Source organism: Ictalurus punctatus, chromosome 7 (assembly GCF_001660625.3).
Source record: "Ictalurus punctatus breed USDA103 chromosome 7, Coco_2.0, whole genome shotgun sequence".
In the NCBI taxonomy this organism is placed as follows: Eukaryota; Metazoa; Chordata; class Actinopteri; order Siluriformes; family Ictaluridae; genus Ictalurus; species Ictalurus punctatus.
In genome coordinates, this window is record NC_030422.2 from 1,906,612 (window position 1) to 2,024,301 (window position 117,690).

At 39.6% G+C, this 117,690-nt stretch overlaps 3 protein-coding genes, 4 long non-coding RNA genes and 3 pseudogenes across 7 annotated transcripts in view; 7 read left to right on the forward strand and 3 right to left on the reverse strand.

Moving 5' to 3' along the window:
• LOC108261553 (titin) overlaps window positions 1-15,229 on the reverse strand; it is a 102,181-nt gene extending 86,952 nt beyond the window's left edge. Inside the window, exons 1-6 of the mRNA XM_053681428.1 lie at window positions 15,131-15,229; window positions 13,874-13,906; window positions 8,149-8,424; window positions 5,029-5,310; window positions 3,748-4,005; window positions 2,759-3,028 (exon numbers count right to left, since the gene is read on the reverse strand). Coding sequence (XP_053537403.1) covers window positions 2,759-3,028; window positions 3,748-4,005; window positions 5,029-5,310; window positions 8,149-8,424; window positions 13,874-13,906; window positions 15,131-15,161 — 1,150 coding nt within the window. The 5' untranslated portion in view covers window positions 15,162-15,229. The remainder of the gene's footprint in view (window positions 1-2,758; window positions 3,029-3,747; window positions 4,006-5,028; window positions 5,311-8,148; window positions 8,425-13,873; window positions 13,907-15,130) is intronic.
• A 7,023-nt stretch (window positions 15,230-22,252) lies between these two features.
• On the reverse strand, window positions 22,253-28,159 carry LOC108267345 (uncharacterized). Its single transcript, XM_017471385.3, has 2 exons — window positions 27,943-28,159; window positions 22,253-24,917 (listed from the first exon to the last, which is right to left on the reverse strand). The coding sequence occupies exons 1-2, from the start codon at window positions 28,009-28,011 to the stop codon at window positions 24,177-24,179; spliced, it is 810 nt and encodes a 269-aa protein (XP_017326874.1). The 5' UTR covers window positions 28,012-28,159; the 3' UTR covers window positions 22,253-24,176.
• Window positions 28,160-37,482: 9,323 nt separating this feature from the next.
• LOC108267371 (uncharacterized) lies at window positions 37,483-39,570 on the forward strand. The gene is made up of 3 exons (XR_001813080.3): window positions 37,483-37,625; window positions 38,550-38,614; window positions 39,120-39,570. It is a non-coding gene; the product is annotated as an uncharacterized LOC108267371 (long non-coding RNA).
• A 13,856-nt stretch (window positions 39,571-53,426) lies between these two features.
• Window positions 53,427-66,398, forward strand: LOC108267368 (Fc receptor-like protein 3; annotated as a pseudogene).
• Window positions 66,399-69,184: 2,786 nt separating this feature from the next.
• Window positions 69,185-72,757, forward strand: LOC128633041 (uncharacterized). Its single transcript, XR_008396726.1, has 3 exons — window positions 69,185-69,306; window positions 69,457-69,512; window positions 70,676-72,757. It is a non-coding gene; the product is annotated as an uncharacterized LOC128633041 (long non-coding RNA).
• Window positions 72,758-73,921: 1,164 nt separating this feature from the next.
• Window positions 73,922-85,274, forward strand: LOC128632986 (carcinoembryonic antigen-related cell adhesion molecule 5-like; annotated as a pseudogene).
• Window positions 85,275-85,425: 151 nt separating this feature from the next.
• LOC128632987 (uncharacterized) lies at window positions 85,426-93,845 on the forward strand. The gene is made up of 9 exons (XM_053681429.1): window positions 85,426-85,438; window positions 85,927-86,193; window positions 89,125-89,232; window positions 90,356-90,460; window positions 90,631-90,669; window positions 90,791-90,865; window positions 92,297-92,374; window positions 92,525-92,580; window positions 93,743-93,845. Exons 1-8 carry the CDS (start codon window positions 85,426-85,428, stop codon window positions 92,578-92,580), a joined length of 741 nt encoding a protein of 246 aa, XP_053537404.1. The 3' UTR covers window positions 93,743-93,845.
• A 6,413-nt stretch (window positions 93,846-100,258) lies between these two features.
• Window positions 100,259-100,385, forward strand: LOC124627606 (uncharacterized; annotated as a pseudogene).
• Window positions 100,386-110,064: 9,679 nt separating this feature from the next.
• Window positions 110,065-111,147, reverse strand: LOC128633042 (uncharacterized). Its single transcript, XR_008396727.1, has 2 exons — window positions 110,809-111,147; window positions 110,065-110,619 (listed from the first exon to the last, which is right to left on the reverse strand). It is a non-coding gene; the product is annotated as an uncharacterized LOC128633042 (long non-coding RNA).
• Window positions 111,148-111,157: 10 nt separating this feature from the next.
• LOC108261593 (uncharacterized) lies at window positions 111,158-112,123 on the forward strand. Its single transcript, XR_008396725.1, has 2 exons — window positions 111,158-111,408; window positions 111,654-112,123. It is a non-coding gene; the product is annotated as an uncharacterized LOC108261593 (long non-coding RNA).
• The last annotated feature ends 5,567 nt before the right edge of the window (window positions 112,124-117,690 follow it).

Genomic DNA, 117,690 nt, shown 5'->3' on the forward strand with positions numbered 1-117,690 from the left:
GACTGAGTCATTTTAACAATCACTACTAATGAAGTAAATGTAGATCACAGGAAAACTGACTCAAACCTAAAATTAATCGAGTTACTGTTCTGATCATTTTCAGGGGTCTCAAACTCCCGGCCCGGGGGCCACTTCAGGCCCCCTCAGTTCGGCCCATGACAGGATGTAAAAAAAACAATATAATCTGGCCCGCCAAATCTAATGATATTTTATAGCACTTCCATGGCAATTCAAGCTACCCTTTTGAAATAATTAAAATAAAAACACAATTCTGTTTTTTTTTTTTTTTTAATGCATTCTGTTTGTTATGGTAAAGGTCAAAGTTGGCCAAAATGCACGCAAGGTGCTAAAGAACAAAAATGTTGCTGTCAAAATCAAAAAGTAAGGTGGATGATGAACACAGACTGTTTCAAGAAAGATGGACTACCCAGTGTTTTTTTTTTGTTTAGTGTAACACATGAGCTAAACATCCTTAACCTGAAGCTCCAGGGCCCTGATCAGCTCATCACAGCAGCTTATGAAAATGTGAAAGCCTTCTCCATAAAACTGAGATTGTGGAAATGTCAGGTTTCTGCAAAAAACCTTAGCCATTTCCCATCATGCAGATCTCTTGTGGAGGAGGGCACATCATTCCCTGGTGATAAATATACATCTGCTATTGACAACCTACTGCAGGAATTCGATGAGCGCTTTGCTGATTTCAAGGCACACCGTAACACTTTCCAGATGTTTGCAGACCCGTTCTCAGTTGATGTGCAGAGTGTCCCAAGTGTCTTGCAAATGGAACTTATTGACTTGCAGTGTAACAGTGAACTAAAAACTAAATTCAGGGAGGCACAGGGAAAAGCAGATCTCATTGGACAATTTCTGAGAGACTTGCCTCCATCCTTCCCAGAACTGTTAAAAATGTTCAGTCGGTTATTGTGCCTTTTTGGAAGCACATATCTGTGTGAAAAACGTTTCTCAACAATGAACTTTAATAAATGCAAGTACAGGTCCAGGATTACTGACGCCCATCTTGAAGCTTTACTTAGGGTTTCGACTACAACCTCTACAATCTGGGCAAATGTATCTCAATTGTGTGAGAAGAAGCGCTGTCAGGCGTCTGGCAAGAATTAAAACAAAACAAAAATCTGTGTGTGTGTGTGTGTGTGTGTGTGTGTGTGTGTGTGTGTGTGTGTGTGTGTGTGTGTGTGTGTGTGTGAACTATTACATTTATGTTGAAATTGGTACCAAGTTATGGTTATGGTATTGTTATGGTTATGTTTACGACTACTAAATTTGTTTAATAAAATATTTGGTAATGGTAATTTTAAAAGTACATTTGAGAATATTGCACTTTCTTGGAGTACTTTAATGCTCTTGCGACCCACCTATGAGATGACGGTACCAAAATTAGCCCCAGGGCAATTTGAGTTTGAGACCCCTGATTTAGATCTTTTTCACTATTGATTCATGTCTGAGTTACAGTGTGTTTTCATCCTGTTTTCCTGAATATTCATCTTTAGGAACACTGAGTGACAGCAAGGGAACAAGAAACTAAAGGTAAAAGATACACAATAATTCTAGAAATAACTGACTGAGTATAATTTAATCACAGTTTTAACAGGTCTATTTAATAAAAAGAAGAACAAATAGTGCTAGAATACAATAATTCTGATTCACACATCCTTACTCATCACTGCATGTCTGCACACACACACACACACACACACACACACACACACACACACACACACACACACACAAACACACCCTTGTTATTAATCTCTCTCATTCTTTCAGATTCTACAGCCTCTTAAGCGCGGTTCACACTGCACAGACACACACACACACACACACAAACACACCCCTGTTATTAATCTCTCTCATTCTTTCAGATTCTTCGGCCTCTTAAGCGCGGTTCACACTGCACAGACACACACACACACACACACACACACACACACACACACACACACTTGTTATTAATCTCTCTCATTCTTTCAGATTGTACAGCCTCTTAAGCGTGGTTCACACTGCACAGACAGACGCTGACAATCACCATCTTTTAAAAGTCGGTTGTTGGATTTAGAATGTTGGGAAACATGACGGTCATGTTCACACTGCCCCAACACACACCAACAAACTATTTTATGGACAGTCAGACTGGTTTAAAAATGGATGATCCTTTTACCAAAATGAAACACAAGTTCAGGATGTGAAGTCTTTACTACACTAATCACTTCTACAGTAAAACAGTATTACTCTCTCTGTGATGACGCTAAACATCTTATGACTACTTTCAAATTATTTTACAATTTTCAGTTAGTAAAATGATGAGAATGAAAATAGGGATATTAAATGTATCATCAGGTGTGTGAGCTTTAAAAATAATGTCCTACGATTATTTTATATACTGTAGGTGTGTAACAGCACAGCCAGACTGCTCACACTCTCACACACACACACACACACACACATTCGCTCTCTCACACACACACACACACACACACACACACACACACACACACACACACAGATCAGGGTCAGTAGCCCACACACGCTCAGCTGGCTGTACTTTCACTACAGGCTTTGGTCTCGCTATAGAAACATAGCAAAACATTTTAAACACATACAGAATCAATTAAACATATAATATAGTTACATAATTACACAATTATAATACTTCTTTAAACAATTACTGAAACAATAAAATAATTTAATTTTCACCGTCTTCCTTTAAGTCTGTAGTGAAAAAGTAGAAAACATGACGTACCTCTCACTGTAATTGTGGCTGGATCACTGATCTCTGAGTCGTAGTTTCCCCTGCGTGCTTTACAGTAGTACTGTGTTCCTCCTTCATTAGAGACTGTTACACTGAGTGTGTTGGTGTTTCTGGTTCCAGGAGACAGGGGAATTGATTCCTGATAATCTTTGTACCAGAGAAAAGTCCATCCAGTAGACTTCAGATTACAGGTCAGAGTAACTCTGTCTCCAGTGTAGACGGAGCTCTGAGGATTCACTCTCACAGTCGGTTTGGGTTTTTCTGTTGATATGAAATGATGAAGAGCCGCTTTTACATTTACAACATAAGCAGTAGTTTTATCTTTGTGTCTAATTAAGAAATTAGATACAGTGTTTATTGTAAAGTTTACAGTGAGTTTATATGCAGTACATTCTCTACAAAAATGAAAATTAATGATTGAACTGAAGTGTAAAGATAACTGTATTGCCCCTGTGCTTTTCCACATGATGTTTTATAAATCGTTTCTCAAATTCTGAACCACGCTGCACACATTAGTGTCTTTTTTTTATAATGTCATTAAATCATTTAACTCTTTACAGTAAAATCACAGCAGTGAAACTCTGGCAGTAGAATCAGCTTGACTATTAGGTGAAGAAGAATGTGTTTCTCTTAAATATCAGTTATTTTCTAACAATTTAAATAATAGCTGAGGAAAAATGTCACACCAATCAGAATAGCTAATAAGTTGTAGTGATTCTTTACAAATCAAATGAATCAGTTACTTTAAAATAGGAAAATGAAAATCAAAAGAAAATAGAAAAAAGGGAGCTTTAAATTATTATAATGAGACTGTGTTATTCATATGATAAAATCTGGAACAAAATCTGAAACTAGTGATAACTTTTACATATATAAGTAATAGCATACATTCTCTCTCTCTCTCTCTCTCACACTCACACACACACACACACACACACACACACACACACACACACACACACACACACACACAGACTCACCTGATACACTGAGTATAACAGGATCACTCATCTTCGAGATCTGAGAGTCACTTCTCCTCCCTCTGCAGGTGTATTTACCACTGTCATAATCGCTGGTGCTGAACTCCTGTGCTGTGAGGGATGGGTAGTGTGTGTTATACCTATACCAGTCGTATGTCCACTCAGTGTCTCCTCCCTGTATGTCACACCTGAAAGTCACTCTCTCTCCTCTGAACACCTGTGTATAAGGCTTTATAATCAGCTCAGGTTTAGGACTCTCTGTAAGAAACAAAAACAAAATCACTACTGTTTCTATAAATGAATTCATTTCCATCACTATTATTTACACAAGTATTAACACTTTAAAATTGAATACAGAATGTAGGTAACTATTCAGAGTGTAGATACAGTATATCTGCTCACATGTAAATGATTAAGCTCTGACAGACAACAATCAGTACTGATGAAGTAAATGTAGATCACAATTTTAAATACAGACTCAGCCCTAAAAATAATCAGGTCACTGTACTGACAATTAACATCTACACTATTTATTCATGTCTGAATTACAGTGTGTTGGCCATCCTGTTTATCTTTTCATAAGATCTTTAGGAACGCTGAGTGTCAGCAAGGGAACAAGAAGCTAAAGGTAAAAGATACACTGGTATGATATCAATGATTTGATTCCTGATTTTACAAGTAATGAATAAATAAATAAATAAATAAATAAATAAATAAATAAATAAATAAATAAACACACACATAGTGATAGAAAACAATAACTCTGCCATACACATCCTTACTCATCACCACACACACACACACACACACCTGTTATCAGTTCATAACTCCTCATACACACTCAGTCTCTAATCTCTCTCATTCTGTCAGATTCTATAGCCTCTTACACTCAGTGGTTCAGTATAAAAGTTCGACCCTCGTCCTCTTCACTCATTCACACTCAGGCAGGTCTCCACTCGAGCATGTTGATGTTTCTGAAGCAGTAACTTTATGAAGCCCCTTTTACAGCCTCTGAGCAGCTTGTTAAAAGAGTTTTACAGGTTTTGGTGACATTTTCTACCAAAGCTAAACTAGTGTTGTTCCACTTGCTTTCCAGCTCACCTCACACCAGCCCTGCTCAGCCGTGCTCACACTGTCTCTCTCTAACTTTAATAACATGATTTAGCTGAAAGAGTTCTCTGTATGTAGCTGTGTACATGTTGCTATATTGTGACTCTGCTCACATGTTGTTTATATGTTCAGTGTTGTGCAGAATCACTTAACAGAAAGTCTCTTACTCACCAGTAACGTTTACCCAGAGTGCATCACTGTAGTGTGTGTAGTAGACTGGGTTTCCTCTTCCAGCTCTGCAACTGTACTGACCCCCATCAGAGACTCTAACTGAGCTGATGTAGATGTAGGAATGTGTCTCAGTCTCAGTCTCAGTCTCAGTACTCTGTGTGGGTTTGATCCAGTAAAACTTCCATCCAGCAGACTGCAGCTTCAGTGTACATGACAGAGTCACTGAGTTTCCTGTCAGTGCAGCTCCTTCACGACTTGGTGTGAGTTCAGGTTTAGGTTTTTCTTTTAGAAATGAAACACAAGTTCAGGATGTGAAGTCTTTACTACACTAATCACTTCTACAGTAAAACAGTATTACTCTCTCTGTGATGACGCTAAACATCTTATGACTACTTTCAAATTATTTTACAATTTTCAGTTAGTAAAATGATGAGAATGAAAATAGGGATATTAAATATAAAGCTTCACTGAGATTGAACTGAGGGTCAGAAAATAACTGCTGTGTGATGATGCAGGTCTCTAATCTCTCTCTACTCTACATCAATTTATTTTTATGGGTGAATAGAGTAGGGTTGCAGCGGTATGAGATTTGAACGGTACGATAACCGTCTCAGAAAATATCACCTTTTCACACCATTATTATTATTATTATTATTATTATTATTATTATTATTATTATTATTATTATTATTATTATTATTATTTACAGTGACCCTTGAAGGAAAGAAAAAAGAAGAGTTTTTAGCTTGAACAAACACTTAATTATAATTCAAACTTGAAATCATTGTGTGATAAATAAATAAATAAATAAACAAATAAAACAATTCCCTTGTGAAAATAAATGAAATAAATAAGAAATCTCTTATTTAAAAAAGTTCGAACAAAAGAAATTAGCAGGAAAAAAGGAGCAGGACCTGCTGTGGCTTTGTTTGGAATTATTTTCGCTGGTGAAATGGAACAAAAACAGACAATATTGAGTCTAAAATGTAAGTCACTTAATATTAGCTTATTGTTTACGTTAGCGTAGCATGCAAAATTAACTACTGAATGAAAAATCACATCAGCTGTGTGAGCTTTAAAAATAATGTCCTGTGATTATTAACATATACTGTAGGTGTGTAACAGCGCAGCCAGACTGCTCTCGCTCTCTCTCTCTCTCTCTCTCTCTCTCTCTCTCTCACACTCACACACACACACACACACACACACACACACACACACACACACACACTGGAAACACATTTACTGAATAAATTCCTCTCTAAATCATGTGATTGGATAACTGGCTGATGTGATTGGATATTCAGCGCATGTGTCCAACTTATACTCAGCAAAACAGAACGTTCCCCTAACTTTAGCATATGGTTCCTGTTTGGTTATTTTTTTGGTGGGGTGGGAACCAAATAATGTTCTAAAAATGTTTTCTGAAGTTTCTTTTTTTTGTAACCAAAAACACTTAATTCCTGCATCTTTTAATATAAATTTTATTATAATAAGGTACTATGATTTGCAGAGTTTATTAAAGTGAGTTCACTGACAGCATTAGAGCATCTAACATACTGTGTTTTATACAAAATACATCTCTACACTTTTCACTGTTAGTGGAATAAACAATATGTGAGATAAAACACACTCACCTGATACAGTCAGTGTAACAGCATCACTGGTCTGTGTGTATTTAGGGTCTGATGACTGTGTTCCTTTACATGTATAATAACCTTTATCAGAGTCTTTAATATCAGTGATTGTGTGTGTTTTCTTTCCTGCAGCATCACTGAGTTCTTCATTATTTCTATACCAGAGGTAACGCCAGGATTCTCCAGTCTGTATCTCACATGTGAGAGTGACGGTTTCCCCAATGAACACACGCTCAGCTGGCTGTACTTTCAATACAGGCTTTGGTCTCGCTATAGAAACATAGCAAAACATTTTAAACACATACAGAATCAATTAAACATATATATATATATATATATATATATATATATATATATATATATATATATATATATATATATATATATATATAATATATATATCTGTACATGATTTGCTCTAACTATCTGCTTATTTTGTTATAGTTTATCAGGTCTATATGCAAAGAGATTTTTAATCTCAATGATTCTTCACTTGATTAAATAAAGGTTAAATTAAATAATAAGTCAAATCTCCTGTTTGGATCAGACCACGCCCCCTTATATGATGTCACATGAATGAAGTCATGTAATTTGTATCAAGCACTTCCACTGCAAGGCCTCAGTAACATATGTTTTTACATACATTTATCAAGCTAGAAAATAAATAATTATAGGTTTAACTGTCCCAATATTCCTGCATTTATCCGATTATATTTACAAATCTGATAACGTCGTCAGTATTGAAAATCATTATATGACTTTGTGATTTTCTTGCTAGAGTGCACATTTTTTATTATTTTTAACAAGCAGATGTTTATAGCTGAATGACTCCAGACAGTGAAGGTCGTGCTCTTTGGTACAGCTGATGTGTTACAGAGACTCTGTGTTGGACTGAGATGTGTTCTTGTGTGCGCATGTTAAAGAAAAATGGGGTAAAGTGTGTAGACACAACCTGCATCACCAACTGCACACATCAGTATCTATTTAAAAATCTTCTTCACTCAACTAAACGTACAGATCTTTACTGTGAAGCCACAACATTGAAACCTTCAAATCTTTTTCAAACATGCAGAAACTTGACAGTAGCATCAGCTTGACTATTAATTGAAGAACATGTTTCTTATACATATCAATGACTTTCTAAAAATTTAAAATAAAGTCAAAGGTGAAAGGATGATGATTTTAAATAAAATCAAAGACAAAATTATATTCCACCAGTCAGACTGAGTAATAAGTGATGATTCCTGTCTTGAGCAGTATTGAAGGGAATTCGAGGCTTTAAGATAGAAAAGTGAAAATTAAGAGTAAACAGACAGAAGGAAGCTGTAAAGTTATTGTAATGATACTCAGTTACAGTGTAGCTCAATGAAAATAATCTGGAACAAATCTGAAAGCTGAAATTACTGATACATTTTACATATAATATAAAGAAAAGTAATAGCATATTATAACAAAAAGTAATAACATAAACTCACACACTCACCTGATACAGTGAGTGTAACAGGAGCACTGATCTCTGAGTTCTGAGAGTCACTGCTTCTCCTCCCTCTGCAGGTGTATTCACCACTGTCATCATTTATAACTGAGCTGAAGCTGAACTCCTGTGTTCTGCGGTATGGGTAGAGTGTGTTATATTTCTTATACCAGCTGTATGTCCACTCAGTGTCTCCTCCTCCCTGTATTTCACATCTGAGAGTCACAGTCTCTCCTCTGAACACATGTTTATCAGGCTTTATGGTCACCACAGCTTTAGGACTCCCTATAAAAAAATAAAATTAAAAAAGTATGTATGAATTAATTCCCAACAGCATTATTTAAACGTAGAAAGATTTTAAAATGGAATACAGTATATCTGCCACATGTAAATGATTAAGTTCTGTCAGAGGTGGACTGAGTCATTTTAACAATCACTACTAATGAAGTAAATGTAGATCACAGTTAGGAAAACTGACTGAAACCTAAAATTAATCAAGTTACTGTTCTGATCATTTAGATCTTTTTCACTATTGATTCATGTCTGAGTTACAGTGTGTTTTCCATCCTGTTTTCCTGAATATTCATCTTTAGGAACACTGAGTGACAGCAAGGGTACAAGAAACTAAAGGTAAGAGATACACAATAATACTAGAAATAACTGCATGGGTATGATTTGATTACAATTTTAACAGTTATACTTAATAAAAAGAAGAAAACATGGTGCTAGAAAACAATAACTCTGACATACACATCTTTACTCATCACTGTACAGTGAGGGGAAAAAAGTATTTGATCCCCTGCTGATTTTGTACGTTTGCCCACTGACAAAGAAATGATCAGTCTATAATTTTAATGGTAGATTTATTTAAACAGTGAGAGACAGAATAACAACAAAAAAATCCAGAAAAACGCATTTCAAAAATGTTATAAATTGATTTGCATTTTAATGAGGGAAATATGTATTTGAAATAAGTATTTTAAGTATTTATTAATGGCAACTAAACCATTTTGGAATAACAAACATCATTAAGTGTAGCCTATTTATGAAGCTGTGAATGTGTGAAATTAATTCACAGCTGTTTGCAGCCTGTAATTACTCACGATTAATAATAGTCCAGGCTCTTGTCATCTCAAAACTGGACTACTGCAATGCACTACTCTCGGGCCTCCCAGCAAACTCCATCAAACCCCTTCAGATGATTCAGAATGTAGCAGCACGTCTCGTCTTCAACCAGCCCAAAAGAACCCATGTCACACCCCTCTTCATCTCCCACCACTGGCTTCCTGTAGCCGCCCATATCAAATTCAAGACCTCGTCTGGAACAGCACCCTACTACCTCAACACTCTCCTGAAGGTTTACGTTCCCTCATGCAGTCTCTGATTGATTAGCGCAGGACGCTTAGTAGTACCTACTCAGTGTGGCTCAAGGTCCCTTTCAAGAACATTCACACTAACTGTTCCTCAGTGGTGGAATGAACTTCCAATCTCAATCCAGACCACAGAATCTGTCACCATCTTCATAAAACTGCTAAAGACCCACCTCTTCCGTGAACATGTAACTAACCCCTGAAACTCCAACCCCACATGATCCATTCATTATTTAAAAAAACTTACTCTGGCTCTTACACCTCGACTCTGCGCACTTTGCTTTTCTAGAACTTAATTAATAAATCTTGTATGGTAACACTACTTGTATTGTTCTGCTCTTGATATATCGCTTTGCTTGTATTTCCTCATTTGTAAGTTGCTTTGGATAAAAGCTTCTGCTAAATTAATAAATGTAAATAAATGTAAATAATGAGTTACTATTTTATTTAGGGAGGGGATTATACAAACGGTAAACAGCAAATAGTTATTTGGAACAATAAATGTCAATATATAGAAACAGGCTAATTCATCAGACTACACAAGCTAATTATCTAGTCTAAATAAACAAACAAACAAATATTGTCAGGATTTAATGCTTCTTATGACCAAGTAGCCTGTACGCAGTTATGAATGAGCTGCATAACTTGATATGTAGTGTTACGCCTGAGAGCTGTGATTTGCACATTTAGCTGTGTAATATCCCTACATATCCACAGAATCTCATCCGTTCTCACAGTCTCTAAATTGTTGCAAATGGGTCAAAGCTTCCATAAATATACACACAATTTCCTGTATTTCTTTATAAATCTGGATTTTTGAAGGGGAGTTTTGCAGGGGACTAAGACTAAGACTATGAAACGAAGCATGAAACTATGGACTGTGACTGTGGTTATCTATCGTAAGGACTCTAACCTAATCAACTATCTATCTAATTCAACATTCCGCGTTGTGTGCTGGTATATATGCGGAGATAATCAGCCTCGTAATGGCTGATGGCTGAGGACAATTCAGACACACATGAGACTACAACCAATAACAGAATGGGGAGGAGACATGACAGAAACATAAACAAATGCACGTGTCGGAATGTCACGATTGTCCACAAGGGAAAAGCAGGTGCTCCCACACCTGCTCGTGCACGCGCGCTCACATGCTCCACAGCGCGCTGCTTAAAGGGGAACTCGTGACACTTCTGAACTATGTGCAGGTCTGATCCACAGCTACAGGAAGTTCCTGGTTGAGGTTATTGCTGCCAAGGGGAGTCAACCAGTTATTAATTCTAAGAGTTCACATACTTTTTCCACTGCCATTTTGAATGTTGAATGAGTGTGTTCAATAAAGACATGAAAGATCAGAATCTTTTTTATGTTATTCTTTTAGACACATTATATTTGTCAATACCCCTGACTTAGATGAATTTCAGATGACATTTTATGACAAATTTATGCAGAAAACCATGAAATTCCAAAGGATTCACATACTTGTTCTTGCCACTGTATAGCCTAAATTACCCTTGTCATGTAATGGAGGCGAGCACGAATGCAGATAAAGCAGTTTATCACACAGGCAAACAAATCCAAATCAATAGGCAGTAGCAGAATCAAAGATCATGCAATGTGCAAACAGACTGTAACAAGCAAGGCAGAGACAAGAAAACAATACCACACAAACTGGGTCAAAAACCAAACTAGCAAACACTAGAAAACCACTTGGGCCCATCAGGTGTATTAGGACACAACTGTTTATATACTTCACAATGAATGTGAGTGCTGATGGTCCTTATATAATGTAAGTGTGGTGGTGCAGGTGATTGAGTCCAGGTGTGTAATCAGTAATCAGGAGAGTGTGAGAAGTTCTGGATGTTGTAGTTCACAGCGGTCATGTTTGTAGGCTGTGCTGAGTTCTGGGAAATGGAGTTCATAGATTGTGACGATGTGATAACCCTGATCAGCAATACACATTATATTTAAATTACAGATCTGTCAAAGCCAGGTGTAGCCCATTCTATAACCATTCATTTTACAAAAGATCTCTATTTCCTGTTAATATACAGTGAAGAGAAATATGTTAAATGTAAATTTTTCGTATACAAATCTGTAATAAACATCAAGAGACGCACGAGTTTCACTGAGTGTCTGTTATCCCTGTGTCACAGGCTTCAAAGGAGATTTTTACACATGCTGCACTGTCCACCAGAAAAAAACAAACAGTTAAATGAACAAACAACACAATACTGCAGTGAGATATTTGATCATTTGATTCACTAAAATATTGAATTCCAAGAAGATTATTGAATAATGTAAACATTTTGGTAAACATTTCTGTGCTGAATTTTAATCAAATTTTAGGGGAAGCTGGGCTTTCTGTGTAGTCTTAAAGCAATTGCCAGTGGTGCTTGCATAATACAGCCACCATGTTTAATGTTATGTGCGGTTCCATTCATATTTCAAGCAGTGGCTTTTCTCTACTCATAGAATCTCTGGTTATGCATGTGCACTTTTTTGCTTTTAAGCATGAAGATGGCTGTACAGTGTGGCTAATGCCCTTTTACCCAGATACAGGTGTTGGTGCAGGTGCAGGTGTCGACAAAATGGTGTTGGTGGAGGAGTGGTCAGAGTGGGGACTGGGTTTCCCAGGCTTATACATGCTAATAGCACATACTAGTAGCTTTATTCACAGCATATCAGAGAAAGACCACCAGTGTGCTGAGTTGCACATAAGCCAAGCAGTGAGAGCTTTAGTGTGTGTGTGTGTGTGTGTGTGTGTGTGTGTGTATGTGTGTATATGTATGTATGTATGTTTGTGTGGTCACATGGTCACAGGACTTTTAATACTCACTCACTGCGATGTAACGTTCAGTGTATGCATTGCCTTTATCTCTGTTCTTATAGCTATTCTGGTTGTGACTTTTTTGCTTGGGCATGTTTTATTCCGTACTTCTTCCTTCTTAAATACGTAGACATACAGAGCATGTATATTCTTATGTTAAGCTAAGAAAATCTATAACTCTAGAGGCGTATTGCTATAAATTGGTGGGTAGCAAGAATGGAATGGATTTAACCAACATAACGTCTTCTAAATAGGCAAAGTCTAATTAGTCTTTAAAAATAATAAAGTCAAGTTTCTTGGTGTGTTTGTGATTTTCATATTCATGACTTTTTAACGAGTATATACATAGATTTATAGCTAAAATATGCTATATGTCTTAATTCCTCTGTTTTTTTTTTTGTTGTTGTTTTTTCTTTAAGCCACATGGTCCTTTGTAATGGGGCGCACGGTGGCTTAGTGGTTAGAACGTTTGCCTCACACTGCCAGGGTCGGGGTTCGCGGGGCCCACAGCTCTGTGTGTGCGGAGTTTGCTTGTTCTCCCTGTGCTGCGGGTGTTTCCTCTGGGTACTCCGGTTTCCTCCCCCAGTCCAAAGACATGCATGGTAGGCTGATTGGTGAGTCTAAAGTGTCTGTAGTGTATGAATGGGTGTGTGAATGTGTGTGTGATTGTGTGCCGTGTGTCTGATGAGACCAACTCCTGGTCCAATGAGACCAATCAGACCAGACATGACAATTCCAACAAGAATGTCTGGTGAAAAAAAACAAAGCACATCACCAAAAGATCACCATACACAGAGTGAAGCGTGATGATGGCAGCATCATGCTTCAGGGCTGCTTTTCTTCAGTCAGAACTGGGGCTTTTATCAAGGCAGAGGAAATAATGAATAGCTGAAAATAACAGTCGATTTAAGTGCAAAACTTTCAGGCGTCTGCTAAGAAACTGAAGATGAAATGAAATTTCCTCTTTCAGCAGGACAATGACCCAAAGCATACATCCAAATCAACAAAGTAATGACTTAACGAGAAGATCAAAGTTTTTGAATGACGTAGTCAGAACCCAGATCTGAATCCAACTAAAAATCTGTGGGGTGACCTGAAGCAGGCTGTGCACCAGAGATGCCTTTACAATTTGATGGATATAGAATGTTTTTGCAAGAAAGAGTGAGGAAATATAAGTCAAGTAAGTGGAGACGTGTCACGCTGATAGACTCTTAGCCAAAAAGACTGAGTGGTGTAATAAAATCAAAAGGTGCTTCAACAATGTTTTAGTTTAGGGGTGTGCACACTTATGCAACTAGCTTATTGTAAGTTTTTTATGGTTACTTTTTCCCCATAATGTGTTTCTGATTGGTTTTTACTTAATTCTGAAACGTTGTAATTTCACAATGAAGGAGGAAAAAGATTCTGACATCATGATTTTCATGGTTTCATGTTTTTACATCACATAAACCTACCATTTTAACAGGGGTGTGTAGACTTTTTATAGCCACTGTATATTGAAGGGGAAAATAAATAAATAAATTATAAGAATTACCTGCTGTTGTGCAGTGGATGAGTCCCATCAGCACTAAAAGTAGGGAGAGAAACAGAAGAAATGACAGCTGAAGTATACAATAAAGCTTGGGTGGCTTGCTGTTGTAAGAAAATAAGCCAACAACAGGGTGGTGTGATGTGGCTCAATGTGAAGTGGATTTACTTTTACCATTCCAAAGTTGATTAATTTCCAATGACAGCGTGTTTTATTCCTCTTATACCACAGCAACATGGCAACAGTTACAATGTTTATCTTAGTAATGAACATACCATAGTCATATAGTCATGTTTAATATTGTGTGACAGCCACAAGGCACAAACCACAAGTTATTTCTTGTTGTCACTAACATTATGGCAACTAATAGCAGTTGTTCCCCTTCATCAGAATCTGTTTTTTCACAGTTGTGGTTATAAAAATATACAGGCAATCACTGTTGTCATGTTACATTGAAACTTCAAAGGACAATCTATATTACTCTACATTTCTTTCTCATGGAATAAAGGCTTTACCATGATGGAAAATGTACTGATCATCAATCCATCAATGTTAAATAATCGTCTCCTTACAGAAAACATCACCATATCAACCATTATGAAATTGTCTGTTAAATGACATGGTTATTAAGTCACTTTATAAAGACATGATAAAGTGTGACAACATTAATATAAACATGTGCTTTGTCTTGAAACCAGCACTCAACAGCATGGTGGTATAATATGAACTGTTAGCTGGTATCACACTCTATATGCTATATTAATCTCAAATAGATTTATTCAAAGCAGCATCTGCTCTGATCTGATGAACACAGTGTCATGTCTCGATCAATATAAATGTCGCTGGATTTCCTGTCTGCTTGGCACAGTCTCCCGCCAGACGCTAAGACCTGCAGCGTTTTATAGTATATCTGCAAGAACAACTTTCTTCGCTTTACAAATGTTAGAGCGCCGAGAATATCACCAAACAAATGTTAAATAAACTATAAACTGTTAAATTATAAATAAATACTGAGTATTAATGGATAAGCATGCAGTTGGTGATTTAATACCATGACTATTTAATATTTTACTCATAAAATAAAATGGGTGGAATGTAAACATACCACAAAATTCAAAATTCAGTTTTCACACTACATTCAGCATCCTGAACTACAGATAAATAATCACACAGAACCTGATGACAGGACTCTCAGCCTGTTAATTAGAAACTTTATTCACTACCAATCACTTTAATGAAGATAAACAGAAAACGTTTACTCACAGACAAACACACAGAGTGGACGGAGCTCCATCCTGTCACACTGATGACTGACTGAATGAGAAATGTCTGTGTTAAAGCCTCAACACTTCCTGGGTTTCTAAAGACCAATCACACTTGAGAGAGAGAGAGAGAGAGAGAGAGAGAGAGAGAGAGAGAGAGAGAGAGAGAGAGAGAGAGAGCAAGTGGTGATGCAGGTGGAAATTCATACATTAGCCTGTTATTATAATTCATTACAACCAGCAAAAAGTGTTTTCACCATTTTTCACATTTCACATTATAATTGTGGTGTAAAAAGTATCTCCATACATGACTGAATATACAATGGTTATAAAACATCTACGCACCAGTCAGTTCTTCTTCAGTATTTAATATGATATAGCAACCAATAAAAGTGAAAAAGATTTTAAATATTTTAGGGAAAAAAAGAAAATCACATAATTTACAATAACCTGGATACACACCAGTGCTCACTCTTATATAACGGGGCGTGTGACTGTGCTCAGAATGAACCAATCACAGTCAAGCTCATGTTGAAAAGTAATTATCATACACCTGTCATCAATCAGGTGATTCTGATTAACCCTAAATAAAGATCAGCTGCTTCTGTGTAATTTTCTTGACATGTTCTTGGTTTAATCTGATTGCTAAAGTCATTGTCCACAAAGAGCTCACAAAGCATGTACGGGATCTCATTGCTGAAAGGCCAATCAGATGGAAGCCCTGCATAAAACACCCCAAACTATGGGGCAAAATGTGTTATGGTCAGATGAGAAAGATCAAGGTAGAAATTTTGTAGGATAAAAGATATGTTTTTACACATAAACAAGACAGCCTATCACCCAAAGAGCACCATAACCATGGTGAAGCATGGTGGTGGCAGCATCATGCTATCAGCTGGGACTGGGGCTCTAGTTAAGATAGAGGGAATCATGGATAACTCCAACTCTATTAAAATCCTATACAAAACTTGCAGGCCTCTGTTAGACAGCTGAAGATGAAGAAAAAAAATTACCTTCCAGTATGTTAATGACTAAAGCATAAATCCAAGTCAACAAAGAAATAGTTCAGAAGAAGAAGCTCAGTGTTTTGAGAGCCAAGACTTAAATCCTATTGAAAATCTGAGGAATGACTTGGAGAGGGCTGTGCGCAGATCGGTCCACTGGTTAGTCCAGTTATGCGACCAACCGCGCCCCAGTTCCCACAGAAAAACGCATTTCTGAGCTATTTATTCTGTAAATATTTTTCTACCACAGTTTATGCGCATGTCTTCTTAAAGAATGAAAAGGTTATCCACCTCAATTGAAAGCATATGTTTTTTATTGTTTGTTTTATTGGTTGTGATCTAGTAATTACGGTAATTCCGACATGGCGTGAACACGGTGAAAGTTTGTTATCTGTTCTTATGCTCTGCTCATATCATGTTCATGTAGTTTTGAACTCATATAGACATTTATACAGCTTGTGTTCCTTCTCAGCATGGGAGTGTTTCATTTTCAACCCTTGCACTGGTTAAAATAAACAAATAAATAAATAAATCTGCGTATATCCGTTTTTCCCCTCACACTGACTGTATGAGCTAGCATTTGGCAGTATTGAAGCCTTTCAGGAAATAAAACACAAGTATTTCCATGTATTTCCATGAAAACTGATTGGTCTTGCCTCCATTCAATGAAGATTACAGCACTGCCGTCTTGACGTAGTGATAAACTGCTCCATGTGAAGAATTCTTCAGGGCTAAAGAAAAAATCTTCAGGGCTACAGCTCAGGTTTTAGTTATTGGAAGGAGAAAAATGGATATTGCAGATTATTTTTTAAACAGTAAAGGGGTTGAAACTGAAACACTAACATCCTCCCATGCTAAGAAGGAAAACAAGTTGTGTAAATCTTTATACGAGTTCCAAGTTGCCTGAATATGATATGAGCAGAGCATACGGACAGATAACGTACTTTGCATGGCTCTGTAGCAGCTAAACCCATACGGTGACAGTTTAGTTGTGCCTCCGCTTGTCTAGCGACACCAAACTAACCTAGTTTTGTTTTAGATAGCCAAAATGTTTTATATTTTATCAGTCTGGCAGTCCTGCAAACAGTGATAACACTCGCAAGTTTTATTAAAAATCCAACTTTCTTTTTAATATTGTTGCTTTCTATATAACATTAAAGTTGGAAATAGATCTAGCATGATTTATCTTGGTTTATTTATTTTTTTATTTTATATCACGAAAACCTGCAATTTTAAGAGGGGTGTGTAAACTATTTCCTTTCTAGTGGAAGTCTTAAAACAGTGTGTGTGAAAGAGGAAGTACAGAGAGAGAGAGAGAGAGAGAGAGAGAGAGAGAGAGAGAGAGAGAGAGAGAGAGCGAGCGAGCGAGCGAGAGAGAGAGAGAGCTGTTGTGGTTTGTGTATGTGGTGGTAAAAAGTTTCAATACTGCTGACACTAATGACAGCACTGACCAGCATGTAGGCAGTCAGTGAACGTGGTGTACTTTTATTTCCTTTAACATAAGGTGCAAACAGATCATCAGTTTTACTGTTAGAGCTGTTGTACACCTCCACCCTGTATACACTGCAATAACTCAACATTTCTCACATTCCTCCACACTGTATTCTTGTTAATTTTTTTAAATATTTTTTTCTCATGGATCATCACAAATTTTACTGACAGTCACTTTATGATCACCTGGACTACAGTCACTTTAAAATCTCATTTTATTATATTTTATTTTTATTTACTTACTGGAATGGATACTACAATCTGTGCATTTTCTGTGTCCATTGTTCTTCCGTGTTTATTGTACTGCTGAAACAAAACAGTTTCCTCGGGGATCAAATATTGTAGTTCAAAGCAGAGGTCAAAGTTCAGGAAGGGAATATCAAAGTATGCAGATCCATAATCCAATGAAAATGAAAAAAAGAGAGAAAGGTGAAGATTTACACCGAAACATGGAAATAAAGCTCCGTACTACATAAGAAACATAAATAAAAAGCACAGCAGCACTCACTGCAGATCACACGCTGTGCAATGAGGGGGAATTTGTGACAGTTCCACAGATTCCTGGTGCTGCTGAAGGTCGCAGTGGCACTGAACCTCCACCAAGTCTCAGGATTTTCCTCCTTTTTGCGTCTTGATTACTTTTAACATTTTTCAATAGACTAGCAGATAAAAAATCAAGTTTAAGTGAACACAGCACTGTATATAAAGCTTTTATGTTACTGGGCTTCAGTTTCTGATTAATTCTACTTAAAGTCTGTGGATGATATGGACACATTTCAAGTTATTTAGATTCTGAGTTCTCTGTGTTTAGATGCATTTATTGCCAGCACAAAGTAATGTGTTATAAGATGAGATAAGATGCTATAGAGGCTGCAGTGACATCTAACATTATGTTCCTCTTTCTTTCTTAGCTCAGCTCACTGAGTGCTGTTAGTGTTTACCACAGAAACTAGAATGAGAACATGCATGTGTGACTGTTTTAATTTTGGCTTTACTGAGAATGTAAATGGCAGCATTTCCTCATTTCTCAAAGGTTGAAGACACACAGCTCAACTAGAATAGAATTCAAACCACAATAATGTTTCATGTCTTAACTGCTATTAATTGAAAGCATGGATGTATACAGGGTTTAAAAATACAGAGGTCCAAAAATTAAGTTTGCTAGAGGGGTTGAGGGGCAAAAAATACTGAATTCGCTGATGGACAGATGTGCATTTTTAGACGTTGGGTAATAATAGCTTTAAAACCATGTCAGTGGGCATGTCAGTGTAGAAATGTGTCTCTTTGACTGACATCAGCTCTATCACCTCTCATCTCAGCCTGGTCTACTCCACGATTGCTCTGCATGTGTGGTCGGTTTCCTTTTGTGCCTCCTGTGCTCTTTCTCTCAGCCTCTTTTTCTGCATCTCTCTGCTCCCCATAACCTGTTCCCTGTTTCTCATCTCTTCTTGTCTCTCTGCCTTCAACATTACAAACTTTCTGTTCATTTCTCTCACCATCTTCTGCTACTCTTTCTTCTCTCTCTCCCTCTGAATTCACTGCCTGTCCCGTTCTTTATGACTCCTCATTTGTGTCTCCTGCCAAAGTGTCAATCCATCCATCTTCAACCGCTTACTCCTTTTCAGGGTCACAGGGAACCTGGACCATCGGACACAAGGCGGGGTACACCCTGCCAGTCCATCGCAGGGCACACAATCACACACACATTCACACACTACGAACACTTTAGACATGCCAGTCAGCCTACCATGCATGTCTTTGGACTCGGGGAGGAAAACATCCAAAGCCGTGGACTGGGGGTGGACTCGGGGTTCTCCCCACAGCACAGGGAACTCCGCACACACAGAGCCACGGGAATTGAACCCCGACCCTGGCGGTGTGAGGCGAACGTGCCTGTTAAAACACTGTATTTAATCTTTGTGTTTGCATTATTTTAGATTTGAATTATAAAAATGTGTCTCAAGCAGTACATTAACGTAGGAAAATGTGTTTTATACAAAGTGATATCTATAGTACTATAGTGTATTATGACACTATACTTATGAAAGTAAATTGAACCTATAAGCTTCACTGTAATTCCAAAAGAACATATATCTCTGTGGTTATTAGGCTTACATTGTTTGAATGAGTTCAGGTCAGATTTTTGTTAAACAGCACAGTAACATAATGCTAATCATGCTAATGCTAATATTCTGTGCACAGTGGGTAGTAACTGCTCTTCCTCTCTCATCTTCATCATCTTCTCTTTTTGTTTTTCTCTCAGTCTCATTTTGCCCTTCCCAAAGCTGTGCTTTAACTGATGCAGTCTTTTCCTTTTCGTCTGTGTCAGTAAAGAAAGTAAACACAGGGTAAATTGATATTTATTTGCAATTTTTTTGGCCTCGGCTAGGATAATCTTGCAACAAAAATAAAAATATGCAGCGTTATCTCATCGTTTTAACACGCATTTCAACCCTACACAAACTGATATGAAAGAAAAGCCTATCATTATCAGTCCATCACTGGATGGATGGAGTTAATGTTAGCTGGCAGCTAGCCTAGTTAATTCACTCATGATGGACGGCCACTGTTTAACGAAGCGTGACCACGATTAAGAGCTATTTGTCAGATGTCTGACTGGTTGGGGATGAATCATGGCAATGAACTACAAGCAGATGACTAGTAAAATTCTCTAGTTACTTCAGAACACTTCAGCGGATTAAGGTGCGTTCCCTGCCTAGTTTGTTGACATAGTCCAGCACTGTGGAGCACAAACCCGATTTCATTGGCCAAGTCAAGCAAGCAGTCACCTGAGAAGGTCGGTTATCTTTGAGGCACCAAAGAGTTATTATTAGGCAATAATTTTATGACTTTTAATATACACCTCGGAAAAAAATACAGAGGTCAGGACCTTGGTGATCTCAATGATGGACACAGCCATGGATGTAGCATGAGCAATCATTTCCTTACATTTATTTGTCGAGTTATAACGGTCCTCTTCATTGCATACCTGCGTTGCCCGCTTGCTTCACAGGAATTAAGAGCCTCATTGTAGCTCACATGTATAGGAAGAGACCATCTGATGGACAGGTAAAGCAACCAATCACAGTATGTCACGTGATGTATGGGGAAGGTAAATGCTAATACCATTATAAGTTAACACTGGAGTTTATTCTTGGATACAGATAATATTACTGGTACTTTGTTGATAATAGGCAAAACAATGTTTACTTTTACTTAAATAATAATAATAATAATAATAATAATAATAAAACATTAAGTTTATCAATGTATGCTGAAGGGTTTATTGTATGTTATAAATAAAATAGTCTGATTGTATTTCTCAACTTATTTTATTAGTTAATCATGGAAATAATAAAAATCAGTGGTAATAAAACTATTATTAATAATATTATTTATCATTGCATATATTATTATTGTATCAATTATTCTTATTAGTTCAACACACTCATCCTTATTATCAATGATTGAGCGAGAGATGTACACTGATGCCGACAATGAGAAAACCAGTTACCTGTGGCCTTATTTGTCAAAGTTCCTGCGCTTTAAGAAACCAAATAATAAATCTTACACCTTTATATTTAATCTTTGCAAACCAAAAATTAAAGTTCACCCGACTTCAATTACAATATGGCATCCAAGAGTTCAAACACAAACTTAAGGACGCAGACTGGTGAGCATCATTTTAAATTGACAAATAATACAGTTATTCAAAAGCTAATTCACAATCATGACATACTAAAAATGTTGCCCATTTAAGTAGCTTCAATGTAGTTAGCTACTTTTGGGTAACTTGTAGTGCAGCTAGTGGTTTATTTATTTATTTTTTTAAAAAAAAGGTTGATAAGAGAAGTCTCAAACCTGAAATGTCATGCATGCACACTATACTTACCCAAGTACCCCTAAAAAACTAACTAAGTAAATAAAAAAAAAAGACTGAGACTCGAAGCATTCCCAAAATAAATCGACCCTAAAAGTGGAACTGTGAGCAATCTTGAGCATAACATTTGGACTTAAGGAACAAGAATGTGCAAAATGTTCATGATGTTTTTGTTCCAAGGAGCTAGGAATATCCTGAACCGAAATATTGAGGTTTCTGTAAAAAGCTGCATAACTGTTTATTATAAGTTGTGTGCCATGACAAAGATGGTGGTCATCGTTAAACCAAGTTTTAAAAAATATGCATTTTTAAAACTGATGGCAATGACGATGCATAGAAATAATCACTTTATTTTATTGATTTTTTTTTTAGGAAAATTAAAAACGGTCGAGCAATCAACTTTGCAATTATTAGACTACTTGAGATGACCCAAGGTTACATTTTTTTGAATGATTAATCAATAATTTTGAAATTACAACCCTAATTCCCAAAACTCTGCCTCTGAGATACTCTTTTTATACCCAATTATAATACACACCTGCTGCCAATTAACCTAATTATTCCTCCATGTGTTTCTTTTTAGTAACGCTTACTTTTCCAGCTTTTTCTTGCCCCCCTCCCAACTTTGAGACGTGCCGTGGCAGTCAAATTCAAAACTACCTTATTTTTTCCTTAAAACTATACATTTCCTCAGTTTAAATATTTTATATTTTCTACGTTCTATAGTGAATAACATGAGATTTGCAAATCATTGCATTCTGTTTTTATTTGCATTTACACAGCATCCCAACTTTTTTGGAATTGGGGTTGTAGACTAGATTAAAGCCATTTAATTTAAGCGAAAAGTCAAACAGGCTAATAACCATTAGAACTCAATAATAATTTTGATAACGGTGGGTAACTAGTTCTACCTCCAACACAATAATAATAATAAATACCATTAAATTTGATGATAATCTCTCCTAAATGTGTCGTCTTCTCTATAGCTTCTTTATGGCATCTTCTTCTGTACCTACAATCAACATAGACGGAGAATCCTTTCTGTACGTGCATAAAAAGTGCCATAGCAGTTTTTCCATTGTTCCAGGACTGTTCACATTTCCTACTCCTAACTAGCAGGTAGTAGTAATAGTAAATGTAATTATAGTAATTGGTACATTGTACAAATACGGAAATCTCAAACACATGTCTAGCTTGTTATATACCCATAAACAATTTTTTTTAAATGCTTTTGCATTTTAGTATAGAGGAAACAGTCATTTTCGTAACAAGTATTTATTTCAAAAGATATCAACTTATATAATTCTCTTTCCTCAAACCTTAAAAACAAGCACTTATATAATAACGTGCACTTCTTATCGGTTGTACGACGTCTGTTACATACAGCAGCATTGCTCTGTAGTTGCAGCCAGCTTTGTTTTCTAAAATAGAAAATAAACCCTTTACGTTTAATGCTGTTTTGCAGTCATGGTAGGAATGTAAGGCACTTTTGGTAAGACTGAAGAACTATTCTGGAACAACTATAACTGGATTTTCAACATTACACAACCGCACATATTAAAACCAACATTGACCTATAGCGGAAACACCGTGTAAGCAAACTCTTAGCTAGTAACCATTTTAATTTTGAGTAACTCTGGTGGTTTCCGCTCGAGCGTATAAGCAATAATAAAATCATGTGGTCTCTGACACCATCTGATTTTTTGCATCTCAGGTCAATGAAGAGATCCTGCATGTGCAAAAGTACACTTCTGTCTTTGCAGCTATACCGAGCTCAGCTCCAAGTCAGTTCTCTGCTTGTACATTATTTTTTTCCTCATTTCTTCCTCCAGGGTTTCCTCTTCTGAGATCTTTTCTGCTGCTCTTCATTAGAGCCGGACTCACAGCTCTCCATGTCAGCATCAGCAGTAGAGCGCGTTTTTCTTTGCCTTCTAGGCTGATCTTCATTCCTTATGGGTCTACCGATCTGTTTGTTCTCCTCTGCTGGCACACAACTAGAGTCGATGTCATGTTGTCTCCGCCGATGGTTCTTCAGGCTGATGTGATTAAAAGTCTCTCTGCAATGCTCACACAGGAAGGGTTTCTCCCCTCTGTGGAGACGCATGTGGGACTTCAACTGTCCGTCCTGGCTGAAGGAACGCTTGCACAGCTCACAATTGTAAGGTTTCTCCCCTGAGTGCATGCGCACGTGTCTCTCATAACTTTGAAGCCTGGTAAATTTCCTATTACATGTGCTGCAGACGTATTTCTTTTTACCTCAGTGGGTGTTTAAATGCTTATTGCGTGTAACGAAATCTTGAAACTTTTCTGGACAGTCCGGACACGTATAGAGCAGCCCGTCTTCTTTGTGACTCTGCTCATGCACTAGCTTGGACTGTTTTGTATCAAACACCATCATGCAGTACTTGCAGGCGTGCTGGTAATCTCCGTGCAAGCGACGGTAGTGCACTTTTTGTCCAATTTCTGTGAAGAAGCGCTTGTGACACGTCACAGGAAAACGGTCTGATCTTGTACTCGCACACATGGCCCTTCTTGTTGGGGTCCGTCTCCACCCTGATAGTTTTATTACAGTCCTGACAGATCTTGCGTTCGTAAAGGTTTTCCATGCCACAATGCTCAGCCACGGCATGCAGATGAAAACTCCGGATGTCACTAAAACGAACGGTGTAGTCCTATAAACTGAGGATCTCGACAGTCTCGCCAGAGACACACTCCGCACAGCAATAGTTCTTCTCGTGCCGCTGTATTGAGTATACCATTTTAGCTACAGCTTCACAGTCTATACACCAAATTACTGGCTTAATAGTGTTCTGAAATGGTTTCTTGGTAAACTCCTCGTCAGACGTTTCTTCATCACAGCTCTCCAAGGCCTCATCCGAGGAGCTCGGCAGGTACTCCTCTGAATCCTCTTCTGGTCTCTTTTTAGAGAACTTGTCGCTCCCTTTCTCAGCGAGCTCTTCACTTCTGTCCTCATCTGCACTCACATTGGGATTGTCTGAGAAGCTCTGCAGGTACACGTCAAAATCTTCTCCATGTCTGTTTTGAGAGGACTTGTCACTTTCTTTCCCAACAACCTCTTCAGAACTGTACTCCTCAATAAACAGTTCCTCGTCAGCTGTCAGTGTTTCAGAAGACTCGGGGTAAGTTGCGTTAGCAGGCTTATCGCTTATCAGTGCAAGATTTGAACCCTCTTCCTCATCACTGTCCTCATGCGTTTCCATCAGGAGACTCAGCTCATCCTCCCTCACATTCTCGTCATGTTCCTTTCTCACCGAGATGGAATTCTCAGCAGCCCGAGTGTTGTCCTCACTCGTGGGATTTGGTGACTCAGTCAGGTGTTCCTGGTCTACAGTCACAGGTATGCTGTCGGATGACGTCCTGTGAGCATCACTACACGGCGAACGCTCAGTCACCTGAGGAGACGAGAATTAAAAAACAGGCTAGGAATTACCAACTTGTGTACAGAGAACTATATTCAACAAACGAAGCATTTGCAGAAGTCAAAATCAGCGCTTTATTGCTAAGTGAAGTCAAACATGGAAAGAAAAAGAAGAAAAAAAAATAAAAAAGTGATCGCTATTGCATGTTTGACTTCACTGTTGGAACGCATCTACACGGACCAGCGCAGGAGAGCATACCATGTCCTTATTCACTTTCTAATGATCATGAACATTAAAATTATTTGTAATGTTTTAGATGTGACATCTTTGTGGATCTATTTCATCTTTTTTCCCCCATTTCTTTCTCTTTCAACCCAAAAAATAAAAAGAAAAAAAATAGACAAGACAAATGGAGAAGGGGGAGGGGCTTCCACATTCAGTTAATATCAGCGAGTTCAAAACACTCGCTCAACTGATAAGCATTCCCGATTCGTATGTCAATCGTCTTGTCTGCCGTTTTTATTTGGGGGAAGAAGAACCTCCCTTTGCATATCTTTGAGGGATATCTAATACTATCATACTCCAATTTAAAAAGTGCTTGCCATGCTGTGGTTGTAGTTGTGGCTGTGTGTCATGCTAGTGTAAATATCTATAATTAGTCATCCTATTGTGTTTTAATATTAGAACTGAACAAAATATTTTGCTCTTTAAAGTAAATTCCACTAAATCCATAAAAGCTGTCCCATCTGACAAGCTTTTTAACTCAAAGCCACGGTTTCAGCTTCTAAATCTTTAAATGACATGCAGTCCCCTCTGAAAGTATTGGAACGGTAAGGCCAATTCTAATGTTTCACTGTATTTTAAAGGGATTTGAGTTTGAAATCAGAAGATTAATATGAGAAGACAGATCAGAATTTCAGCTATTTCCAAATATATACATACAGACGTGTTAAATAACTTAGAAAATGGCACTTTTTGTTTGAACCCACCCATTTTTTTCCATGTGATCAACAATATTGAACATGTGACTGATGAACATGTGGTGTTTCTTGCTGCCAGGTTTGCCCTGTTAAATTGATTGTTTAAAGTAGTAATAGCTACTTGAAGACCAGAGAGCTGTCAAGCAAACCATTTTTTAATTTCATTCAATTTGTTTTAGGTATGTTTTATGAAGCCAGAATGTTCAGCTATTAAACAAAAATGGTTTTGTTTCATATCTGTGATTTGTTTATTTGCTGCGAAGTAAAAATAGCCAGGTGAACATCCTCTAAGTGTGGTAATTTCCATAAGTTTTGCCAGGGATAGTATACTTTAACGTAACTTTAAAAACCATCACTGCAACTGTTACTTGGGGGAAAAAAAATAAAAAATAAAAAAAATAATTAGGTAGCATTTCTGGAAAAAAAAAAAAAAAGACAGCCCTTCTTGAAAACAGAAAATGAACAACAAAACAAATGGACAGAAACAGGAGTGAACATTTGTGACAGAACTGTAAGAAGTCGGCTGAATTAAAAGGGATTTACGTTTAGAAAAGCCAAATAAAACAAGCACTAACACCTAAACATAAGAAAATAAGGTTACAGTGGGCTAAAGAGAAGCAATCATGGAGTGTGGATGATTGGATGAAAGTGATATTCAGTGATGAATCACGAATCTGCATTGGCCAAGGAAGTGATGCTGGAACTTTTGTCTGGTGCCGTTCTAATGAAACATATAAAAGATGACTGCCTGAAGAAAATAAAATTTCCCCACTTGTTTATGATATGGGGTTGCATGTTCGTTAAAGGACCAGGAGGAACCTCAACACAGTCAATGCACAAGTGTGCATTCAAATTTTGGACACTTTTCTCATTCCATTGACAGAAAATAGGTTTGGTGATGAAGTAATTTTCGGGGTGATGATGTATCTTGCCACAGAGGAAAGAGTGTCAAAGCTTTTATTCATGAATGTCAGATCAACTCACTGTCATGGCCATTCCGGGTTTTCTCAATCTGTTTAAAATATTACCATGATGTTGCCATGTTTATCTCTGTGTAACATATATGAAGATACAGACGAACTGTTATGATGTTTACCCTGCTGAAAAAAACTACACAAACCATCACTGCAATTCGAATGGTTTTCACTACAAACCATTAAAACTATTACCAGTCCTTAAATGGTATGCACTAGACATAACATGCCACCAATAGAAGGCAACACATTACCAGTAGAGACCCACAGGGGCCATTACAGTTTCCATTAAAAGTAATAATTCCCATTATAACCATTAGCTGTTTTTTTTTTCAGCAGGGTAAAATGTATAAAGTAGCAATTGCCTCCAACTTTTAACTTCTGACTCTTTAGTGTCATTAAAACTACCATGTCCATTTTATAAATAACTTAACATTACTCAACACAAAACCTAAATAGCTACTCAAACTTTCATCTATAGTACACACAGCAAAATAACATGCTTGTGTAAAGCACAGAAATATTCTGTCAGAGTCCACATTACATTTAAAATTTTATACCTGGAGATATTAGCAAATACATTGTTAAAGGAAAAGGAGCTAACTAACACCACAAAGGCACAAGTCCAAACTAAAGAATTGTAGTCATTTACTGCTTTCTGTCATCAGACAGTATATGCAGAATAAATCTTCGTTTTTCATACATTTCTTTTTTATTTTGAATACATTTGATATGGGATTACTGAAGGAATGTAGCAAAACCAGTGGGTAATATGGCTCTGTGTTATGTACTGTAAGGTTTTCAGCTTAGCTTGAATAGCTCTGGAAAGTGTGTAAACAAACAAGATATTTCGTTTTAGCGCTATAGACCTACAGCGCATGCGCAATATCCCTCCTCCGAACGCGCGCGACATTCCGAAGGCTGCGCATGCGTAATATCCCTCCTTCTGAGCGCTACTTCCGTGGGCTGTCCGAAGCATCTGGATCATCCAAAGAATTACTTTACCAAGTAAATACTAAGTGATAAATGGGGATCTAGTGGATTAATGACGTAAAGTCGGCCCTTCAAACTGTGCAACAGTTGCACAGGTAGTAGTTTCCATACCTGTCCAAGAGGAACGTTGCCAATTCCGCGTCTAACTTCATCCTCTTCTTCAGCAATAATTCTCGCCATCTTGGGAAAGCGCTTCCAATGTTGATTCTTGTTTTACTGCGCTTCTGGTCGTAAAGTTGTTTGGAAGCACAGCGTGGGTTTTTGCCTTCAGTACAAGAATCTCCCAGCGTTGGACCCTTCGTGGATTCCGCCATGTTTTCCTTTCCTTTTGAGATGTGAAGCCCAGTCTCCATGGTCACTGGTTTCAAAATAAAAGTCTTTGATGTTGCGTCGCCGCCGTCTAATGGACTGCAGTGTAGATACAGAGTCCAGTTCAGCTCAATAAAGTTAATCAGTTCGGCTCACTACAGAAACCCTAAGATATCCCATTATTATTATTTTTATTTCTTCTGTTCTTGTGATTTCAAATTAATGTTCTTGTGATATCGATGTAACAAAATTGTTTTCTCATGATCACCAGGATTTTTCTGTGTACTCAACATAACATTTTGTTTTTATTGTTCTGGAGGTAAAAGCTTAGCGCAATTCCGCGGGATCGTGGATGAACAAATTAATTTTTAGTTTAATCAGGGACTCGCTCAAGCTGAAATAGCGCCTTGTATGAAAGTGAAACGGTCAAGACTGGCTGAAAACCTTTTTTACTTATATGTTTAGTCATTTGGGACACATTTTCCCTTGGATTACATCAAGTCCATGCCGGTGGACTAATGTTCATATCATGCAATTTGCACTGTTTTCATACTATCCCAGGTAGCATCTGGACGTGGGCCACTTCAGGCAGTGATGCGGCACTGCTGGCCTTCTTTTTGCCCGGAGAAAATGGACATGAGCCTGAAGTGGCCCACATAGCCCAAATATCCCAAATCACAAGTGGGCCATTTTAGGCAAAGATGTGGTGCTCACGGCAATGTGTATGTGACCCTAAAGTGGCCCATGTGGTAAATAGTGAGTATGGCCCAAATATCACAAAACAATTGTGGGCCACTTTTGGTAAAAATGTGGCACATGCGCCATTGCTGCGGCTTTCTTATGGCCCAAATCTGGCAAACAGGAGCGGACCGCCCAAGTGCCATCATTCCACGGGGTATGTGGGCCGGATCTGGGCCAATAGCAATTTCACTATCTGGGATATCATTTGCACATGTAATTTTTGATTGGATTTTCATGGGTGTGCCACAGGGAACAGACATGCTGTCATCCAAGACTAAACATGAGGACTTTGTTCAGAAGCTGACTTACTAGAAAGGCCACAGGACTTTCTAGTGAAATACATTTTATACATTGCTGAGTAAGTTGCTTAATTACTATTAGGTTGTTTCCATTCTGAAAACAGATCCAGGAATGACCTGCGCCAAAAAAAAGAGAAAATCTTAATGTCCTAACATTATATCACGGTTAGTACATATTTCTTATCATTTTGACACTTCCATTTTGATATATGGCTATCTCTGTGCTCATACTCCCTGGCAGCCATTTTGAAGAATGTGTGAAAACAGTGGTCAGAAGTGAGGTCACAAACTCACATATTTAAGGTATTTTAACCTTAATTTGTGATACATGTCACTACGATTAAATGGTAAAGACCTGTAAAATGGAAAACCATAGAGACATAGCAAGAGTGCTACAGTGGTAATTAGCACACTAGTCATATTAAATAGATTTGTGTATTACCGATATATCAGGAGATGTTACTGGCTATTATTTAAATACATTTAACTCATAACAAGTTGTAATTGTAAGGTGGGTACCCTCAATGGGTATAGTACTGTAAAAGGCAGAGAATAATGAGTGAGACTAAGAGAATGTATAATATATAATACAATATCTGTACTTTTTGTTCACATAAATGTAACTTATAAACTTGAGGTATAATCAATTCAACTACTGCTGATCCAATTAAGCTTATTGAGTACCCTTAAAGCCATTCAGTTGGACAGGATGTGCGTTACTTTTACTTAAAGCTGCAGTATGGAACTTTTGCCTCTCTATTGCATCTCGATTTGAAACATAACATTGCAAGTTACTTGCAGAGATATTTTACATGGGTTGTGCTTCGGCGTTGCTCCTCTGCATTGATGAATCTGAGTTTTAGGTATCCAAACCTGTGTCCCAAATGGCATACTTATACTGTGTACTAAAATTATGCATAATTTTAAGAAGAAAAGAGTGGGCGAGTACTGGGACACATTAACACATCGTGTAAAGGAAGAGAACGTTGTTGCCCAGAAGAGAACACGGTCACAGTGAACAAACTCCTCATTGCATTTCAGTATTTCTTCTTCCATAATTCCTTATACAATTTATACTATATAATTTACTTTATCATTCTCTTGATTTATTTTTCAACATTTTTTACTTAAAACGCTCTAAAATGCATCCTTGAAATCAGCGTCACAAAGCTCCTCCTCCCTCACGCAGGGATTTGTGGTAAATATTAGCTGAAAAAGTGTCCACAAATCCACACTTTGAAAATTTTGCAGAAATAGTAGACCATCCAGATACCTTTGGGATACTTCTTTCAACATGGTACCATTCGGGACATACTAATTCTCATCTCGGATTAGTATTTAGTACTGATAGTATGTCAGTTGGGAAGCAAGGCACCTTTTACCTGAACACAGAATTCTCACCTGGCTCACACCAGAAGCATTTCTGGTCTCCAGTGTTTACAGCCAAATTAGCATGTTTTTCTAGCTGATAATGTGCAGAGCTGCCCAGTCTGCTTTTGAGCTTTTTTTTTTTTTTTTAAGTCACTTGGGGGACTTTTTTTTCCCCCATTTACATTTATTGTCACCATTTTCCCCAATGCATGGACACGGTCTACTCACAGCCTCACAGTAATATCAGTGCTGTAGTTTATTTCACCCTCTCCTCCCCCACATTGAAGAAAAATCCACGTTGTAATTCCTAGCAATAATAGTTAGTATAGTAGACATAGAAGACATATGTACAGTTCCTCTTACTCGAGGTACATTTGCAAGATTCATGGTGAAAAGAGGTATTAGACAAGGATCTGGCAGTTCACCTTTGTTGTTTATTATGGTAGTGGAAACGTTGTCTATTTTACTTAAATTGGGCAACATAAAGCATAACATAATTTAGAAGGGAATCATTTTATTGTCAGTCAACTTGCTGATGACACTTTTTTTTTTTTTTTTTTAAAAAAGGAACAGCAAATACCTCTAGCACTTAAGTATATTGAGATTTTCTCAAAATCTTCAGGTCTACAATTAAATGTCAAAATGTACGCTAATAGTCAAACACGATCATCCTAATATAACAGTATATAATATCCCAATAAAAAAAAAAAAGGTAATATTTAGTTATCTGGATATCCAAGAAAAATTATGTTTACAAAAATTTAACATTTGGAGAAATGTAGATTAATTATGAATACTTGACTGCAGAGAGACAATGATATTTGGAAGAATTTTATTGGTGAAAGTAGAGAGTCCTTCTAGAATCATTCATCAATGTTTTGGCTAAAAATATAAAGGCAATTAATAAATTACATTTTGATTTTATATGGAATAGAAAAAGTCATTATATATCTAAAAGTGATATGATTAAAGACTATGAAAAAGGTGGACTTAAGATGATTGACATTATGAATGGGATGCTCAAACTCAAATAGTTATAGTCATTCATTAACAATGAATCCTCATACTGGCTTTTTATTCTTGCAATCTTATTTTAAAAATGTGGTGGTACAAGTTCTCTTACAATGTGACATTAAACTTTCTAAACTTCCTGTAAAACTCTCCGCTTTTCACCAACAAGTACTATTATACTGGAAACTAATTTTCAAAACACCGCCCACATAACATGTCAGTCTGGAATAATAGATGTACATTAGTGAACAGAAAAATCGGCTTATTGGTGAGTGGTGGCAGAAATGTCAGTAACAGTCATAGTCAGTAACACATTATGAATAATTTTGGTAATATTTGGGCGGCTATTTACAGCAATTTGGAACTGCTAAGATTAAAAAAAAAAAAAAAAAAACTATACAAGTGCAGACCATTTAATATAATGATTCACAGTAATTTTTGTGGTAAACACAATCTAATTTGCTCCCATAAAGTTTATGACAAAATTACATCACAAGTATCCCAATTCAAATGATTAAGTTAGTAAAAGAACAGTTAATATACTCAGTGGTAAGATACGTGATCGATAGTAAATATACATTTAGCTAATTTTTAAGGAATTGGTTAATATAAATGTGTATTGTAAGGAGAACTTGTATTTTCCAACAATTGAGAGGAAAGCAATGAGTGAAATTAGAAGTAAATTCTTGTCATTTCCAGTTGCCCCAAAGTGTATAGAGTTGCACTTTTTAAGAGTAAGATTTAATGTTGGAGATTCAAATTTACACCAAATATGCAAGGAGGATGTAAAAACACCGGTTTCTTTTATGCAGTTTGGTGCTTTCTGGAATGATACAGTCAGCTGGATACAACAACAAAAAAATCTCTGTTATGATAATCTGATGGGAAATTGTTAAATTTGGTTTATTCATCAAGGATTTAAAAAAAAAAAAAAAAAAAAAAAGAGCTTGTGCTGTGAATAACTTACTGCTTTTGTTGAAATTTTACATACTCAAATGTAAACGTTTCTAAAGCTCCTTCCTGATTACTTGTTTTGGAAAAGGAATTCTCGATTTACTTGGAGACACTGAGAAGGATGAAAAGTCCCAAAGCAAAGTATTTGTAGTCGATACTGGAGGATTTTGGTTTGCACTGTAAAATGTCCTACACCCCTGTTTTGTAATTTATTTATTCATTCATTTATTTTATGGTAATTTGGTTACTTATTTTCCCAATACATTTTTTTGTTTATAAACCTTTGACACAGTTGTGCCTCTGGGCCAGTAGATGGCAGCAGTGCGCTGTAGTAGTGCTGATAAATTTATCAAAGGAAAAAAAAAGAAAAAAATATAAGCACTTTCCAGGAATTTGTAAAGTTCATTACTGTTGTTGTGGCAGCCAGTGACAGCACAGCTTGACCCTGAGCTCATTTTTATTCTTACGAACACTCAATAGTTTCTGTTTAATTAATTCAGTCGCTCTCTTTAGCTGGTTTTAATAAGAGTTCCTATAGAGGCGGTACAACGAAAATTGGGGGGTGGACACACTTCAGCAGAAAGCGGAAGTCACGTGACAGGCGTGGTGGTGGGAAAAAGTTGTGAATGACCTGCAGGATTTCTTGTATAAAGATTTAAATGCAAAAGAAAAAAAGACATGGGAGGCTGTTTGTGTGGATGGCACGTTTTCATTTAAAATGTTGGTGATACTTTCTTTTCACGTTAGAGAAGTACCATGTTTATATGAGTTACTTTTCTGTTTACGGATATGACGTATGCACGCAATTTCCCGCGAAATCGACAGGTCTAAAATATAAATACTTATAATAGGCTTACCTTTGTGAATCAGAGTAAAACAAAAGACACGGGTTGGAAGATGGATTTATGATGTACTTACTCATTTTATTATTGTTTATTTTGAACAAAAAGTTATATTGGATTTCTAATTTTGCATCAACATTGTGTAACTAGGCGTAATTTGTGTGTATTAACCTTCATCTTTAGATTTCAGTTTCTATGGCGGTTTTCTTTTGAGTAGAGGTGATCAGATATGCAAATAAGTGCAATTTACAGCGAAACAAAACAAAGACAACGCAAGAATCTAGACACCTACTGAGCCACTGAAATGTCTGACCTTCCCAGCAGAAAAAAGGCCATCTCTGCGTTAGTCTTCAGTCCCTTCAGATCTCGGAGTTGTCGCCACCTCTCAAAAGCCATGCCGATATTTATTGTGGTTTTGGCACTCGCTCTGTCGCTTTCTCTTTTTTATCTGCAAGCTCTCCGCAGTTCGTGGTTTCTTGGTTTTAACACCGGATTCCCCAAATATCAACGATGATTGCGGTTTGGCGCTACCATGATTAAACGCAGCCATTGCCGCTGTCATAAGTACAAGCTACAAACAACCCACACAGACGCAATATAGTAGCCGGCTCTTATACTTTCTGTTTACGGACGTGACGTAATCACGCAAAGACGAATGACGTCAATCTGACCTTTCCTGTGAAATCGAGAGGGTATAAAGGGAGGTCGGAGCCGGGTCCAAGTGGGATGGGGCTTTAGCTCCAAGTGGGATGGACCTTTAGCTCCAAGTGGGATGGACCTTTAGCTCCAAGTGGGATGGACCTTTAGCTCCAAGTGCGATGGACCTTTAGCTCCAAGTGCGATGGACCTTTAGCTCCAAGTGCGATGGACCTTTAGCTCCAAGTGCGATGGACCTTTAGCTCCAAGTGCGATGGACCTTTAGCTCCAAGTGCGATGGACGTTTAGCTCCAAGTGCGATGGGGCTTTAGCTCCAGAGGACTTGTAGTGTCTCGAGCTGTTGAGTTTTTTTGTTTCCTTCCCAGAGACAATATGGCGGCTTGACAGAATTAAACGGTTTTTACATCTTAAATATTGACACGCTGAATTCCCAGATTATGTAGAATCAACAAAAGGAAGTGTATTTTATTTGTTAACTGGCTTTTTAAAATCTGTTTTATAATGTGTTTGCTGTGTATCCACCAGGTTAAGGAAACATAAGGCGAGCTCCAGGGCATTTACACCAAAGCATTTTACCCAGGATTGTGCAGTTTGTCATGCATGCAATACAACTGTGCTAATGAGTAATGCCATTATATATGCAGAGAAAATGCATGGCACCTTGTATGGACTGTAAATATATGTCAAATGCAGTTTTTATTTCTGAGTAACTTGTACACATTTTGTAGTAGATTTTGTTGTGAAGCAATAGTTCACCTTAAAAACCAAATCATTGAGCAATAAAAAAAAATGTTGGTTGTAATGTTGTTACACATTCACCTCATTGAGTGCAATTATATCTCACTTTAAGTTTTTTTTTTCCATATTGATACTGATAAATTAATATTTAATATTAGATAAAATATATAAACTTCAATCTTCAAATAGAATGGCATTAGACATGCATACAATAATGACAGAGCTGTAAGAAATAAAATTAAATTAAAACTACAAGAAAAACTGTTAATATTTAGTTTTAAATCTGTGTTTTTCGCTAGTGTCAGTACTTCCTGTCATCATTCATCACCGTGCACCTCGGCATAATTGGGGATTTCCGCATACTTGTCATCAACGACAAAGCTGTAAGCAATTAAAATAAAACTAGAAGAAAAAGTGCTGATATTTAGCTTTAAATCAGTGTCATCATTTATCACCGCACAGCTTCGAGGATTTCCGCATACTTGCTATCACTTCTGGATTTTTGCCTAAATCCCACCCACTTCTGAAATCCCGCCTACTTGTGGCATAAGTACCTCCCACTTTGAGGTCTCTGGGCTGCAGCACTTGCAAATTAGGGTATAGGGTAAGGTAAGGAGACAGTTTTGAACACTGATTTTTTTTTATGTACTTGCTCAATAATTTATTTTTTGTTAATATATAACCAAAAAAAGCTTTAAAGATAATTCAATCATAAACTGATTTTAAGGGTTTGCAACATTGTGTTAAGAGTTTGCTGACAGTTCATGATAGCTGAAAACATTGAAATAAGTGCTTGTAAGTGTTTAAGGTTTCATATAGGTTTCATATAGTCACTGATTAATAATATGATCACACTAATGTATATATGATTGCAAGACATTCTGTGGTAAATGAAAGGCCAAACTGAATTAATGCTTTGTTGAGCATACTTGTTTAAGGCTGGAGCCAAGCTGTCTGAATCTGGAGAGAACTGCTCTCTGAGAATAGAAAGGACTCTTACGGAAATTAACATTTGAACTCTCTTCCACAGAATTAGCATCTTCATCTGAGATAGCACATCACACTGAGTAGAGACCGGAAGATCACGCCTCACTATTGGTCATCTATATTGTTTCCCCCAACATCATCCTAGGTCTATATGCATTGGACTATGTGAATAAGAAATTGACTATATGTGCTTGGTATCATTCAAAAGGTCTCAGTGTGTCTGTAAAATGGTCTCATTCCCTCAGCAGCACTTCAAACCACCCTTAAGATCTAGAAAATGTATAAACATATTGCATGCCTTTGAAAGTGTACCCTCCCCGGGTTCCTCACACTAATCACTTCCTGTATGCAAATAAGGTACATCCTTCCTCAGACATCGAATACCCATTCAATCACAAATGCCAACTGACTTTCTGAATAGTGGGCTCAGATTCCAATTATAATTACAAACAACATTTGGTGGACTTACAGAGTGTATTTAATTAGAGCTGACAAATGATTTATGAAATCTGTAGACAGATCTCCCACACAATTATTTTGTGTAGTTCCATTGCTGCGTAAACTTTTATAACCCTCTTGTTTGTGTTTTATGTGATGTTTTTATATTATTGATCATTGCTTATTATCTTCTGAATTGGATTAAGAATTCTTATTGGAATTACCTGGTTAATAAATTGTTGTTTGACTTTATTCTGTTCTACCCTGAAATTATTGGCTCTAGGAGAATACGTTAAGTCAGTTACCACAAATCTGTGACCAGTTTAGTACAGGCTAAAATCCAGGTTTAGGTGGAGCATTGGGGCATGCCAACTGAGATTTTAGAGTCCAGGCTAACAACTTGGATTTAGTTAAGTGTACTTAGACTATAAATGCTAAAAGAAATTTCCGTTTAGAACAACATAGCGTTGACCAGTCTAAATAGTGTGAGCCTTAACCTCTGCTTGTTGTAATAGTATTCTTGTTAAGTGGGATCCATGGCATGATTATTCAAAGCTGCTAGAAAAGTAAAAGTGCTCAACTTGTACCTCTGTCTAACGACCAAAACATTGGAATCCGAATGAATGAGCAACAATCTAAGTAAAGGGTTAAATATGATAATCAAATGTCGAGGTAAATATAATGATAAAGACTGGAATTTTAATATCTCGTAGAATCATTCATAATTGGAGCCAGATAAAGTAAAAATAGGATCATATTTAAAGTTGACAAATTGTTGTTTCAAAATGTTTATATATAACAAAGGAAAGACAGCATCCAACAGAGTGGCAGAAGGCTTCTTATGAGTTACTGTTTTTCATTTATGCAATATATAAACATTTTCATACAAATCCTAAAATAAAATTTCTCATCTACATAATAGACTTGTAGACTGATGCCTAAGTAAATAATTATTTATCATGTTCTGCATATTTGTACTAGTAAAAAAAACAACAGCACAAATGACTGTTTTCCAAACCCTTTTATTTAACACAATTAGGGATGTTTTCTTTTTCAGAACATGAAAGTATAGTGTATTTATCAAAATATCATTAGCTGCTGTCACCCAGAAGAAAATGGTGTCATGATCAATTAAAAGTTTTTCCCCCCTTGTTTTGTCATTTTGGAGTTTTTCACTGAGGGAATGCAGACCAGAGTCAGATTGTGCATACTGGTGAATCATTCAGTGAAGACACACCCCTCATTTTTCACAAAGGCCCTTACTCAGAACAGGAACAGGAATTACAGTCCTGTTTGTGTGCTGGTGTTTCTGTCATGTTCGAAAGTGCTGTAGAAACTTGGAGGCCAATGCTGATCCTGTCATTATCCCTTGTGAATGGCATTTATTAGTAGGGCATATACAGCTGCTCCAGCTACAGAAACTTCTTCATTTCAGACTGTTCTCTAGGTAAAAACACCTCACTGACTGAACTACTGTAAAAACCTTAAATGATTTTATGATGTTTGCAGTTCGAAACATAGTAATGTGAACCCATTGCATTAAATGATGCATCTTTTGACTTGTGTAGTCTGTTTTAATGGTCTTACAAGTAGTATTTAAAAAGATAAATGTTTTTTTTTATTATTTTTATTTGCTTCAGACTTTAGATACTCTGATAAAGTGGCAAATATTCAATCTAGGTTTGTTTATGAAAATGCAACATAAAAGTCTAAAAACAGTGTTTTATATTTGGTTAAATCTAATCTTATTTCTCAGTGATCTTTTACAGTTTTTGAAGACATTTGATTAATACTTTGCTTTGATTGTCCAACCTCCACTGAGTTCTGACCATATTCTCCTCATCTGTTTGATATCTGCTCTCATTGCTGCTGGCTAAAATTTAGCCTATTACCTGAAGACACTTAAAAATTCAACATAGAAGCAAATACTCACATCTGCAAACCAGTTGGAGATAGAAAAATAAGACACCAGCCGTGAGTGAGAAGAAGCAAGGTTCCAGATTTATTGGTTTCGTTCCACCACACGAGATCCACACCGATGAGAATTCTCAGAAGTGATCTGACACCGGGAGCTCAAGCTCCAGTATTTATACTGTATTTACACAGTAAATAACCAAGATATCTTAGAAAGACTATGATATCAATAACAATAGGGTTAAAAAAGAGCTCATCTACATTACCATGATGTTTTGAAAGAGGCTTATCAAATTTACCATGATGTTTTGAAAGAGGACTTTCTGACTACCATTAGGATTGAAAGTGGGAGAGAGACAAAACAAATTAGAGAGACCTTGGTCTCACTTTTATCTCGTGTGGGGGGGCAGCTTGACTCAGCTACCCTTATAAATGGCTCCTCATGGTCTTTCTCTAGACCCCCGTCTACACCACGCCTGACCCTTCCTCGCGAGACAAGAATCTTCACCATCTGAATTATGAGTAAGTTTCTTTGACATTTTTCTGTATTTCTGGTTTATAACTTACTTTCATATTTGCTCTATATCTCTATTTTATATATGGTTATACTGCTTGCAAATGGTTTACTGTATTCCCTACTTCATAATATCATTATATTATCCTTCTAATATCCTATATATCCAACTACTCTTTATATTACCCTTATAATAATACTCCTTTTTATTATTCTTATAAAGTTATAATGTTATGTGTGTGTGTGTGTGTGTGTGTGTGAGAGAGAGAGAGACAGAGAGAGAGAGACAGAGAGAGTGTGTGAGTGTGTGTGTGTGTGTGTGTGTGGGGGGGGGGGGTGTTATGTCTGCACGCCTGCCCTTGACTGTACGAGAGTGTGTGTGTTTCTCAGCCTGCACTCCTCAGCCCTTATATGTCTCTGTGACTAATAAACCATAGTGTGTTACTCTTAAAAGATCTTAAAGTGTGAATCCAATTAGTCAATATCCGCCTAATACTGCTTATGTGTGTCTAGGTGCCCATCGTCACTTTTCCTTCTCTCCTTTACTGGAGGGGCTGGATTTGGATCTGAACACTCACTATCAGCTCGCGCATCTCTCTGCTGACATCATGGTGCTACTTAACGTTCTTTGCAGCACTCCCTCTGGAAATGGAAATGCCCCCCCCCCCCGATACAGAATCCACCCTGTGAATGTGTGTGTTGACGCCTCTACACAGACCCTCCGCCTGACCCTCCCTCCAGCTTTCAGTCTGAGGATGATGTCACCTTCTCTGATCTGGGCTCTGACCATTCTTCCCTCTTCTCACCTGTCAGTCCGCCATACTCTCAGTGTTCTCCTTATTTCACCCTTGCTGACTATCCCATGTCCCCAGGACGCACCCCATTTTCTTCCCCCTACCGCTCTCCTCAAGATTACGCACCCACCAGTCCTGTGAATTTTCAATAAAATTACATATTACTCATACTAGGCCTCCCTCATGTTTATTTCATGTCATTTTTATCCACAACATTCCCCCATCTGAGGCTATAAAGCCTCATAAACTACCTTAATTAAGCGGGTATCTGTGGAGAAACTGGTTCTGCCGCACCCCATGGCCGTCCCTCGCTAGCTGTCGGAGGATTACTCTAACGAAGCCATAATTCCTTCGCTCATCCTTGTAATCAAAGGTTATCCCTTACAGTAACCAATTCTACGCTACACTGATCAGGAAAGCTGAGGAGGGTTTGTTGACCTGGTGGGAGACGTGCTAGCGGGTGTGTGCCCCGGGGCTTCATAGTAGATTGGCAGCTGGAGAATGGGCCTTAGGGCCCCCTACGTCACGTCTACTTTGCGCCGGACCCATATAGATGTATAATCTATATAGCCATAACTTTTTTCCCACCCCGGGGCTCCCCAATCGTAACAACAGACCACTAAGACAGAGCTTTGAAATAACAGGCGTCTGCAATGCCTTCTTCCTACACGGCCTATCTGTTGCTTAGAGAGTGAAGTCCCACGGGAGAGATTACAGACATATAGATCTTAGCCCAGTCCCATCTGAGTCGCCAAATGCTGGCTCAAATTTAGCCTATTACCTGAAGACACTTAAAAATTCAACATAGAAGCAATACTCACATCTGCAAACCCAGTTGGAGATAGAAAAATAAGACACCAGCCATGAGTGAGAAGAAGCAAGGGTCCAGATTTTATTTCCACCTCAGGGGATCCACACCAATGAGAATTCTCAGAAGTGATCTGACACCCGGAGCTCAAGCTCCAGTATTTATACTGTATTTACACAGTAGATAACCAATATATTTTAGAAAGACTATTATATCAATACCAATAGGGTTAAAAAAGAGCTCATCTACATTACTATGATGTTTAAAAAAAGGCTTATCAAATTTACGATGATGTTTTGAAAGAGGCTTATCAAATTTACCATGATGTTTTGAAAGAGGACTTTCTGACTACCATTAGGATTGAAAGTGGGAGAGAGAGAAAACAATTATAGAGAGACCTTAGTCTCATGTTGTTATCTCATAATGTTATGTGTGTGCGTTGGGGCCTTTGTGTGTGTTATGTCTGTATGCCTGCCCTTGACTGTACGAGAGTGTGTGTGTTTCTCAGCCTGCCCTCCTTAGCTCTTATATTTCTGTGTGACTAATAAACCATAGTGTGTTACTCTTAAAGATCTTAAAGTGTGAATACAACCAGTCCTGTGAATTTTCAATAAAATTACATATTACTCATACTAGGTCTCCCTCATGTTTATTTCATTTAATTTTTATCTACAACACGCTTCAGGTTCCAGCCAACATGCAGGAGGTGGTACCAACATGCATGTCTGAGGGCTGCAGGAGGGAGACCAAGCTACAATGCCCTACCTGCAAAAAACTGGGTCTCCAGGAAGCATTCTACTGCTCTCAGGAGTGCTTCAAGAGCAGCTGGTGGGAGCATAAGAAACTCCACCGGAGAGCCCATGCAGCGATCCAGCCCGGGATCAACAGGGTGACCTCGGAGGGCCCGTCGGAGGTTTCAGCACCTGAGCCCCAGCCAGACGTGAACCTGGTGACCTCAAAGCTCGAACCTGAGACCCACGAGGAGGTCTCACCTGCTGAGCTCCAGCTAGAGGTCCACATGGCAGCCTCATAGCTCCAGCACGAGACCTACGGGGAGGTCTCAGCTCCGGAGCTCCAGCCTGAGGTCAACCTGGCGACCTCAGAGCTCGAACCTGAGACCCACGAGGTGGGCTCACCTGCCGAGCTCCAGCTAGAGGTCAACCCTTAGGTCCAAGTCCAAGTCAAGTCTCTAGTCTCTGAAGTCCAAGTCAAGTCTCCAGTCTCTGAAGTCCAAGTCAAGTCTCCAGTCTCTGAAGTCCAAGTCAAGTCTCAAGTCTCTGAAATCCAAGTCAAGCCTCAAGTCCCTGAGGTCCAAGTCCAAGTGAAGTCTCCAGTCACTGAAGTCCAAGTCAAGTCTCAAGTCTCTGAAATCCAAGTCAAGTCTCAAGTCCCTGAGGTCCAAGTCAAGTCTCCAGTCACTGAAGTCCAAGTCAAGTCTCAAGTCTCTGAAATCCAAGTCAAGTCCCAAGTCCCTGAGGTCCAAGTCAAGTCTCTAGTCTCTGAAGTCCAAGTCAAGTCTCAAGTCCCTGAGGTCCAAGTCCAAGTCAAGTCTCAAGTCCCTGAGGTCCAAGTCAAGTCTCCAGTCTCTGAAGTTCAAGTCAAGTCTCAAGTTCCTGATGTCACATCCAAGCCCTGCTGATCCAGTTGACCAAGTTCCACTAATATCTAAGCCTAACAACCAAGTTCGGCTCATGCCTGAATCTGCTGACACGCACAGCCAAGTTCTGCTCATGCCCGGGTCTACCGACACGGCCGCCCAAGTTCTGCCCATGCCCAGGGTTCACCTGGTGACCTCAGAGCCCCAGCCTGAGATCTATGAGGAGATCTCAACTCCAGAGCTGCAGCCTCCCTGCTCAGCTGTGGACGTCCCTCAGGCTTCCTGTTCAGCTGTGGACGTCACTCAGCCTCCCTGCTCAGCTGTGGATGTCGCTCAGCCTCCCTGTTCAGCTGTGGTCATCATTCAGCCTCCCTGTTCAGCTGAGGTCGTCGCTCAGCCTTCCTGCTTGATGGCGAACATCGTTCCCCCCTCCTGCTTGGAGGAGTGCTACGCTCCTCTCCCCGGCCTCACGGAGACCCACACTCCTCTCCCTGGCCTCACAGAGACCCACGCTCCTCTCCTGGGCCTCACGGAGACCCACGCTCCTCTCCCTGGCCTTACAGGGGACTTCGCTTCACTTTTCTGCACTCCTGAGTACAGTGCTCTGTTTCCCTGTTCCGCCAAGGACATTGCTCTGCTTTCCTGCTCCGCCGAGGACGTTGCTCTGCCTTCATGCTCCGCCGAGGACTTCGCTCAGCCTGCCTGCCCTGCTGTGAAAGTCGCTCCGCTTTCCGGCTCCGCCGAGGATGTCGCTCCGCTTTTCTGCTTTGCCGAGGATGTTGCGCCGCTTTCCTGCTCCGCCGAGGCCCAGCTGTGGTCATCGCTCTGCCTTCATGCTCCACCGAGGACTTCGCTCAGCCTGCCTGCCCGGCTGTGGTCGTTGCTCCACTTTCATGCTCCGCCGAGGACTTCGCTCAGCCTGTCTGCACGGCTGTGGTCGTTACTCTGCCTCCCTGTTCAGCCAGGGACGTCGCTCCGCTTCCCTGCGCCGCCAAGAACACCCTGCAGTTTCTTGGCTCTGCTTGGGACATTCAGCCCAGGGGGCCGGGGCCGCCAGTGAAATGGGATGACTTTGGGGGGGGGGGGGGGGGGGGGGTGTTCTGTCATGATTCCCCCCTTGAAGCAGTGTGCTCTAAGCGTGAATGCGCGAGCACCTGCTTTTCCATTGTTGACAGTAGTGACATCTGGACACGTGTGTTTTGTTTATGTTTCTGTCATGTCTCCTCCCTGTTCTGTCATTGGCTGGGATTTAACGTGTGTCTGTATTGCCCTCAGCTGCTAGCAGTTTAGACGCTGATCATGTCCACATATATACTGCGTGCCTCCCAGCACACAGCGCAGAAGATTATCGTAGAGTTAGATTAGTTCGTTTAGTAGTCATAGTCACGTTCCATGTTTAGAGTTAGTTCACGCTGGATTATCCACTCCCAGTTTCTCGTCATAGTTCATGTTTCTCGTTTTGTTTATCGACCCTGTTTTCCGTGACCATGACCTTGATTCATGTTTAACCCTGTGTATGCCTGTTTGCTGATCGCCTAACCTGTGCCTTTTTTGGATTACGTTTATGGATCACATTTTGGATTTGTCTGCCTGTCTCTCTTTTAAAATAAACACTTTTCATACTGCACTTGCATCCGTCCTATCTCAAGAGTTTAGAGTTTTTATGTCTTGTTATTTACATCTAAATGTGTTAAATATCATAAAACATAGAACCTTTGGAATCAGACCAAACAATTTTTAGGTGAGCAAAAGTGTAGGAACAGATAAGTCGAAGTAAATTGAAGAAAATAACACTTGTATTTGGTTACATATGTCTTGCATGCAATAACTTCATCAAGCCTTCAGCTCATTGACCTTCTCAAATCGTTAGTTCCTTCTTTTGTGATGCTTATCCAGACTTTTAACACAGCTTATATCAGACCATTTTCAGTTTTTCCATTTAATTTGTTTTAATTTCAAACTTTTTTGGATTTCAGTAGTATTTTATTTCGCAAGCCTATTTGTTCAGTACCTGTCATCAGCATTACTCAGTACCTGTTCATCTCCAGAAAAACACCTCCTACTTTCACATGAAGCTTTACAGATTGTAAACTTATCATTTGCTCGAGCCATATCCCCCTGTAGATCTCGTCTGGTTTCCCACTGAAGCTAAGCGGGGTGAGTTTGGCCAGTACCTGGATGGAAGACCCTCTGGGGAAAACTAAGCTTTCTGCTGGAAGCAGCAAAGAAAGCATGGGATGCTCACTTTGTGGGGTGCTCTGTGTGGGTCCTAATGCACAGTCTTTGGGATGAGACACTAAACCAAGGTCTTTTGGTCATTAAAAATCCCAGAACACTTCTTCTTCTGTATAACCCTGGTGTCCTGGTGAAATTCCCCCACTGGCCCCCATCATGGCCCCCTAATAATCTCCATCCCTGAATTGGCTACATCACTTTCCTTGCCACCAATAGCTGGTGTGTAGTGGGTGTTCTGGCGCATCCAGGTGGATGCTACACACTGGTGGGGGTTCAGGAGAGGGCCCCCATATACAATTCAAAGTGCTTTGAGTACAGAGAAAAGCCTTACATTGATCTAAGGAGTTATTATTATTATTATTATTATTATTATTATTATTATTATTATTATCCAAATATTATGGATGAAAATACACACAGATTTATTGGAAAAATCTAAATCTTCAAATCCCTTTCACTAATCACATCTAGGTTGTAGATTTAAGAACCCCATTTTGTGACTAGCAGAAGTCCTGCCTCCCAGCTTTATAGGAGGTTCTGACAGCATGTCCAGTGAACTTTTCTGATCTTTATGGACTGCATCAAACCCAAAACCTGAAGTAAATCTGACAGAATAGAAAAGTTTCTTGATTTAGGAAAGACCTCATTCTTTTAAAAGAGTTAGCTTGCTTACTCAATCAAACGAGATAAAAATCTTTACAGAAAGGTCCACTGGATGTCTTGTTGAGATCAATTATGAACCTGAATGAAGTAGCAGAGGAACTTTACAAGTTCAGGAGTTGAATAAAGTTATGTTCTGCAAATTGTTGTTATAATTTCTGGGTTCACCTGAAAAGAGCACATCAACTTTGACCAGAATGGAAGTCTTTCTCTCTTTCTCTCTGTGTGTAAGAACACAGGAAGTGTAGTGGCTTTAACACAGACCACTGATCAGTCAGTCCTTCATCAGTGTAAAAAAAAATAGAAGGTAGAAGGAACATACACGGAGTCACCTGTGTAGAAGAGCGGAGTATGGACTTTAGCATACTAAACGTTGAGGACCAAGAACGGCAGAAAATGGTGGAAGATTATGTCAGGAGCCAACAAGGGATGCAAGAGGAAGAAGCACAGGGGGACAGGTGCGAGCAGTATCTACGGGAAGCGAAGCAACACGAACAAGCACAAAAGTGGAGTGGTACCTAAAGGAAGTGAAAAACAAAGGCGCCCCTGTACCAGGTATGAGTTATGGGGGGACGCTACCAGCACCCTGAAACCTAGTGTTCAAACTAAAAGAAGGGAAAAGGGGCAGCAGGAAAAGGAAAAGAAGGAAGGGGACCAAGGGGGAAAGGAAGTTGGGAGAAGTGAGGGACGACAGGATTTTGTGGATGGAGCATGGGACAGAGTAGTAGAGAAAAGATTGATGAAGGGAAAAGGAAGGAAGGTGTGACTGGAAGGGGATGTTATAATAAATTCCTACCTGGGATCAGATGAAGAGAATGGAAGACGTGATCATATATGATGAAGGAGCAATGAATAGAATGGAGGAGCTGGCCGATCAGTCTAAGCAAATAGCAGACGCAGTCACAGGGTTAAGAACCCAACAGATGGAAGAATTAAAAAGGTTACGAGAAATGGAACAGGTGCTGAGCCGATCCATGGCCCAACAGAGGGAAGGCCAGAAGGTATCGGTGGAAGGAGAAGAAAATACGGACCGGTACCAGCCAGTGGCAGAATTGGATGAGGAAAATAGAAGGAATACAAGACGAGAGAGTGGGGCAGACTGCGACAGGAGTGGCGAAGATGAATATGGAGCGACCCAGGGAGAACCGTCAGAGGAAGACAAGACAGGGAGGAAGTTGAGAGACCGAAAAAGCCTGAAATCCCCACTCAAATATCGAACATATCCTGCCAGAGGGAAACTCATGAGCAACAAGCAAAGGGAATCATCAAAAACGCAATATCCCCTGATGGTCAAGGGAAAAACATTACAATACACTCCATGGAATTTCAAGGACCTGACTGGATTAATTCAAAGGTTACCTAGCATGTGTGTGGGAGGTCAGAAGTGGATCATGCAGTTTGAATAAAAAACTGCAGGGCAACACTTGGCTGTAGGGGACATTAAAGCCATTTTATGCCAAACAGTGGGGAAAGGACGCACTGAAGAGATCCTGAAAACAGCCGGTATAGACAACTCACTGGACGACCCAACAATAGATGCCGTACCATTCGGTGGAATGCGGACGGTGATATGGGATGCTATTCGAGCAATATATCCGGCTAAAATGGACCCGGGGAAACTAGAAGTAATCAAGCTGAAGGAGGACGAAAATGTGTTAGCCTTTGTACAAAGTTTCCAAGACAAATGGAGAGACGAGACGAGAGTGAAATGGGATTCCTCAGTAGCGAGTGTAGGACTGTTCAAAATGCTGGTGAAAAAAGCCCTACCGGATGAGGTACAGAAGAAGCTGGAAGAAGTGGTAGGGCTGAGTTCAATGGAATGGAACACATTTATGGCACACATAACGCACCAAGTAGAACAGCACAGAAAGATGAAAAAAGAGGCTAAAGATGCCACGAGACCCTATTAACCCAATTATACAAGGCACAGCTTGGGGAAATAGCCAGGACTAAAGAGGAAGAGAAAGAGAAAAGTAAAGAGAGTGATGATGGTGATGGTGATGGACAATGATGGTGCCTGCACAGACAACAATCCTCGCTGGAACAACAGTAGAGGCAAAGGGAGCAGACAGCCAGGGATATCGCCAAATGCAGGTGACGCAAGGACCTGTGATGATGCACCGACCCCCTATGATAAGACGTATCCAATGGGTTCCCCCATGTACTCCGGACAGCCATATTGGAATAGAGGAAGAGGATATGGCAGGAACAGGTTTATTCCCCAAGGAAGTAACCAGATTGAGGGATGTTGGGAGTGTGGGGACCCTAGCCATTTGAGAAGGAACTGCCCACACCTCTCCCGACCAACATGGAGTGAAAAGGTAGACAGGGCCGAAAGGCGAGGGCAGGTGTTGGGGCCTAGAGTTCCCCAAATAATGCCAGAAGGCAGCAGAACACAACTGCCCTGGCAGTCCCAGGCCCCAGTACCTCCGGAAGACCACATGCATAGCCCCAGTGGAGGACAGGGACCGAACTAAAGTTGAAGATGCCCAGAGAAGCCACAGGGGGAGCTGATGCAGTATGCCACCACACTGCACCCCGAACAAGAACCCACAATAACAGTGAAAATAGGAGACATGTTTAGCACACCGTTCATGATTGATACAGGGGCCACCTATTCAAGCATCGGGAAAGAAGGCTCCCAGCTCCCTCTTTCACGTAAGGCAATACAAACAATGGGCTTCTCAGGGAAAACACAAACCTTACGATTTACTGAGCCTCAGGAATTAACACTGGATGGGGTGATAATTCAGGCCCCGCTCCTGTATGCCCCAGATGCACCCGTCAACTTACTAGAAAGAGACACTTTGTGTAAACTAGGGGCACAAATACGGTGCGAAGCAACCGGCATATGGGTCACGTTCCCAAAGGCTAGGGCCATGCAGTGCCTAATCATACACGAAGGAAAAACAGAACTACAGGAAGTGGACAAGGTGTACTGGCTGGAAATACCAGACCTACATCAGTCGGACTTATGGAAAAAGTATCAAGAATTGCAATCGTGGGTCCAATACATGCGACCAGAGTACAGGAAAGTGAGCGTTCCGCTGCACTGTACCATCAAATACGATAGAGGCGGGCAGAACCAGGACTACGCACAATTATGGGAAGAAATGGAACAAGGACAGAGAATGGACATCAAGACGCTGGATGTGATCTGTGGACCTCAAAGAGTGGCGGCAATAATTAAACTCCCAGACAGAATAATGAATTGGTACCAAGAAGAAGAAGCTACTCACCATGTCACCCTCATGGTGGCACACGGTTTTGAGCCAAAAGACTTGGGACCCATGGTGAAGCAAGCGAAGGAGGTAAGGGAATGGAAACCCACTCAAAATCAATACCTACATACGTCACCAGATGGGAAATACACCCGCATCTCAATAGCAGCCATCGACATGATGGTTGCAGGATGTATGGAGATACACCGGAGGATGGACGAACAGAGTAAGCAAATGGCTATAGTGGAGCCGGGAAGTGACGCTACACAGGATCTGCTGCACGATATACCCGATGTAGGATTAGTGAAATCAGCAGGACTAGCAAAGATAAAGGTCAAGAAGAATGCAAGGTTGCCCTATGAACGACAATATCCGCTCTCGGTGCAAACCAGGGAAGGTATAAAGCCAACCCTACAGGGACTGCTGGAAGCAGGGGTCCTCGTTCCCACCAGCAGTCCCTGCAACACACCCATCTTTCCGGTAAAAAAACCAGGTACAGACAAATGGAGATTGGTCCACGATCTGCGTGCCATCAATCAGATAGTGGTCCCAGAAACACCCATAGTACCAGATCCACACACATTGCTGACGAACATCCCAGAGGGAACAAGGTGGTATACAGTCACTGACTTGTGCTCAGCCTATTTCAGCATGCCTTTACATCCAGAATCGCGGCACCTGTTCGCTTTCACGTATGAAGGGAAGCAGTACACCTACACGAGGCTACCGCAATGGTATTGTGAAAGCCCATCAATATTCAACCAAGTGTTGGCCCAAGATTTGGCCACTCTGGATTGCCAGAGCATGGTCCTGCGATATGTTGATGACCTCTTGATATGCAGCTCCTCGAAGGAAGAATGTCAACGAGATTCACTAAAAATATTGAGGCTACTAGCAGAAAACGGCCACAAAGTCAGCCGGGAAAAGCTACAGTTTTGCAAAACCAAAGTAGAATACCTAGGTCGAGTATTAGAGGGAGAGAGCCGCACAATAGCTCCCAGACATGTGGAGTGCATTAGTAAGGCCCCTAGGCCGCAGACAGTATGGCAGATGATGGCCTTTTTAGGTATAGCAGGATTTAGTCGTCCGTGGGTATGTGAATTTGCTCTGAGAGTCCAACCCTTGCGAGACATGATTAAAGCAGCAGACCATACGCAGCCGAATGCTAAATTGGAGTGGACACCTGAAGGAGACGCAGCCTTTATACATATAAAGGCAGCGCTGGCCATGGCACCAGCCCTCGCTAATCCAGATTATAGAAAAGCGTTTCATTTGTACGTTTCGGAAAGGAAGGGATATACGACTGCCATACTAACCCAGCTACAGCAAGGCAAAGGAAGACAAGCTATAGCCTACTACAGCACAGCCCTTGACAACATGGAGAAAGGCATGCCACCATGCTATCGTTCTTTGGCGGCAGCGGCGTTCGCATAACAAAAAGCTTCCTCAATTACGATGGGGCATCCAGTCACCCTGTATTCAACTCATGCTCTACATGCACTCCTGACCAGTCAGAATTTCGTAATAACCAATTTGCGACGTACAGGGTATGACTCCATACTTTCAGCCCCTGAATTCACTATAGAAAGATGCACTAAGGTTAATCCAGCAGAAAAGATGATGACGCCCCTAGATGGGGAACCACATGAATGTGTCAGTGAGTCTGAAAAATTCTTAAAGGCGCAACCTGATTTAGAAACCGATGCTTTACACAATGTGCAGTGCATATTCTTTGTAGATGGGTCCTGTTTCCGTACCGATGAAGGGAATCGGGCAGGGTTTGCCATGATAGAAGCAGACAAAACTCCCCTGGCGTTTAGGGTAGTTTTGAGTGTTCCCCTTCCGCAACCGTGCTCAGCCCAGTTGGCAGAGATAAAAGCTTTGGCAGCTGCTTGTAAACAGGGCAGTGGACAATGATGCAATGTGTACACAGACTCTGCCTATGCACATGGGGTATGCCACGTTTTTGGTCCTATATGGGCACAGAGGGGATTCCAGCGTGCCGACGGGTCTACTGTGACCCATGGAGAGGCGATCTCAGACTTATTGTATGCCATGAACTTACCATCAGCGGTAGCTATTATCAAATGTAAAGCACACAAAGCAGATGGCTCTTTCATTACTAAAGGAAACGCGTTGGCAGACGAAGCCGCCTAGAAAGCTGCAGTAGGACCGGCCCAGATGATGGCACTCACGCAACCAGAAGAGATCTCAGTCTGTCACCCGATGGAGGACAATGTAGCACAAATAGTGGAAGTGCAAAATACAGCCGGAGAAGCAGAACTCTCCACATGGATAAAATGGGGGGCGAAAAAAGATAAGGGAACTGGCCTTTGGCATAGCATCGATGGCATGTGTGTGTCCCCGGCCAGTCTCTTACCATTGCTGATAAAAGAAGCCCACGGTCTTGATCATACCAACAGAGCAGAAACGATCTGAAAGATAAGACAAGAATGGTGGTCACCGTATCTGGCCAGTGCTGTGGACCAAGCACTCAATAACTGCGAAACGTGCATAAGAAATAATGTGCGGAAGAACTTCACCACACCTCTAGGGCACATTCCTCCACCAATGGGTCCGTTCAGACATTTGATGATGGACTATGTGGATATGGGGGCTGAAAACAGGAAAGAATCAAAACGCTACATATTCGTAGTAGAGGATCGGTTTAGTAGATGGGTAGAGGCTACGGCCACTTCTAGAGAAGATGCTAAATCTGCAGCCAAGTTCCTCTGTCGTGAACTCATTCAACGTTTTGGTATTCCAGACTATCTGAGCTCTGACAATGGAGCTCACTTCATCAATCAGACCACTGAATTGATTACCAAGGCACTGGGGATTGAGCACAAGTTGGGCGATGTGTATCATCCCCAGTCCCAAGAATGGGTAGAATGGGCCAATGGCACATTGAAGAGTAAATTGGCAAAAATATGTGATAGCTCACGACTAACCTGGGTACAGGCCTTACCCCTAGCCCTGCTTAAAATGCACTCCCAAACTAGCCGAGTGAGGCACCTTACGCCTCACAAAATGTTGACAGGACGTCCGATGCCCATGTCGTTTACACGCACCCCGTACATGGGCCCCTCGTTAGAGCAGTTGGAGGGTGAAATGAAGGACTATATACGCACCCTCACACAAATCCACAGACACTTGTATTCGCAGCTCCAGGAGACGGTCCACGGCGAGGAAGTGCCCCAGGTGAGGCAAATCGATACAGGAGACCACGTCTGGATCCGAGTCTTCAAGAGAAAGAACTCTCTGGAGCCACGGAGGGAAGGGCCATTTGAAGTGGTGGCTGCCACACCAACGGCGGTAAAAGTAGCGGGACAACCCCACTGGTATCACTTGAACCACTGTAGCCGAGTAGGATTTGGCAAAGGACCGCTACTCTGTGAGTCAACTGACAAACAACCGTTGCCCCCTGGCGAGCAACCCTTGACATCAGGAAAGACTCACCCGGCCCAGCCCCCTGAATACTCGGCTACCAACTCCAGCACTGACAGTGATAGCGGTACTGCAGAAGACTGCAGTCCGGCGCAAGGTACAACGGCACAGACCAAACGACGGGCACACCGGCAGACCCCTAGTCCCATCTCCAGTCCCGGCGAGGGTTGGTCCAGCAACGAACATACCACGGTTGGAGAGGCAGCTGGCCCATCAGGGCTTGGGAAAGCACCAGTAAGCCAGGAAGCGCTGCCGATTCCCCCCACATAGGTTGAAGACTTGAGCTCTATCTCAGCTGACTTGGCCTCTATAGTGCAAAGTCTAGCCGACCCACCTGTCCAGTCATCTGTACCATACGAGACTATAGACTTTACGGATTTGGGCGGATTGAGTCCCCTGACCTTAATCTCGGAAAACGTGGCAGGTCCTTCCCCTATACATGACCATGCCGGGCTCCCGGATAGTGGCCCCTCCATATAGACTCATGAGCAGTGACAAGGCAATTATTATAGTATGGGCTGTGGTCCTGGTGGCCGGACTAACCATGGCTCTCTTACACGTTTATGCACCTTTTCGCAAGCATGAGGATACCCATGATTCTACCCCTGGATGTAGCTACACCCCGACAAGTACCATGTCACCCAGAGCCGAGGCACCTGTTGCTACATTATCGCCTCACCATTGGTTTTCTGATCCTAACACACCCACGCCAAGATCACCACAAAGACGCAAGAGAAATGCACGAGTAGGTTGTATCTTACCAGATGACCTCGACGAGAATCCAGCAGAGCGGCAAAAGGCGGACCTTCTCTCCTTGTCCGTGTTTAGCCAAAATCTCAAAAAAAAGGTCATAGAGCACCTCAAGGCACGTCGTATTGCGTCACGTCGTCGAGGCCGACCTGTCAGCGCCCTTCGGCCAGAAGGTTCCCCTCGACCCTTCGTGGAAGTCTCACTCCTGTACATGGCCACCTTGTCGACTGTTCCCTCCCGTGAAATATTTTGTGCTCTGACCTTGATTAGTCTTGCCTATCGGGAATCATTGCTTCATGGCAGCCCACATGTGGCCTTCTATGGGGCTGGCCACAACTCCCTGAACCTCACCATAGGCCACCTCAAAATTACGGGAATCCCGACGAGTTGGTGGTGCCGCTTCAACCAGTCAAACCCCGTCCCCTCAAACAGCTTTGGTGCCTTGCCCCGACTCTCCTTTCGCTGTACAGCCGGTGCTTGTGTCACCTGGGGAGCTGAGACTTCCTTGTTCTCCCGCCACACTTCCGACCCCATAGCTGTGCAACTCATCCATGCTGACGCCTTCATGAAATTGCAACATTACTCCATGTCTATGGCTGACACGCCCTTGACTGAGGATCAGACTAACCTGTATCTCACCTGGATGTTCCATACTGCCCGTGCTGTCACGGATCGTTCCTGCCTGGTCTGCCATGACCGGGGATCTGCGCCACATTTCATGTTTCCCCTAGGCAACATTGCCAAATGCCTCTCCGCCCCATACACAGAGAAGTTCCTGTGTCCCACGGTCTGCTTACTGGGATCTCTATTTATGGACTATGGCCCTGACTGGATGCGAAATGCCAGTTTGTCGTGTATGTTTCAGCCGGTTCAAACGCATGACGCTGCTTTTGTATCTGTCCACCAGGAATTACCCCCAATCTTTCCCCTGTGCTTGTGCTCCCCATTCGGCACCTATGACCTATCAGCTCGCTACAACCTCACCCTCCCCTCAGAGGATTTGCATATCCCCATGCTTCTGTCATATAACTGCACGACAGACAATTCTAGTTCGCTGCCAGCATACGTTGCTATCCCTATACCGGACCAGGTGTTCGGCACCCGGGCGGTAGAAGATGTGTTCTGGTATTGCGGGGGGAACCGGGTCCGCCAAACATTACCGAATGAATGGCAAGGATGTTGCGCCCCCGTCCGACTTGATAGTAAAACACGTGTCATTGTACTACCTGACCCTGACCTCCTCCTCCGCGTACTCGCACACGCCATGATACTGCGCTTTGGAGCCAACACCTCAAGGATGCGGACACTATGAATTACACGGACTGGGCAGCTGACACGGTGGTCACCCTGAACTGGGCAGGTGCTCCAGTGAATGTCCCGGAGAAATACAAGGTCATGGGGTCGGTTGGAAGTGGGTTACCCGCCTGGATCAATTATCTGTGGTACAATCAACAGAGATTCATTAACTACACTTTGGGAGCCTTGGGCCTCATCCGGGACCAACTTCATGCTACATCTCTGATGGCGACCCAGAATCGCTTTACCCTTGACCAAATGAGAGCGCCAGCGGAGCGGGTCTGTACGATGATTTGCCCTGAATGCTGTGCGGCTATTCCTCGCCATACGGGTGAACGGGGTGCCCTGTCCAAGGTACTCGCCCGCCTTCAGGCCTTACAAAGGGAGCATGTGGCCAACTCGGGTAATGGCGACGCGCTACACCTGCCGTCCTGGCTCTCCTGGATGATGTCGGGCAGCTGGATGGCAACGCTTGCTCGTCTTGGCACTGCAGTGCTGGCCTTATTTCTGCTACTCGCCTTCATCACCTGTTGCATTATACCTTGCACTCGCAGGTTGGCCGTGTCGGCTGTCACCACGAATAACATTTCTTGCCAATACATCATTTTAGGTGAGGCGGTCCCCCCTCAACAGGGGGTGGTTGTGTGTAGATGACAGAGCCAGGGCAATGAAACAGAGGCTGTGTACGTTGATATGTGCCCGTACGAACATGCAGCTGCGAGTATTGCGACTGATCCGGCTGCGACTGGTACGGCTCCTGATGTGACTTCAACTGGTACGGCTCCTGATGTGACTTCAAATGCAGATGAAGCAGCATCCACCATTGAAAACGATAACGAGACACGGGAGGCGGAAAACGTTGTGTAGGACAACTACAAGTGACACAGTAGGACGATTACAAGTACATTACGAATAAGAAGACAGTGATTGCATACAGTTCCTGCTATACAAGGTAGAGGTCGGAAGAGACCTATCCGAGAAAAAGCAGGTATTTCACATCATGACTGTATTTTGGTATACCAGCCCGGGACAACCTGACTCCAGCGCACTCCATTCAATTTTGCGGTTACCCTGCACGTTTTACTTGCATAGCTCTGGCAGTACTGTGCGAGAACACAAAACCATCCTGGAATCATTGAAAACTACCCGGGAACAAGCTATCGTACAGATTGAACCCACAGAGGAGTGTTTGGGCGTAGACGAGGGGGACCAACACCTGTGGGGATACATAACAGTGACAGTACGACAATGGTCTGTGCAGAACCAAACAGTATGAAAGGCTGTGTTTGTACATAAATATCCAAAGAATTGATCAACTATAAGAAACCTGATTGAGAAAAGGACCACTGATAAATCCATCGGACCCTTCCATAAAATATCAAGCACTACAGAAAGAATCAGAAGAAGATGGGATGAGCTATGCCCTAGGTGTAAGTGCTAGCCTAACCTCTCCCTAAGGGCGGCCCTCAACGGTGCATAAAGCACCTGGGTTGAAGACCATCAGTATATAAGAAGAGATAAACAATAGACCCTGAGGACAGTAAGGACAGTAACCAGTGTATTCAGGCACTCGTTTGGTCATAAACACTGTCGAGCACTAACAAAGACTGGCAGCATGGGAATTTTTCCTTGTGTAAGGTTTTTTGGCCCACCCCTGAACACACGCAGCACGAGAAGAATATGAGATACTAAAATGAGACACGAAGGATACAAGGCTGTAGGTCACAAGAACCTGGCTGAGAAAACTAGGGAAATACGTTTCTCACTTTGTATATGAATGTAACCCTTGTAACAGTAATGGTAGTTCTCAGCAACCTTATATAAACAGTAAGCATGTTGGCAAGTGTAGTAGAAACAAGTGTAGTAGAATAATCCGTATTTAGTAGTGATTACCGAACATACTAAAAACGAGGAAAAGCATGATGAGCTACATATACCTGATGACAGGGCAACGGAGAAGGGGCGTATTATCACCGATTCTCCAGTTGCCTATTTCTCAGGCACATCAAGTCTCAGGCACATCAAGACCTATTAAAAACCTATCTCGATAAGTGTAGTGTGGAAGTAATAAATGCAAGAGATTCAGATAATGAGGATAGTGATTCAGGGGACCAGGGGGCTGGTAAGGGGTATGCCCTGGTGAGGGAATTGGGCTCAACGGGTCATCAGAATAGTCTGTACTGGGGGAATCCATTGCCTCGTAATCATCAGCAGAATACAGAGAAGGTGTGTTGGTGACAGAATCCGTGTAGTAGCTGGGCTCAGCCGATATCGCAAAGGGGGAGGAAAGGTAGATGTTGTAGACGGAGTGCGTAGGACGTCAACCAAAAGAGCGAGGTCTGCAAATAGGTGAGACAGCTGGTATCTAGTGTTGAGATCAAAGCCCTCCAGTCCCTCCAGGGCAGCGAATAGGAAACCAAGTCCCGCGTTGTGAGCTGCATACCAACAGGTATGAAAAGGGGGGCATTCACCATGTGCACCTGGTCACTGGTAGCCAAAATAACATGCACCACTAAATGGGCCACCAAGAAAGGAAAGGAATGAGGCAAAAGCATAGAGCTATCTATAGATCTATACATATACACACACACACACACACACACACAGAGAAGGAGAGGGAAAAAGACGTATAAAAGACAGGAAAACATGAACAGTCACAGACAAGAGTAAATAATCTAAAACTCTCACCCATGTTCAAATTAGTGGGAAAAATATCCAAAAATAAAGCAACAGAGATCCTCTTTGTCCAACAACCAGAAGCCAAGTGATGAACAAAACAGGAAGTACGGTTTTAAAAAACCCAAACCGGGCTGGGTCGAACATAAGGGGCTTGAGAAAAGGCTAAAACAGGAACCTAAGGGGTTAGGGAAATAGATAAAATATGATTATAAGGGTTGTTGAGACGGGGCACTGATGAAACATAAGGGTCATTAGAACCTGTACAAATACGGACATAAGGGGAACGGGAGGTAAAAATAGCCAGACATATTGGTATTGAGAAATAGAAACAAGGGGGTGGAGGCTCATAGAAAATTGTATAAAAGGGGGAGCCCTGCTCCATGCTAGTTAGATCACTCTTTGGGATGTCTCAAATGGTTTGGATCTCATGTATTGGGCTGAATAAAATTGGACCTTTGCTTTTCACTCACTGATTCTGTGTGATATTTTGAACCTGAATGAGGACTCGGCTGAACTAGCGTGAGTATATTTTTGCCAAAAATTCTTAACTCGTGTTATATCTGTACTGTATAGTGGACAAAGAATTGTTCCACACTATGTCATTTAACACATCTACATATAAATACCAGGAAACAGAAGATGAAATTCTAACCTCTCTTCTCCTTTTCATCTTTTGATCTCAAACCCAAATGTCTTCAGTCTGCAGCAATAACAATAACTTGGCCTGCTGTTTTCAGCATAGTTTATATGGATTGCTGTTAATTGGATGTGTCCTCACTGCAGCCTGTGGTGTAATGACATTAGATTAGATATACTATGTACTGGATGTTCTAACCTTAACACTAACCCCAACCCTAACCATAGATGGATCACAGTGACTTACTGTGTCTGCCATTGGTGCATACGTGTTACAACATGCAGTACGTAGTGGATCTAATCCAATGCGTCATCGTGCTACAGACTGCAGTGAGGACCTTTTGGTCCATTTTAGTGCATATGTGTAGAATCTAACATCTACCATCTTCAGTATATGTGTGTTATTTTGGGTTGAGTGTCTATGGTGACGTGGAGTTTTTTCTGAGCATGAATCAGATTTTGGTTCGTGATATTTTCGTGGGCTTTTATCATGGATGAACATTTTCTGTTTCTTATAAGGTATGAAAGGAAGAGTACATGATCAGAGTGTTATGTTGTTACTTTTAAATAAATAAATAAAATATAGTGTTGACAAGTTGTGCGTGAGCTTTTGTGTGGTAAAAACTGCGGCTACATCCGAAAAGGCATACTGTGACAGGTCTACTGCATTAGATTCAGTACCTGCTACATTAGATTCAGTACCTGTTGCATTAGATTCAGTACCTATTGCATTAGATTCAGTACCTACTGCTCGGTCATTGATACAGTACAGTGCTGATCAGAATAAGTGGTAAGCATGAATACAAACCAGACATACTACTTGGCACCGATTCTGACAGCTCTTCCATGCCAATCTCGTTGCATTATGGCAGAGAGGTTCTCAATCTTTTGTATCTAAAGCCCCCCAAGTCTCCCCTATCATGTGGCACGCCCCCCATATTAGAGCGGACCAGGTATAATGATGATCTATTTTATATGTATATAGGTTGAGAACCTCTGCCATAATGGCTCTAACCTCTGGCTCTCACCCAGATAGCAAAATTTGTCTGGCCACTTGTGGGCTACATACTTGTTTTAGTTCTGGCCCAGTATACGCCTGGGTCCCTGGGCCAAAACTGGCCCACACACTGCAAACCAACACACATAATTTCCTCAGGCCCAGATCCGGCCCAGTCACTGTAAAGTGAATTATATTGTTTTATTTGGCCCGGGTCTGGCCCAGACTCTGTAAGACAGATCTGGCTGAGAGTCGGCTTGGTCCCCGGGCCAGAAACTGCTAAATGTACTTCATTTTAGTAGGGAAACTAAAATTCAACCATTTAATAAGATTAAGGGTTTTTATTAAACATTAACAAATACACTACAATATGAACATTTATTAACAACACACTTTTAAAAACAACAAAATAACAAATAAATATATCTACAGTACATTTAAAGGCAAAAACAAATTCTCTCTCTCTCTCTCTCTGTCTCTCACACACACACGCACACACACACAGCTACCAACACACGCACACAAAAATTCAACCACTTAAAAACATCAAGGACTTTTATAAACAATTAAAAATACAATATGAAAAATATGAATTCATATAATATGAATGTAATATGAATATTTATTAATAAATAACAAAATAAGTTAAACAAATATATTTAGTTTTTGTAAAGAAAAGACATATAGAGAACATACAGTTGCGATCGGAAGTTTACATACCCCTTGCTGAATCTGCAAAATCTTAATACTTTTAACAAAATAAGATTGATCATAAAAATCCCATGTTGTTGTTTATTTAGTCCAGTCCTGAATAAGCTATTTCACATAACAGATGTTTACATATAGTCCACAAGACAATGGCTGAGTTTATGAAAATTACCCCGTTCAAAAGTTTACACACCCTTGATTCTTAATACTGTGTCGTTACCTGGATGATCCACGAGTGTGTTTATGTTTTGTGAGAGTTGTTCATGAGTCCCTTGTTTCTCCTGAGCAGTTAAACTGCCCCCTGTTCTTCAGAAAAATCCTCCAGGTCCTGCACATTCTTTGCTTTTCCAGCATCTTCTATATATTTTAGCACTTTCCAACACAGCTTATATGATGTTCAGATCTGTCTTTTCACACTGAGGACAACTGAGGGACTCAACTATTACATAAGGTGCAAAACATTCACTGATGCTCGAGAAGGTGACACGATACATTAAGATTCAGGGGGGTGTAAACTTTTGAACAGGGTGATCAGTTTAAATTGTTTATTTATTTAAAGATCTTATTTTTTCCATTTAGTACTGCCCTTCAGACGCTAAATAAGATACTTGCATGTTTCCCAGAAGACAAAATAACAATTTACACTGATCATCCTAAACTGTGTGTGTTCATTAACCTGTGTGTGTTCATTAACCTGTGTGTGTTCATTATCCTGTGTGTGTTCATTATCCTGTGTGTGTTCATTAACCTGTGTGTGTTCATTAGCCTGTGTGTGTTCATTAACCAGTGTGTGTTCATTAACCAGTGTGTGTTCATTAACCTGTGTGTGTTCATTCACCTGTGTGTGTTCATTAGCCTGTGTGTGTTCATTAGCCTGTGTGTGTTCATTAACCAGTGTGTGTTCATTAACCTGTGTGTGTTCATTATCCTGTGTGTGTTCATTAACCAGTGTGTGTTCATTAGCCTGTGTGTGTTCATTATCCTGTGTGTGTTCATTAACCAGTGTGTGTTCATTAGCCTGTGTGTGTTCATTAGCCTGTGTGTGTTCATTAGCCTGTGTGTGTTCATTAACCAGTGTGTGTTCATTAACCTGTGTGTGTTCATTAGCCTGTGTGTGTTCATTAGCCTGTGTGTGTTCATTAACCTGTGTGTGTTCATTAACCTGTGTGTGTTCATTAGCCTGTGTGTGTTCATTAGCCTGTTTGTGTTCATTAGCCTGTGTGTGTTCATTAACCTGTTTGTGTTCATTATCCTGTGTGTGTTCATTAACCTGTGTGTGTTCATTAACCAGTGTGTGTTCATTAACCTGTGTGTGTTCATTAACCTGTGTGTGTTCATTATCCTGTATGTGCTACTGAGCTCAGGTTTTTCTTGATATATGACATCATCCTGCAGGCTGTATGTATTACACCACAGCTCTAGTGCACAGGAGCACCTTTCTCATGTGAGACACATAGAAGGAAGTGTGTAATCCAGTTTCAGATTAGCAGATGTGGATCAGATTAAACATGAGACAGTAATGAGCAGCATAGTGACCTGAGTGAAAATAGCTTTTTCTAAACTCCATTCATTATTGAAACAGGTCGATATATTGCATTTCTTATAGCTGAAGTGAAACTAAATATAGATTTTTTGCAGTATATGACATTGTTCTCATTTGTGTTCTTAAAGAAAAGAAACAAGTCAGCGTTACATCATATTCTCTGTTCCTCTTCCCTTTTTAGTGCTTAATTCACTTATCCGAGTCGGACAAGCTCAAGGTGATTTATACATATTTTATTGCCTATGTTGTGTACATGTTGGATTTGTATTAAGGTGGAGAAGATTGTTTGTACATTGTCATGCAGAATGTAAGTTGTTTACATTGACAGTGTGTGTTTGCTTTTTGACTTTTCCAGCAGTGTTTAAACCAGTTCTGTCTGTGGAGCCGAATTCACCTCAAATATTCAGAGGAGAGACGGTTACACTCACATGTAGGATTTCAGGAGGAAATGGACCGTACTACTGGTACAAAGATGGTGTTTATAGTCACGGTTCTGCTGAAAATTACTACACTATAAAAGTAGATCAGAGTCACAGATACAGATGTTACGGGTCTATTGATGGACGGTCAACGGCATGGAGTAATGAAGTGACTCTCTCAGTGATGGGTACATGTCTGATCTTACACTCCTGTAACATGCACTGATACACATAATCATTACAAAACACACTGATTAAATATCAGATGGTCAGAGAAGGGTGTGTTTGACTGATTTGATGTATTTGTTGTAACTGTACAGAGAGACCAAAAGCCGTTCTGACTCTGCAGCCTGATGGACAGATATTCAGTGGACAGGAAGTCACTTTCACATGTGAAATACGAGGACATGCAGACACTGAGTGGATGTACAACTGGTATAAAGATGGTGTCCAAATATCCTCCTACACTGAGAGCAGGAAATATTCATTCACTGCTGTAGAGTCTCTCAGCGCTAAATACACCTGCAGCGGACGGAGAAGAAGCGACTCTCAGACCTCAGAGACCAGCAACACTGTTACACTCACTGTGTCAGGTATGTGTGTGTGCGCGTGTGTGTGTGTGTGTGTATGTGTGTGTGTGTGTGTGTGTGTGTGTGAGTGTGTTAATCTCTTCCTCACACCAATATTTATTAACTTCAGCATCACATCACTACATGCAGTGTGGATTAAAGTCACAAAAATTCAAATATTTCATATTGAAGGATGTTTTAAATAACAGTCAAACATAATGCAGTACATTTTGTCTGTACACTTTTTCTTGAATAAGAGAACAATGTACTTCACATTAAATCTACTCTCACAAAAACTAAATTACTTTCATAAATACCCTAAAATATTTGATAGATATTCATGAATAATTTCACTATGACAGGAGTCTTTACAGTGTATCAGTAATAGTGTGTTTGTCTGTAGTAGTGATTAGTGTGTTAAACACTCTGACAGCAGAACATGAACAGTTAACATCCTGAACTGTGTTTCATCTTCAACTGCAGAAAAACCTAAACCTGAACTCACATCAAGTCGTGAAGGAGCTGTACTGAAAGGAAACCCAGTGACTCTGTTCTGTACACTGAAGCTGCAGTCTGCTGGATGGAAGTTTTACTGGATCAAACCCACACAGAGCACTGAGACTGAGACTGAAACAGACTACTACAACATCAGCTCCGTTAGAGACTCTGATGGGGGTCAGTACAGGTGCAGAGCTGGAAGAGGAAACCCAGTCTACTACACACACTACAGTGATGCACTCTGGGTAAATGTTACTGGTGAGTAAAAACAGGTTGCAAAACACTGCATTATCACTAATCACTTAAATATACAGCAGTTGTAGTATTAGAACTGTATATTATTGAAGTGTGTTTGTATTTGTGTTAATAATAAAACAAAAATAAAATAATAAAATGAATAATAAAATTATGTTTCTGCAGAGAGTCCTAAAGCTGTGGTGACCATAAAGCCTGATAAACATGTGTTCAGAGGAGAGACTGTGACTCTCAGATGTGAAATACAGGGAGGAGGAGACACTGAGTGGACATACAGCTGGTATAAGAAATATAACACACTCTACCCATACCGCAGAACACAGGAGTTCAGCTTCAGCTCAGTTATAAATGATGACAGTGGTGAATACACCTGCGGAGGGAGGAGAAGTGACTCTCAGAGCTCAGAGATCAGTGATGCTGTTACACTCACTGTATCAGGTGAGTGTGTGAGTTTGTTTTATCTTATCATTAATTATATATAACGAGATTACCACTCTGTATGATTTTATTTATTTATTTTTACATTTGTTGTCCATCAGATGCAGCAGAGGCAGTAGTGAGTGTGTCTCCACTGCGCTGGCTGACTGAAGGAGACTCAGTGACTCTAGGTTTCAGGTGAATCTCCTCCAGTGTCTCTGATCATCAATCCCAGCAGAACTCAACACTTTACTGCTGACTCTCTCTCACTGAGCTGTGAGGACCAGAGTGACTCTACTGGATGGACAGTGAGAGGATACACACACAGTGAGACAGTGTCTGATTGTTCATCAGTTTCAGGATCTACATGTAACATCAGCTCCCTCTCTACATCACACACTGGAGTTTACTGGTGTCAGTCTGAATCTGGAGGACGCAGTAATCCTGTCAACATCACAGTGCACCGTGAGTCTTCAATGTTCTCATCAGTAATAGATGTACAATATACAGGAATAAAGATAACACTTTTATAATCTACTGAATTGGTGAAAATAAATTATAATATTGTTATAAAGAAACTGAGTGCAGTGTCTAGGGTGACACAGATTTGATGTTTTTATTCAGTCGATTCTAACAAAAGACCAACAGATAGCGCTGTGTTCAGGGCTGCAGAGATCTGAGACACAGAGGTTTATACACACATCTGCACACAAAGATCAGACTCAGAGAAGAAAAAAAAAAAGAATACAGAGAGATCAGACTTTTTGGATATCAGTATCATCTTTATCACTAGCATAAAGAACAAGGTAGACAGAGTTGAGCAAGACACACACACAAAGCAGGTGAGAGAGAGAGAGAGAGAGAGAGAGAGAGAGAGAGAGAGAGAGAGAGAGAGAGAGATAGATAGATAAAAGAGGCATAAAGTCATTAGACTTACATAAATAAAACTATTATCCCCATATAGAAGTTAGACTGCAGAGGGTAAACCTAAAAAAGCCTCTCACAATGTTTTAACAATAAGAATATAAACAGAAATAAGAATAACTCATGAAGACTAGTTTAGTTTCAGGATGTTAAGAATATTACAGTGAAAGCTGCTTTCACATCTGAATGTTACTGATAAAACTGGCATTTAAGCACATTTTCTCTTTCACACATGAAGACTCTGTGAGCGCTGCACTGTGTACACTCTCTCTGATATCTACCACTGATTTACTGTAGCTCTCTGTGTTAAAATCATTACTGTATTTTACGCACTTTCTGATTTCAGTGTCTTCTTTCTCTTTCCTACAGATGGTCATGTGATCCTGGACAGTCCTGTCCATCCTGTGACTGAGGGACATCCTCTGACTTTACATTGTTTATCTCGCAACTCAAATACCTCAGCTTCTGGTGTTGATTTCTATAAAGATGGTTCAGTGCTGCAGAACAAGACTACAGGAGAGATGACCATCAGTACTGTCTCAAAGTCAGATGAAGGTTTCTACCACTGTAAACACCCAGAGAGAGGAGAGTCACCCAAAAGCTGGGTTTCAGTCAGAGGTGAAAAACCTTGAGAGAATTTATTTTTATTTGATTCTCTTTTTATTAACAAAGTTTATATGCACAGTGTTTTCAGTCAGCTTTCAAAGTATTTGATTCCCTTTGTAAAAATAACATTAAAACGTGCAGTGAGTACTACTACTACTACTACTACTACTACTACTACTACTACTAATAATAATAATAATAATAATAATAATAATAATAATAATAAATTTGATTCTGTAGCATGTAGCACCTAAAACTGAAACTGGCTGTTAATTAAATGACGAACAGGAAGAAAAAGAGGAAAGTGTTAGTAAAAAATGTATGTTTTAGGATTAAGGAGGTGCAGTTAAAGGCCTAGAGGTGGATTACGGCACTAAATATTTTGCTCATTCTTGTCAGTCTGGTCGTTAGGAGCCACTAGTAGATCAGTACTGGTGGATCTAAGACTCCAGGGTGTAGAGAGTTACGGCGAGGCCATGTACTGTGTGAGAATTAAGAGTGTGTTTGTTTGATTCTTGTGAGATGGGTAAACCGTGTTAATGATAGAGTACAAATCTAATCTGTGCTTGGTTTGAGTAAGGACTACAGCAAACTAAGTAAGGATCAATAAGAGCTGATAAAAAAAAAAAAAAAGATTGTTGTGAGTGACCTAATGCAGACTTCAAATGAAAGTGTGTTATCAAAAAATTATAACTAGATTGTGAACGTTTGCAGAAGGTGTAACGGTAATGCCATCAATATCAAATGTAAATACCTGGAATTCATAGCAGTGGAGTTTTGGGTGCTAGAAAAATGTCTGTTTTATCAGTTTAATTTAATTTAAGAACGTTGGAGTCCATCCATTATTTTAGATCATGAATGTATACAGTTAATGATGTGGAAAGAATAGCTCTCATGCTGAGATATATCTGAGTGTTAATTACTTAACAGTGAATACTTTGATCTTTTTGAATAATCTGGGCAAGTGGATGCATATACTGTACCTGTAGTGAAAAGGAGGGGGCCAAGGACTGGGATATCATGTGTGACGGGGCAGGAGAGAAAAGGAAACATGAACCAAGCTAGAAATCCTGATAGAGGAAAGGCACCAGCATCAGCAGAAAGGAGTAGATTATGAGTGGCCTGTTGAAGAGCAGTCTCAGTAGGGAATGTAGATATGATTGGAAAGGCTCAGAGAGATTGCTGGTAAACACTCTTTAAAACCGTCTGAACAGAAATGGAAGATTAGAAATTGGACTATCATTAGAATGTACGTTAGTGTCAAGGCTAGTATTTTTGCGAACTGTAATGACAGCAGGTTTTTTCATTTGTGTCTTTCTTTCCTCAGACTCAGGGTCTGGATCCAGTATTGATATAGTATTTGTGTCTGTGGGACTGAGTTTGGCCTTGCTGTTCATCATCCTTTTACTGATCCTGCGTTGGTGGCACAAATCCATCCAAGGTCTGATAACTAGTTTTCACTAAATTGCTTATAATATAATCAGTACTTCTACAAAGCTTAGTCTATTAAACATGAAATAGTATACATTACACTAACATGGAAATAAACGTTAACAAAATGGTCCATGACTGGTATCTGACACTCAATAATTACTCTCGTTACACAGGATTTTACACATCCTTAATTATCATTCAACTACAATGCTTCTATTAAATAAGAAATAGTTACCAAACTAATAAAAATAGGAAAAGAATACTAATTGGGACACAGTGCACTTACAATTGCACAATTTGGTGCTCATTTATTAATCTTTATGAAATTCAAGTCTTAGCATTGCTGATTTTCTTCATACTCATGTGCATGATAAATTCCAATCAGCTGTAAATTGAATCAAGTGCATTTATGACACAGTGTTATATGAATTCCCAGAAGGGATTCTGGACTTCAAATCCCAGCAGCCACCACAAGTCTGTACCAGACACATGACCACCCGCACCTGACTCTCTTTCTGGTTAATAAGTGCCAGTCTGTATATAGTCACTGTTCGCAGCTCACTCTGTGTCTGGCTTTGTTTCTCCCACTTTGTCAAGTATGCTCTCCTGCCTCGTCTGTATTGATTTGTGTATGTTTTGCTTTATTAAACTTTATTCTGCAAGTACATCCGTCTCAGCACTCAAGAGCTCTTGTAGGATACACTATTGTTTTCTAAACTAACTGGATTCTCATGAGTAACACATTATGTATGAAAAGGCTCCTGTGAATGATTTTCAAATAAATTTGTTCATATCCAGCTTCATAAATGAGACCAATTGTTGCTTACACATTTAGTTGCTTGTAATTACTGTTGGTACATTTCAGCGACATATACACTAACTTATAAGCGTTCTCTAAAATAAAGTTTGTATGGTTTATAAATTGAGCAAATTAAGAATTTCTGTCTTCTAATACAGGAAAGGACAGAGACATACAGCAGAACAGCAATCAGACACCAGGCCAGAAAGAAAGACACGCAAGTACGTTCCACTTAGAACGAGCAAGAGGCATGGGTTTCCATACAAGAATACATTTTATTTTAAAGTTAAAAAGACTGGTCAAGAATTATTTAAAAGAAACAACATCCAACGCAGTCAGGCATTGGTCAAATAAAACAGTCACAAGAGGAACTTAACAATAATCATAGGAGCACTGAGGCTTCCTGTATGAAGGGCAGGCTGGTACGACAGCACCAGCTATACAAAAGGCAAAAGCACCCCACTAATCAAAATCATACCCTCAAAATTCACCGAGAATAAACACAGCAATAATAATGACCCTTAATTAAGTAAAGACAAAGGTGCAGCAAAGAACTCCTCCCAGCCTCAGGAAGCACTCAGCTCCTACAAGGAGATAACAAAAACACACAAAATCAATTACAATACGCTCAAATCTGACAAACAACAGAATAAAACAAAACAAAGACAAACTTACTGTCACAAAAACACACAACCTCACACTCAAACTGATTACAGCTAGCAAGTTTACCAAGACTGACCAAAACCACTAGTACCGCATAGCAGTATCAGCATAACTGATAAAGACTGTTACAACACAGTTAATTAAAGAAAACTCATATTAGTGACAGTAACCAACACAAAACAAAATAACGAAACAAAGCAGAACAAAATAAAACCAAATCAGACCATCAAGCAGCAAAACCAAACAGCAACGTGGCTCCACGAATGAGGGGGAGGCGTTATACCGATATGACCACATCTCACTCAGCCCGCCTTAACGCATGCAAAATCGAGGACCCTAAGAACAAACAGGTGTTACAACCTCAATTAGGAATGCATGCAATAGAGTTTAGCTCGAGTAATAGAACTAAACGATTTACCTACCGTGATCCGATGACATGATACTCACAATGGAACATCCGAAAATCATGATAGCGTCTTTAATAGTTGTGACGGCAACAGCTGGTGCTCCGACCGGAGCTACGTTAAACTACCATGCTACACAGTTGAGAGCCCTGACAGCACACCACACATGCACAGTCTCGGCAGCCTAACGTCACTCTAAATAAATAAATCGCATGATAAGTGGACAACGCTAGCATCAAACAGCTAAGCAATAAAGCTAAAACCACATACCTCTGTAGTCCGTAGCAACGAAAAGAAGGCGTGGGTTTTCGATCATGACGCATTCCGTGAGGCCTAAACAACAGCTTATATACTATGGTAGGGAGAGAGCCCATTGGCCATGTAGTTAATAAGGATGACGTTTTAGTCACGGCACACCTCACTACATATACAGTAATTCAATATAAGATCATGTTCTTACTAACAAGCTAATTTAACAATGTTCATTTCAGTGGAATTGTTTTCAGAATTGTCTGAAAATTTCTCCTGTTTATTCTTTATTTGCACTCCTTTCTGTAGATGTGCACATTTATGCCACTGTGGAGAACGCAAGTAAAAGTGAGAGAGATTTCTTTATTTCATGTCAAATATTTCCACTTACACTAGAAGGAATAAATCTCAGATTAACACCATACAGTAAATACATCTCCTGTAGTGACGATCACATTGCACTGTGATTAGGTGAAGCTGCAGCTGAACTCAGTGGGGCCGTTTATGCACAGGTCATGAAGAAAAAGGAGTCATACAAGAATAAAGGTGGAGTATTTTTATACTGCAACTTCACATTTTATATATAAAAAATATTTACAGTCTACAGTACATTCAATCATCTACTATACTAAAAATCTGCATGCACCTCCCATTTTAGGTGTCAGTTCCACTATAAACCTCAGAAAGAAAGGAACTACTAAAACCTGTTTATTATATAATATATTCTACATAATACCACATGTGCAAGGGATAATCCTTGGCTAGGTGTACATTACATGATTTTAATACACTACGTGGAGGCAAAGAACTACTCGATGTGCGGTTATACCATGGTCACTTGCCAGTACTGACAAGATAAATCTAACATTGATGTTTGCAGCACAGTATTTGACTGAAAAGATTAGAAATAACGGTTATTTTTTGTGTTATTTTATTTCCCTAAAGAGGCCACGTTAGGGAATACCGTTGCCATTAAGGTGTACTTGGTCTGCGACAATGTTTCAGTAGGTGGTATGTGTCAACATAACATCCACATGAAAGCTAGGACCCAAGGTTTCTCATCAGAATATTTCCCAGAGCATCACACTGCCTCCACTGGCTTGCGCTCTTCCCATAGTGCATCCTGGTGCCATCTCCTCCGCAGATAAGCGATGCACACGCACCTGGCCGTCCACATGATGTAAAAGAAAAAGTGCTTCATCACACCAGGCCACCTTCTTCCATGACACTCTGACTGGTCTGCTGTTATACAGCCCTATACACAGCAATCTGCGATGCACTGTGTTTTCTGACACCTTTCTAACATAGCCAGCATTAACATTTACAGCAGTAGTTTGTGCTACAGTAGCTCCTCTGTGGGATTAGAATAGGCAGGCTGGCCTTTGCTCCCCACATGCATCAGTGAGCTTTGGGTGCCCATGATGCTGTCGTCGGTTCACTGGTTGTCCTTCCTTAGACCACTTTTGGTAGATACTACCCACTGCATTATGGAGATGCTCTGATCCAGTCGTCTAGCTATAACAATTTGGCCCTTGTCAAAGTCGCCTCCATCACATCAACTTCAAGGACTGATTGTTCACCTCCTGACTAATATATCCCACCCCTGACAGGTGCCATTGTGTGTGTGTGTGTGTGTGTGTGTGTGTGTGTGTGTGTGTGTGTATATATATATATATATATATATATATATATATATATATATATATATATATATATATATATACACACACACACACACACACACACTAAGCATCAGTAAATGTGCATACAAAATTTTTCAAGTTTAAAAAAAAAATAATAATTGAACATGTAGTTCAAACCCATAACAAGGAGAAGTGACGATAAGCTCCACATTTAAAACTGTGTTCAGTTACATCCCATCATGCACCTGTAATTCTCCACACTGATCTATTTTTCTTTTTCGTTTCTTTTTTTTTTTTTTTTTTTTTTACAAAGGTTGATTCAGATTAAAATGTTATCTGTGTTTGTTTTGTTCTGTTCACTGTCACTGCAGATGCTGATGCTGGACCCAGTGATGTGATTTACACTGAGCTTGAAATCAAGCCACAGAAAAAAGCAAAGAAAAATCAGGGTAAAGCTATCTGTACATATTTATATAAATCTGCATGTACATTACTTTTTATTGTTTTCTGATTTATTAACCAATTCATATAGTTCATGTGTATTTAACAGTTGAGATGGCATTAATGACATTAATTCAGCGTTTCTTGTTTACATCTAGTGAAGGTCAGTGTAGAGTATGGAACTGTTTACTCACAGCTGAAGCAGAACACATAGGTAAGACAAAATCTGTTCTATTTTCAAATCTCAAATTGAGATAGAAATACTTGGAGAGATCTTAGAATTGTATAGAAACCCTAGTTCAAGTTTTGTGCCTTGCTCAGTAGGAGTTCAGTCGGAGTTATAAACAGTTATAAATATAAATAGTGTAATATAAATGCTACAGCCTCAGTTAGATTGTTAACAACTTTCTAAATTACTACACCTAAAGCAATTCTAAAAGCAAATAATGTCAAAAAGCAGCTCCAGTGTCCCCTCTTCCTGTTGCTGCAAGCCTTACCAGCTGCTGGGTATCATGATGTAATCACAGCGGAAGTGAGTCAACTGTAGAAATGCTCTATAGCTCTTAGCAGTAGAAAATAGAGATGTGCATTCTGGTTCCTCTCACAGCTCAAACACTCAGTACACAAAGTGAGAGAGTCCTCTAGAACTTTCATTTCCTGGGCTTGATCTTTACTTTTAAAGAAAACTTCTAAACAAATTTAGGAAAACAAATAAACCTCAGTCTATAGAAAAAAAAAACAAACAACCCTATGGCAACCAGATCCCACAGCTGAACGTATAATGCATATTATGACAAATAAATCAGCTGCCTTCACAGTTTTTCACAGTAGAAACTGGGTTTAATACACTTTTTATTTGTACTATATGTATATATCTCCCACCACTACCTGGCCCTATAATTTTACATTCACAAAGACTCGTTTTTGCTGATGTATCATTAGTTACTGTGGAATACAGTGTGTGGATTAAACAAGCCCGTGTCTCTTGTTCAAGACGACATCAAACAATCATCAATTGTTGACTCTACTTCCAATCCAATTTTTTGCAAAATACCCTAGTAACATTTCTATTAATAAATGATAAAGTGGTTTAAAATCACATCTTTGATGCATTTTCATGTAATTTCCTCCTCGTATAGTACACTGACACTCCTATAAGAAGTGCAAATATTGCAGTGTAAAAACATACATGACAGTTTCTCCTTAAATAAGCCATCACTATTTACTGCTTTATATTTAATAATTACTGTATATACTGAAATATAAATTTGCATTGCCTTTTAAATGTTCCTTAATGATTGGCTGTTGGCTTAAAACACCAAAGTTTAACCATTTCAGGAACTAAAATCTAAAACTGCTGTAAATGTTCATTTACAGGTGCTGGAGGAGTGAATACACAACTGAACAGACGAGAGAGAAGAGAGAGAGAAGTTCATCATGTGTGCAGTGACAGTAAAATCGGAGTGAGATTGTTTTGTACAGGTTCTTTGCACTTATTTGGTTTAAAATGTGTGTGTGGGGGGATTAAGAACGTGTGTATGGACAGCATTAAGATGTATTTACAGGGTGTATTTTATTGATTACTTGTGCCACTATTAGGACTGGTTGTAAAGCAAAAGGATTTAGTAGTAATAGTAAGAGTAATAAGTCAATGTGACTGAACTTTTATTCTTGAAAATGTTTTTTCACTCATGTGAGGGGCTTCATCATGTCATCTGTGTGCAGTTCACACCTACAGAACTCTAAGTCGTTATGATCACATACAGAGATACACTGATGTATTTTCCACCACACGGTACAACCACAATCTCCAGCCTACAGTTAAAAAGATCATGTATCATTTCATCATAACAAACATCACTTCATGGTTTCATTGTATTAAGCAACACTTTAAATAAATGCGTGCAGATATCACAAACCACAACAAGATGAATATCTATCACAAGTCCTAAACTGTGTGCACCAAATGTGTCTGTAATGTCACACGTCTTCCAGAAACTATCGTTTTAATGTATTTTTATCGCACTGTAACAAGCCTGTTAGAAAAGTCATGTGCATAGAGTGTACAGTTTTATCTCCAGCAAACGTTTGTACTCATCTCCATCCATGTGGACATAAGCAGTATCAGTATATGTAAAGTTAGAGGTGCTCAGTACAGTGCAATCTCTCAATTTATTTACTTGGTATTTTAATTTATTTATTTTTTCTTTGGTTTAAATTTGTAAGCATTTCAGCAATTACAGTTGTACTTTTAGGTCACACAAATGATATCCTGCATTAAAATATACATGTATACAAAGCAGCTGTATTTTATTAAGGGGCGTTATTCACTGATTAACCTCCAGTTGCTTTACAAGTGATGACGTCCTATGAAACAATGCATATATTCATTCTCATGCATCATTATTGTTGTACTCTACAAGAAAAATACCTGCATTGCAGTAGAAATCATCAGCTCTGTTTCTCATTAATATTACGTTTAAAAAGTGGCTAAAGCTAAACAGAGAGCATGAAAAATTTCAGATGAGGAAATATTTTATCAATCCTGCATCACACAGACTGTGAATAAAGTCTACTGTAAGATATTGCAAATTTAAAAACAAAACAAACAACAACAAAAATGCATTCATGTGTTTTCTGTATAAAGGGGTCATTTTATTACCTTTACGCACTTGTCAAAAGATTACGACAGTGCCATCTTCTGGGTATAATTCATTATAGAAAAGTCTACGCATTATTAAATTCTATGTCTTTGAAAATGTACATTTTACATTTGTTTTTAATTTGTGTGTTTTTTTGGAAATACTAATGGTTAATGACCACAAACACCATTAACTTAAGTGAATAAAAGGCAATAATCAGCAATATGCGTTCACACACATGACTTTATCTGAAGGTTTCATTGATGCAACATGATACTGAGTTGTTAGAAAAGATATATGTAGTGACGCCATTGTCTGATGAAGTAAAGCAACCGATGAACCGGTTCATTGAAACAAACTGTCCGAAAGAACCGGTTCGTGGAAATGAATCGGACTTTCCATCAGCCCCCGCATGTAGGGAAGCGGCCCGCTTATAAAGCTGAAGCCCCGCCCATTCGGCATGAACCATTATAAAGAATAAATATCAGGTAAGTATGAACACAACAACCTCACACATAAAGATAAGTATACATCATCATAAACATATAGATATAAACATATAATATGATCATAATGTGAACATACACACATATTAACCACCTTCCTCATGTTCATTTCAATAAAAGTCCCCCTTTTCCCCCAGACACATAAACACTGGTGCAGAAATCGGACAGGAGTTTATCTCCTCCCTCTTGCTGTAGTCTCGGCGGACTGGACCCGGAAGACGGACGCGGACAATCTACAGCACAAACAAAGACAGACTATACAAATATACAGACACGTCAATAAAGATGTTCTGTTTTACACTTATCTGGTGTGTGTAGTGTGATTATTGGGGATGTGGATCAGCAGGGAGAAGTAATGTGTGATAAAAACCTGTGTGTGTGTGTGTGTGTGTGTGTGTGTGTGTGTGTGAAATGGAGCTGTAGCGCAGACCCACGTGTGCAGTCTAGACAATGACTAAACTACTGCGTGTGTGGGGAGGTGATGTGAAGTTAACTAGATGGGCGGAGTGTGAGTGCTGTCTTGTCTTCTGTCACACAAACTTCTATGGGAGGTCCAGATGACTTGTAATGAATAATGAAATAAGAAAAAGAGAATATAATATTATTGTGAATGAAGCAGCTTCACACAGATATAAACCAGTCAAGTTCATTTCACCAAATACTGTAATAAATAAAAGGGGTAGATCAGGGTGCCCAATACGTCCGGTCGATCTCAAAGGAAGTGCTGGTAGATCTCCATTAAAATAAAAATAGATGTTATGGATGATGTAGAGGGCAGCCAGTCTGAGATCTCGTCTTTTCTCTCACCATGCGTGTGCGATCAAACGCGCCAGCGCTAAAGGCTATCGAGCGAAATCACTGAGTTAACTTTCCGATTTATTCCTCCTGAAGAAAGGGTACAAAATGAGAGAGGTAGCGGGATCAAGCAAGAAACCGAAGACTCATCACTTCCATGCGGAATGGGAGGATGATTTTTTTCACGATGTCATATTCGAAGTGCGTTTGTCTGATCTGCCAAGCTACCATTGCTATTCCCAAAAAGGGGGATGTGGAGCGGCACTTTAGGACTGTTCATAAAAACTACGATTCTCACGACTGACTTCAAATGCTAAGGCGCCACCGAAGCGTCGTTCCGGGTGAGTCACTCCATCATTAAACACAAGAAGTCATCCCAAGACGGAGAGGTGATAAAAGAGGCATTCGTAGACGCAGCTGACTCGTTGTTTCGGGACTTTAAAAACAAAACCGAAGTATTATCTTCAATCAGAGCTCTCCAGCTATCAAGAAGTACAGTTCCACGGCGCTGTGAAGTCATGGCCGAGGATTTGACACAACAGCTTTGGAAGGACATCACAGACGGCGCGTGTTTCTCACTGCAATCGGACGAGTCTACGGACGGAAGTGATACAGCCCAGTTGTGCGTTTTTATTCGGATGTTGTTTACAGACAGGACTGCAAAAGAAGAGTTGTTAACGATGCTGCCCATGAAAGAAGACACGCGGGGAGAGGACATTTTTCAGTCTTGTAAAGACTTCATTGACGAAACCCAGCTCCCAGTGTGCAAACTGATATCAGTCACCACGGACGGTGCGCCCGCAATGGTTGAGCAGCGCAAATGGATTCATCGCCAAGTGCAGGGAAGACGATGCTTTCCCTGACTTCCTGAACTACCACTGCATAATACACCAACAAGCCTTATGCGCAAAAATGCTAAACATGAAAGAGATCGTGGATGTGGCAACAGAGATCGCCTGTTCTATACGTGCTAGATCACTTCAAATACAGCTGTTCGTGCGCATCTGGAGAAGGCAGACTGCGACCACTCTGAGCTCCTGCTACACACTGACGTGAGATGGCTTAGTAGGGGTAAATTCCTGCAGAGATTTCGAGAGCTCTGTCCGGAGATAAGCGAGTTCTTTTTTGCATGATATTTTTACATGATATCCAGAGAATTTTTGTGAATTTTTTGAATAAAATATAAAGGTCTTTCACAGCCTACTTTGCTCATATTTACCAAGGGTGCTAATATTAGTGGAGGGCAGTGTATATCATGTTTTTACTTGCAGTACCTTGTAGAGCCAGTAGGTTCACACAGCACAGCCGAGCTCAGATGTGCAGACTCTAATCTATGAAGATAAAGTTTTTGCAAATGGCAGCAGTGATACAGTTTTAAGACTTCCTGATTCATTATGTAGTCTTATCTGAAAACTGTACACAACTGCACATTATCTCACGTCAGTCATTTCAGATCTGATTTACATTAAAAAATAACCATTTATATCTAGCAATGAATGTTGTGATTAATTGACGTTACTACACAAAGAGTTTATTTGTTCTTATTTGTTCGTCAGCAAATATGTGATTTTAAATGATTTTAATGCTTACACATTTTAAATGATTAGCAATTAAGACATGAAACATTATTGTGGTTTGGTTTATATTGTAGTTGAGCTGTGTGAGAAATGAGGAAATGCTGCCATTCAAATTCTCAGTAATGCCAAAATTAAAACAGTCACACCTGCATGTTCTCACTCTAGTTTCTGTGGCAAACACTAACAGCACTCAGTGAGCTGAGCTAATAATAAAAGATGAACATAATGTTAGATGTCACTGCAGCATACATTAAAGACCTAAACATGAATTAGTGATGGGGATTAATAAATATAAAAGATCTAAACACACATTAACTATGGGGATTAATAAATATAAAAGATCTTAACACTTGTTTATGGGATTAGTACATACAGTCCCCTCTGAAACTATTGGAACAGCAAGGCCAATTCATTTGTTTCTGCTGTACACCTGTAGCCCTTTGGATTTAATATCAAAAGATGGATATGAGACAAGAGTTTAGAGTTTTTATTTCTTGGTATTTACATCTTGGTGTTAAACATCATAAAACATAGAACCTTTTGTATCAGACCAAACAGTTTTTAGGTGAGCAAAAGTGAAGGAACAGATAAGTTGAAGTAAACTGAAGTAAATAACACTTAATGTTTGGTTGCATATCTCTTGCTTGCAATAACTTCATCAAGCCTGCAGCTCACTGACACCACCAAATTATTAATTCCCTCTTTTGTGATGCTTTTCCAGACTTTTACCCGAGTACATATCAGACTCTTTTCACTTTTTCCATTTAATTTGTTTTCATTTAAAACTTTTTTAGATTTCAATAGCATTTTATTTCTCAAGCCTATTTATTCAGTACCTGTCATCAGCATTACTCAGTACTTGTTCATCTCCAGAAAAACACCTCCTACTTTCACATGAAGCTTTACAGATTGTTATCTTATCATTTGCTCGAACCATGTCCCCCTGTAGATCTCGTCTGTTTTCCCACTGCAGCTAAGCAGGGGTGAGTTTGGCCATTACCTTCATGGAAGACTCTCTTGGGAAAACTAAGCTTGCTGCTGGAAGCAGCAAAGAGAGCATGGGGTGCTCACTCTGTGGGGTGCTCAGTGTGGGTCCTAATGCACAGTCTTTGGGATGAGACATTAAACCAAGGTCCTATGGTCATTAAAATCCCAGAACACTTATTTTTCTGTATAACCCTGGTGTCCTGGTGAAATTCCTCCATTGGCCCCCATCATGGCGCCCTAATAATCCCCATCCCTGAATTGGATACATCACTCTCCTCTCCACCAATAGCTGGTTGTTCTGGCTGTTCTGGGTGTTCTGGGTGTATTGGGTGTTCTGGTGTATCCAGGTGGATGCTACACACTGGTAGAGGTTGATACAATACAAAACACTTTGAGTGCCTAGAAAAGCCTTACACTGATCTAAGGAATTATTATTATTATTATTATTATTATTATTATTATTATTATTATTATTATTATCCAAATATAATGGATGAAAATACACACAGATTTATTGGAAAAAATCTAAATTTTAGAATCCCTTTCACTGATCACATCTAGGTTGTACATTTAAGAACCCCATTTTGTGACTAGCAGAAGCCCTGCCTCCCAGCTTCATAGGAGGTTCTGACATCAAGTCCAGTGAACTTTTCTGATCTTTATGGACTGCATCAAACCCAAAACCTGAAGTAAATCTGACAGAATAGAAAAGTTTCTTGATTTAGGAAAGACCTCGTTCTTTTAAAAGAGTTAGCTTGCTTACTCAATCAAACGAGATAAAAAGCTTTACAGAAAGGTCCACTGGATGTCTTGTTGAGATCAATCATGAACCTGAGTGAAGTAGCAGAGGAACTGTACAAGTTCAGGAGTTGAATAAAGTTATGTTCTGCAAATTGTTGTTATAATTTCTGGGTTCACCTGAAAAGAGCACATCAACTTTGACCAGAACGGAAGTCTTTCTGTCTTTCTCTCTGTGTGTAAGAACACAGGAAGTGTAGTGTCTTTAACACAGACCACTGATCAGTCAGTCCTTCATCAGTGTGACAGGATGGAGCTCCGTCCACTCCGTGTGATGATCTGTGAGTAAATGTTTTCTTTGTTTCTTCATTAGAGTGAGTGGTGGCTTAAAACAATATGTTCAGATGAAGTCTAATGTCCTGTGTAATGAGGTTAATATGTGATTAGAACATTTTCGTAAGAGTCTCTGATATGATTGTTGGATCAGTGTACATCCATATCAGTTGTGTGAGTTGGTTCATTTGAGTTGAGCCCTTGTGAGAAGTTTTTTTTATTATTTGGTTACTGAGGTTAAGGTAAGGGTTACATTCATATATAGAATAGTATTAATTAGTTACATTAATAATGATATCAGTGGGAGCGTACAGTACAGTCCCCTCTGAAACTATTGGAACGGCAAGGCCTATTCATTTGTTTCTGCTGTACACCAAAGACATTTGGGTTTGTGATCAAAAGATGGATATGAGACAAGAGTTTAGGATTTCAGCTTTTATTTCCTAGTATCTACCAATTGGGTGGTCTGAAAGAAATGTGCTATGTTCTATGTCGTTTAACACGTCTACATATAAATACCAGGAAAGAGAAGCTGAAATTCTAACCTCTCTTCTCTTTTTCATCTTTTGATCTCAAACCCAAATGTCTTCAGACTACAGCAATAACAATAACTTGGCCTGCTGTTCCAATGGTGTCAGAGGGGACTAAATATTTATTATTTTCAGCATAGTTTATGTGGATTGCTGTTAATTGGGTGTGTCCTCACTGCAGCCTGTAGTGTAATGACATTAGATTAGATATACTACGTACTGGATGTTCTAACTTTACCTCTAACCCCAACCCTAACCATAGATGGATAACAGTGATGTACTGTGCTTGCAGTTGCGCATGTGTGTTACAACACGCAGTACCTAGTGGTTCTTATCCAATTCAATCTAATCTAATCTAATCTAATCACACTACAGACTGCAGTGACCTTTTGGTTCACTTTAGTGCATATGTGTAGAATCTAAAATCTACCATCTTCAGTATATGTGTGTTATTTGGGGTTGTAGAGTGTATGTGGTGATGTGGAGTTTTTTTCTGAGCGTGAATCAGATTTTGGTTCATGATATTTTTGTGGGCTTTTATCATGGATGAACATTTTCTGTTTCTTATAAGGTATGAAAGGAAGAGTACATGATCAGAGTGTTATGTTGTTACTTTTAAATAAATAAATAAAAGATAGTGTTGATAAGTTGTGCGTGAGCGTGTGATAAGAACTGCAGCTGCATCCGAAAAGGCATTCTGTGACAGGTCTACTGCATTAGATTCAGTACCTATTGCATTTGATTCAGTACCTATTGCATTTGATTCAGTACCTATTGCATTTGATTCAGTACCTGCTACATTAGATTCAGTACCTACTGCTGGGTCATTGATACAGTACAGTACTGATCGGTAGTAATGAATTAGTAGTAATTAGTAGTAATGAATACAAACGGGAAATACTACTTGGTGCCGATTCTGACAGCCCTTCAGTGCCTATCTTGTTGCATTATGGCAGAGGTTCTCAACCTTTTGTAACTAAAGCCCCCCCCAAGAATCCCATATCTTGTGTGTGTGTGTGTGTGTGTTTATATATATATATATATATATATATATATATATATATATATATATATATATATATATATATATATATATACATTCATAATCTATAATATGTTTTTGATAAATAGATAGATACATTTATTTTTGCTTTTGTGTTTTTGTACTCTTTTATTACTTTTCATAACTTTTATGACATTTATAAAGCTATATAATGGACAGGTATTGAACATGAATGATATAAAGTGTTCCTGAACACTATGAATACTTTGAACAAGAGAACTATGTAAAATATGTTGCATTCCTTTCGTCTCGCATTCTAAAAACATTCACATTGGGAAGAAGGGCGTGTCTCGTTATCCATGACATTGTTAAATCTATGGCTCTCAGCCCCTCACTGAACAGAGCAGATTCAGAGGGAGGTGTGAGTGCAGCATGAAAGCAAGACCTCGTGCTTGCAGGACAGTACTGGCCACAAATGGAAAGTTGCTAAGGTTTTTCCAAAAAGTCGCTAAATTTGTCACTAGGTGCATATTTTTTTGCAAAAAGAAAGTCGCTAAAGGGGTCTGAAAAGTCACTAAGTTGGCAACACTGGTCTGCAGTGACAGCTAGATAAAAGGCAGCTAAACTCCACCTGTACCCAGAAAAGAGAAAATACAGAGGGAGAGAAAAGACTGAGTTTTTCATTTATGCACAATATATTTGAAAAGCAATAAAATACACAGAGTACACAACTGATGCCCGGTCTGTGTTTTTTTTTGCACCTCCCTTCCGATCTCTTCCCGCCTCCCCAGTGGAGCCCCTGGTTGAGAACCACTGCATTATGGGATATCACAGTGTCCAGTGCTATTACTTTTGGCGTACTACTATAGGCTGAATATCCCTACTACCCTACTACACAGTAGGAGAAAAGCAGTACACCAAAGTAGTAGCATGTCAGAATTCTCAGTATTCATCAAACAGTAGGCGAGAAATACCCGGATGACCTTCTGATTCTGCAGTATGGATCCAGTGGACACTGTGGATACTGCACTATCCCATAATGTAATGGAATTGGCTACGTACTGTATCAACGAGCTGTAGGTACTGAATCTAATGCAGTACGTACTGTCATGGTATGCGACAGGGCCGTTTCTAGACATAGGTGAACCAGGCAGTCCTTAGGGCGACACCAGCTTGGAGCCACCAATGAGCGCCCCAACGCCCTGGCCACCACCCCACTGACCCACCCACAAGAAAGAGTACCTGGCCTGGGCTATAGTCCCAAAGATTTTTTGTTTAGCCCCAGTCACTCAGTAGTGAATAATTCACCTAGTGAGCAGTTTGTCAATATGTAACTGAACATCAGTAAAATACTGAAGTGTTATAATTTTATCTTCAGTAAATGGAGGTGAGACCAATCAGACAACGTTTACAGGAAAATACGTGGAAATATTTGCTGACAGCTCTGAATTCTGCCCAAAGCCATCTCACACAGTCAGTGTGAGGGGAAAAATGGATATACTATACACTGATTTTTATTTATTTTTAACCAGTAAAGTCGCTGAAACAGAATCACTAACATCCTCTGATGTGTAAATGTCTATATGAGTTACAGTTTACGTGAATATGATATGAGCAGAACACAAGGACATATAATGTACTCTGCATGGCTCTGTAGCAGCTAAACCCATACGATGATAGCTTAGTTAGCTTAGCTTGACACCAAACTAGCCTAGTCTCATGTTAGAGAGCCAAATGGTTTTATATTTTATGGTCTGGTAGTCCTGCAAACAATGAAAACACCTGAGGCAAGTTTTATGATAAATCCAACTTTTTATCTGATCAAGTCCTACATTATAAGTCCTACAAGTCCTAATTTACCTACAGACAGGTAAATTACCACAGCCTTCAATAAAAAATAGGCTACTAGCTGAGTTGAGAACGTTGAGCTGGAGAACTGGAGAACTTTACCTCAAGTTTTACTACCTGTACCACTGAGTAGGGAATTGTGATTTATATCAAGTAGGTCCATCAGCAAGGTTTTTACAAACAGATTATGAAAGTTTACTCAGATTACTCATTCACTTTGAGTAGTTTTCAATTCTCATTCATGAAATTATGGGGACATTAAGAAAACATCATGGGAGCATTAAGAGAACATTAGGGGAACGTTCTGCAAACCTATAAACATCTTTCAATTTCCATAAAGAAAACCATTTTTGCCATAATTTAATATGTATATTCTAGATTCATTACACATGAAGTGACATATTTCAAGCCTTTTTTGTTTGTTTGTTTTAATCTCAATGATTTTGGTTTACAGCTCATGGAAATCAAAAATCACAAAATATTATAATAAAGAATTTAAAACGCAGTAATGAGACCTGAGAATAGCTATAATCAGATAATTAACTCAAAACACCTGCAAAAGTTTCCTGAGCCTTTAATCTCTCAGTCTGGTTCAGTACACACATCCACAATCATGGGAAGATGACAGTAAATTGTATATTTCATTTGGAAATCAAGGTCCCAGAGTCTGGAGGAAGAGTGGAGAGGCCACTGTGTCCAGTGTAAAGTCCAGTGTGAAGTTTCCACAGTCAGTGATGATTTGGGGTGCCATGTCATCTGCTGGTGTTGGTCCACTGTGTTTTCTCAAGTCGAGAGTCAATACGATGCCTACCAGGAGATTTTAGAGCACTTCATGCTTCCATTTGCTGACAAGCTTTATGGAGATGCTGATTTCCTCTTCCAGCAGGACTTGGCACCTGCCCAGAGTGCCAAAACTACTAGTAACTGGTTTACTGACCATGGTGTTACTGCGCTTGATTGGACAGCCAACTCGCCTGACCTGAACCCCAAAGAGAATCTATGAGAGACACCAGACCCAACAATACAGACGAGCTATAGGCCACTATCAAAGCAACCTGGGCTTCCAGAACACCTCAGCAGCGCCACAGGCTGATTGCCTCCATGCCACGGCGCATTGATGCAGTAATTTGTACAAAACCATTAAAGCCCTGACCGAGTATTGAGTGCATAAATTAACATACTTTTCAGACGGTCGAGTTTCTGTATTATAAATTCTTTATTCTAATATTCTGAGATATTGGATTTTTGATTTCCATGAGATGTAAGCCATAATCATTGAGATTAAAAGAAAAAAGGCTTGAAATATTTCACTTTGTGTGTAATGAATCTAGAAAATATGAAAGTATCACTTTTTGAATTAAATTTATGAAAAAAAAAAGAACTTTTCCACAATATTCAAATATTTTAGATGCACCTGTATCGACAATGGCCCCTACAACACCGACCCCATAATTGTTGGTGTGCAACTACAATCCTTTAAATTATCAAAGGAGCCGGAATATGTATGTGTGTATATTTACTTTAGAGATCAGTCCTCAGTGTCTTCTAAAAACAGGCAGATTTTAATCACAGGTCTGTCCAGTAATCCTGTTTTAGTTTTGAGTTGTGCAGCTCGTACTAGTCCTCTTTTGTCAGGATGTGTTTGAGATATTTTGTCAAGTAGCCAAGAACCCCATGGAGCTGCTGGATCCATGATGATCACAATATCACCAACAGCGAAGCTTCTGTGTGGTTTCGTCCACTTCTGATATTCCTGGAGCAGTGGAAGGAATTCTCTGATCCACCTTTTCCAAAAAAGATCAGACAAGTATTGGACTTGTCTCCATTTATGTCTTATGTACAGATCACTTTCTTTAAAAAGTCATGCTAGAAGAAGTGGTTTTGAGCTCAGCTGTAAAATGTGATTGGTCATAAGAGCTTCTAAGGAAAATATATAGAAAATATATATAGAAAATATCTATGACGTGTAATCAATATGTATAACTCACTTCTGGATATGTTAATGAAGTGTATTCAATATGTAACCTACATTTAGAAGTACTACTTAAAGCATAATCGAATAATTAGTATGGGTTAAAAAGCATAATCTAAACTCCATTCATTACTGAAACAGGTCGATATATTGCATTTCTTACAGCTGAAGTGAAACTAAATACAGATTTTGTTGCAGTATATGACATTGTTCTCATTTGTCTTCTTAAAGAAAAGAAACAAGTCAGCGTTACATCATATTCTCTGTTCCTCTTCCCTTTTTAGTGCTTATTTCACTTATCCGAGTCGGACAAGCTCAAGGTGATTTATACATATTTTATTGCCTATGTTGTGTACATGTTGGATTTGTATTAAGGTGGAGAAGATTGTTTGTACATTGTCATGCAGAATGTAAGTTGTTTACATTGACAGTGTGTGTTTGCTTTTTGACTTTTTCACCAGTTCTGTCTGTGGAGCCGAATTCACCTCAAATATTCAGAGGAGAGACGGTTACACTCACATGTAGGATTTCAGGAGGAAATGGACCGTACTACTGGTACAAAGATCGTGTTTATAGTCACAGATCTGCTGAAAATTACTACACTATAAAAGTAGATCAGAGTCACAGATACAGATGTTACGGGTCTATTGCTGGATGGTCAACGGCATGGAGTAATGAAGTGACTCTCTCAGTGATAGGTACATGTCTGATCTTACACTCCTGTAACATGCACTGATGCACATAATCATTACAAAACACACTGATTAAATATCAGATGGTCAGAGAAGGGTGTGTTTGACTGATTTGATGTATTTGTTGTAACTGTATAGAGAGACCAAAAGCCGTTCTGACTCTGCAGCCTGATGGACAGATATTCAGTGGACAGGAAGTCACTTTCACATGTGAAATACGAGGACATGCTGACACTGAGTGGATGTACAACTGGAATAAAGATGGTGTCCAAATATCCTCCTACACTGAGAGCAGGAAATATTCATTCACTGCTGTAGAGTCTCTCAGCGCTAAATACACCTGCAGCGGACGGAGAAGAAGCGACTCTCGGACCTCAGAGACCAGCAACACTGTTACACTCACTGTGTCAGGTGTGTGTGTGTGTGTGTGTGTGTGTGTGTGTGTGTGTGTGTGTGTGTGTGTGTGTGTGTGTGTGCGTGTTAATCTCTTCCTCACACCAATATTTATTAACTTCAGCATCACATCACTACATGCAGTGTGGATTAAAGTCACACGATTTATTAAAATGTCACAGATCCGGAAAAAAAAACAACGTTTAGTTACTTATCCTGTGTCTAGTAATGATGAATGGTGTAGTTGTACATTCACTGGGTTCAACATTCATAATAGTGAACACACTGATGAAGGTGAATTCATTAATAGTGTGTATTTATGCACCACTCATAAAGTGCATTTTGAAAAAAAAAAAGAAAAACCTTTTAATCTTCAGTGTGTTTGTTCAGTTATGAAAAATGTATTAAATTAATTCCATGTACAGTATATATACAGGTGTAATGATATTGTCACAGCTCAGTCAGATCAGAACTTAATTTCCCAAGATGCAACACTCACTTCTCATGCGCGGCATGCGCTCAACATCCCCGGAGTTCTGATCAGACACACCTGGTACCAATCACACACACACACACACACACACAACCACTACACACACACCGCTAGTACTTAGGGATGTCATTCACCTAGAGTCAATGTGAAGTCTACGTTCAGTCAACTCGTCTCTCTGCGTTACCAAGCCGATCTAGTTAGTTAGTCTTCTCGTGATCCTCGACCCCTGTTTCCGGTTTCGGACTACGCTCTCTGCCTGACCCCGTTTGTGTTGTTCGTCCGATCGCTTGACCTTTGCCTGTCTTACGACTACGTTTCTTGAACTCCCCGATCCCACGCTCTACACCTGCCCCCGCTCCTGCTTCCGTGCCGACTCGAGGTTCCTGAACAGATATTATAAGACCATGTTGTCCATGTGATAAAGTCACACAACTGTAACTGTTTAACAAATGCTGAATATAAATGCATTATTAGACACAAATCATCTGATTAAGATGATAAAAACTCTTGTTGATGTTGTAAAGAGGAAAACTTTAATATCATCATCATTTCATATCAACAGAAAAACCCAAACCGACTGTGAGAGTGAATCCTCAGAGCTCCGTCTACACTGGAGACAGAGTTACTCTGAACTGTAATCTGCTGTCTAATGGATGGACTTTTCTCTGGTACAAAGATCGAGTCCAAGTAGCTGAAGACACCAAACACACTCCATGATACAGTCTCTAATGCAGGAGAAACAGTGTATCAGTGTAAAGCACGCAGAGGAAACTACGACTCAGAGCTCAGTGATACAGTTACACTTACAGTTAGAGGGTACGTCATGCTTTCTACTCTCTCACTGCATGTTTTAAGTTATTTCTTATTATATTTTAGATATTTATAAAGCCTGTCATTCATGAACAGTAGAGCCAAAGTAAAGTACCGCTGATGTGTGTGTTCATCAGGAAGAGAATCTCTGTTATAAGAGATACAGACTATCAGATATCAGTGTTATGTCAGGGATAATAATCTCATAGGTAGTAGAAAGATGGAAATTATAATTACACCAGCACTCATGTTAATCAGACTCATGATGGTGTTTATAACTGTAACTGAAACACAGACATTAGTGCTGAAACACTCACTACAGAATATTAAATTATGATCAGTATAGAAAGAATGTACAGTGTGTGTCTGATACAGAGGCCCTTAAAGCTACACTGTAAATAAATCACCTGCTCCGTCTCTATAAGTGCTGACTAAGCACTTTGGAAATCATACATAAGATACCTGGAGCCAGATCACATCAGGATCTCGAGTAATTGTAGGATTTTCTTTCTTTTGCTCCACTCTGTCTGACTAGTGATACACATCATGAATCAGAACAGTCAAGATCTATGAATATCAGTCCACAAGATGTACATGAACACATACCGATTAGATGGACTCATGTGTTTGATCTCGATATGATTATCTCATAGATGATCCATCAATAAAATGATTGAATCAAATTTTCTACACACTATACTATTCCTTCAGTGATGGACCAAACATCCTTATGATGGTATACAAAGGACCAGACTGCTTCCACTCAACGACCTAATGATCCAAGAGATACTATGACCTAGCTCTAAGAATGATAGTACTGTGTATGTATATCTCAACAGGATACAGAACATCAGCAAAATACCACATCCTCAAGCACTTAGTGTAACAAACAGAGGATCAACATCCCACGATCATTAACCACTGATGTGGTACACTGGATACATTGTATGGACTTTGTAACAGTTCCTAACCATACTGGTAATCACACATCTGCTTCCTTACCAATGACCAAAACATGGAATTATACAGAATAAAATGTGATGTCATGAATCACCTTTCATTTTATTAAACAGATCTGAATAATATGTTACTATAAATACATCTAACACAATACCAAATGATTAGAATCAGGATCTGTTGAAGACGCTGGACTTTTTGGTGCAAGTGGTTTTAACTTGTCCAAAATATTTTTCAGAGTTACATGTGTAATGTTACATTCTTTTCCAAAATCTCCTAAACGCTACACGTTCATGAAAACCCATCAAAGCATACTAATTATTTCAGGAAATATTTTACTATCTTTGTACAGCGCTCCCAAAACCTGTGGTGTCCATAAATCCTGATGAACAGGTGTACAGAGGAGAGACTGTCACTCTCAGATGTGACCTACAGGATGAAGAGGACTCTGACTGGATCTACAGCTGGAATAAAGATGGTTCTGGTGTCAGTAGTGAACAGGAGTACAGAATCAGTAGTGCTGAAACATCTCATGCAGGTAAATACACCTGTAGAGGAAGAGAGAGAGGAGGCTCACACTCCTCACACACCAGTGATGCTGTTACACTGACTGTATCAGGTGAGTGTGATCATCTCCTCAGTACTCATTAACCTCAGGTTCACCTCAGCACTCAGTACTGGTGTAGATTAGAGCTGCACAGGTTTATCTAATAATAAATAATGCTAATGGCAAAATACACTATCTCACAAAAGTGAGTACACCCCTCACATTTTTGTAAGTATTTAATTATATCTTTTCATGTGCCAACACTGAAGAAATGACACTTTGCTACAATGTAAAGTAGTGAGTGTACAGCTTGTGTAACAGTGTAAATTTGCTGTTCCCTCAAAATAACTCAACACACAACCATTAATGTCTAAACCGCTGGCAACAAAAGTGACTACACCCCTAAGTGAAAATGTCCAAATCGGGCCCAATTAGCCATTTTCCCTCCCCGGTGTCATGTGACTTGTTAGTGTTACAAGGTCTCAGGTGTGATTGGGGAGCAGGTGTGTTAAATTTGGTGTCATCGCTCTCACACTCCCTCATACTGGTCACTGGAAGTTCAACATGGCACCTCATGGAAAAGAACTCTCTGAGGATCTGAAAAAAAAGAACTGTTGCTCTACATAAAGATGGCCTAGGCTATAAGAAGATTGCCAAGACCCTGACACTGAGCTGCAGCACGGTGGCCAAGACCATACAGCGGTTTAACAGGACAGGTTCCACTCAGAACAGGCCTCACCATGGTCCACCAAAGAAGTTGAGTGCACGTGCTCAGCGTCATATCCAGAGGTTGTCTTTGGGAAATAGATGTATGAGTGCTGCCAGCATTGCTGCAGAGGTTGAAGGGGTGGGAGTTCAGCCTGTCAGTGCTCATACCATACACCGCACACTGCATCAAATTGGTCTGCATGGCTGTCGTCCCAGAAGGAAGCCTCTTCTAAAGATGATGCACAAGAAAGTCCACAAACAGTTTGCTGAAGACAAGCAGACTAAGGACATGGATTACTGGAACCATGTCCTGTGGTCTGATGAGACCAAGATAAACTTATTTAGTTCAGATGGTGTCAAGCGTGTGTGGGGCAACCAGGTGAGGAGTACAAAGACAAGTGTGTCTCTCCTACAGTCAAGCATGGTGGTGGTAGTGTCATGGTCTGGGGCTGCATGAGTGCTGCCGGCACTGGGGAGCTACAGTTCATTGAGGGAACCATAAATGCCAACATGTACTGTGACATACTGAAGCAGAGCATGATCAGTATGCAGTATTCCAGCATGATAACGACCCCAAACTCACCTCCAAGACGACCACTGCCTTGCTAAAGAAGCTGAGGGTGAAGGTGATTGACTGGCCAAGCATGTCTCCAGACCTAACCCCTATTGAGCATCTGTGGGGCATCCTCAAACAGAAGGTGGAGGAGCACAAGGTCTCTAACATCCACCAGCTCCGTGATGTCGTCATGGAGGAGTGGAAGAGGACTCCAGTGGCAACCTGTGAAGCTCTGGTGAACTCCATGCCCAAGAGGGTTAAGACCGTGCTGGACAACACAAAATATTGACACTTTGGGCCCAATTTGTATACAATACACGTATATAATACGTATAAACGGCATCATCACTAATCACTTAGGTATATAGCAGTTAATAGAAGTAGAACTGTATATTATTGAAGTGTGTTTGTATCTGGGATGTTAAAAATGTTTCTGTAGAGATTCCTATATCTGTGGTGACCATAAAGCCTGATAAACATGTGTTCAAAGGAGAGACTGTTACTACTGCTACTACTACTACTAATAATAATAATAATAATAAGTGGAAGAATGAGAACACAAATACATTCAATTTCTGTAGCACCTATCACTCAAACTGACTGTAAAAAAAAAACAGTAGGAAAATGACTAGCAGGAAGAAAAAAAATGGAAAACTGTTGGTACAAAACATGTGTTTTGAGTTCATGGACGTGCAGTTAAAGGCCTGGTGGTGGATTATGGCATTCAATATTCTGCCCATTCTTATCAGTCTGCTCGTTAGGAACCACTTGTAGATCAGTACTGGTGGATCTAAGACTCCAGGGTGTAGAGTGTTACAGCGAGGTCATGTACTGTGTGAGAATTAAGAGTTTGTTTGATTCTCTGTGAGATGGGTAACCAGTGTTCATGATAGAGTACACATTTAATGTGTGTTTGGTATGAGTAAAGACTATAGCAAACATATTTTCAAACATGTTGAAGTTGATTAGGAGTTATACCAGAAATGAGAATGAAGAGATCTTCAAAAATCTAACTGTGAAACTCATGCAGCAAAAATTCCACATCTTTCAAACTAAGTAAGGGTCATGCAGAGCTCATAAAGAGATTGTTGTGAGTGACCTAATGCAGAGTTCAAATGAAACTGTGTTTTCAAAAATGATAAATATTTTTTTACATTTGTAGAAGGTTTAACGTTAATGCCATCAATATCTACTGAATATCTGGAATTTTAAAACAAATGAGTTTTGGGTGCAAATAAAATGTCTGTTTTATCAGAGTTCAATTTAAGAACGTTGGAGTCCATCCATTATTCTAGATCATGAATGTATACAGTTAATGATGCGGAAGACATAGCTCATGATCAGATAAATCAGTGTTATCTGCTTAACAGTGGAAACTCAGATGTTTTTGAATGATCTGAGCAAGTGGATGCATATACTGTACCTGTAGTTAAAAGGAGGGGGCCAAGGATTGATCATTGAGGGATACCTTGTGTGTCAGGGGCAGGAGAAAAAAGGAAACATGAACCAAGCTAGAAATACTGATGGAGGAAAAGCATCAGCAGAAAGGAGTAGATTATGAGTGACTCCTTGAAGAGCAGTCTCAGTAGGGAATGCGTATCTGATTAGAAAGGCTCAGAGAGATTGCTGGTAAACACTCTTTAAAACAGTTTGGACAGAAATGGAGAATTAGAAATTGGGCTATTATTAGTGACAGCAGGTTTTTTATCATTTGTGTCTTTTTCTTTCCTCCGTCTCAGGTTCAACATACAATACTGTTATAGTATTTGTGTCTGTGGGACTGAGTTTGGCCTTTCTGTTCATCATCCTTTTACTGATCCTGCTTTGGTGGCACAAATCCAACAAAGGTCTGATAACTAGTTTTCACTAAATTGCTTATAATATAATCAGTACTTCTACAAAGCATGGTGTACAAAACATGAAATAGTATAAGCTACACGAACATGGAAATAACAAACATGTTAACAAAATGGTCTATGACTGGTATTTATATATTTGTATATGACTTCTCCACTAAGTATTAAATACATTTCAGTTAGTGTGTTCAATACTATTTTCCTGTGTTATTCCACTTTATTACACATAACTTCATTTATGGACTTTAATGTGAATTCTTTATATTTCTGGATTTCTTGAGTTAATACTTATGTCTGTTGAAAATTTAACGTGAATAGCCTCATTGGAAATATATTTACTGAACAAAAATGTTGACACGTTCAATACTTATTTCCCCCACTGTATCTAATACTTTTTTAATAATTACTCATTACACATGATTTAACACACAACCACTGTACATAGCTTCTATTAAATAAGAAATAGTTGCAAGGTAATAAAAAATATGAATAGAATACTAATTATTACACATTGTACTTGCAATTACATAATTTGGTCCTCGTTTATTAATCATTATCAACTTGTGTCTAAATGTTTTCATAGGCCAAACTAAACAAAAAATAATTCTCACTAGATTTACACAAATTTTAGTATCACTGATTTTCTTCATACTCGTGTATGTTGATGAATTCCAATCAGCTGTAAATTGCATCAAGTGCATTTATGACACAGCAGATTTACATTTAGTGACCACCACAATGTGTTGCAATATGGGGCACCATTATTCTTCTCCTAATTGGTTCACGTTAGTGATTCTCCTTAGAAGTGAATTAGCCCACACTCAAGAGCTCTTATAGGATACACTATTGTTTTCCAAACTAACTGGATATTCATGAATAACACATTATGTATGTAAATGCTCCTGTGAATGATTTACAAATAAATGTGTTCATATCCAGCTTGATAAATGAGACAAATTGTTGCTTACACATAATTTAATAGCTTGTAATTTCTCTTTATTTACTGGTACATTTTAGCTATACACGTGTATATATAACGTATAAGCGTTCTCTAAAATAAAGTTTGTATGATTTATAAATTGAGCAAATGAAGAATTCCTGTCTTCTCATACAGGAAAGGACAGAGACATACAGCAGAACAGCAATCAGACACCAGGCCAGAACCCGAGTCAGTCAGGAGCTGAGGATTCTCAGTCAGGACACGCTCCACTTCAGACCGGTCAGACAACGTGTCACATAATGAATACTTTCCTTATGTATACAGTAATTCAATATAAGATTGTGTTCTTACTAACAAGCTAATTTAACAATGTTCATTTCAGTGGAATTGTTTTCAGAATTGTCTGAAAATTTCTCCTGTTTATTCTTTATTTGCACTCCTTTCTGTAGATGAGCACATTTATGACACTGTGGAGAACGCAAGTAAAAGTGAGAGATTTCTTTATTTCATGTCAAATATTTCCACTTACACTAGAAGGAATAAATCTCAGATTAACACCATACAGTAAATACATCTCCTGTAGTGACGATCACATTGCACTGTGATTAGGTGAAGCTGCAGCTGAACTCAGTGGGGCCGTTTATGCACAGGTCATGAAGAAAAAGGAGTCACACAAGAATAAAGGTGGAGTATTTTTATACTGCAACTTCACATTTTATATATAAAAAATATTTACAGTCTACAGTACATTCAATCATCTACTATACTAAAAATCTGCATGCACCTCCCATTTTAGGTGTCAGTTCCACTATAAACCTCAGAAAGAAAGGAACTACTAAAACCTGTTTATTATATAATATATTCTACATAATACCACATGTGCAAGGGATAATCCTTGGCTAGGTGTACATTACACGATTTTAATACACTACGTGGAGGCAAAGAACTACTCGATGTGCGGTTATACCATGGTCACTTGCCAGTACTGACAAGATAAATCTAACATCGATGTTTGCAGCACAGTATTTGACTGAAAAGATTAGAAATAACGGTTATTTTTTGTGTTATTTTATTTCCCTAAAGAGGCCACGTTAGGGAATACCGTTGCCATTAAGGTGTACTTGGTCTGCGACAATGTTTCAGTAGGTGGTATGTGTCAACATAACATCCACATGAAAGCTAAGACCCAAGGTTTCTCATCAGAACATTGCCCAGAGCATCACACTGCCTCCACTGGCTTGCGCTCTTCCCATAGTGCATCCTGGTGCCATCTCCTCCGCAGATAAGCGATGCACACGCACCTGGCCGTCCACATGATGTAAAAGAAAAAGTGCTTCATCACACAAGGCCACCTTCTTCCATGACACTCTGACTGGTCTGCTGTTATACAGCCCTATACACAGCAATCTGCGATGCACTGTGTTTTCTGACACCTTTCTAACATAGCCAGCATTAACATTTACAGCAGTAGTTTGTGCTACAGTAGCTCCTCTATGGGATTAGAATAGGCAGGCTGGCCTTTGCTCCCCACATGCATCAGTGAGCTTTGGGTGCCCATGATGCTGTCGTCGGTTCACTGGTTGTCCTTCCTTAGACCACTTTTGGTAGATACTACCCACTGCATTACGGAGATGCTCTGATCCAGTCGTCTAGCTATAACAATTTGGCCCTTGTCAAAGTCGCCTCCATCACATCAACTTCAAGGACTGATTGTTCACTTCCTGACTAATATATCCCACCCCTGACATGTGCCATTGTGTGTGTGTGTGTGTGTGTGTGTGTGTGTGTGTGTGTGTGTGTGTGTGTGTGTGTATATATATATATACACACACACACACACACTAAGCATCAGTAAATGTGCATACAAAATTTTTCAAGTTTAAAAATAAAAAATAATAATTGAACATGTAGTTCAAACCCATAACAAGGAGAAGTGACGATAAGCTCCACATTTAAAACTGTGTTCAGTTACATCCCATCATGCACCTGTAATTCTCCACACTGATCTCTTTTTCTTTTTCGTTTCTTTTTTCTTTTTTTTCTTTTTTTTTACAAAGGTTGATTCAGATTAAAATGTTATCTGTGTTTGTTTTGTTCTGTTCACTGTCACTGCAGATGATGATGCTGGACCCAGTGATGTGATTTACACTGAGCTTGAAATCAAGCCACAGAAAAAAGCAAAGAAAAATCAGGGTAAAGCTATCTGTACATATTTATATAAATCTGCATGTACATTACTTTTTATTGTTTTCTGATTTATTAACCAATTCATATAGTTCATGTGTATTTAACAGTTGAGATGGCATTAATGACATTAATTCAGCGTTTCTTGTTTACATCTAGTGAAGGCCAGTGTAGAGTATGAAACTATTTATTCACAGCTGAAGCAGAACACATAGGTAAGACAAAATCTGTTCTATTTTCAAATCTCAAATTGAGATAGAAATACTTGGAGAGATCTTAGAATTGTATAGAAAACCTAGTTCAAGTTTTGTGCCTTGCTCAGTAGGAGTTCAGTCGGAGTTATAAACAGTTATAAATATAAATAGTGTAATATAAATGCTACAGCCTCAGTTAGATTGTTAACAACTTTCTAAATTACTACACCTAAAGCAATTCTAAAAGCAAATAATGTCAAAAAGCAGCTCCAGTGTCCCCTCTTCCTGTTGCTGCAAGCCTTACCAGCTGCTGGGTATCATGATGTAATCACAGCGGAAGTGAGTCAACTGTAGAAATGCTCTATAGCTCTTAGCAGTAGAAAATAGAGATGTGCATTCTGGTTCCTCTCACAGCTCAAACACTCAGTAAACAAAGTGAGAGAGTCCTCTAGTACTTTCATTTCCTGGGCTTGATCTTTACTTTTAAAGAAAACTTCTAAACAAATTTAGGAAAACAAATAAACCTCAGTCTATAGAAAAAAAAATAAACAACCCTATGGCAACCAGATCCCACAGCTGAACGTATAATGCATATTATGACAAATAAATCAGCTGCCTTCACAGTTTTTCACAGTAGAAACTGGGTTTAATACACTTTTTATTTGTACTATATGTATATATCTCCCACCACTACCTGGCCCTATAATTTTACATTCACAAAGACTCGTTTTTGCTGATGTATCATTAGTTACTGTGGAATACAGTGTGTGGATTAAACAAGCCCGTGTCTCTTGTTCAAGACGACATCAAACAATCATCAATTGTTGACTCTACTTCCAATCCAATTTTTTGCAAAATACCCTAGTAACATTTCTATTAATAAAAGATAAAGTGGTTTAAAATCACATCTTTGATGCATTTTCATGTAATTTCCTCCTCGTATAGTACACTGACACTCCTATAAGAAGTGCAAATATTGCAGTGTAAAAACATACATGACAGTTTCTCCTTAAATAAGCCATCACTATTTACTGCTTTATATTTAATAATTACTGTATATACTGAAATATAAATTTGCATTGCCTTTTAAATGTTCCTTAATGATTTGCTGTTGGCTTAAAACACCAAAGTTTAACCATTTCAGGAACTAAAATCTAAAACTGCTGTAAATGTTCATTTACAGGTGCTGGAGGAGTGAATACACAACTGAACAGACGAGAGAGAAGAGAGAGAGAAGTTCATCATGTGTGCAGTGACAGTAAAATCGGAGTGAGATTGTTTTGTACAGGTTCTTTGCACTTATTTGGTTTAAAATGTGTGTGGGGGGGATTAAGAACGTGTGTATGGACAGCATTAAGATGTATTTACAGGGTGTATTTTATTGATTACTTGTGCCACTATTAGGACTGGTTGTAAAGCAAAAGGATTTAGTAGTAATAGTAAGAGTAATAAGTCAATGTGACTGAACTTTTATTCTTGAAAATGTTTTTTCACTCATGTGAGGGGCTTCATCATGTCATCTGTGTGCAGTTCACACCACCAGAACTCTAAGTCGTTATGATCACATACAGAGATACACTGATGTATTTTCCACCACACGGTACAACCACAATCTCCAGCCTACAGTTAAAAAGATTATGTATCATTTCATCATAACAAATATCACTTCATGGTTTCATTGTATTAAGCAACACTTTAAATAAATGCGTGCAGATATCACAAACCACAACAAGATGAATATCTATCACAAGTCCTAAACTGTGTGCACCAAATGTGTCTGTAATGTCACACGTCTTCCAGAAACTATCGTTTTAATGTATTTTTATTGCACTGTAACAAGCCTATTAGAAAAGTCATGTGCATAGAGTGTACAGTTTTATCTCCAGCAGACGTTTGTACTCATCTCCATCCATGTGGACATAAGCAGTATCAGTATATGTAAAGTTAGAGGTGCTCAGTACAGTGCAATCCTTCAATTTATTTACTTGGTATTTTAATGTATTTTTTTTCTTTGGTTTAAATTTGTAAGCATTTCAGCAATTACAGTTGTACTTTTAGGTCACACAAATGATACCCTGCATTAAAATATACATGTATACAAAGCAGCTGTATTTTATTAAGAGGCGTTATACACTGATTAACCTCCAGTTGCTTTACAAGTGATGACGTCCTATGAAACAATGCATATATTCATTCTCATGCATCATTATTGTTGTACTCTACAAGAAAAATACCTGCATTGCAGTAGAAATCATCAGCTCTGTTTCTCATTAATATTATGTTTAACAAGTGGCCAAAGCTAAACAGAGAGCATGAAAAATTTCAGATGAGGAAATATTTTATTAGACCCTTCTGCATTGGAAGATTTTTTTAAGACCCTGCATGTTCTGTCCTTAGATCCAGGGGAAGCTGCAGGGTTAGAGTAGGACCTCTCGGTTGGGGAGATAGCATCAGCGATTGGCTCTATGCAGAGCGGTAAGTCCCCAGGACCGGATGGTTATCCAAACGATTTCTATAAAAAGTTTTCAAGGCAACTCTCCCCTTTGTTATCGTCGGATTTCAAGGAGTCGTTCTCCTTGAGAGCCCTGCCATCTACTATGCGTGAAGCAGTTGTCTCCTTACTCCTTAAGAAAGACAAAAGCCCTCTTGAGTGCAGTTCTTACCGGCCAATTTCTTTACTAAATAGCGATGTTAAAATCCTTGCTAAAACTCTGGCACGTCGCTTGGAGGGAGTTCTTCCATCCATTATATCACCGTACCAAACAGGTTTTATTAGGAATCGATACTCTTTTTTCAACATCAGACGCCTTTTCAATATCCTCTATAGCCCCTCCCCACCTGGTACCCCAGAAGTGATGCTTTCACTTGACGCTGAAAAGGCATTTGACCGGGTGGAGTGGGGCTATCTTTTCAGCGTGCTGGAGAGGTTTGGGTTTGGTCCCAGGTTCATATCATGGATCAAACTTCAATATACGTCTCCGAGGACTGCTGTTCGCACTAATAATAATTTGTCCACCTACTTCGAGCTCCAGTGGGGTAAAAGACAGGGATGTCCTCTATCACCACTGCTATTTGCCATTGCAAAAATGGAGCCACTTGCTGTAGCGCTAAGAGAGAATGCTGACATTAGGGGGATCCGGCGTGCGGGGATAGAGCATGAAGTTTCTTTGTATGCGGACGACATGCTATTGTTCATCTCACAGCCCCTTGAGAGTCTCCCTGAACTAATGACCCTACTCGAGGTTTTTGGTAGAATATCGGGCTATAAGGTCAATATTCAAAAAAGTGAACTGATGACTGTTGGGGAGGGGGCACTCCAGGTACCCCTGGACTCATCCCCTTTCAAAATTAGTCTAAAGAAATTCAAGTATCCCGGGGTGTGGGTTACGCATCAGCCCCTGTTATCTAATCTGAAGCAAGATATTGAGCGGTGGGATCCCCTGCCTCTCTCCTTGGGGGGCAGAATCAATATTATAAAGATGAATGTGCTGCCTAAATTTTGATATGTTTTTCAGTGTTTCCCAGTGTTTCTTACGAAATCCTTCTTTTCAAAACTGAACAATCAAATCTCAGCCTTTATCTGGAACAAAAAGCCACCATGGATCAAAAGGCATATATTGCAGACACCTCGAGCGAAGGGAGGGATGGCACTCCCAAACTTCATGTACTACTACTGGGCAGCTAATATAAGATCATTGTTGTCCTGGATGGGGGAGAATGTGGCAGCCCCTGTATGGACAATTATGGAGGGGGCGTCCATCGCGTCCACCTCCCCGGCGGCCCTACTGTGTGTTAAATTACCATTCGCACAACCCCAGTCTAGCTTTACCTGTAATCCAGTTGCTGTACACTCAATCAAAATTTGGAATCAGTTTAGAAGATCTTTCTCTCTTGGGGACTTGTCACTCATGGGGCCAATTGCAAATAATCATCTGTTTCTCCCATCTTTGTTGGATAAGACTTTCGTTACTTGGTCTAGAAAGGGAGCTGTCTTACTGCCTGATCTCTATTTTGAGGGTGTTTTTGTCTCATTCGAGCAGCTCATACAGAAATATGACATTGCCAGATTGCATTTTTATAAATATTTGCAGCTTAGAAGCTTTGTCGCCTTAAATTCGGACACCTTCCCGTTGTGCCCTTCCCAATTTTTAACTGTAAACTGGCCAGGAAGCAGACAATAAGGGTTATCTATGACCTACTCAGCATGCATGATTTGTCGTCCCTAGATCTCCTTAAGAATAAATGGGAGGCGGACTTAGGCGAATCAATTTCTGACGCTGATTGGTGCAAGGTAATCCGGGGGATTTTCTCCTCCTCCATATGTCTCAGACATGCGGTTGTCCAATTTAAAATTGTTCACCATCTGCATTGGTCCAAAGCTAGACTCTCGAAGATTAATTCCGGCATAGATCCCACATGTGATTGATGCAGACAGGCCCCAGCCACTCTGTTGCATATGTTCTGGACATGTCCAAAGCTGTACACATTCTGGCAATCTATATTTGAGACCTTTACTAAGATATTGGGAAGAGTAGTACAGCCGTCCCCTCTTATTGCAATGTTTGGGGTGACCCCGGAGAATACTCCTTTCAGATGGTGTGAGACCAGCATGATGTCCTTCTGCACTCTCCTGGCCAGGAGATTAATATTGTTTAGATGGAAGGATCCTGCTCCACCAGTGTATGGTCGTTGGGTCAGGGAAGTCATATCTCCTCTTAAGTTGGAAAAGATTAGGTACACTGTCATGGGGGCGACTGGGAAATTTTACAGAATCTGGCAACCTTTTCTGTTCTTTGTCAGAGACGTGGATGCTGACAGTATTGTTATGTGATCATTGTCTATAATTTTATTTCTTTTGCTCTCTTCTGTGGTGGTCTGGCTTTATAATATGTAATATGTATGTTCTGTGTCTGGCAAGGGGCGGGGGCGGGGGGGGGTTGTTCTGACTGTTTGGTTGGTGCTGTATGTTTAATTTGAAAAATGTTAATAAAGAAACCTTGATCAAAAAAATAAATAAATAACCATTCAGTAAATGTTGTGATTAATTGACATTATTACACAAAACGTTTATTTATTCTTATTTGTTCGTCAGCAAATATGTGATTTTAAATGATTTTAATGATTACACAGTTTAAATGAATAGCAGTTAAGACATGAAATATTATTGTGGTTTGGTTTCTATTCTAGTTGAGCTGTGTGAGAAATGAGGAAATGCTGTCATTCACATTCTCAGTAAAGCCAAAATTAAAACAGTCACACCTGCATGTTCTCACTCTAGTTTCTGTGGTAAACACTAACAGCACTCAGTGAGCTGAGCTAATAATAAAAGATGAACATAATGTTAGATCTTATGTCATCTTATAACACATTACTTTGTGCTTCCATTAAATGCATCTAAACACAGAGAGCTCAGAATGTAAATAACTTGAATCATCAACAGGCAGAAAGAAGAATTAACATAAAAGCTTTAAGTACAGTGCTGTGTTCACACAAACTGGATATTTTATCTGCTAGTCTGTTGAAAATTGTTAACAGTAAGCAAGATGCAAAAAGGAGGAAAATCCTGAGACTCAGTGGAGGTTCACTGTGACCTTCAGCAGCAACAGGAACCTGTAGAACTGTGGAAAGCTAATGGGATTCAGTAAATAAAGAGCTAGTTGTTTATCATACTTGTGGGGATTAGTATAAAATTTATACATTAAATACCTATTAGTGAGGCCAGTATGGTGTGCTCACTTAATGGTCTATGTGGGTCCAAATGCACAGTCGTTGGGATGAGACATTAAACCAAGGTCCTGGTTCACTATGGTCATTAAAAATTCCAGGACACTTCTTGTAAAGAGTAGGGGTGTAACCCTGGTGTCCTGATGAAATTCCTCCATTGGCCCTTATCTAGCATGGCCTGCTAATAATCTCCATCTCTGAATTGGCTACAACACTCTCCTCTCCTCTCCACCAATGGATGGTGTGTAGTGGGTGTTCTGTCGCATCATACACACTGGTGGTGGTTGAGAAGACCCCCCCCCCCCCCCCCCCCCATGCATCTAAGGAATTATTATTATTATTATTATTATTTTTATTTATTTTATTTTTTATTTTTTATTTTTTTTTATTATTATTGTAAAATGGATGAAGCTATGCACAGATTTATTGGAAAAATCTAAATATTGGAATCCCTTTCACTGATCACATCTAGGTTGTAGATTTAAGAACCCCATTTTGTGACTAGCAGAAGCCCTGCCTCCCAGCTTCATAGGAGGTTCTGACATCAAGTCCAGTGAACTTTTCTGATCTTTATGGAATGCATCAAACCCAAAACCTGAAGTATATCTGACAGAATAGAAAAATTTCTTGATTTAGGAAAGACCTCGTACTTTTAAAAGAGTTAGCTTGCTTATTCAATGAAACGAGATAAAAAGCTTTACAGAAAGGTCCACTGGATGTCTTGTTGAGATCAATCATGAACCTGAGTGAAGTAGCAGAGGAACTGTACAAGTTCAGGAGTTGAATAAAGTTATGTTCTGCAAATTGTTGTTATAATTTCTGGGTTCACCTGAAAAGAGCACATCAACTTTGACCAGAACGGAAGTCTTTCTCACTTTCTCTCTGTGTGTAAGAACACAGGAAGTGTAGTGGCTTTAACACAGACCACAGGCCAGTCAGTCCTTCATCTGAGTGACAGGATGGAGCTCCGTCCACTCCGTGTGATGATCTGTGAGTAAATGTTTTCTTTGTGTCTTCAGTAGAGTGAGTGGTGGCTTAAAACAATATGTTCAGATGAAGTCTAATGTCCTGTGTGATGAGGTTAATATGTGATTAGAACATTTTCGTAAGAGTCTCTGATATGATTGTTGGATCAGTGTACATCCATATCAGTTGTGTGAGTTAGTTCATTTGAGTTGAGCCCTTGTGAGAACTTTTTTATTATAATCTGGTTACTGAGGTTAAGGTAAGGGTTACATTTATATGTAGAATAGTGTTAATTAGTTACATTAATAATGATATCAGTGGGAGCGTACAGTACAGTCCCCTCTGAAACTATTGGAACAGCAAGGCCTATTCATTTGTTTCTGCTGTACACCAAAGACATTTGGGTATGTGATCAAAAGATGGATATGAGACAAGAGTTTAGGATTTCAGCTTTTATTTCCTAGTATCTACCAATTGGGTGGTCTGAAAGAAATGTGCTATGTTCTACGTTGTTTAACACGTCTACATATAAATACCAGGAAACAGAAGCTGAAATTCTAACCTCTCTTGTCCTTTTCATCTTTTGATATCAAACCCAAATGTCTTCAGTCTACAGCAATAACAATAACTCGGCCTGCTGTTCCAATGGTGTCAGAGGGGCCTAAATATTTGTTATTTTCAGTATAGTTTATGTGGATTGCTGTTAATTGGGTGTGTCCTCACTGCAGCCTGTAGTGTAATGACATTAGATTAGATATACTACGTACTGGATGTTCTAACCTTAACACTAACCCCAACCCTAACCATAGATGGATAACAGTGAGGTACTGTTTCTGCAGTTGGCGCAGGCGTGTTACAACATACATTACGTAGTGGATCTAATCCAATGCAATCTAATCTAATCTAATCTAATCACACTACAGACTGCAGTTTCCTTTGGTTCATTTTAGTGCATATGTGTAGAATCTAAAATCTACAGGATTTGTGTTATTTTGGGTTGTAGAGTGTCTGAGGTGGCATGGAGTTTTTTTCTGAGCGTGAATCAGATTTTAGTTCATAATATTTTTGTGGGCTTTTATCATGGATGAACATTTTCTGTTTCTTAGAACGTATGAAAGGAAGAGTACATGATCAGAGTGTTATGTGGTTAGTTTTAAATAAATAAATAAAAGATAGTGTTGATAAGTTGTGTGTGAGCGTGTGTGTGGTAAGAATTGCGGCTGCATCCGAAATGGCATACTGTGACAGGTCTACTGCATTAGATTCAGTACTTGCTACACTAGATTCAGTACCTACTGCATTACATTCAGTACCTACTACATTAGATTCAGTACCTACTGCTCAGTTGTTGATACAGTACAGTACTGATCAGTAGTAAGTGGTAAGCATGAATACAAACCAGACATACTACTTGGTGCCGATTCTGACAGCTCGTCTGTGCCAGTCTTGTTGCATTATGGCAGAGGTTCTCAACCTTTTGTAACTAAAGCCCCCCCAAGCCTCCCCTATCATGTGGCACCCCCCAATATTAGAGGAGACCAGGTATAATTATGATCTATTCTATACTAAATATATATATATATATCTTATATATTATAAATATGTACATTATATATATTTTTTTGACTGATAGATAGATAGATAGATAGATAGATTATTTTATTTTTGCTTTAGTGTTTTTGTACTTTTTTATTACTTTTCATAACTTTTATGACATTTATAAAGCTATATAACGGACAGGTATTGAACATGAATGATATAAAGTGTTCCTGAACACTATGAATACTTTGAACAAGAGAACTATGTAAAACATGTTGCATTCCTTTCGTCTCGCATTCTAAAAACATTCACATTGGGAAGAAGGGCGTGTCTCGTTATCCATGACATTGTTAAATCTCCGGCTCTCAGCCCCTCACTGAACAGAGCAGATTCAGAGAGAGGTGTGAGTGCAGCATGAAAGCAAGACCTCGTGCTTGCAGGACAGTACTGGCCACAAATGGAAAGTTGCTAAGGTTTGTCCAAAAAGTCGCTAAATTTGTCACTAGGTGCTTATTTTTTTGCAAAAAGAATGTCGCTAAAGGGGTCTGAAACGTCGCTAAGTTGGCAACACTGGTCTGCAGTGACAGCTAGATAAAAGGCAGCTAAACTCCACCTGTACCCAGAAAAGAGAAAATACAGAGGGAGAGAAAAGACTGAGTTTTTCATTTATGCTCAATATATTTGAAAAGCAATAAAATACACAGAGTACACAACTGATGCCCGGTCTGTGTTTTTTTTGCACCTCCCTTCCGATCTCTTCCCGCCTCCCCAGTGGAGCCCCTGGTTGAGAACCACTGTATTATGGGATAGTACAGTGTCCAGTGCTATTACTTTTGGCGTACTACTATAGGCTGAATATCCCTACTATCCTACGACACAGTAGGAGAAAAGCAGTACACCAAAGTAGTAGCATGTCAGAATTCTCAGTATTCATAAAACAGTAGGCGAGAAATACCCAGATGACCTTCTGATTCTGCAGTATGGATCCAGTGGACACTGTGGATACTGCACTATCCCATAATGTAACGGAACTGGCACGGAAGAGCTGTCTGCACCAACATGTCGGATGTAGTATGTCCACTTTGTATTCAGACTACACACATACTGATCAGTACACACTGTTTCAACGAGCTGTAGGTACTGAATCTAATGCAGTACGTACTGTCATGGCATGCGACAGGGCCGGTTCTAGACATAGGTGAACCAGGCAGTCCTTAGGGTGACACCAGCTTGGAGGCACCGATGAGCGCCCCAACGCCCTCGTCACCACCCGACTGACTGACTGAAGTGTTGTAATTTTATCTTCAGTAAATGGAGGTGAGACCAATCAGACAAGGTTTACAGGAAAATACGTGGAAATTCTTGTGTCTTATTTGCTGACAGCTCTCAATTCTTCCAAAAGCCATCTCACAGTCAGTGTGAGAGAAAAATGGATATACACTGATTTTTAAAATCATTTTTAGCCAGTAAAGGCACTGAAACTGAATCACTAACATCCACTGATGTGTAAATGTCTATATGAGTTCCAGTTTACGTGAACATGATGTAGCTGTCGCTGAAAACATGTATGGGTCTTTTCTTTCTTTAAGCCTTTAAAGTATTTATTTGTTATGTTGTTGTTATTACAATAATGCAATGTAAATATTAATAATAATTTGCCTATGTGAGTTTTGTTCTACAAGGGTTGCAGAAATAGTGACACCTACAGGTTAAACTAGTGAACTGCATTGAATTTAAGTTACTGTGGTCATGTGATTAGCCTAACTAATAGCAGTGCAAAAATGTGCATGCAGTTTTTGGTGCTACGCTGTACACGGAGTTAGATGCTAAAGAAGAGAATAATTAAACAGTAAAGCGTTACAGCTACTCCTAGATTTCTGGTCGGAAGGCGCACACGGTATGTTGGTTTGTGGTGTTGTGCGTTTCATGTTTGTATTGTAGTGTAATTGTGCAATGTTTCCTAAGGCCATTAATGCTAGTTTAATATGTGAGCAAGATGAATGAATACACATGGACTCTTAAGAACATGCTTATGTGCAATATGCTCATGTGAGAATGTGTTATGTACTTTAGTTCAGTTTTTCACTGAGTGTTTGACGGTGATTGATGGTGTTTGACGGTGTTTGACGGTGATTGATGGTGTTTGACGGTGATTGAATGCGCTTAAGTTGTGAAGGAATGCAATAAAAGAAACGACAAACATCAGTTGAAGCATACGTTTTAATCTGACCAGAAGAATAAGTTTGGGAGCAGCTACACAAGGACAGATAATGTACTCTGCATGGTTCTGTAGCAGCTAAACCCATACAATGATAGCTTAGTTAGCTTAGCTTGACACCAAACTAGCCTAGTCTCATGTTAGCCAAAAAGTTTTATATTTTATGGTCTGGTAGTCCTGCAAACAATGAAACACCTGAGGCAAGTTTTATGATAAATCCAGCTTTTTATCTGATCAAGTCATACATTGGCAGGTAAATTACCACAGCCTTCAATAAAAAATAGGCTACTAGCTGAGTTGAGAATGTTGAGCTGGAGAACTTTACCTCAAGTTTTACTACCTGTACCACTGAGTTGGGAATTGTGATTCATATCAAATAGGTCCATCAGCAAGGTTTTTACAAACAGATAATGAAAGTTTATGCAGACACTTTGAGTAGTTTTCAATTCTCATTTATGAAATTATGGGGACATTAACAAAACATCATGGGAGCATTAAGAGAACATTAGGGGAACGTACTGCAAACCTATCTTTCCAAACCACATCTTTCTATTTCCATAAATAAAATGTTAATGGTTAACAAAAAACAAACATTAAAAATGTATGTTCTGAGAACCAAAAATTGTTAGCTGGGTATACCTGATATCATATAATCACCTGATAATACCCCTTAACATGCGTATACTGCCCCCCAGTGGTGACAGCCTCAAAATACATGCAGTACACATACATTTACAAGTGCATCTAAAAAAAAATGTTACATTGTGGAAAAATGTATTTTTGCCATAATTTAATATGTATATTTTATATTCATTACACATCAAGTGAAATATTTCAAGCCTTTTTTTTGTTGTTGTTTTAATCTCGATGATTTTGGATTACAGCTCACGGAAATCAAAAATCTCAAAATATTAGAATAAAGAACTTATAATACAATAATCAAAGAAACCTTGGCTTCCAGAACACCTCAGGAGTGCCACAGGCTGATCGCCTCCATGCCACGGCGCATTGATAGAGTAATGTGTGCAAAAGGATTAAAGCCCCGACCGTGTATTGAGTGCATAAATGAACATACCTTTCAGATGGTCAAATTTCTGTATTATAATTTTTTTTTCTAAGATACTGGATTTTTGATTTCCATGAGGTGTAAGCCGTATTCATTGAGATTAAAAGAAAAAAGGCTTGAAATATTTCACGTTATGTGTAATGAATCTAGAAAATATGAAAGTATCACTTTTTGAATTAAATTATGGAAATAAAACACTTTTCTACCATATTAAATTTTTTTTTAGATACACCTGTATCTACAATGGCTCCTACACACCGACCCCATAATTGCTGGTGTGCAACTACAATCCATTAAATTATCAAAGGAGCCGGAATATGTATGTGTATGTCCACTTTAGAGATCAGTCCCCAGTGTCTTCTAAAAACAGGTAGATTTTAATCACAGGTCTGTCCAGTAATCCTGTTTTAGTTTTCAGTTGTGCAGTTCGTATTAGTCCTCTACTTTCAGGATATGTTTGAGTTATTTTGTCAAGTAGCCAAGAACCTCATGGAGCTGCTGGATCCATGATGATCACAATATCACCAACAGCGAAGCTTCTGTGTGGTTTCGTCCACTTCTGATATTCCTGGAGCAGTGGAAGGAATTCTCTGACCCACCTTTTCCAAAAAGATCAAAGTATTGGACTTGTCGCTCTTTACGTGTTTATGTACAGATCACTGTCTTTAAAAAGCCTTGGTGGAAGAGGTGGTTTTGATCTCAGCTATAAAATGTGATTGGGCGTAAGAGCTTCCAAGTTGTTTAAATCATCAGAAGCTTTGTGATGGGGAGGTCATTAAGAATAGCTTCAATTTCACAAAGGATGGTGTGAAAATTCTCATCATCCAACGATTGTTGTTGGAGAGTGGAGTACAGGACCTTCTTTACCAGATGAATGAGCCACTCCCACCGTGATGCGATGCAGCAGGGGGATTAAAGTCCATTTGAGTCCCTCAGAAACATGTACGCAGGATTTAGTCATGATCCAGTGTGTTCAAAGCTGTCTGGAGCTCTCTTTCTGCTTCAATGAAATTTGTGCCATTATCAAACTTTAATGCATGAGTCTCAGCCATTTTTTATTCTCCCATCTTGCCCTGTAGACGTTGACAAACAAACATTCTGAAAATTTATTTCTACAGGCAGAGTTTCAATTTATAACTCATTACCTTTTTTGAAGTGTTGACATGTGGCTTCCTCCAGCATGACCTAGTTTTTATGAACATGTGGCCAGATGAGTTTGGATACATGGTGTTCCTTTAACAAGATAACAGGATGTTTCATCTCTTCTGGCATCGCTGCTCTACTAAGTCCTCCACCAACTTTGAGCACACCATCCATCAACACTGGATGAAGGTTATGAATATCACAGCTGCTCTTTACTCCAGATCTTCCATTTTGCAAGGCAGCAATCTCTCCCTTGTGCGTTTCTTGTTGAGAAAATCTGATGATTGCCGAATCTGCAACAGCAAGATCTTCTACTTCTACTTTGACCATGTAATCCAGCCTTGCAGATCTTCATTTCCCTTTTGACTCTGTCCTGCTCTGTGATAGGATCACCTGTTTCAGAAGAAAGTGAAGACTGAATGAACCTTCTATATTGTCTTAGCTTTAAGAGAACATCTTTGAACTTTAAAAGCCATGCCAGTTTTCAGTTTTACACTCGACAGTCATCCTCATAGACATTTTTTCAGAGAAATGTTTCAGTACGTTGCACAGTCCAAGCCTGAATGTGTTCATTTACCTGTACGTGCTACTGAGATCGGGTTTTTTTCCTCATAGGAAACGCAGCGCAGCGCGCGCGTTAGAACATGTGAGCGCGCGTGGACGAGCAAGGTGCGCGAGCACCTGCTTTCCCTTTGGTGACATTCGTGACATTTGGACACGTGCATTTGTTATGTTTTGTTATGTCTCCTCCCTGCTCTGTCATTGGCTATTGTTTCACGTGTGTCTGAATTGCCCTCAGCCGTCAGACATTACGAGGCTGAGAATGTTTGTGTATATATACCGCGCGCCTCCCAGCGCACAGCGCGGAATGTTGGATTAGATTAACTCAGTCAGTCAGTCAGTCTGCCTTCATGTTTAGATTCGTTTGTGTGGTTCACGCTGGTTTCTCCGCTCCCAGTTCATAGTCATAGTTTATGTGTCATGTTTTGTATCTCGACCTGTTTTCGGTGACCACGACATAGTTTCCTGCCTTGCCCCGTGTAGGCCTGTTTGCCGATCGCCTGACCTCTCGCATGTTTTGGATCACGTTTTGGATTTACCTGCCTGTGTTTCTCATTAAATAAAACTGTTCCTACTGCACTTGCATCCGTCCCTATCTCCCTTACGTCACAAGACGTGACATTAAACATGAGACCGTAATGAGCAGCATAGTGACCTGAGTGAAAATAGCTTTTTCTAAACTCCATTCATTACTGAAACAGGTTGATATATTGTATTTCTTATAGCTGAAGTGAAACTAAATACAGATTTTGTTGCAGTATATGACATTGTTCTCATTTGTCTTCTTAAAGAAAAGAAACAAGTCAGCGTTACATCATATTCTCTGTTCCTCTTCCCTTTTTAGTGCTTATTTCACTTATCCGAGTCGGACAAGCTCAAGGTGATTTATACATATTTTATTGCCTATGTTGTGTACATGTTGGATTTGTATTAAGGTGGAGAAGATTGTTTGTACATTGTCATGCAGAATGTAAGTTGTTTACATTGACAGTGTGTGTTTGCTTTTTGACTTTTCCAGCAGTGTTTAAACCAGTTCTGTCTGTGGAGCCGAATTCACCTCAAATATTCAGAGGAGACACGGTTACACTCACATGTAGGATTTCAGGAGGAAATGGACCGTACCACTGGAACAAAGATGGTGGTTATAGTCACAGTTCTGCTGAAAATTACTACACTATAAAAGTAGATCAGAGTCACAAATACAGATGTTACGGGTCTATTTATGGACGGTCAACGGCATGGAGTAATGAAGTGACTCTCTCAGTGATAGGTACATGTCTGATCTTACACTCCTGTAACATGCACTGATACACATAATCATTACAAAACACACTGATTAAATATCAGATGGTCAGAGAAGGGTGTGTTTGACTGGTTTGATGTATTTGTTGTAACTGTACAGAGAGACCAAAAGCCGTTCTGACTCTGCAGCCTGATGGACAGATATTCAGTGGACAGGAAGTCACTTTCACATGTGAAATACGAGGACATGCTGACACTGAGTGGATGTACAACTGGAATAAAGATGGTGTCCAAATATCCTCCTACACTGAGAGCAGGAAATATTCATTCACTGCTGTAGAGTCTCTCAGCGCTAAATACACCTGCAGCGGACGGAGAAGAAGCGACTCTCAGACCTCAGAGACCAGCAACACTGTTACACTCACTGTGTCAGGTGTGTGTGTGTGTGTGTGTGTGTGTGTGTGTGTGTGTGTGTGTGTGTGTGTGTGTTAATCTCTTTCTCACACCAATATTTATTACCTTCAGCATCACATCACTACATGCAGTGTGGATTAAAGTCACAAGATTTATTTAAAATGTCACAGATCCGGAAAAAAACAATGTTTAGTTACTTATCCTGTGTCTAGTAATGATGAATGGTGTAGTTGTACATTCACTGTGTTCAACATTCATAATAGTGAACACACTGATGAAGGTGAATTCATTAAGAGTGTGTATTTATGCACCACTCATAAATTGCATTTTGAAAAAAAAAAAGAAAAACCTTTTAAACTTCAGTGTGTTTGTTCAGTTATGAAAAAATGTATTAAATTAATTCCATGTACAGTATATATAAAGTATAATGATATTGTCACAGCTCAGTCAGATCAGAACTTAATTTCCCAAGATGCAACACTCACTTCTCATGCACGCATGCGCTCACCATCCCCGGAGTTCTGATCAGACACACCTGGCACCAATCACACACACACACACACACACACACACACCGCTAGTACTTAGGGATGTCATTCACCTAGAGTCAATGTGAAGTCTACGTTCAGTCAACTCGTTTCTCTGCGTTACCAAGCCGATCTAGTTAGTTAGTCTTCTCGTGATCCTCGACCCCTGTTTCTGGTTTCGACTACGCTCTCTGCCTGACCCCGTTTGTGTTGTTGTGTAGTAAAGCACAAATATAACGGTCCTAATGTTCAATGAAATATTCCAGAGAAACGCTTGTATATGGTTAAAGAAACATATTAAGTTTCAGACACCTTTTCAGACTCATATCTTGAAATTTGAATACTCATGAAACTTGTATGTATTAGATCTATGGCCTGTTCATTTATGCTTTATATATGATTAATAATAATTTATTATTAGTATGATTTATAATTATTTTATTATCCATGTTATTTTCCCCTCCAGTTCTATCAGATGGAAAAGCTCCACTGTCGGTACTGAAGCTCCTCAGCAGTGCAGTAGCGGCCTCTCCGTATGTGCTGGTGACCATCATTCTGGCAGTGAAATGTTACAGAGCTCAAAGTAAGACCTCACAGTGTTCTTCATTAGCCTTAAAATTAAACCCTGACATTTAATGAGTCTAATTTGAAGTGTTCATGAGTGTGTATTTTACAGCTGACCCTGATGAGGACAACAGACCGTACAGAGTGATAGAAGCTGAAGCGTCTGTCAGTCTCAGGTGTTTACATTATTTTATCATCTAGCTTTTATATAACAGCAGCTCCCCGTGCAACAGAGAACACTGCATTCAGCCCATGGAGCTGTAACGTGATGAACGAACGACTCTGACCCGAGGACTCGAGAGCTGAATTAATCATTTCTGTTTCCAGGGAACAGACGTGAGAAATGCGACGTGACAAAAGAAAGAACGACTCGGATCGGGAGGTGAGGTGAACTAACAGACTGTATAGCCTGAAGACCTAATGCTAAGCTATTAATTAATCATTTCTGTTTCTCATAATTTGGCCTTGGCTGCAATAGCCTATATTTTATTTTTTATTCTAAATGTGATCGTTTGCGTAAGTACTAGATGTGTTGGTGAATTTAACATGTAACATTTTAATTATATTCTGCTGAAATGAAAGAAATGACTTGAAAAAAGATTTGTTCATTTTGCTGAACGAGATTCAAAGATCCGAGTCAAATATGGTCCGAACTTCCCATCACTACTGCTCACTGCAGAGCCAAATAGATGGAGCTGGACGTCTAGCTCCACCTCTCTTGATCTAGTCTAGTAATCTATGGATGTAGTCTAGTTCCACCTCTATGGCTCATTTTGCCATCTACTGGCTGTTAACGTCAATGCAAGCCCTTCATTAGATCAAACTTATCTAAAGGGGAAAAAATGTTGATTGTTAATGCACGAAGTTTAGGTCAAAGTAACCATGAGACTTGCATGGAACTGGAGATGCTGGCATAGCTAATACTGCCTTACCTTTCTTTAACATTTTTCATGATTTCATGATTTTTCTGCACTGTTTCTGTGACAAACTGCATGACTAGACTACCTTCTTTTTCCCCCACTGTATTAAGGCTATGTAAGCTATTTGTGAATTTTCTCAGTCATGTGATTCATTAATGTAATAAAGTGTGCTCCTAATATGCTCTTTGCTTTTAAACATGGGAACTGAGTTACCCTTGCAGGTGTGATAATAAATAAATAAATAAATAAATAAATAAAATGATCACCTATCTGCTTGTCTTATCTCTTTTGTTGCATTTAAATGTACACTTAGGGTCTCCACCTCATGAAAGAAAAATGAATGCATGTACAACAAGAGTATCATTGTGAATATAATTTAGATGGAAATATGTGAATATAATTTTGGATGGACTCAGTCCACATGTGATTGTCTTCATCAAATGGTAATTAGCAACTTGTCTTGCAGTCTGAACCCAGCCACGTGTCACACTAAAGAACAAAACAAGAGGACACGTGTGGTCTGAGACTGGTAGCAAGGCAACCAACTCCATGAACATTGATAGTAGACTGGGAGTGTTAATAATTTACAATTTATTAGTCACATACTCCACTGCCCTCAAGTGTTGCTGAATTTATTTTATTTCTATTCACCTTCATTAACAAAATGTACATCTAACATAAAAATCAGTCTTCACTCTAGAAAAAAAAATATATATAATAAGATACAAAATAAAATTTTAGTATATTCGGTTTCAAGAACACATTTTTTCCCCACAAAACTTTAATGGGTTAAAAAAAACACAACATTTTACAAAACCTAAAACTACACGTAAAAGCAATATTTTCACAGATCTACCCCACTAATTAGCTTGTTAGCGGTGAGGGTTGTGCAGGCAAGACACGTGAATATTTCTTATCGTATATTTCCTGCATGAAAAACTCCATGTCCTCTAATCTCTCGAAGGTGAAAAGGAAGGGAGCCCGGATTTTCTCTTCGTCCATTTCACTTTCATAAAAAATAGTGTTGATAAACAGGTCCTGCATTGTGATGGCCAACAAGGCATCATCCTCGTTCATCCTCATGATCCGTGGTAAGTGAACTTTCCCAGCAAAGTGGGGTCTGTTCTCCTCCACCCACTCACAGGCCAGCAGAGTCTGTTTCATCACCGCCAAGTCCTTTGTACAAAAAGATGACATTTCAATAAACATGTAATTAGTCAAGTGCTGCTCAAACACTTTTATGAAACAGGAAAGGTAATTACATAAACAAATAGTAATACAATACATTTCATTATTATACAACAATATATCTTCTGGAGCAGTCACATGTAAGCAGAATACAAAGTTGATCATAATGTATTATACCATGGTCAGTCTCAATACTGGATTCTGATTGGTTAGAAGGTGATGTGCATTAAGACACCACACTATCTGGCACAGATGGGGTGACCTCCATGATGCTGCACAAAGTTACTGCACAGGCAGTTCCAGAGAGCTTGCGTAGACAGATACTGACAGTGTCTTCCCAAAATTAATGACTGTGTGCGTGAGTGTGAGTGTGTGTGTGTCTGTGTGTCTGTGTGTCTCTGTGCGTGTGTGTGTGTGTGGCAGGATAAGTGAACTACCCTATTGACCCTGCTCGGGGTATGGCTTTGGCAGATCAATAAGGTCGGAGATACGCTATGATTTAAGGACCTTTATTTTGGCAGGCGCATATGTGTATTGGTGATTCAGAGTTCCTCGCCCCCTGGCATTTCCGGTTCAGTTTCAGTTCCCGGTTGAGTTCCCGGTTCAGTCCAGGTACGTTGAGGCTTTGCTCAGGGTGTAATGAGGTGAACATCTCAAGGCTAATTTGTTTATTATAGTTTTGGAGCGGCGCTGGGGGCGCGTGCGTTCAGTGATAGTAACATTAGCCGCGCGTGCGTAATCATACAACTTCGTGTCTGGTGTTTGTTCAACCCAATAGTAAGTGCACCTCTCCCTTTTTCACACTGGGACTTGGTAGATTTAGTTTGACTCTGATATTTGTGTTGAGGTGAGAGTGGGGAGTTGAGCATCTAAATCTCCTCTAAGACAAATCCCTAGCTGAAGACGCTACATGTGACACTATTGATGGGGTGTATGTTGTGGCTTTGTCCTATTGTCTCCACACTATAGTGGCTATACTTTTCATTGTATTTACTGTTAACAATCATTCTGGTTCTGTTTAGGAGCTGTTTAGCTGCCTCTATTTCATGTGGTGGTGTCAGTGGGCCTGAGTGTTCTAGCCACCACATCACAGTGTCTGTAATATTTTAGTTTTTCTTTCTTTGCTTATTGTTTAGTGTATTGTGTAATTCTGGGTTAATTGGTGTTTTTCTTTCTCTCCAGGAGCCAGTGAGTCTTGGTGGACAGAGGGAAGCTAGCTGCCTTCATTCGGTGGTGTGTGCTTCACAGCGTGCTCAGTGTCCCGGCACAACAACTTCCTTGTGGTGTAGGTAGTGTTTAATGATTTGGTTTTAATTAAGGTGGGTTTGGATGACCTCCCAGGAAGTAGCTGGCCTGCGTTGTTCCCACCAAGCCTGGGCCTGGAGAATTGCTTAGTTTTAAAATTCTTTTTGTGCTTCATGGGAGAGCGACTTTATATTTATAAGTTTTAATGATGCTTAAGTGTGATAATAAAATGTAACTTTTATTGATACTCATGTCTCACTCTCATGTTCTTTGCCTTCAATCGGTAAAACTTATTTGGGAGTATTTCCCTGGTTCTTCCCCAGGGTGGCGTAGTCGGATTTACTAAACTGTGAATAACAGTTCCTTCCATGCAGGATTGATATATAATATAAATCCAAGAACATTACTGAACTAGAGGCCACTGCTCATGAGGAATGGGCTGAGATTCCTCAGGACCGCTGGCCGAAGCTCTGCATCTCGTTATCAGCAGGTCATAACAGCAAAAGCGTGCTCTACTAAGTACTAAAAATGCCATGAAGGGGTTGAATAATTTTGAGACTGTAGAAGTCATTATAAGTTGCATTTTCAGTTGAATTTGGGGAAACCACTTGATGCATTCATTGTGTTGAACTATTTCAATTGCTTTTGTTTGATGTGTTCATTGCAAACAGTTGAAAGTCTGTAAATTTTGACAATAAACCTGATTTGCAATGGGGGTTGAATAATTTTGATTGCAACTATACGACTATACTTATAATACACACTGCCTACTCTTGCTAAAAGTTGCCAAAGGCAATGTCCACATGTGTCGGGTTATTCACGCCCACTGTTTTGGTATGGGATGGATGTTAGCTAGCTCATTTAATGCCAATTGTATGAATCGGTTATAATAGACAGTGTTAACATTAGCTGAGACAAAACTTAAAATGTGTCACTGAACCACAAATTATCTATATTTAGTTTCTCATTTTTTGATGCTATGGAAACATTTTACACGCGTCTCAAAGTTCAATTTATCTTTAGAGTTCAGTTTTACATACTGCCATTATGTTGAATTGTCTGTGACTGTCAGACTGAGTCAACATTTCCCACTCTGATCATCACTGGGCTTTAAAGCGGTTGTGGTGTTGTGCTTTTCTCAGCAGTGTGAGTTAAACAGTGAGAAAGAGAGAGGAGGTGCTAAACTGATTTTGCACTGCTGATCCATCATTTCACATTCTCAGGCTAAATGAAGAAAAAAATATTTACATGATGGTGAAAATAAATTAATATTGACAAAATATATATCTTGCCTATAATTATATAATAATTTTATAATTAGACTGGATTGCTTTTTTTCAAAAAAGTTCACAATATTAATACTTTTGACAACACTACTCTCACATCTAACTCCACATGGACCAGCAAACTAACCCCTGCATGTAGTGATGGCCAGTTCTTGAATGAACTGTTCTTTTGAGCTGATTCTCCAGAAGTAATCAGTTAAGGTGGTTCACAAAATCAAACTGAATCTAACTTTAATTCCGGGTTGATGACGCAAGATGCACAGCTGTAGTAGCACGCTCCACAGCATGTCCGACTCAAAAAGAACCGTATGAACCGGTTCAACTAACTGTCGAGGTTTGCAGAGGATCAGCGAGGATTCAGACGAGCGAGTTGCTGACACTATGCACATGACTTGAACGAGCCTGATGTGAAATGCAAGTTTCTTTAATAACAAACAAAACGTATTGGAAATATACTTATGGCTAGTTTTATTAAATACATTCTTATTAAAATATGGAAAATCCTTTCTATCAAGAAATATAAATGAATTTTATTATAGCTTATTGTGTATGCAGATTATATTTTAAGTTGTTAAGCTAAATCATGGAGTTTATAAGACTAGTTTATTCTTTCCTTATACTTCAGACAAGTAGAACATATCAGTGTTTGTACATCAGTGTGTGTTATGTATGCTGTAGGTGTAAAACTTTAATGGAGGAGACTTGTCCAAGATGTAGGCTACTCAATACTGGTCAGTCGAATCTTACACGAAGGATCAGCAAATTAAACTGTGACCACAAACACCATTAACTTAAGTGAATAAAAGGCAATAATCAGCAATATGCGTTCACACAAATGACTTTATTTGAAGGTTTCATTGATACAACATGACAGACACATGCACTACGCCATTGCTTGATGATGTTAAAGCAGGGGTCGGGAACCTTTTTGGCTGAGACAGCCATGAACGCCACATATTTTAAAATGTAATTCCGTGAGCCATACAATATGTTTAAAACTAAATATAAGTAAATGTGTGCATTTCATGTAAGACCAACACTTTTAAAGTACAATAAGTCTCTGAATTCTTTTTAATAACGTTGTTGTGCTGTTTCTTACCAATGATGAATAAAGTACTTCTTGGCATTAATGCGACTTCTGGTGCTGCAGGGTTTTGCTGATGGCTTTGTAGTCTGGTTGATACGCGGTGAGGTTAAGCTTCATGCAGGCGTTGAGACTTCCATCCGTTAAACGTGATCGTAGGTTGGTCTTAATGTTCTTTAGATGTGAGAAAGACTGCTCACATGCATACGTAGAGCCAAACATGGTCAGTACAGCAATACTCACACGCTGCAGTGTGTGCTATGTGACGGGAAGCGCGTTCCAAGTTTTGACAATCAGCTGGTCCGCGGGTTGAAGTTTTTTCATTTCTCCCCACTTGTGTTTGCTCGCCAACTCTGCTTGCTGTCGTGCAAGTCTTCCCAAATCTTCATCCAGTGACTTGAACTTATTCACCGACATGTCTGAGGCCTTCAGGTCAGCAGCTTGTAGCTCAGGATCTCTGACGGAGACACCGGGGCTGTAACTCAGGTCGGCGCTGTCCACTGCACACTCGTGTGGATGGGTGATGAACTTAAAAAGACGAGTGCGCTCACGAAATTCTCCAAAGCGCGCTTTGAATGACTGCAGGAGATTAGATGTGAAGCCGCTGTGTAGTATGGCGTGTGTCGAAGTGCTGCTTTATATTTGACCGTTTCATCATTGCATATTAGACACACTGCAGAAGCTGCTCTCTCCACAAAGGCGAATTCCTCTGTCCATTCCTGCTGAAAAGTACGATACTCATCTTTTTTTCTTTTAGACATCTTCTTCGATAAAAGGGTTTCTGCAATTAGCTAGCTGACTACTTGATTAAAAGGAGGGAAGTTTACTTCCTGACCTCACAACGACCCGTGTGCGTTACGCATTATCCAATAAAAAATTGTTGTTGTCCCGGTGGACAGCTGTGATTGGCTCCAGCCACCCGCAACCACGAACATGAGCGGTAGCAAATGAATGGATTGAAATACATGAGAACGTTTTATATTTTTAACGTTATTATTTTTTTTAATTAAAGATTTGTCTGCGAGCCAGATGCAGCCATTAAAAGAGCCACATCTGGCTCGCGAGCTATAGGTTCCCGACCACTGCGTTAAAGGAACTGATGAACCGGTTCATTGAAACAAACCGTCCGAAAGAACCGGTTCGCGGAAATGAATCGGACTTTCCATCAGCCGCCGCATGTAGGGAAGCAGCCCGCTTATAAAGCTGAAGCCCCGCCCATTCGGCATGAACCATTATAAAGAATAAATATCAGGTAAGTATGAACACAACAACCTCACACATAAAGATACGTATACAACATCATAAACATATAGATATGAACATACAATATGATCATAATGTGAACATACACACATATTAACCACCTTCCTCATGTTCATTTCAATAAAAGTCCCCCTTTTCCCCCAGACACATAAACACTGGTGCAGAAATAGGACAGGAGTTTATCTCCTCCCTCTTGCTGTAGTCTCGGCGGACTGGACCCGGAAGACGGACGCGGACAATCTACAGCACAAACAAAGACAGACTATACAAATATACAGACACGTCAATAAAGATGTTCTGTTTTAAACTTATCTGGTGTGTGTAGTGTGATTATTGGGGATGTGGATCAGCAGGGAGAAGTAATATGTGATAAAAACCTGTGTGTGTGTGTGTGTGTGTGTGTGTGTGAAATGGAGCTGTAGCGCAGACCCACGTGTGCAGTCTAGACAATGACTAAACTACTGCGTGTGTGGGGAGATGATGTGAAGTTAACTAGATGGGCGGAGTGTGAGTGCTGTCTTGTCTTCTGTCACACAAACTTCTATGGGAGGTCCAGATGACTTGTAATGAATAATGAAATAAGAAAAAGAGAATATAATATTACTGTGAATGAAGCAGCTTCACACAGATATAAACCAGTCAAGTTCATTTCACCAAATACTGTAATAAATAAAAGGGGTAGATCAGGGTGCCCAATACGTCCGGTCGATCTCAAAGGAAGTGCTGGTAGATCTCCATTAAAATAAAAATAGATGTTATGGATGATGTAGAGGGCAGCCAGTCTGAGATCTCGTCTTTTCTCTCACCATGCGTGTGCGATCAAACGCGCCAGCGCTAAAGACTATCGAGCGAAATCACTGAGTTAACTTTCCGATTTATTCCTCCTGAAGAAAGGGTACAAAATGAGAGAGGTAGCGGGATCAAGCAAGAAACCGAAGACTCATCACTTCCATGCGGAATGGGAGGATGATTTTTTTCACGATGTCATATTCGAAGTGCGTTTGTCTGATCTGCCAAGCTACCATTGCTATTCCCAAAAAGGGGGATGTGGAGCGGCACTTTAGGACTGTTCATAAAAACTACGATTCTCACGACTGACTTCAAATGCTAAGGCGCCACCGAAGCGTCGTTCCGGGTGAGTCACTCCATCATTAAACACAAGAAGTCATCCCAAGACGGAGAGGTGATAAAAGAGGCATTCGTAGACGCAGCTGACTCGTTGTTTCGGGACTTTAAAAACAAAACCGAAGTATTATCTTCAATCAGAGCTCTCCAGCTATCAAGAAGTACAGTTCCACGGCGCTGTGAAGTCATGGCCGAGGATTTGACACAACAGCTTTGGAAGGACATCACAGACGGCGCGTGTTTCTCACTGCAATCGGACGAGTCTACGGACGGAAGTGATACAGCCCAGTTGTGCGTTTTTATTCGGATGTTGTTTACAGACAGGACTGCAAAAGAAGAGTTGTTAACGATGCTGCCCATGAAAGAAGACACGCGGGGAGAGGACATTTTTCAGTCTTGTAAAGACTTCATTGACGAAACCCAGCTCCCAGTGTGCAAACTGATATCAGTCACCACGGACGGTGCGCCCGCAATGGTTGAGCAGCGCAAATGGATTCATCGCCAAGTGCAGGGAAGACGATGCTTTCCCTGACTTCCTGAACTACCACTGCATAATACACCAACAAGCCTTATGCGCAAAAATGCTAAACATGAAAGAGATCGTGGATGTGGCAACAGAGATCGCCTGTTCTATACGTGCTAGATCACTTCAAATACAGCTGTTCGTGCGCATCTGGAGAAGGCAGACTGCGACCACTCTGAGCTCCTGCTACACACTGACGTGAGATGGCTTAGTAGGGGTAAATTCCTGCAGAGATTTCGAGAGCTCTGTCCGGAGATAAGCGAGTTCTTTTTTGCATGATATTTTTACATGATATCCAGAGAATTTTTGTGAATTTTTTGAATAAAATATAAAGGTCTTTCACAGCCTACTTTGCTCATATTTACCAAGGGTGCTAATATTAGTGGAGGGCAGTGTATATCATGTTTTTACTTGCAGTACCTTGTAGAGCCAGTAGGTTCACACAGCACAGACGAGCTCAGGTGTACAGATGCTAATCTATGAATGTTTTCATTTAAATAGCAGCAGTGATACAGTTTAAGACTTCCTGCTTC

Bases quoted from the DNA above. Each gene is read 5' to 3' on its own strand.
- LOC108267345 (XM_017471385.3), bottom strand. From the start codon at position 28,011: ATGGCGAGAATTATTGCTGAAGAAGAGGATGAAGTTAGACGCGGAATT. The intron at 24,918-27,942 runs GTATGGAAACTA...TCGTCTCCTCAG, and splicing joins GCAACGTTCCTCTTGGACAG to GTGACTGAGCGTTCGCCGTG.
- LOC128632987 (XM_053681429.1), top strand. The intron at 89,233-90,355 runs GTCTGATAACTA...CTTCTCATACAG, and splicing joins GTGGCACAAATCCAACAAAG to GAAAGGACAGAGACATACAG. The intron at 90,461-90,630 runs GTCAGACAACGT...TCCTTTCTGTAG, and splicing joins ACACGCTCCACTTCAGACCG to ATGAGCACATTTATGACACT.